General features: G+C 37.0%; 3 protein-coding genes across 3 annotated transcripts; 1 reads left to right on the top strand and 2 right to left on the bottom strand.

Moving 5' to 3' along the window:
• Window positions 1–20873: 20873 nt before the first annotated feature.
• On the bottom strand, window positions 20874–22308 carry LOC117337582 (autotransporter adhesin BpaC-like). Its single transcript, XM_033898663.1, has 2 exons — window positions 21639–22308; window positions 20874–21130 (listed from the first exon to the last, which is right to left on the bottom strand). Exons 1-2 carry the CDS (start codon window positions 22306–22308, stop codon window positions 20874–20876), a joined length of 927 nt encoding a protein of 308 aa, XP_033754554.1.
• Window positions 22309–27727: 5419 nt separating this feature from the next.
• LOC117337498 (polycystin-1-like) lies at window positions 27728–117445 on the top strand. Its single transcript, XM_033898546.1, is given in 50 exon segments — window positions 27728–27841; window positions 28030–28447; window positions 46959–47036; window positions 47575–47646; window positions 50935–51006; window positions 51508–51579; window positions 51816–51884; window positions 52347–52418; window positions 54807–54878; window positions 56252–56323; window positions 58440–58511; window positions 59031–59105; window positions 60287–60453; window positions 72172–72894; window positions 73190–73366; window positions 73770–73958; window positions 75529–75718; window positions 75970–76175; window positions 76417–76548; window positions 78444–78584; window positions 78900–80130; window positions 80132–83999; window positions 84738–84887; window positions 85305–85957; window positions 86193–86487; window positions 86703–87742; window positions 90746–90998; window positions 91313–91508; window positions 91841–92149; window positions 92316–92641; window positions 93613–93765; window positions 94021–94158; window positions 94390–94539; window positions 97848–97966; window positions 98220–98438; window positions 99000–99166; window positions 99448–99686; window positions 100216–100364; window positions 102770–102936; window positions 103219–103457; window positions 104797–104910; window positions 105257–105504; window positions 107653–107961; window positions 108352–108569; window positions 108754–108839; window positions 108938–109225; window positions 110029–110163; window positions 110350–110667; window positions 111366–111557; window positions 111996–117445. Coding segments are annotated over 49 exon segments (15339 nt in total). The 5' UTR covers window positions 27728–27841; window positions 28030–28130; the 3' UTR covers window positions 112398–117445.
• A 544-nt stretch (window positions 117446–117989) lies between these two features.
• On the bottom strand, window positions 117990–139922 carry LOC117329589 (mitochondrial dicarboxylate carrier-like). Its single transcript, XM_033887603.1, has 9 exons — window positions 139656–139922; window positions 134876–134992; window positions 132077–132237; window positions 131586–131627; window positions 131216–131330; window positions 128512–128604; window positions 124311–124391; window positions 123319–123375; window positions 117990–119976 (listed from the first exon to the last, which is right to left on the bottom strand). Exons 1-9 carry the CDS (start codon window positions 139752–139754, stop codon window positions 119878–119880), a joined length of 864 nt encoding a protein of 287 aa, XP_033743494.1. The 5' UTR covers window positions 139755–139922; the 3' UTR covers window positions 117990–119877.
• Between the last annotated feature and the right edge of the window lie 4257 nt (window positions 139923–144179).

Below are 144179 nucleotides of genomic sequence, written 5' to 3'. Positions count from 1 at the left end.
TCTCCCATTCCATCTCATTCCCAGTACTGTTCCCCTCAATACAACCTCTCTCATTCCATCTCATTCCCAGCACTGTTCCCCTCAATACAACCTCTCCCATTCCATCTCATTCCCAGCACTGTTTCCCTCAATACACTGACCTCTCCCATTCCATCTCATTCCCAGTACTGTTCCCCTCAATACAACCTCTCCCATTCCATCTCATTCCCAGCACTGTTCCCCTCAATACAACCTCTCCCATTCCATCTCATTCCCAGTACTGTTTCCCTCAATACAACCTCTCCCATTCCATCTCATTCCCAGCACTGTTTCCCTCAATACAACCTCTCCCATTCCATCTCATTCCCAGTACTGTTCCCCTCAATACAACCTCTCTCATTCCATCTCATTCCCAGCACTGTTTCCCTCAATACAACCTCTCCATTCCATCTCATTCCCAGTACTGTTCCCTCAATACCACCTCTCCCATTCCATCTCATTCCCAGTACTGTTCCCCTCAATACAACCTCTCCCATTCCATCTCATTTCCAGTACTGTTTCCCTCAATACAACCTCTCCCATTCCATCTCATTCCCAGTACTGTTTCCCCCAATACAACCTCTCCCATTCCATCTCATTCCCAGTACTGTTCCCTCAATACAACCTCTCCCATTCCATCTCATTCCCAATATTGTTTCCCTCAATACACTGACCTATCCCATTCCATCTCATTCCCAGTACTGTTCCCCTCAATACAACCTCTCTCATTCCATCTCATTCCCAGCACTGTTTCCCTCAATACACTGACCTATCCCATTCCATCTCATTCCCAGTACTGTTCCCTCAATACAACCTCTCTCATTCCATCTCATTCCCAGCACTGTTCCCCTCAATACAACCTCTCCCATTCCATCTCATTCCCAGCACTGTTTCCCTCAATACACTGACCTCTCCCATTCCATCTCATTCCCAGTACTGTTCCCCTCAATACAACCTCTCTCATTCCATCTCATTCCCAGCACTGTTCCCCTCAATACAACCTCTCCCATTCCATCTCATTTAAAGTACTGTTTCCCTCAATACAACCTCTCCCATTCCATCTCATTCCCAGTACTGTTCCCCTCAATACAACCTCTCTCATTCCATCTCATTCCCAGTACTGTTTCCCTCAATACAACCTCTCTCCATTCCATCTCATTCCCAGTACTGTTCCCCTCAATACAACCTCTCCCATTCCATCTCATTCCCAGTACTGTTCCCCTCAATACAACCTCTCTCATTCCATCTCATTCCCAGTACTGTTTCCCTCAATACCACCTATCCCATTCCATCTCATTCCCAGTACTGTTCCCCTCAATACCACCTCTCCCATTCCATCTCATTCCCAGCACTGTTCCCCTCAATGCAACCTCTCCCATTCCATCTCATTCCCAGTACTGTTCCCCTCAATACAACCTCTCTCATTCCATCTCATTCCCAGTACTGTTTCCCTCAATACAACCTCTCTCATTCCATCTCATTCCCAGTACTGTTTCTCTTCATACAGTGACCTCTCCCATTCCATCTCATTCCCAGTACTGTTCCCTCAATACCACCTCTCCCATTCCATCTCATTTAAAGTACTGTTTCCCTCAATACAACCTCTCCCATTCCATCTCATTCCCAGTACTGTTTCCCCTCAATACAACCTCTCCCATTCCATCTCATTCCCAGTACTGTTCCCCTCAATACAACCTCTCCCATTCCATCTCATTCCCAGTACTGTTCCCCTCAATACCACCTCTCTCATTCCATCTCATTCCCAGTACTGTTCCCCTCAATACAACCTCTCCCATTCCATCTCATTCCCAGTACTGTTTCCCTCAATACAACCTCTCCCATTCCATCTCATTTCCAGTACTGTTCCCCTCAATACAACCTCTCCCATTCCATCTCATTCCCAGTACTGTTCCCCTCAATACCACCTCTCCCATTCCATCTCATTCCCAGTACTGTTTCCCCTCAATACAACCTCTCCCATTCCATCTCATTTCCCAGTACTGTTCCCCTCAATACCACCTCTCCCATTCCATCTCATTCCCAGTACTGTTTCCCCTCAATACCACCTCTCCCATTCAATCTCATTCCCAGTACTGTTTCCCTCAATACCACCTCTCCCATTCCATCTCATTCCCAGCACTGTTTCCCTCAATACAACCTCTCCTATTCCATCTCATTCCCAGTACTGTTCCCCTCAATACAACCTCTCTCATTCAGCACTGTTCTCTCAACCACATTAAATATGATTATTTTTGTCCAATTCATTAACCCCGGTTACAAAATCATCACGTATCAGTTGCGGTCAGTGCCGGGTCAGTTCGTGGATAGATTTTGATTATGTTATGTGTTTAGCGATTTTATATTTAACTGTATTTGTACTCGTTGAATCCTATTAACCTGGAGTTTGTGGTTCTTAGGAAACTGTCTTTAAAAGAAACATGGTATGAAATGATCACACGGACATATTATGTCTATTGAATTGATGTACAATGCTGATGATATGATTGCCTTCATCGTTTGACTTGGTCTTTTTGTTGACTGAGCTCAAAACGTATAAATGCACGTGATATTACATCGCTGATCATGATCAATAAAAAAAGTTTAATATAAAAACAACAATGGTGATTGATTCCATCAACATTTGTATTTCTGCTTTATCACGCAGGACACCTTGGTCAGAAATTACAAACTGTGATATTTTTATACTTTCCGAATATGGACATATCCCCTGGTACTTAGCCAACGCCGACGTAATTTGTTTCTCATTAAATAATTAGTTGTTATATTACAACAATACCTTAAGGTTTATTAATTAACATATGACGCATTTAAAATGATATCAACAATAGTTATGTATGCGGTGACCACGACTTGGGGGCGGAGCCAGTCATCCAGCCCTGGACCTATAAATACGACTGTCTGCGGACGGGTCATTACTCATTACTATCATCGCTCGTATCGCGATCATGCCTAAGGCACTATTTATATCTCATACTATTAACACATATTACAGAGTATTATAAAATAATACGTGAACATAGGGATTCCAAAGGATCATCCGCAGAGACGTCCTAACTGCCAAAGTTCCCGCAAAGTATTCTCAATTAACGGGAACAGAGGATGGGAAATATCACGTTTCATTTTAAAACTGCAGGGAAATATTACTTTAAAATCTCTATAGAATTCAGGAAAGGCATGTAAAACAAACATATGCGAAAATAACCGAGGATCGTCAAACGAATAGGGGCAAACAACAGGAAGTACTAATATAACGAACGGAGACCGATAACATGAAGTACTCATACAACGAACGGAGTCCGATAAAAGGAAGTACTCATACAACGAGCGGAGACCGATAACAGGAAGTACTTATACAACGAACGGAGACCGATAACAGGAAGTACTTATACAACTAACACAGACCGATAACAGGAAGTATGCTTACAACTAACACAGACTGATAACAAGAAGTCCGCATACAACTAACACAGACTGATAACAGGAAGTCCGCATACAACTAACACAGACTGATAACAGGAAGTACGCATACAACTAACACAGACCAATAACAAGAAGTCCGCATACAACTAACACAGACCAATAACAGGAAGTACTCATACAACTAACACAGACTGATAACAAGAAGTCCGCATACAACTAACAAAGACCGATAACTGGAAGTACGCAAACAACTAACACAGACCAATAACAGGAAGTACTCATACAACTAACACAGACTGATAACAAGAAGTCCGCATACAACTAACAAAGACCAATAACAGGAAGTACTCATACAACTAACACAGACTGATAACAAGAAGTCCGCATACAACTAACAAAGACCGATAACAAGAAGTACGCATACAACTAACACATACTGATAACAGGAAGTACGCATACAACTAACACATACTGATAGCAGGAAGTACGCATACAACTAACACAGACCAATAACAGGAAGTCCGCATACAACTAACACAGACCAATAACAGGAAGTCCGCATACAACTAACACAGACCGATTACAGGAAGTACACATACAACTAACACAGACCAATAACAGGGTGTATACATACAACTAACACAGACCGATTACAGGAAGTCCGCATACAACTAACACAGGCCGATAACAGGAAGTACGCATACAACTATCACAGACCGATAACAGGAAGTCCGCATACAACTAACACAGGCCGATAACAGGAAGTCCGCATACAACTAACACAGGCCGATAACAAGAAGTCCGCATACAACGAACACAGGCCGATAACAAGAAGTACGCATACAACTAACACAGACCATTCAGGAAGTACGCATACAACTAACACAGACCAATAACAGGATTTATACATACAACTAACACAGACCGATTACAGGAAGTCCGCATACAACTAACACAGGCTGATAACAGGAAGTACGTATACAACTATCACAGACCGATAACAGGAAGTACGTATACAACTAACACAGACCGATAACAGGAAGTACGCATACAACTAACACAGACCAATAACAGGAAGTACATATACAACTAACACAGACCGATAACAGGAAGTACGCATACAACTAACACAGACCAATAACAGGAAGTACATATACAACTAACACAGACCGATAACAGGAAGTACGCATACAAGTAACGCAGACTGATAACAGGAAGTCCGCATACAACTAACACAGACCGATAACAAGAAGTACGCATACAACTAACACAGAAAGATAACATGAAGTACGCATACAACTAACACAGACCGATAACAGGAAGTACTCATACAACTAACACAGACCGATAACAGGAAGTACGCATACAACTAACACAGACCGATAACAGGAAGTACTCATACAACTAACACAGACCGATAACAGGAAGTACGCATACAACTAGCACAGGCCAATAACAGGAAGTACACATACAACTAACACAGACCAATAACAGGAAGTACGCATACAACTAACACAGACTGATAACAGGAAGTACGCATACAACTAACACAGACTGATAACAGGCAGTACTCATACAACTGACACAGGCCGATAACAAGAAGTCCGCATACAACGAACACAGGCCGATAACAAGAAGTACGCATACAACTAACACAGACCAATAACAGGAAGTACGCATACAACTAACACAGACCAATAACAGGATGTATACATACAACTAACACAGACCGATTACAGGAAGTCCGCATACAACTAACACAGGCCGATAACAGGAAGTACGCATACAACTATCACAGACCGATAACAGGAAGTACGTATACAACTAACACAGACCGATAACAGGAAGTACATATACAACTAACACAGACCAATAACAGGAAGTACATATACAACTAACACAGACCGATAACAGGAAGTACGCATACAAGTAACACAGACCAATAACAGGAAGTACATATACAACTAACACAGACCGATAACAGGAAGTACGCATACAAGTAACACAGACTGATAACAAGAAGTCCGCATACAACTAACACAGACCGATAACAAGAAGTACGCATACAACTAACACAGACCGATAACAGGAAGTACGCATACAACTAACACAGACTGATAACAGGAAGTACGCATACAACTAACACAGACCGATTACAGGAAGTACGCATACAACTTACACAGACCGATAACAAGAAGTACGCATACAACTTACACAGACCGATAACAGGAAGTCCGCATACAACTAACACAGGCTGATAACAGGAAGTACGTATACAACTATCACAGACCGATAACAGGAAGTACGTATACAACTAACACAGACCGATAACAGGAAGTACGCATACAACTAACACAGACCAATAACAGGAAGTACATATACAACTAACACAGACCGATAACAGGAAGTACGCATACAACTAACACAGACCAATAACAGGAAGTACATATACAACTAACACAGACCGATAACAGGAAGTACGCATACAAGTAACGCAGACTGATAACAGGAAGTCCGCATACAACTAACACAGACCGATAACAAGAAGTACGCATACAACTAACACAGAAAGATAACATGAAGTACGCATACAACTAACACAGACCGATAACAGGAAGTACTCATACAACTAACACAGACCGATAACAGGAAGTACGCATACAACTAACACAGACCGATAACAGGAAGTACTCATACAACTAACACAGATCGATAACAGGAAGTACGCATACAACTAGCACAGGCCAATAACAGGAAGTACACATACAACTAACACAGACCAATAACAGGAAGTACGCATACAACTAACACAGACTGATAACAGGAAGTACGCATACAACTAACACAGACTGATAACAGGCAGTACTCATACAACTGACACAGGCCGATAACAAGAAGTCCGCATACAACGAACACAGGCCGATAACAAGAAGTACGCATACAACTAACACAGACCAATAACAGGAAGTACGCATACAACTAACACAGACCAATAACAGGATGTATACATACAACTAACACAGACCGATTACAGGAAGTCCGCATACAACTAACACAGGCCGATAACAGGAAGTACGCATACAACTATCACAGACCGATAACAGGAAGTACGTATACAACTAACACAGACCGATAACAGGAAGTACATATACAACTAACACAGACCAATAACAGGAAGTACATATACAACTAACACAGACCGATAACAGGAAGTACGCATACAAGTAACACAGACCAATAACAGGAAGTACATATACAACTAACACAGACCGATAACAGGAAGTACGCATACAAGTAACACAGACTGATAACAAGAAGTCCGCATACAACTAACACAGACCGATAACAAGAAGTACGCATACAACTAACACAGACCGATAACAGGAAGTACGCATACAACTAACACAGACTGATAACAGGAAGTACGCATACAACTAACACAGACCGATTACAGGAAGTACGCATACAACTTACACAGACCGATAACAAGAAGTACGCATACAACTTACACAGACCGATAACAGGAAGTACGCATACAACTTACACAGACCGATAACAAGAAGTACGCATACAACTAACACAGACTGATAACAGGAAGTACGCATACAACTAGCACAGGCCAATAACAGGAAGTACACATACAAATAACACAGACCAATAACAGGAAGTACGCATACAACTAACACAGACTGATAACAGGAAGTACGCATACAACTAACACAGACTGATAACAGGAAGTACTCATACAACTAACACAGACCGATAACAGGAAATACGCATACAACTAACACAGACCGATAACAGGAAGTATGCATATAACTAACACAGACCAATAACAGGAACTACACATACAACTTGCACAGACCAATAACAGGAAGTACTCATACAACTAACACAGACCGATAACAGGAAGTACGCATACAACTAACACAGACCGATAACAGGAAGTATACATACAACTAACACAGACCGATTACAGGAAGTCCGCATACAACTATCACAGACCGATAACAGGAAGTACGCATACAACTATCACAGACCGATAACAGGAAGTACGTATACAACTAACACAGACCGATAACAGGAAATACGCATACAACTAACACAGACCAATAACAGGAAGTACATATAAAACTAACACAGACCGATAACAGGAAGTACGCATACAACTAACACAGACCAATAACAGGAAGTACATATACAACTAACACAGACCGATAACAGGAAGTACGCATACAAGTAACGCAGACTGATAACAGGAAGTCCGCATACAACTAACACAGACCGATAACAAGAAGTACGCATACAACTAACACAGAAAGATAACATGAAGTACGCATACAACTAACACAGACCGATAACAGGAAGTACTCATACAACTAACACAGACCGATAACAGGAAGTACGCATACAACTAACACAGACCGATAACAGGAAGTACTCATACAACTAACACAGACCGATAACAGGAAGTACGCATACAACTAGCACAGGCCAATAACAGGAAGTACACATACAACTAACACAGACCAATAACAAGAAGTACGCATACAACTAACACAGACTGATAACAGGAAGTACGCATACAACTAACACAGACTGATAACAGGAAGTACTCATACAACTAACACAGGCCGATAACAAGAAGTCCGCATACAACGAACACAGGCCGATAACAAGAAGTACGCATACAACTAACACAGACCAATAACAGGAAGTACGCATACAACTAACACAGACCAATAACAGGATGTATACATACAACTAACACAGACCGATTACAGGAAGTCCGCATACAACTAACACAGGCCGATAACAGGAAGTACGCATACAACTATCACAGACCGATAACAGGAAGTACGTATACAACTAACACAGACCGATAACAGGAAGTACGCATACAACTAACACAGACCAATAACAGGAAGTACATATACAACTAACACAGACCGATAACAGGAAGTACGCATACAAGTAACACAGACCAATAACAGGAAGTACATATACAACTAACACAGACCGATAACAGGAAGTACGCATACAAGTAACACAGACTGATAACAAGAAGTCCGCATACAACTAACACAGACCGATAACAAGAAGTACGCATACAACTAACACAGACCGATAACAGGAAGTACGCATACAACTAACACAGACTGATAACAGGAAGTACGCATACAACTAACACAGACCGATTACAGGAAGTACGCATACAACTTACACAGACCGATAACAAGAAGTACGCATACAACTTACACAGACCGATAACAGGAAGTACGCATACAACTTACACAGACCGATAACAAGAAGTACGCATACAACTAACACAGACCGATAACAGGAAGTACGCATACAACTAGCACAGGCCAATAACAGGAAGTACACATACAACTAACACAGACCAATAACAGGAAGTACGCATACAACTAACACAGACCAATAACAGGAAGTACGCATACAACTAACACAGACTGATAACAGGAAGTACTCATACAACTAACACAGACCGATAACAGGAAATACGCATACAACTAACACAGACCGATAACAGGAAGTATGCATATAACTAACACAGACCAATAACAGGAACTACACATACAACTAGCACAGACCAATAACAGGAAGTACTCATACAACTAACACAGACCGATAACAGGAAGTACGCATACAACTAACACAGACCGATAACAGGAAGTATGCATATAACTAACACAGACTGATAACAGGAAGCACGCATACAACTAACACAGACTGATAACAGGAAGTACGCATACAACTAACACAGACTGATAACAGGAAGCATGCATACAACTAACACAGACCAATAACAGGAAGTACGCATACAACTAACACAGACCGATAACAGGAAGTACACATACAACTAACACAGACTGATAACAGGAAGTATGCATACAACTAACACAGACCAATAACAGGAAGTACACATACAACTAACACAGACCAATAACAAGAAGTACACATACAACTAACACAGACTGATAACAGGAAGTATGCATACAACTAACACAGACCAATAACAGGAAGTACACATACAACTAACACAGACCAATAACAGGAAGTACACATACAACTAACACAGACTGATAACAGGAAGTACACATACAACTAACACAGACTGATAACAGGAAGTATGCATACAACTAACACAGACTGATAACAGGAAGTACACATACAACTAACACAGACCGATAACAGGAAGTACACATACAACTAACACAGACTGATAACAGGAAGTACTCATACAACTAACACAGACCAATTTCAGTAAATACACAAAAAACGAAGAGTGGCCTTTGCCCAGGTGTTTAAAATACGCATGGACTTTGAAACAATGCTTTTTCCTATATGCAAATTAGTGACAACACATCTATGACATATGGAGAATGTCAATTGCTTAATTGACAACCGACCATGGCCTACAAAACGCAGGGCACTGATAGCTGACCACGGCCACTTTTAATATGGGGGACATTGACCTTATCATAAGACAATGACATCTTTGATAACACATCCTCTAACGGAGATTGGACACGATATGGTAGAGGTTAAGACAATGTCGTCGGTTAAAGACGAGTAATCTACTCGTGTAATCAGGGCTGGCTTAATCACGTGTGACGTTATACACAGAGTTGGACGAGACGTTTTTTTTCGTGTAGTCAACAGAGCACCGCAGATTTCAACACGACCAAGGCAGCACTAAATCAACCCTTCACATCACAATATTTAGGGGACATTTTGATGACGTCATAACAATATCAAAAATCACACCGACCCCAGTCCGGTAAACACTACTTCAATATGGTATAAGTAAGATATGTTGACATTTCTGTTAAGTTATGATTTATTTGCAGAAGAGAGTAATTAATTGAGACAAAGGAGTCATTTCAATGCGATCCTTTAATTTGAATCGGACTATTACAAACAATTTATTCATGGAGTAATATTGATCTTGTGCTTGACCAAATTATATTAGAAATGTTATATAATATATAAGATATTTTATTTATCATATAAATAAAGGTGATTTCTTTACATCGTATATCTTTTGTAAGATATCTACGGATGTGGCTTAGAGTCCCGCCCAGTTTCCCCGGCATTGGGCTCGTTGGTGGAGGAGTTACAAAGGCCAGACTAGTGATGCCGCCGCAAGCACTCATGAATCAAGACTAAATGATCTGCAAGCCAGTCTGTTGAGCAGGCCGAGGGAGCTCTCAAACACCGGGGCGTCGTCGAAGCAACCTGCTCAGGACGTGATTGGCAGGTCCTCGATGTGGAAAGGAAGAAGATACATCCTCGTAAGCACAAATCATCCTTCCTCTGGTAGGGGAGCAAGAGACGAAAGCTACATTGGGTAACACTGGACTTCTGGAATAGGCATATGGAATGAGAGTAAAACCCGGCGGGGGGGGGGGGGGGGGGGGGGGGGGCAATTGGACGTCGTACAGACAACACCATGTCCGCATGTGGTGATCCGCATGTGGTGATTCGGTCTGCCGAATCATGTAGATTATATTAATCGAGCTGTCTGCTCCCTGGTAGGAGCAGTGTAACCAGGCCAATGAGAGAAAGAGAGCCAAGTATACAGAACCCAGCGAACAATGTATGGAGCAAGGGAGCGTACTTAGTTGTTTCCTTTAGATCTGGATGTCGGATGCAACTAATCCGAAGACAGTTTCCGGCACACTCAATCTGAAAGACATTACAGGCTGTGGATGTGGTAGGAAAAATACGCAAGACGGCGGTGCAAGTCGCATCATCCTAGTTGTGGAACAGAAGGGAGGAAGAAGACTGGAAGTCATCCATTGTTCGTGCTATTTTTAGAATGAACTGGTCGGCAATCTTTGCCTCCAGTCACGCAACGTGTTACTTTAGACAACAGCCAATCCAGCCAATCTGAATGCTTGAAACAAACGATTGTTCGGCATCACTTTGTTTACAATATGGCAGACGAGATACCCCAACAAGATTTCGCTACAACAAACGAACTACAAGTATGGCCAATTAAAGCAAATGAATAAAAAAAATCCCAAGGCTCCTGTCCAGATCATGTTAACTAAAGTTTTCAAAGTTGGCATGCAAACTGACCATTGGCACTTATATATTACCGGAATAGTTTTGTTGCACCTAAGCATTTTTTCGGGTATTGCCTTTTGTGTTCGGTGTACACGAGACTATACGACCTGGTCAAGAGTTTGTTCATTTCGGCCTGTGGTATCGATGAACAAAGTATTAACCAGGTCTGTATAGTCTCATGTACACCTCAACAAATGTCAATAATTGTACAATATTCGTCAATCTATAATGAGACGGATGAAAACAAATTTAAGTCGGCATACAAAGTACAGTTTTCAGTAATGGCCCTTATAGCCGTATCATCCGAGGACGTCCTCGGAGAAATATTACTCGGATATACATCCATACACGTTGTTATGAACAATTGTACCTCGGCTCTCTCATTTTATACAAGTGTCAATGTTTCTCTTGTAAGGTACATGATCACTTATGTTCACAGACAAAAATAAGGAGAAAGCAAATACACGTACGTCATAAAGCCGCGTCAATGTCACCTGCTGTGACTAATGACTAAAGCCCTCATACACTATTCAAATTCACAGCATAAGCAAAATACTCCATTATAATCACTAATATCATGTGTTAACCATACAGGTTGTTGTGTGAGCACCGTAATACATTGTATAAGGCGTTAGATCTGCCTTTCCTACACATCATCGATAGGCTGATACTCGGCTCAGGTATGGTATACCGATTGGAGTTAAGATTCCGCCAGGGACCAACGCGGGGCTGTGACGTGATCGGCTGGATTCTGTGCTGTGTGTCCCGCGGACCGTGGCCTCCATATTCTACTCCACTCTCACCTTTAGTACCCGTCATTATGATTTATGTGTAAATATAAAACTGTAATTAAGACTTAGAATGGCGACAGACGTGTAAAGTATTTACCTGGACGCGTGCTGTGTTTGACGGCAGTAGGTAGGCGCTCAATATACAGGGATTGCAGTGCGGATACCGTATAGTCGGTGGGGTTTTTTTTGGTCTAAATTTTCGCGATTTTTACTTAAAATGAGGTATTTAAAATTACACGAATTAAATTTTCGCATTCAAGAGATTTGATAGTATCCTATATACCATATACACGTCAAATGCGAACGTTTTACAGGGAAAGGACGTTGGTAAGTTGCATAACTTTTGTCCAATCCATTCGCCATTATGCAATAAAATTGATTTAAACTAAACTAAACTAACGAAAGAAATTGTGTTTCTTAAAGAAAGTGAGCTTACATAGAAGCAAGCTGTCTGCAAAACGTCACGAGAACATGATGATAGTGCCAATACACATATTTCAGTGGTTATTTTATTTTAACGCTTTCGCGCTGAAAGAATTGTGTCAAATTATTATTCTTATATTTGACAAAACGCGAGGGAGAGGGGGGTCTCATTTCATTTTGGTTAGTTTATATAGACGAGGTAGCACTCTAAAGTAAATAAGACAAACGGCTTTTGCAAAATGGACAAAATCGGTGAAAGAGCAGTGATCCAATGTTTGCATAAAAAAGGTTTAACACCCGAGGATATCCATAATGATATGGTATCAACACTAGGGAAAGATGCCCTTCATATGCTACAGTGAAAGGGTGGGTGGCGGAATTTAAGCGCGGTCGACAGAGCCTTGAGGATGATCCCCGTCCTGGAAGGTCTGTCAATGTTGCAACCCCAGAAATGGTCAATAACGTTCATGACATTGATATGACTGACAGACGAGTCACAGAAAGATATATAGCCAGTAGAGTTGGAATTTAACAGGAAAGAGTACATTCCATTCTGACCGAGGATCTTGCAATGAGAAAGCTTTCGGCTCCATGGGTACCAAGACTTCTGACAGTTGATCAGAAGCACACCAGGCGCACTTTATAGCGTGTTAATCTTAACCTTTTTGAGGAAGATCCTGCCAACTTTCTTCAGAGATTTTTCTCCCACCTTTCACTGATTTGTCTCCCGTTTTGAGTGTACAAGATTTCTCTGTCTTTTTTAGCGCGTGCAATCTGTCATACCCTAGGATGTGACAGATTGCACGCGCTCACTTTCTTCACCGGAAGTACTACCGGAACTACTTTTTTTGTTTACATTACGTCGTCTGCTACGTCAACAAACAAATTGTGTACACAATAATACAAAAAATCCCCAGTCTCTAAACAACTACAGACAACTGAACAGTTTCCAAAAACAAAAAATGTCTGCCATTCTTTCAAATACAAATGAATCCCCCAACTGTAGGCCTACAACTGAAACTGAGAGCACAAGTGCACCTACCTGCACCGATCGCGACAAAATTGTTCAACTGTCACAAGTAAAAAGATCGCACAACAGCATTTCCTTGTGCCTAACTCCGTCCGATGTCACAAGATTGGTGTTTTATGGATCCACAATCAGTGGGGGAACATTTAACATCCATTTCCACAGCCATAATGACAACACAAAGTCGATTTCAAAGCGACCTCGTGTGATTTACTCCGAGTCGGACAGTGATGAGTGAGTGACATCACCCCACGTGAAATGGATGAATGGAAATGTGTGCATATTTCCCGCGGTTTTTTGACATGTGTACTTGTTTACAAACAGACGGAGATCGCCGATGGGAAAACACATAAAGAAAAGAGGTGGGAGAAAAATAATCATTCCCTACCTTGAGGGTGTAACAAAGAAATCTCAACCTTCGGGGGAGATTCTTGAATGTCCAACCCGAGGCTTGCCGAGTAAATCACACGAGGTCGCTTTGAAATCGACTTTGTGTTGTCATTATGGCTGTGGAAATGGATGTTAAATGTTCCCCCACTGATTGTGGATCCATAAAACACCGATCTTGTGACATCGGACGGAGTTAGGCACAAGGAAATGCTGTTGTGCGATCTTTTTACTTGTGACAGTTGAACAATTTTGTCGCGATCGGTGCAGGTAGGTGCACTTGTGCTCTCAGTTTCAGTTGTAGGCCTACAGTTGGGGGATTCATTTGTATTTGAAAGAATGGCAGACATTTTTTGTTTTTGGAAACTGTTCAGTTGTCTGTAGTTGTTTAGAGACTGGGGATTTTTGTATTATTGTGTACACAATTTGTTTGTTGACGTAGCAGACGACGTAATGTAAACAAAAAAAGTTGTTCCGGTAGTACTTCCGGTGAAGAAAGTGAGCGCGTGCAATCTGTCACATCCTAGGGTATGACAGATTGCACGCGCTAAAAAAGACAGAGAAATCTTGTACACTCAAAACGGGAGACAAATCAGTGAAAGGTGGGAGAAAACATGGGTCCATCATTTTACTCCAGAGACCAAACAACAATCGAAACAATGGAAGCACCCTAGCTCTCCCCCGCCAAAGAAGGCTAAGTTCCGTCAGCTGGGAAGGTTATGGCCTCGGTTTTCTGGGATGCAAATAGTATTCTGCTGATAGATTAACTCCAAAATGGACAAACAATCAATGACACATACTATGCTTCACTTCTGAGGCAGTTACGGGAAAATATTAAACTTAGGCGCCGCGGAAAGCTCACTAAAGTTGTGATATTCCATCAGGACAATGTTCCTGTTCTCAAGTCTGTCATTGCCATTGGCTGCCATTCACGACTGTTGCTTTAACTTTCAGTCCGATGATGACGTCATACATGCATGCAGTGGATGACTTGCTGAACAGCCAAGAAAAGGAGTTTTATAAAAGTGGCACTGAGGCCCAACGCCACTGGCAAAAATGTATAGATACTGAGAGGGAATTATGTTGAAAAATAATACAAAATGTCCGGCAAAATTCAAATCCTTCAATATGAGGCTCACAACATATAAACCTGCTGTCCCCCATTGCATGATCGTAAGAGGCGACTAAATTTGAGATCTTATCTTTACTTTTTCTAAAAAAAATCTTTCTTCCTTATGTCTTCCTTAACACTGCCTCACTTTAGGTCTTAGTTGAGCGTTCGCCCATGTGAGGAAGGCTTTGGGTCCTGTCTCCTGGTCTAGAAATACAAACGTATATAAAAATGGCTGTTTCTACATCTCTTACGCATGGGAGGCCGTTCTTAAATTACAGCTGTTGACAGGACGTCAATACGAAACTAAACCAACCCTAGTCAAAGTATAAACAAAACACAGAAATTATTCGTCTACTGAATCATCGAAGACGCCCGCCATGAAATCTGGTTCAAATTCTCGTCTTGAAAATGAAAACCTGGTTGTGAAACTTGAATCACCATGTATATCAACGAGCATCGAGCACGTCTAACTTCATATTGCATTTGATAGGAATCAAATATTTCCCGGTTTAACCATGCTAACTATAAAAAACATAACCTTTTTTTAATGAAAGCAGGGATGCTACTATCTAGAAATGGGAACAGTGGCTATAGGGAAATTGGAAACTACCAAACAGCTTAGATGTAAGCTGTCACTGTCGGTACCGTAATTGTATGGTAACGATAGAGACTGCATACAGCGCCTCGATTCCTTTACGTTATAGCCGATCGACATGATTGATGAAATAATTTTGGAAAACTGATTATCTTTTTACCTTTTCTGGTTAGCTCTCCTATGAAAGCAGCATTGTAAAAACTGATCGACAAAGAGAGGGACATATTCTGTTCACATGAGCATGACGATAATCTTCTGGGAGATCGTATCACCAAACTCAATAAAGATGGTTTTAAACTGCAATCCATTCCTCCCGATATTCGATCTGAGTTTACAACCATATATTTGGAACGTCTCTCGTCAAGAAGAGAAGGAATGCGATGGTGTATGGTGATCAGAGTGCGAAAATTAAATATATCTTGATAACAGAGACGTTTTGCGACCCGTATATAATAGTACTTCTAATGATAGTAAAAGTTTTGACACATTTATAAGATCGTTGTTAAGTTTTGGAATCCAATAACAACGAGGCTTATCCAGATCCATCAATGTGACATTGCAGTGTTTGTTTTCGTCTTGGATGGGTTTTAATCTGCAAAAAAAGTATAATGATGATTTAGGTGAGTCATTGTACTCCGAAGCCGATGACTGTGATAGACAGTGATGGTGATTTTAAATGAATAGTTCGGTCAATGGTTTGAACCGAGACTTTATTTTTGCTAACCATGCAGTTTGTCAGTCTAATGCCTGGATTGGGGTGGTGCTTTTAGTCTACAACAAATTACTGACAGTTGGCTTACCTGGCATCGTCACCTCGGCCAGGTAGTAGGGAAACAGGACTGTTCACACCTGATGATACACACAATATAGTCCACAGCTAACTTAAACTTACATGTCACCAAGAATTTGGAGATTACGTTGGTCTTTATTTCAGTTGATTTAAACTTAGGGGCCTATATAGACAACTACACGTGTAGTTCATGTGAGGTGTTTTTGTGGTAATGTTACTGTTTTATGCTGTGTCAGCTTTTTATCAAATTAGGTGTTCTTCAAATTAGGAAAACCATTAACTGTAATTGTTTTTAGAAAAACAATACAGATTTCAAGTTAAGATTTCCCCCTTTTACTCCAATAATGCTTTCACGCGTAAAATACTTTAGTTAATGAATTCCTTAATTTAAGGGGAAGTTGTGAAACTGGCAGCAGACTACGAAACCAAACAATTCCTTATCATCTTAACATTTAGAACGGTATGGTCCGTCAATATGGTATCCCTGGTATAACCTTTCTTTGGGCAGAAAATTTACACAAACGGTCTGTTCGTGTCACTGTCTATTTGAAACAGGCAGTGTGTTACAAAAATGGCACTGTCGATTTTAATTTCTAGATGATAACTGAAAATCCATCGTTTCAAAATAAACCGTTGTGGGTTTGCATGTGTGACAAATCCCAAATTCTCAATTATATGATTTAAGACGCATTCCTCAGCTACATTATTAAGGACGAATCCCCTCAGCTACATAATTTTAGACGCATTCCTCAGCTTCATAATTTAGGACGCATTCCTCAGTTACATAATTTAAGACGCATCGCCCAGCTATATAATTTAAGACGCGTCGCCCAGCTACATAATTTAAGACGCATCGCCCAGCTACATAATTTAAGACGAATTCCTTAGCTACATAATTTAGGATGAATTCCTCAGCTATAGTTTGCATTAACCTTTAGACGTGATTTACACTCGTGTGTTGATATGGTGTAGATCAGGGTATCGATACGACAATACTTTAGAACACATGTTTAATATTGATATGTGTACAATGGTCACATTTGTCAACAGAATGTCACCATCGTTATACGATGTCAACTTTATATCTTAGCTTTTAACACAAGACAGTCTTTTGTTGATACTAAAATATAGCATTTACAGCCTGTCCACCATTTTATATAGAAAACCACTTAAACACTCCTCATCAAGTTTTCCTTCCTGGTCTTCAGCGTTTTAGCGGGTTTTAATTCTCGAGGCTGTGTTCGGAATCGCTAAGTAATTCTAAGTAACACTTAGTAATTTCAAAAATCGCAACGCGCCTATGTTAATAGCCGAACAGACTACAAACGCTTGAGCTCTGACTGCCCACTACCATATGTGTGAGCCACTTACACTAACAATCACGGTAGGTACAAATTTATAGAATACAGTTTAAATCCTACGTGAGAGGTTTTACACCCCGCTATACACAGACCGCTATGGTATGGGGATTATCTCCCGTGATATCGCAGACTTTGGGACCACAGTACGTTCTATATCTACCCGGGATCTCACTGGTGCTCGCCCAACCCACCTGTCACAATCAGCGCTAACACCTGACAATTCGTTTCGTTTTCTCGGGGATCTGTCAAACTTCTGATACAGGTAGGTTTTTGTTTTTTTCTTTTCTTTTCTGATAAAATCATATTTTAAACTAAAACTTAATTAATGAAAGAGTAATGTGTTGCATATATCACTTTCGATTATTGTATCGAAATTCACGTGAGGTATATATGTCAGGCTAAAAGGGTACATACTGGACGGTGAATGTGTCAGGTAATGTTAACAGCGAAACTAATTGATTCAACTCACTTATAGGGTAAATCAAAGTTTATGATTTCTATATCATTGTTCTGTTTATACTAACATAGTTTATGATTTCTATATCATTGTTCTGTTTATACTAACATAGTTTATGATTTCTATACATTGTTCTGTTTATACTAATTTGGTTAATGATTTCTATATCATTGTTCTGTTTATACTAACATAGTTTATGATTTCTATATCATTGTTCTGTTTATACTAACTTAGTTAATGATTTCTATATCATTGTTCTGTTTATACTAACTTAGTTTATGATTTCTATATCATTGTTCTGTTTATACTAACTTAGTTTATGATTTCTATATCATTGTTCTGTTTATACTAACTTATTTAATGATTTCTATACATTGTTCTGTTTATACTAACTTAGTTTATGATTTCTATATCATTGTTCTGTTTATACTAACATAGTTTATGATTTCTATACATTGTTCTGTTTATACTAATTTGGTTAATGATTTCTATATCATTGTTCTGTTAATACTAACTTAGTTAATGATTTCTATATCATTGTTCTGTTTATACTAACTTATTTAATGATTTCTATATCATTGTTCTGTTAATACTAACTTATTTAATGATTTCTATACATTGTTCTGTTTATACTAACTTATTTAATGATTTCTATATCATTGTTCTGTTTATACTAACTTATTTAATGATTTCTATACATTGTTCTGTTTATACTAACTTATTTAATGATTTCTATATCATTGTTCTGTTTATACTAACTTAGTTTATGATTTCTATATCATTGTTCTGTTTATACTAACTTAGTTTATGATTTCTATACATTGTTCTGTTTATACTAACTTAGTGTTTGATTTCTATATCATGTTCTGTTTATACTAACTTATTTTATGATTTCTATATCATTGTTCTGTTTATACTAACTTAGTTTATGATTTCTATACATTGTTCTGTTTATACTAACTTAGTGTTTGATTTCTATATCATTGTTCTGTTTATACTAACTTAGTTAATGATTTCTATATCATGTTCTGTTTATACTAACTTATTTTATGATTTCTATATCATTGTTCTGTTTATACTAACTTAGTTTATGATTTCTATGTCATTGTTCTGTTTATACTAACTTAGTTTATGATTTCTATATCATTGTTCTGTTTATACTAATTTGGTTAATGATTTCTATATCATTGTTCTGTTAATACTAACTTATTTAATGATTTCTATATCATTGTTCTGTTAATACTAACTTAGTTAATGATTTCTATACATTGTTCTGTTTATACTAACTTAGTTAATGATTTCTATACATTGTTCTGTTAATACTAACTTAGTTTATGATTTCTATATCATTGTTCAGTTAATACTAACTTAGTTTATGATTTCTATATCATTGTTCTGTTTATACTAACTTAGTTTATGATTTCTGTAGAATCGATATGTTCATGCTAACTTAGATGTTTATGATTTATATTTAAGTGGTTACGCTTTTAAATCAATGAATTGGTTATTTCTAAGTGTATTATATTTGTTTCACTGTTGTACGACTTTTATCGACGGGGCAGAAATGGACGTTTTATTTCGAATGAAAAAGAAATAAAGAAAGACCCAATAGTTGAGATCAGTACAAACTTCTGTGTAAAAGTACCTGTCATAACGGCCATTAAATCGTACAGACCGATTATAATATTTATAAGTGTTAATCATAATTAGTTCTTATTGTTCTAGTATTCCTAAAATAATTAGGATAAAACAACGATACTAAATAATTCTATCAATAAAAAATAACGAAAGAAATGTTAACTATAATGAAAACGATAACAATATTGTTTTGTTTTTTCTTTATTTCACCGTTGCCTACCTGATTTCTAAACGGCCCCTGTAAAATGAGTTGCCATGGAAACTGTGTGTCTTATCGTGGTAGTAGACATAATATAAACGAAAAGAACGTGGACAGATTATGTAATAACCATGAAAATTTAGGAAATTCCAGAACTTAATTTTCCAAAGGTAAGGCATTTTGGATTTAAGGAAACAATCTTAAGCAAGAATCTTTAAATAATTCTGTGATGCTTTCCTGTGTGGAAAATCAACTTATGAAACTTTGATGTTTTAGTTGAAACTGGGGCCAGATATACATGTATCGATATTATAATATTCGGCATAATCAAATTCTCGTCAGACATGTATCAGGATGTTTACAGATGACGAGTTTAATGTGATGTATAATTACATAAGGATGGCCCACGAAAAACCTCGACACAGGAATAACAGTACTTCTAATAAGTGTTTTTTTGGATTCCCCGGAAGTGCGTATTTTCAGGGAATTGTACGTCACCTCAGGTGAAGATCCGAGGTGCGTGGTTCGACGTTGACTACCGGTGTCGGTTTGTGTTTCTCCTAAAGCTGATAAATGGTCCGGTCTCTGCTGTTGTGGTTGTGTCCCTGAGGAAGAAATTTACCGCCTTGCTCTGGATGGCATGCGACGGACTGCCCGTATGTTGTTCAATGAAATAGTCAACAACTAGTTCAAGGAGACCCTGCCTCAAAATGGCCCTGGATGCACTGTACTCCCCAAATATCGCAACACTCGGGCCGTCTAGTATCCAATACCCAAGGGACTGGGTACTTACTGTGAATACCAACAATACCCACAGAACTGGGTACTTACTGTGAATACCCACAATATCCACAGGACTGGGTACTTACTGTGAATACCCACAATACCCACAGGACTGTGTACTTACTGTGAATACCCACAATACCCACAGGGCTGTGAACTTACTGTGAATACCCACAATACCGACAGGACTGGGTACTTATTGTGAATACCAACAATACCCACAGGGCTGTGAACTTGCTGTGAATACCCACAATATCCACAGGACTGTGTACTTACTGTGAATACCCACAATACCCACAGGACTGGGTACTTACTGTGAATACCCACAATACCCACAGGACTGGGTACTTACTGTGAATACCCACAATACCCACAGGACTGGGTACTTACTGTGAATACCCACAATACCCACAGGACTGGGTACTTACTGTGAATACCCACAATACCCACAGGGCTGTGAACTTACTGTGAATACCCACAATATCCACAGGACTGTGTACTTACTGTACTGACGTACCGTTACTAACAGGACGCGTACCGTTACTGACACGACCCGTACCGTTACTAAAAGGACCCGTACCGTAACTAACAGGACCCATGCCGTTACTGACAGGACCCGTACCGTTACTGACAGGACCCGTACCGAAACTGACAGGACCCGTACCGTAACTAACAGGACCCATGCCGTTACTGACAGGACCCGTACCGTTACTGACAGGACCCGTACCGTAACTGACAGGACCCGTACCGTTACTGACAGGACCCGCACCGTTACTGACAGGACCCGCACCGTTACTGACAGGTACCGTACCGTTACTGACAGGACCCGTACCGTAACTAACAGGACCCATGCCGTTACTGACAGGACCCGTACCGTTACTGACAGGACCCGTACCGTAACTAACAGGACCCATGCCGTTACTGACAGGACCCGTACCGTTACTGACAGGACCCGTACCGTAACTGACACGACCCGTACCGTTACTGACAGGACCCGTACCGTAACTAACAGGACCCATGCCGTTACTGACATGACCCGTACCGTTACTGACAGGACCCGTACCGTAACTGACAGGACCCGTACCGTTACTGACAGGACCCGCACCGTTACTGACAGGACCCGCACCGTTACTGACAGGACCCGTACCGTTACTGACAGGACCCGTACCGTAACTAACAGGACCCATGCCGTTACTGACAGGACCCGTACCGTTACTGACAGGACCCGTACCGTAACTGACAGGACCCGTACGTTACTGACAGGACCCGCACCGTTACTGACAGGACCCGCACCGTTACTGACAGGACCCGTACCGTTACTGACAGGACCCGTACCGTTACTAACAGGACCCGTACCGTAACTGACAGGACCCGTACCGTTACTGACAGGACCCGCACCGTTACTGACAGGACCCGTACCGTTACTAACAGGACGCGTACCGTTACTGACACGACCCGTACCGTTACTAAAAGGACCCGTACCGTAACTAACAGGACCCATGCCGTTACTGATAGGACCCGTACCGTTACTGACAGGACCCGTACCGAAACTGACAGGACCCGTACCGTAACTGACAGGACCCGTACCGTTACTGACAGGACCCGAACCGTTACTGACAGGACCCGCACCGTTACTAACAGGACATGTACCGTTACTAACAGGATCCGTACCGTTACTAACAGGACCCGCACCGTTGCTGACAGGACCCGAACCGTTACTGACAGGACATGTAAAGTTAATAACAGGACCCGCACCGTTACTGACAGGACCCGAACCGTTACTGACAGGACCCGTACCGTTACTAACAGGACCCGTACCGTTACTAACAGGACCCGAACCGTTACTGACAGGACCCGCACCGTTACTGACAGGACCCGTACCGTTACTGACAGGAACCGTAACGTTACTGACAGGACCCGTGCCATTACTTACAGAGACCTTACTGCGTATACACCCGTGATAAACTATTCGTGCGATACTGATGAGAAGTGATGTGTATATTAATGAAGATGAACTATGGTCTAGAACACTCCGCCCACCAGCACCATTCACCAGATAATCAGAGACAAATGTGACTGTATGTTTTAATATTTAATGGCTACACTTCTCTTTAATACCAATGATTTCTATGAATATTTAACGACACATTCAATATCAGTTTAGATGAAACTACTTCTGTCGTCCCGTTTGTAGTTTGTACCATGACCTGGAATATTCAATCACATTCTGACGTTCAGCTGACTCGTACATATGTAACAAGCGGATGACAGGTAATTAAGGTACTTTAATATGATATTATTTATAACACCAAACTATGAACCACAAACTGCACGGGATAAGACAGTGAAAACGTGTGTCACACCTTCAGGTTCTTGTACATAGCCAGATGTATCATAAACCTTTTATTTGATTTTTGATTGTAAAAAATAAATAAATAAATAAAGTCTTAATCGTCTTAATATTTCTATAATTCTATTACTAACCTAATGGTGACCGCGACCTCTCCAGTCCACAGCAGTGGTTGGCTACATCATGGTGACCGCGCGACCTCTCCAGTCCACAGCTGTGGTTAGCTACATCATGTTGACCACGACCTCTCCAGTCCACAGCTGTGGTTGGCTACATCATGTTGACCACGACCTCTCCAGTCCACAGCAGTGGTTAGCTACATCATGTTGACCTCGACCTCTCCAGTCCACAGCAGTGGTTAGCTACATCATGTTGACCGCGCGACCTCTCCAGTCCACAGCAGTGGTTAGCTACATCATGTTGACCGCGACCTCTCCAGTCCACAGCAGTGGTTAGCTACATCATGTTGACCGCACGACCTCTCCAGTCCACAGCAGTGGTTAGCTACATCATGTTGACATCGACCTCTCCAGTCCACAGCAGTGGTTAGCTACATCATGTTGACCGCGCGACCTCTCCAGTCCACAGCTGTGGTTAGCTACATCATGTTGACCACGACCTCTCCAGTCCACAGCAGTGATTAGCTACATCATGTTGACCACGACCTCTCCAGTCCACAGCAGTGATTAGCTACATCATTTTGACCTCGACCTCTCCAGTCCACAGCAGTGGTTAGCTACATCATGTTGACCGCGACCTCTCCAGTCCACAGCAGTGGTTAGCTACATCATGTTGACCGCGCGACCTCTCCAGTCCACAGCAGTGGTTAGCTACATCATGTTGACCGCGACCTCTCCAGTCCACAGAAGTGGTTAACTACATCATGGTGACCGCGCGACCTCTCCAGTCCACAACAGTGGTTATCTACATCATGTTGACATCGACCTCTCCAGTCCACAGCAGTGGTTAGCTACATCATGTTGACAACGACCTCTCCAGTCCACAGCAGTGATTAGCTACATCATGTTGACATCGACCTCTCCAGTCCACAGCTGTGGTTAGCTACATCATGTTGACCGCGACCTCTCCAGTCCACAGCAGTGGTTAGCTACATCATGTTGACATCGACCTCTCCAGTCCACAGCTGTGGTTAGCTACATCATGTTGACATCGACCTCTCCAGTCCACAGCTGTGGTTAGCTACATCATGTTGACCGCACCTCTCCAGTCCACATCAGTGGTTAGCTACATCATGTTGACCTCGACCTCTCCAGTCCACAACAGTGGTTAGCTACATCATGTTGACCGCGCGACCTCTCCAGTCCACAGCAGTGGTTAGCTACATCATGTTGACCGCACCTCTCCAGTCCACATCAGTGGTTAGCTACATCATGTTGACCTCGACCTCTCCAGTCCACATCAGTGGTTAGCTACATCATGTTGACTCTAACACCTGTGTTCTCTATCTGAGTTGTGATGAGAATTTCCGCATTGCTGAATTGTCTTACGAGCGTCAATTCCGTCTATTTCTATCCCAATACATTCGACATTGTAATAGTAATTAATGAACCTGTTAGGTTATCGTACCCGATATCAAGGAGAGGAAAATATTATGACATTGCCATGAGCGTGTGTGCTATTTCTGGTATAATCGGCACAAAACGTCACAAACGTTTTTGTTTCTACCTTGTCGACTGTGAAGCTGAAAGGAAGAATTTTGTATAATTACTATAATCAGAATAACTCCTTACTTATCCACAATATCTTTATGACAATGTCACTCGATATACCGCTCAGAAGACTCTACAGAATGCTGGTTTACGCGTTTAGGAAGTCGTACTGCAGTTTAGGCTTAAAGTATATGTACATTCTATTGTCATTCCACCCACGTCCGTTAAATAATGCATTCGTGTTTATGTAACAATACAAACTCCTATAGACATTGTAAGTTTGTCATCATCATCATCATCATCATCATCATTCATATTGTTCAGTATTACTGTAAATATCCCTATCAACATCGTTGTGCTCCTATCAACATCGTTGGTATTCCTATCAACATTGTGAGTATTCCTATCAACAATGTGAGAAATCCTATTAACATTGTGAGTATTCCTATCAACAATGTGAGTATTCCTATCAACATTGTGAGTATTCCTATCAACAATGTGAGTAATCCTATCAACATTGTGAGTATTCCTATCAACATTGTGAGTATTCCTATCAACAATGTGAGTAATCGTATCAACATTGTGAGTATTCCTATCAACAATGTGAGTATTCATATCAACATTGTGAGTATTCCTATCAACAATGTGAGTATTCCTATCAACAATGTGAGTATTCCTATCAACATTGTGAGTATTCCTATCAACATTGTGAGTATTCCTATCAACAATGTGAGTATTCCTATCAACAATGTGAGTATTCCTATCAACATTGTGAGTATTCCTATCAACAATGTGAGTATTCCTATCAACATTGTGAGTATTCCTATCAACATTGTGAGTATTCCTATCAACAATGTGAGTATTCCTATCAACATTGTGAGTATTCCTATCAACATTGTGAGTATTCCTATCAACATTGTGAGTATTCCTAACAACATTGTGAGTATTCTTATCAACAATGCGAGTATTCCTATCAACAATGTGAGTAATCCTATTAACATTGTGAGTAATCCTATCAACATTGTGAGTATTCCTATCAACATTGTGAGTATCTTATAATTTATTAACACTGAGTATTCCTATTAGCAATGTGAGTATTCCTATCAACATTGTGAGTATTCCCATATCAACATTGTGAGTATCTTATAATTTATTAACACTGAGTATTCCTATTAGCAATGTGAGTATTCCTATCAACATTGTGAGTATTCCCATATCAACATTGTGAGTATCTTATAATTTATTAACACTGAGTATTCCTATCAACAATGTGAGTATTCCTATCAACAATGTGAGTATTCCTATCAACATTGTGAGTATTCCTATCAACAATGTGAGTATTCCTATCAACATTGTGAGTATTCCTATCAACATTGTGAGTATTCCTATCAACATTGTGAGTATTCCCATATCAACATTGTGAGTATCTTATAATTTATTAACACTGAGTATTCCTATTAGCAATGTGAGTATTCCTATCAACGCTAATTGTTTCCGTCAACATCGTTACCGTCTAAATTATTCCCATCAATACATTTTTCAGTGTTCGAGTTAATTATTTTCCTGTGGTCTGATGTCCGAAATGTCTGTCCTGTTTCTAATACACAGCGGACTTTCGACACTCCGGTACATGCCTTCCCGGTATCGGCGCTCATTGTATTAGAAACCGGAAAACAATGTGTAATTCTAGGCTTCGTTGCGACATTGTGGACCGTGAGTGCATCAATATGATACTATATATATGCAGTGGCACTGGGCCGTGGCGGCCAATGGTACACTATACTAACAGATAAGGCGGGCTACATTGGGCCATATCGTCCCAGATCTCAGGACACAACTGAAAAACTAGGCACTGGTACTAGCCACAGAAAGGATACAAACTCGGCGGACTGGTACTAACCACAGGAGGAATACAAACTCGGCAGAATTCATGATTCACAGACATACACCCATACCACTCATCAGTGTCATATTAATTATATTGACGTGTGCATATTTTTAAATGTTATAATAAATAAAAAAAATAATTTAGCATATGACTCCCCACACATATATGTATCCATACACATTAGCGACGCATTGTAACTGGACACAGTTAGCATTTTAAATAGCATCGACACACGAAGAAGTGGTGTTACATTGAAATTAGTCATTGTTAAATTATAATAGATCTGTTTGAATTAATTAAAACTTCTTTTTTATAATCTAGCCGAATCGTTCGCTAAATTGTGACAATTGTAATTACATAACACAAAAAACAACCAACGCATGTACTTGGCACAATGTCACAGTTTAAATCCCGATCAAAGCGGGTATTACCATCAACGATTTTAATATGGAATCTAATTTGGTTTATTTAAAATTAAATCTTCGGCTGTCGGAGTTAATACCTAGTGAGATCAGCTAGGCTAGGTCAAGTTCGGTTAAATATCGGCCAGGTACAAGCGTTACTCTGACCAAGGGGAAAGCGAAACCCACCTGAAAGCCTTAACCGTCTAATAGCGTCATAGGTTGCCATGCTACAACTAGGGGACAAGGTCGTAATGTACACGATTGAACAGCAACAAAGACATGTACCTGGTCACGTGACGACACAGTCGATTGACAATCTAGCATTACAGTAATGGTGGTCACAGTATACATGACGAACGCGACACATTATGTGAATGGCAGACACGATAAACCCCGGAATGGAGAAAGGTAGGCTCACGTGAAAGTCTGTGGGTAGACAGGTACTAATGAGGGATTCATAACTCGTTACCTGTCCGATACGGGTACTTATATAACAGGTAGAGTACATACCTGTTAAGTACGTACCCGTCCGTCTCGCTGATAATACGGTTATAGATATAGTCTATATATAATCGATTTCTATTTACCGTTTTCAGGTTGAACTAGTACCGGATACTGCTACCTCGGGGGAGAGCCCTGTACCGGAATCCTTTAGGATATAACGCTATGCGGATTGAGGGGCACTGCCTGGGCCTTAATGGCAATACACCAAAGCCTGCCTGGTCGCCGTAGTATGCTGAAAGTTGACAAATCAAGAACTAAAAGCCATCATGGTTTCCCCAGAGCTTTACGTCAGCCGCGAATGTGCTGTCTGTCGTTTGGATTATTACTGTTTCTGTGCTGGGGGCAGGGGGTGGGTGCAACCCCCTCCCCTTGTCCATCTATGTGCAGATGTTACACTGTGGACACGTCCTCCACAAACTGTGTGGTGGACTGCACCAATGCAAATATTAGTTCCATAACCGATATTCCATCGGTGGATTTGCCGTCATCGAGTTGTAGAGTTGTCCAGTTGTAAGTACATGTCATAGATAGCACATCAACGGACTTCCCAAAATGTCACCCATACACTGTATACTGTATATACATGTATATCTGTCTAATACATATACATACCCCTTAAACATCTCTGTATCCAGACAAACAAATATACATTTCTCTAATCCATATACCTCTTAAACATCTCTGTATCCAGACAAACGTATACACATTTCTCTCATCCATATACCCCTTAAACATCCCTGTACCCAGACAAACGTATACACATTTCTCTCATCCATATACCCCTTAAACATCTCTGTATCCAAACAAACATATACACATTTCTGTCATCCATATACCCCTTAAACATCTCTGTACTCAGACAAACGTATACACATTTCTCTAATCCATATACCCCTTAAACATCTCTGTATCCAGAGAAACATATACACATTTCTCTCATCCATATACCCCTTAAACATCTCTGTACCCTGACAAAAGTATACACATTTCTCTCATCCATATACCCCTTAAACATCTCTGTACCCAGACAAAAGTATACACATTTCTCTCATCCATATATCCCTTAAACATCTCTGTATCCAGACAAACATATACACATTTCTCTAATCCATATACTCTTAAACATCTCTGTATTCGGAGAAACCATTTAACATCTATTATATACAAGATATGCAACGACACACTAAAATAGCAATCAGAAGTATACCTTAGTACAGCATTACCACCCAGACACCTTAAAATAACCAACCATACCCATAGACACCTTAAAATAACCAACCATACCCATAGACACCTTAAAATAACCAACCATACCCATAGACACCTTAAAATAACCAACCATAGGTCATAGACACCTTAAAATAACCAACCATACCCATAGACACCTTAACCCTTTCAACCCTGAGAAACTTTAATGGACTCTTTTATTTTTTTCATAATTTGAAGTCCAATATGGTCAGTAGGGGTGAAAGGGTTAAAATAACCAACCATGCCCATAGTCACGTTACACTTTCAGTTACACTGTCATATACATTAAAACATCAAGTCACATCCATAAACACGTTTGTACACCGTCAATGAGAGGTAAAACGGTCTCCTCAACAACAACCTCCTGTTAGCTCCTCCTGTTCACCTATGTTCTAGAGAAAGAGCTACCAAGTTGTAAGACACATGTCATACCCATATACTTAGTCACACCAAAGATATGTCAAATTGTAAGACACATGTCATACCCATATAGTCACACCCAAGATATGTCAAATTGTATGACACATGTCATACCCATATAGTCACACCCACGATGTGACAAATTGTAAGACATGTCATACCCATATAGTCGCACTCAAGAGCTGCCGAGTAAAAAGACATATGTCATACCCATAAGGCTACAGTCATATAGCCTTCTAACGCCCAACAGAAAGAATCGTCAGGTTTTAAGACTACTGTCTTACCAATTTAGTTACATCCATATAACCTTCTATTTCACTAGAGGAAAAGTTGCTATGTTGAAAGACACCTGTCTCACCTATGTTCCCACGCCCTATAAAGTAACACAGATCATCTACATGTATGTCGTATGACACTTTTCCTCTGTTGTTTGGCTGGATTATCTCAGCCTTGTTTGGACGTATTGGGAAAAATATAGACCAAATATGCAAATGTGAAGAAATCATCCATGCTAATCGGGTGTGTACCTAGTATCTAGACAGTTGCATTACACCGTTTCATCAGTGTGACGTATCTATGTCACCAGCGTAATATATCCCAGGGCATTTTTCATTGGCTGCGCCAGTCAGAAATCAACCGTGACGTCATAATATGGACAAAACGTTACGTCGTTAATTGAAAACAGCGCAAAAATACATGTTTCCGTTTTATTTTGTCCTCCACATTTTGATTTCAAAGTCGGTCGTAATGTAAGGTGTTTTGTGTTATGTGATGAAATGTGTCTTCAGTTTAAATGAACTGAAACGAACGTTCGTTCAGATGGTTAACTTCTCTGCAAGATGACTTAGTTACTTGAGTTTGACATTGAAGGACAGGAATTGAATCTTTAATCGTCACTTCTGATTAATGTCCAATTAACAATTATTAAGTATCACACACTAAATGCGTTGGTTTAAAAAGGTGCAAGAAATTAACTACGTGTCGGAAATATATCATGTCTGTCGTGCAAATTATATAACAATTCACACTCTGTCCGAGCTTCGAGCCCAGTATCTCAATCACCAGAACACCTAGCAAAGGAATTTTCAATTACCATTATAAACTATCTCGGCCTCATTTAAAATGCTGTCCTGGTGTTGGTATGGTCTATAATTTATATTTGATCAGAACAACGTAAAATCAACTAATAAAAGGAAGTTGTAACTAACAGGATACAGTGACAGAACATAAACTAAGATAGAACATGAACTGTAAGATAGAACATTAACTGTAAGATAGAACATGAACTGTAAGATAGAACATTAACTGTAAGATAGAACATGAACTGTAAGATATAACATTAACCAAGACAGAATGTAAACTAAGACAGAACATCAACTAAGATAGAACATGAACTGTAAGATAGAACATTAACTGTAAGATAGAACATGAACTGTAAGATAGAACATGAACTGTAAGATAGAACATTAACTGTAAGATAGAACATGAACTGTAAGATAGAACATTAACTGTAAGATAGAACATGAACTGTAAGATAGAACATTAACCAAGACAGAATGTAAACTAAGACAGAACATCAACTAAGATAGAACATGAACTGTAAGATAGAACATTAACTGTAAGATAGAACATGAACTGTAAGATAGAACATGAACTAAGACAAAACATAAACTAAATATAACATAAAATGTAAGTTATATCATTAACTAAGAAAGAATATAAACTAAGATATAAATATAACATGAACCGTAAGATAGAACATGAACTGTAAGATAGAACATGAACTAAGACAGAATGTAAACTAAGACAGAACATCAACTAAGATATAAATATAACATGAACCGTAAGATAGAACACAAACTGTAAGATAGAACATGAACTGTAAGATATAACACGAACTGTAAGATATGACACGAACTGTAAGATATAACATGAACAATAAGATAGAACATGAACTGTAAGATATAACACGAACTGTAAGATAGAACATGAACTGTAAAATAGAACATGAACTGTAAGATATAACACGAACTGTAAGATAGACCACTAACTGTAAGATAGAACACGAACTGTAAGATATAACATGAACTGTAAGATAGAACATGAACTGTAAGATAGAACACGAATTAAGACAAAACATAAACTAAATATAACATAAAATTACTGTAAGATTAACATTACTGCATACACTGTATACTGTAAGATATAACTTAACTGTAAAGATCTACACCTGTAGATATGACATGAACTGTAAGATAGAACATGAACTGTAAGATAGAACATTAACTGTAAGATAGAACATGAACTAAGACAAAATATAAACTAAAATATAACATAAACTGTAAGATAGAACATTAACTGTAAGATAGAACATGAACTAAGACAAAATATAAACTAAAATATAACATAATCTGTAAGATCGGACATTCATAAACGTAAGCTATCAGAAAGAAGTGTAGCTACATATCGCAGCGAAATGTCACCAAATCTTCATCACATAACGGGGGTAAACCTGTTTATCTTGTCTTCCAGGAATTACCTGTATTGTCTCCAATATACCTAGAACGTTTCTCTGGTAGCTGCCTTTTTATTCTATACCTTCGAACTTCATCTATTGTTTCCACTCTCCCGTCGTCCGCCATCAAGTCTCTGCGAGACAATTTTACACACGTATCGACAAATCTGTTGTTCTAAAAGTTTATGTAGAAGCATCAATAATTAATTTGGATTACTATCAGAAGTTTGTTGTATATTTGAATCCGGGCACCAGTTAGCGGAACGGAAACGCTAGAAATTCTATTTGGTATTAGATCTACTAGAAGCTGATACTGAGTTGAACATTTTTGTGATCTTTTCGCTAAAAAAACAAACGAAGACTCTAGTAAATGACCGCCTTGAAATGTGGATAGGATCACGAGTAAGCTAAGTTTTCCACGTGTTCCCGTGAAAGCTGTTTATATTTTAATCTCGTGACTATCTATCGCGTGATTTCGGGTACCTAACCTGATGATTACGCGGATCTTGATGCCAGTTACTAATTACGACAAACCGACGGCAGTGTTTGGCGATAAACGACGAGTGAATTATTGACGAGACAAGAACACGTGCTCTAACCTTTCTATCTGCCGTACACACTCGGTATACATGTACTGACGATCGATCGACAGGAGAGAAATAGGAAGAATGAGAAAACAACACAAAGACGTTGTCCAGTGTCCTGTATACCATATACTGGTAAATATATTGTAGTATTGATTCCATTGAAAGTTTTCAAAACCATCTCATAAATGGAAATGTTATCGACACTCTGTAGTATTGACTAGTTTACTTCATCCGTATAAAATAGATTAGCTTTCACAACTGTTGAATCTAGTGTTAGCTGGTATTGCCTACCTAGTTCTCAAAGCTTTAAAATAGATAATCAACGTTACTCTGAATGTTTAACCAAATGGTGTGTGTCTAGGCATGTCGAAGATGCAAACTCACTTAATTTAAACATGACGGTACAATACAAAGTGTTCAGAATTCTTATAAAATATTTTTTTAAAAGTTCGCCCGTCCAAACTGAAACAATAAGCCTACAGTCAAGGTCGAGGTCATTCTATTTCAACGAAGGAATTGATACCTGTTTGTAAGAACCATATTCATAGTCATTCTGGGGGAAAAAAGATCAAAAAGTAATAGATAATAGAGTTTTTCAATGAAGTCAATGTATTGCTGTTTTACCCGGTTTCGTAGGAAAACCGACAAGTTATTGGACAATGTGTGGATGTGTCCAAGAACAATTAACACCTAGAAAATATACATGGGGCACCGTTTTACTTTTTATTCCCATTCAGTGGTATCTATTAGTCGTTTAGGTGATAGCACTTATAAGTGACATATATTCAAATGTTGACAAGGTAAGAGGTATGATATCGCTTAGTCGTTAAAGTGGTATCACCCATTCAAATGTCTAAATGATATCTCTTAAACGACTAAGTGATATAAGACGTTTAGTGATGTCACTAAGAAATGAAATATTGAACAATTAAAAAATAATGAATGCTTCCCTCCCGTGCACATTAAAAATTATTAGTTTTAAAGATATTAATTGTTGCTTATTGGGAAACAACAGATGGTATGCTATTTCAATTTCCTTTATTTTTAATATTTGTTATAAACCAAGCTTTAAAATAAAGCTGATATTGAAAATTAATTTGTTTTGCAGTTTGTGCCGAACACCGGCTCAAATATGGCGGGCGTAAGGGACATGGTCAGTGCTGCAATGACAGTATAGCTCTATATTACTTTCAGTTTGACATCAGTAATGACAATGGATCAGGGTGACTTGTATGGCTCCGCCATACATATGATAAAAGTCGTCTTATGCATCTTCTTGTTTTAATACATGTAACAACTTCAATGACAGCCTCAGTCAAATTCCAGACAACGCAGTACCTTAATATTGTGTTCCGTACACTATCAAAAATAGTTTGTTTGCAGACATCTTGGCATCATCCACAGGCCCGCATCAAAACGTAAGATGGATCATCTAGTTTTCTGTTTGAGTGAACATATTCATAAGTGGCATCTGTCACTTAACGAACTTCTAAGTGCCAGTATCACTAAGAAGGAATAAAAAGTAAAATGGCGCCCACATTGCTAAAGTTATCACAATGAGGCACCATTGAACAAGACTGAGCCAAGATTATGGCCAGTCAGCACCGGCGACATTTCTCAGATAGAAACTAGTGGATGTCGCCAATGGTAGCTATGGTGGTAGAGCATGCAAGGATTTGAAATGGTAAAAAAATATCACCGATAAACTACGTATTGATTTGACTGTATGTTTACATATCATCTAAGGTATTGAAGGGATTGACGCAGTAGAATGGGACACTTGATAAGAATTCATGACTGGACTTGACAAATTAGTCTCGTACATCTATAACATTGTCGGCTACTTCTCAGACCAAACTGTGTCCCGGATGTAGAAAGTATTGATATACGCGTCTTAGTTTAAATGGACAGAATATAAACATATATAACATCTATCGGTGTCATCCTGATCGACATCATGCCTTCAAAATAATATCGGTATAAAAATATTCCTAAGCAAAAAAAATATCTGGGAACCATATTCTTCCCTTACATGGCAGGTGCCAACAATAATGTTGCCTATTGCGCTAAACTTTAAACTTAGGTTTAAACAACTTTGTAGGGCTCTGTGTTGCTTCGGAAGCCATTTTCTTTTCATCAGAAGCCACATTTTCCCCGATACATTCTTCATGCTCATTTTTTCTATAAAAGTTAGCAAATTTCATTTTTTATTATGGTTTTCTTCTTGGTATCATATTCCAAAGTTTAAAACATTTAGTTTTTTGGTGTTGGTAATGTTGAAGATTTGTGTGCACAAGACTACATGTAGGCCGGGTTTATCCTCATCATCATGCTCATGTGAACAGGTAGGCCTACAGCATGATATTTTGGTGATTTTTTTTATCAAGATATATGGGGATTTATAATCTAAAAGAAACAAATGCTATGTTTTAAATTCGAAAAAAAATGGCCTAAATATTCTAGTTTCTGCAGGAGCTGGCCCTATGGGGTATGCTGCTTCAATTATATAGTCTATTAATTTTGTCGCCGTGGCTTTTTAAAAAGTCTTCTATCTAAATTGAGAAGCGCATCCGTACTCTTTTATGTGTCCACCAATCAAAAGCGTCGTTACAAATGTACTGCAGCATGCGCACGATACATGTATGTCTACTTCCGGCAACACACCAACACTCGATCATATATTCGATAATAAGGCTCTGATAGCTGATGACTGGTTACATTGTTAACGTAACTGTAAGTTAAAGGAGAGGTACTCAAGAAAGAATAAGACTTTCTTTTTGATAATTTGGACGGTCAGTTCCGTTGATAAATAACCAGGAAATGTAATTTAACAGTTGAACTTACAAGTTTTGCGCATCGATCCAAAACGTTTATTTCTGATATAGAATCCAGATTGACCAAGCCTCTTCACATGAATCATACAAAGCATGTATAGTATATAAAAATATGAAATTATCTAAGATATTCATGTGGTAATTCAGTTATATTGACTGTGAACCGAAGTTCCATTGAATCAAGGGTTTGCTGTAAGATTTTCTGGTATATGTAGGCCAGATATAGGTCTCTGTGTAGGCCAAGCCCGAGTTTCCTCTGGTCCTGACACCGGGTACCGGCCAGAGGAAACTCGGGCTAGTGTAGGCCTAGAACTCATTTTGCGACTTAATTTTGGCATACAGCTGTACAAGTCTGTAACTAAACTGGGTAGAGCGGTGGACCAGTGATTTATATAAGCTGAAGGTTGCAGGTCTAGCTTATTGCTTTCCTGTTGAAATTTATTTTGGTACCGTTGACCATTCTAAGTACAAGTTATAGGAGAATATGCGGTCTCGTTTGAGATAGAACCTGGGCTGATGTTTGTTTAGGGGCAAGCTCATTTGAAAAAGGACAGATGATAAAGTTACCTTCTAGCTTTTCCCTCCATTTGTAGAGCGGTTGACCAAGTAAGCCAAAGGTCATCTGGCTTGATCCTCGGCACTGTCTCCAAGTTCAAGATGTATAGGGCAAAAACAAAATATATATATATATATATATGTGTTTATGGTTACAAGTTGAGAATTTGGTAGGGTCGGTACTGCAGTAGGTAGGAAAGTTATTTTATTTTTCTCAATTTGCTATTCAGAATTGGAACACATACATTTTAAGCCAAGTCGGACGTTAAATATCGCAACAATTGACAGGTAAACCATGTAAGCAAATGTATGTTACCCTTTACACTCCCTCCTTTGGGCAACTTTGGACATGAAATGTCAATGGATACAATCACATTCATCTTTGAGCGAAGTGTTTGTAATGAATGTCACACAAGCGCATGACTAGCATGGGTCATTTAATCAAGAACCAGGTTGAGCTCATTTTAGGTTTTCTGAAATTTTAACAAAAACTGGAAATTCTGAAAAAAATATCAGAAAATTTGAGAGAAAAAAACGGGAAACCCTAAACACATATTTTTTGTTGGCTCGGGGGAAATAAGAGGCTTCTTTGGAGATAGAACCTGGCTTGATAAGTGTTTTTTTGGAATAGGGGGAGTAGTGTAGATGTGGCAAACATTTTTTTAATTGTAAATGGTGCACATATTGAAATGGTTGCTTTCTAGCCTTTTGGTGGGGGTGGGGGTCCTTTAGCTTAGCTGGTCGAGTGGCGAACCAGTGAGCTAAGGGTTGTGAGTTCAATCTCCGGTGGAGGCACTCGCTTTTCTGTTACAAAATACCACCATCAATCAATCAATTTATGTTACTGTAGGAAATGTATGTACAAAAAAGATCATTTGGATTTTGAACAAAAATAATGCAAAAATTACTAAAAATTGGACATGTAACTTGTTTGTAAAAAATCAGTAAAATTGTAGTAAAAGGCATAATCTATATAGCCTTATAAAATTATATTTATCTTATATACTAATGAATTTTGTCGAACCTGAATGATAAAAATTGTCTAGCAAAGGAAATGGCTAATAGTTATGCTATTATGTTGTATTTGCATGATTTTCGGTATAATGTATCGGACATAAGATGTTTATGTATCATCTTAAAGTCTGTGTACATGTACTTCCATATCATGACATTTGATATAAAGTGTAACTTCAAAGTTTAAATTTTAATTGACCTTTGAAGTAGAATAAGATTATGTGTGTTATAGAATCAAATTAAAGTGAATAATTGTGAAACTACATATTAAACTCAACATCATGTATATACATGTTATAAATACTGGTAATTTTTCATTCAGATGTATTAAATCTAAATGAAGGAAATATTCATTATATTCTTCAATTTATTCATAATTGTGAGTTGTAAATATTTATTGGGTACTGAGATTTGAACTGTTAAAAAGATATATTCATCAAATATCCATTCTAGTATATATGCAAACTGTATGTCACAGTCAAACAAAACAGTTATGGGAACTCTGGTCTAGTTGCAAAGAATGCCACCTCAAAAATCCATACACAACCCTGTCCATGGGCAAAGCAAACACATGGTAGGCTTAATTACTCCACTGAATAACATAATATTATTTGACACAAGAATCAAGCATCAAAGTCTGCTGTTATATTGTTATCACTGCTTTAAACTTAGTCTACTTTTTTTTCATTTCTTTCAATACCTTTTTTTCTTAATCTAGGTCTGGTGCCTACATTTGTTATATTTAATTAATATATTTTAATCTACATGTATTTGGTTTGATTTCATGATTCATTATAAACTTTCTAAAAATGTGATACTTGCAATACAACAACTGCACACAACCTAAACAGTTAACAATCTATACGGTACGCTTGAAATAAATATTGAGGTTAAATAAAAAATTGAGACATAAAAAATGGTACAGATAATTTTTCAACTTTTTGTAATGATCATGTTCCATTAACCAAAATATTTATCATACACTTTTGTAAGAAGTCAGCAGCTATTTTCAAAATAGAATGAATGGTAAAATTTTATGTTCAAAAGACACTGGTGAGTTATGCCCCATTTAAAGATTGTTGCTACCTACTTAATTGAATAAAGGCTTTTATGAAGGGCGCCGGCATTCCATTTTGGTGAGTTTTTTCTTCTGTATTAACTTCTTCTTAGTTCCACTTATTTGGAAAATATCAATGATGAAAAAATTTGATTTTTTAAACCAGTACTACATTTAATACCTAGCTAAATTATGTTACTTAATTTACTTCTGTACACGGATGTCTGGTTACAATGTAATTTTTTCAATGAAATCAGCCCAATTGTTTACACATAAAGTACATCGCTATATCAATTATGTTCACAGGATCATTGTAAAATTGATTATGTGAAAGTTAGTCTTTCGACATACACAATATGTATGTACATGAGACCATTAAATAAGAAAATGATTCTATTGCTAAAAAAAAATATCAGCTTTGTTGCGGAATGGCCATAACCTAACATAAAAGTTGAAAATTTCAAATAAACCTAAACCTTTTAGCTGTGAGTAGCTAGTTTATCCCAATTTCAAACAAATTACATAGTTTGTAAAGAGGTGAAATAGGTTTTTAAATGAATCTATGTGGTGGAGTGGCACAGAAGGTATACAAGTCACTCCTGTGTACTTTGGCCTGGTTGGGAGTTTCCCCTCGGTGAACAAGTGAAGTTGTATTAGCATTATGTATGAAGGAAATTAGGCTAGAGAGTGAGACCAAATGTAGATTATTGGTGATATCCACTGCTTAATACTCCGACACACCTAACATTGGGTGCAGGAAGGCCCATGTTTGGTCACAGTCAACTTTGTCACAACATTTACAGATATTCAATTTACCTTCCTCAAGATTTAACAGCACTGTTTACCTCCGAAAACAAATTGAAAAACTAAGTGATTGCTCTACATGCTGTTTATTGAAAGGAAAACCGATGTAGATATTATGTTTGTCTTTGTAATAAGTTTAAGTCCATAGCTGGTATCGATCCACTTATTCCAACATTGCAGACACATATAGTAATATATGCAGGTGACCAAATTCACTGATTAGAAATTGCTTAAGATTAATTTTATGTTTAGATATTTTAAACTGTGTCTAAAACTGAAAAAAACCCATTAAAATTATTGCAATTTTAATTGTTTTTTATTAAACAGCAGCTTAAAACATCAAGAGCAACTGGTATGTAAATAAAGCTGTAGATCAAATATGAAATCCGTAAAATGAGAGCAAAATATAGATGAATGATGAATTTACATAAAAATTATAAAAGGAAAATGAGAATAAGGCCAAATGTTCTGGCTGTTTTATTGTTTTGTCTCAGCTGTATATGTATCTAAAGGTTTTATTGTCATATCACACAACTTAAATGTATATAAAAATTAAGGTGATTGTCAAGGCCCATGGGCCTCTTGTTTTTATTTATTAAAAATTGAGTGAGGAGATGATAGAAAAAATGTAGATATATGGTAGGAGCTGTATAGTAAAGAGATAAATACAGAAGATGTGTGTACTAACAGGTACTACTTAATGTGGCAGGAGGGGCCAAGAAGATGTACAATGAAGGAACTGGTCATGAACTTGTATACCATTTCTTCTATTTCACAACAGAAACAAATCCTTGCTAGCCCTACTAAACAATCTGACGATTATTTCACAGACAGCTCAATGAATGTGACAAAATATTATCCTTTTATCAAGAATGGCCACACTTGAACAATTAAAGGGCCTTATTTATTGTAATATATAATCTGGTTAGGATCTCCATGTACAACAGTCCTTGTCTGTTCAGTAGCAGCCATTGTAAGCTCCATCGGTTGGATCTAACCACAATGGTGTGCCTGCTATATACCTTATGATCTGGGGAAGAATTTATAACCAATGAGAGGATTTAACAAATTAGGCAGAAATATAGAACTGCTTCAGTATTTTGTTTATTCCAGTAAACCGCTTTGTAATTGATAACAAAAATAATGACCAAAATCTTGATAATGATGAGCCTCGGGGATTTCTAAATGGCCATTTATTAGTACAGGATATAGAAATGTGCCAAGCATGAGCCGTATACTATTGTCACTGCAGGCCTAATGTAGACCAGTACTGTAGTTGTGTCTATGACCTCATGATCATAGTATGTATGAATATAACCACTTCTAAACACACAAGACGGATTTTCTTTTCCTGTAAATACTTTTTGTCACAAATTTACACCTGAGTAGACCTATTGAAATTGTTTTTCATTGTTCTGATATTTAAGGTAAGATTTTGGTAGAGGGATTAGATAATTCTGTCCCACATACACCTTGATTTGGATGTTATGAAAGGTTTATAACAATATCAACTCCCAGGAGGGATTAAAATTAAAATCTGAAATGATTACCTATGTTATACAAGGAATGTTTATTAAGGTTATGACCAGTTTATATACAAGTATGTACTGGTAGTAGTGGAACTGGACCTTGAGGCTGATCAAAGGTGATCAGGTAGCTTGAATTAGGTTAGAACTGTCTTGAGTCCGGAGGTCGTGGGTTTGAGTGCCTTCCTTGTTTTTGTATTTTCCCCTTCATAGTTACATAGTTCCTTGGACCAGTCCTTATTAAGTAATGAGAAGCCATGATAGCTCAGCTGGTAATCTCGGGTGAAGACTCGAGGTGCATTGTTCGATGTTCCCTACCCGGTTTCATTTTTGTTTCTTGGGAAGCTAAGAAACGGGTGTTTCTTGGGAAGCTGAGAAACAGACTGGTTTGTGCTGTCATGGTTGTGTCTTTGGGCAAGACGCTTTACCCTAATCAATCTGGATGGCATGCGACATACCTCCCTATGCTGTTCAGTGAGGTAGTCACCAACTACTACAAAGAGGCTTTGCCTCAAAACAACCCTAGCTGTTTACAGGGATATAAACCCAGCAAACAAACAAATTATTAAGTAATTTTTGTTTATTTGACAATGGAAATAGTAGGACTGCAACCTGGGACCTCCAAACACTACATGGTCTCCAAAACCAAATGTTCTCAGTCCAGCCTCACTATCACTCTTTGTCTCGGTTTACTTTTCCTTCTCATTGAGAATATAATGACATTAAAAGTCAACTGGACAAATAGCACTGATTATTGGGAATTCTCAAAATGTGAGTGATACATAATTAAACCTATGTCTTACACATAATTGTATTATTGTTCTGACTGGTGATAGGTTGCTGGGATGTGTGTTCCATTTATTCGTGATATTATAAAAAGGTACCTCAGTTTGAATTTAATGTGTAGTAATTTCTTATCGTTTATGACATCCAACTCGGTAACCACTGGCAATAAACTGGTTTAAAAATAAACCTGTTTTGATCAATACCGTGACTGTCTCAATCCTGGAGGCCAAATTATTTAATTTTAAGGGAGAGATTTGGCAAATACATGTATTGTATTCAAACTAAAATAAAGGTAAAAATTATAATGTCAAATGTTATTATTTTATTATATAAACCAAACCAAATTCATATCATGTATCCATCTAATTATCCCATCATTTAATTTTAATGTTAAAACTCATGTACCAAATGAGTTTATAGAGTAAACTGCTATACTTTAAACCCTGACAAAGCTCTTCACAAATTTCCTACCTATATAAAAAGTTGAACATTAAATTCTTATTTTGGTCTGATGTTTGACATTAACAAGTGGATATAAAGTGTTTTTTTTCACATGCCAGTCTATCTGGACTATTAACATCAAAACTGTTTTAAACAGAATATTACTATTTGAGGGCAATGTGACCCCACTGTCAAACAAGCACCTGCCTTTAAGTGGATTAGGACAGGAAGTAGCTGTTAAACCTAAACTAGTCTCTGTCAGATATGTTTTATGTTAGACAACCTTGGAATGTACTGCAGTGTATGTATCTTGGATATTAAATTCTGGGTACACAATTCCTGCTGCTGCTTTCAGAAAACTTCTGAGGAATGTTGTTGAAATCTGGTCATGGTTATTTTCTACAAAAAACATTTACCCTGGGTACCCAAAATTATTTTTAAAAAAAGGCTAAAAAATTATAAAAAAGTGAGAATCTAAACAATAAAAAATTCTATGATATTAGGATGTATATGTCACAGAAATCTCCGATGGCGTATACTCTTAGCTGAGATTCAGCAGTACCAGGTAGATCAATCGTATTAGTGAATATCATTGGTAGCTCAAAGCCAAAGGTGTGCTTCTGTGAGTTCAGATCCCCTCCAATTCGTGCATGGTTCCTTCCTCTTAAGGCACATGTGTACAGCTGATTTTCAGTCTCACCTTTAAGTGAAAATCCATTTACTCCTTTTTGTTTATTTCCTGGATTCCCCCGATTATATATCAAACATTCACTTTCTGGTGAAGCAATGTACTCTGACAATGACTGCAAGTGCTGTAAATCATACCTCTCTATACCTGTTTAATCTGTTTCACGGTAAAAAATTTATACAGTAATTTATAGCACTATATAATTGGACATGGACATATTGATTCCTTACTGAAGGACATGAAATGGATTTGAAGACATTAGCAATGTGATTTAAAGGCCTAAATGTAGGCCTGGTACTTTTAACAGGTCAAGGGCACACCTAACTCATTACTGAATCACATTTAACTCGCATACCCAAGTTTTATACATTGTATTTCCATGAACTAGGCCTTTTCTTATTCAAATCCTGTAAGTTCTTTTGATAAATTTTGTTATGAAATAGAAAAAAATAGGCAACATTGGGTAGTGCTAGATATTAATCTTACCTACAGACAAAGCACTTGATTAGTAAAATAACTTTGGGTAAAAATTGCATCACAAATCATTTGATTTTTTAAAAATTTTTACTGATCTTTTTGAAGGGTGGTAGACTTCATTATGTAGTTGTCATCCAAAATGACATTGTGCTTTGACGATAATTGTAAGAGTTGTTGGCCTTGTTTTTTCAGGATTTTAATTTTATCTAGACATTCCATATCCCTGTTTTTCAACAAATCACTTAGAAACTGTGTAGGATAGGCTTTAAGGGTTTAGCCCTGCAGTTCACTCGATTGGTTCAGTGTTTTCTATGAACCTGGCTTACCTGTTAAATCACAAAGTGCAAAAATGGTGAATTGTTATTGGTATTGTTAAGGATAAGCTCCATATGACGACATAGTTGTCGTTATGTTGAGAAGTACATATGAAACCACTATGATTTATGGAACTGTTAGAATGTGTTTGACCTTATAAAAAATGGTACATGTACTTTTAAAAACTCAAACTTTTCTATTCGTGTTGCACATATTTCTTTTGCATTTAGGAACTGCTGGGTAAGAAATGAGCTCTAATTCGAATGTATAGCATTGGGTTGAAATTGTACACTAGGGGCCTAGTAATTTTGGATATCAGATAAATAATATTATAACACGATAATTGCAAGAATCCTATCAAATTGGAAGAACAATTGGTAATCTAAATGCGTGTTTGATGAAAGAGTCCAAACATTATGTTGTGACAGGTATATATTCTAGTAATGATATAGATAACAATGTTTGTACATGTACTATAAAAGTTAACCACCCAAGGTCCCATATAAACACTATGGCACAGATGTAAACTGTGTGCACGGGCAAACTTGTACATGTTGGATCAGACTAAAATTTTAAATCTAATAATTAGTAAATGATTAAATTGTACTTCAAATTGATATAATTAATCAAAAAGTGTTAAAGAATATCAAATTGTTTATATGTTATTATACACATGTATAGGAATATTGTACAGTATCAGTTTCGTCTGGAGATTTAAAACTGACCTACTTCATTTCAGCTCTACACACTGTCATTAGCTCAGTGTGGGTCAATGTCAATACCTAGGTCTGTGTTGATTACATACCATTTTTAAAATATACTGGTGTGGTATTCTGTTATTCCTAACAAGGTAATATCAAGGTGTGATAACCGATGTCAGTACCTAGGTCAGTGTTGATCCTAACAAGGTAATATCAAGGTATGATAACCGATGTCAGTACCTAGGTCAGTTTTGATCCTAACAAGGTAATATCAAGGTGTAATAACCGATGTCAGTACCTAGGTCAGTGTTGATCCTAACAAGGTAATATCAAGGTGTGATAACCCATGTCAGTACCTAGGTCCGTGTTGATCCTAACAAGGTAATATCAAAGTGTAATAACCGATGTCAGTACCTAGGTCCGTGTTGATCCTTACAAGGTAATATCAAGGTGTGATAACCGATGTCAGTACCTAGGTCCGTGTTGATCCTAACAAGGTAATATCAAAGTGTGATAACCGATGTCAGTACCTAGGTCAGTGTTGATCCTAACAAGGTAATATCAAGGTATGATAACCGATGTCAGTACCTAGGTCAGTGTTGATCCTAACAAGGTAATATCAAGGTGTGTTAACCGATGTCAGTACCTAGGTCCGTGTTGATCCTAACAAGGTAATATCAAGGTATGATAACCGATGTCAGTACCTAGGTCAGTGTTGATCCTAACAAGGTAATATCAAGGTGTGATAACCGATGTCGGTACCTAGGTCAGTGTTAACGTTGATCCTAACAAGGTAATATCAAGGTATGATAACCGATGTCAGTACCTAGGTCAGTGTTGATCCTAACAAGGTAATATCAAGGTATGATAACCGATGTCAGTACCTAGGTCAGTGTTGATCCTAACAAGGTAATATCAAGGTGTGATAACCGATGTCAGTACCTAGGTCAGTGTTGATCCTAACAAGGTAATATCAAGGTATGATAACCGATGTCAGTACCTAGGTCCGTGTTGATCCTAACAAGGTAATATCAAGATGTAATAACCAATGTCAGTACCTAGGTCAGTTTTGATCCTAACAAGGTAATATCAAGGTATGATAACCGATGTCAGTACCTAGGTCCGTGTTGATCCTAACAAGGTAATATCAAGATGTAATAACCAATGTCAGTACCTAGGTCAGTGTTGATCCTAACAAGGTAATATCAAGGTATTACCTAGGTCCATGTTGATCCTAACAAGGTAATATAAAGGTGTGATAACCGATGCTGACTATCTTCCAATTTCTCTGATTGAGATCATCATAGAATATCTGTATACATGTAGTTACAATTTTGATAGTATTTAGACACTTAACTAAGTATTCACCAAACTCTGTTCAACATTCCCCATTGGAATAGTAGACCATGTTGGTCCTGATGAAAGCGAGACCCAAGTATTCTGTTCCATTTAGAGCCATTGTAAGCCTGTGTGTGACTAAGACTTTCCTTTCAATTTGCTATACATATGTAAGTCAATTTCATATTTATCATTGATTATGTTTGCAGGATCTGGCCTGGGTCAAAGTTTGTATAACACAACCTGGTCCACAGCCAGGTAACTTTTGTACCTGCTGATTGTGGGCTTACCTTTACAGGTAGTTTATGAAAGGTGGACCATTGATATTGAATGGCTGATATGTACACCACACCTTGAAATGTCTACACCAAAACTCCACCACAATTACACAGGTTGCAAAACCTAAGTAGATAAATAAAGGCTTTATCTTGAAGGGTAAACCGTCTTTGTAACCACAATTCTTCAAGACATTTCTACTTTGTACACATTGAAATTGTAGGTTGATTGATAATCATTTTGTTAAACTTTTGAAAACCAGATAAAAAGCCTGCTCTAAAAATGGTTAAAGTGGCAGCGTTGACTATAAAATGACCCTGTTATAGATGAGTAATAGAGTAGTTTACAGGTGATGTGAAGTGATATCAGCTCATTTATAACACTGACCAACATGGAATCTGTGAATTTTTAATTCTTTATTATTTTTTTAACAAAATATGATGATTCAGACACTAAATCCCATGAGCACCAGATGGCACACAGAGCATCACCACTCCATTTCTGTACTTCCTGTGCTTCCTTGTCCCATGGCACATAGAGTATCACAACTCCATTTCTATACTTCCTGTGCTTCCTAGTTGACACTATATTTGGCTGAAACAGCAGCTTAAGTAGCCTTCTGTCTGGCTGTCATGATGGAACCAAGATATATATACTCTTGCTAAATGCTCAGCATTCGGGGAGTGGGATGACTGGTTTGATTCCTTAATTGTCAGTATGATATAACCGGGTGGGGTGTACTGCTGGATGTCTTTGGCAGTATATACTTCAGTGAGTTAGCTAGTTCTGTAATGTCAAATGGAGACAAACACAAACATTAATTGCAGCCTCCCAAAACTTGCACACACCACACATATGTATCTTGCAGGCCGTCCTTATATGCATGCACCACAGCTGTAGTAAAATAAACTACCAGGTATACAAAACAAAAACCAAATTACACATCCTTTACATTCTGAATGTCTTCTCTCCATATCTGTCGCAGTTTGACATGTGGTTGAACACATTCTTATTCTTTTCTTGATGATTTTTTTAAGATATTGATACCATTGTAGACTAGTATTGATAGATGGTACTGTATGATATCAATCTCTAAACAGTTACTTGTCCTTATAAAATCAAACTAGATACAAGAGAATTTAATGGCATTTTTATCTATGAATTTTCACTATAATTAAAGTAAATAAGTTTATGAATTAAAATTTTAATTTAGAGTTATTGATTTATTCTGTTTTGAAGCCATATCAGCCTTTATATATATATAATCACAAGGTTATGTCTATAAAATAGTCTACACATTATTTTGAATTGCAATATGTCAGTTTATTTTCAATTGTTCACTTGTTATTTATAAACAGAAATGTATGTTCCAAATACTCAAGTTTTGTTTTGCTGCTTCAAAAAATCCAGTTCTAAGATAACCTTTTCTCTTTTTTCAGAAACTTATCAAGAAATAGTATTAATTCCATAACAGCCAAGTCATCAGTATTGCAGAATTTGCCTTATCTGGAAGTACTGTGAGTATTGCTGGATACTTGTACAATAAAATACATGTCTTAGTCTCTATTTTTTGCATGCTTTTTAAGCTCATCTATTAATTGTAATAAAACTGTAAAGAAGACTTTTTTTAATTAAATCACATCTCTAAAAATTCAATTCTCACATATACCAAAAATATTCTTAACTTGATAATAAAATATTAATATTATCATAAAATAAAATGAAAAATAACTTAATTTACATACTGTAATTAGTTTCTTGTTTCTTGAATTCTTGCTGCTTATATTACAAATCTACATGCTGCATTTACTTATTGAACTTGTTTACTTTTACTATTTAAAGTAAATAATGCTTAATAATGTTTTAATTTATTTCTTGAAATCTTACTACTGTCAGATCTATTCATTGTTTGCTTGTCTTTCTTTTTTCTGAAAACAATCTTAATTTTTTATTTTTAGATGTTCACAAAAGTTGTATTTAGTGTTAGCATTCTGTTTTTGCTAAACAATCTCTCTGCATATGCTTTTATTTTGTTATATTGTTCATCTTTTTCAGAGATTTGTCATATAACGACTTTACAGCACTTTTATCAAGTTCATTTTCCTCAATAATAAAGATTAAGTACTTGTAAGTATCCTTACAAGTGTACACAATATGACTATGGTTGTGGTTTGTGTGCTTTTGAATTGAATATTTATTCTATTGCATTAATGTTGATTGATTTTACCCAAGTGAAAATTTAAAGTTCAAACCCTGTACTGAATACATTCTTGTCACATTGAAATACTTAAGAAATTAATTTAACAATTTTATTGTTAGATATTTGACATACAGGGAATATGTTTAATTAAAACTGAAGATCAGAATGATGTATAAAGCCTGTAACATTAAAAAAAACTGTCTGTGTACCAGTGACTGGTTATTAGAGTTCCATCACAATCCTAGTGTTTTCAGACCTTGAAAAGTGATCTTCCTATGAAATTTATCTTACCTCCTCAAAAAAGAGTTTATTGAAGGTTTCAGACCTATTAAAAAAGTTGGAACGTTTTGAATGAATCCTGATAATATCGCAAAATATATTATCTTACAAATGTGTAACAAAACGCGTATATAAATGCAATATATATCGTTCAGACATTAGGGGATCAAATCCCAACAGTGGAGAAATTACATTTCATTGTGCATGTAATTCTTCTGCTATCATATTTAAAGTGAGCAAGTAACTCCTAGTCTCAAAAATAACAAACAATTTGGAACTCTTCTTTGTTTGAAATACTACACAGTGAGAGGGACTCCCTACCTTAAGACTGTGACAATTTTACTGCTAATGTCTATATACAATCCTCCTGATACTAACCAGTGTTTTTGTGTTAGCTGTCATATGAAATGTAATGTACTAATGAGGTAATAACTTATTGGTATTGTGATGTAAATACAATTTAGTGTTTACTTAGACTATCATGTGATAGTATTAATTGTATGGTATATATTTCCAGTGCTGTTGTATTTTTATATCACGTTTGACTGAAATAATATCAAATAATCTATATGCTATGGTCATACTGTAATGTATGTTGCTTGCTTTGGGGTGAACTTAGTGGTGGAAGGTACATAACCCTTGAGGTTTTTTGTCAAATCAGGCGTAAACAATATATTTCTATTCAATTCCTCCAGATCCTTGTAAAGTATGTAAAGTAAAATTTGATTTAACAATGGAACAAGGAATTCGGTAGAGAATCTTGAGTTTGAGCAGAAAAAATTTCCCTCGAGACTGATCAAGGATCTGTAGATATGTGAACAGCAGTACGATAGTCTTATATCAGTATTGGATATTTGATTGTGTAATTATTCATACTGCACAGACATTTTTAGGTCACCTGAGACAAAGTCTCAAGTGACCTATTCTAATCCCCTTTTGTCCGTCGTCGTGCGTCGTGCGTCGTCCGTCGTCCGTCGTGCGTCGTCCGTCGTGCGTCCGTAAACAATTTACATTTTCGACTTCTTCTCCAAAACCCCTAAACCAAATTCCATGAAATTTAGCAGGAAGCTTCTATGGCTAAAGGTCAACCAAAATTGTAAATTATATGGTCCCCACCCCCCAGGGGCCTGAGGGACGGGGCTAAAAAGGGTCAAATTGACTAAAACTTCAAAAATCTTCTTCTCTACTCTCAGATATGTTGGAATCAAACACTCTTCATAGATGGAAGGGTCTTAAGGTGCTTTACCAAAATTGTAAATTTCATGACCCAGGGGTCTCACGTTTGCCCCTGGGAGGGGGTAAACTTTACTTTAGTTTATATAGGGAAATCACATTTTTGACTTTTATTTGTTTGATTTGTATTGGAATTCATTCTAATTTGGTAAACATTGTCAGCATGGGATGACAGTTTGATGGCATGCACATGTTGGCCCTGACTGACCCCCAGGGGCTAATGGGCAGGGCTAGAAAGGGCCAAATTGACTGAAATTTCAAAAATCTTCTTCCCAAGACCAAAATAAGATGAAATCAAATACTCTTTATAGTTGGAAGGGTCTTAAGGTGCTTTACTAAAATTGTGAATTTCATGACCCTGGGGTCTCAAGTTTGCCCCTGGGGAGGGGGTAAACTTTACTATAGTTTATATAGGGAAATCACATTTTTGACTTTTATTTGTTTTATTTCTATTGGAATTCAATCTAATTTGGTAAACATTGTCAGCATGGGATGACAGTTTGATGGTATGCACATGTTGGCCCTGACTGACCCCCAGGGGCTGATGGGCGGGGCTAAAAAGGGCCAAATTGACTGAAATTTCAAAAATCTTCTTCTCAAGACCAAAATAAGGTGGAATCAAATACTCTTTATAGTTGGAAGGGTCTTAAGGTGCTTTACTAAAATTGTGAATTTCATGACCCTGGGGTCTCAAGTTTGCCCCTGGGGAGGGGGTAAACTTTACTATAGTTTATATAGGGAAATCACATTTTTGACTATAATATATTATATGTTTGATTTCTATTGGAATTCATTCAAATTGGTTAACATTATCAGCTTGGGATGGCAGTTTGAGGGTATGCACATGTTGGCCCTGACTGACCCCTAGGGGCTTATGGGTGGGGCCAAAAATGGTCAATTTAATTAACTGAAATATTTCAAATCTCAGGTGACCGTTAAGGCCCATGGGCCTCTTGTTTCATGAAGTATTAAGGCCTACAGTACGTAGTTGTGTCTGAGGGTATATGAATAGGGTATATTTTTTATTTTCAAAATAATAGATTCACATTATCTACCATGAGTCAGTGTCGCATAATCTACAAAAAATACACTGTAGGTTAAGTAATCTTAAGGCTCAACAATACGGACTGACAATGCATAATATCAAAAATATATTCCTATCTACCAAACCTTATCATTTGGACTTCAAATAAGAAAACCAATTTGGATTTGGCAGCAGCAAAAAATCAGAAAAATAGAATGTCTAGGCTTATTATATCACATTTTCAAATGAAAAATGATGTCAAATAGAATGTATGGTAATACCAAAATGTTGTCACGGTTTGTGTTTTCTTCTGATCAACAAATATTTTATATTTTCAATTATTAAATGGAAGGGAAACTGCGCTATTAAAATGTGATACATGTGGGTTGTTTTGAATTGATGAAAATGTAAAGTTCATTATATTGTTTCAGATAAATATTTTATAATAAGAATAGGTGTAGTAGATTTGTTAATGTTCTGTGTAAATTTCATTATATTGTTTCAGATAGATAATTTATCGTAGCAATAGGTATTGTAGATTTGTTGATGTTCTGTGTAAATTTCATTATATTGTTTTTAGATAGATAATTTATCGTAGCAATAGGTGTTGTAGATTTGTTTGTTCCATGTGTTGCCATACATTTTATGATAATATTTCCAATGTTTGTTTTCCTTTCAGAAACCTTTCACACAATAGTATTAATCACATTGATGCCAATACATTCCATTCTATGTCAAGTCTGATAACTCTGTAAGTATTCAAGTTTTCAATTTACATTTACCTTCAATATTCTTGAATGAATTTCTTATACAATTGCAAGTATCTGATGTACAAGAATTGATTATAGTCTATGTTAAGTTTGTTTTATCTTTGTTTCAAATTCAAAATAAAAAAATAATAAGATAACTTAAATGAGAATATCATTATTACTTTATGTTATATTGAAATGTCTAGGTGAGCTATGCAGGCCCTCAAGGCCTATTGTTGCTTGGAATATAACATATTCTTTAGAGAAGTTTGATATCAAGTTAAAGGTGAATGTCACAAAGTAATTGATATACGTTTATGACTTGTTTCACGAAAATTCTAACATAAATAAAGTTTTATTAGAATTAATATTTAGACTTCCTTACCTCATGTAACATACCGTCATGATTATGATATCAAGACAAATTTATTTTTTTGAGTTTTGATACTGGTACACACCATGTAGTAATTATCAGATATTATTTACATTCTTTTTCTTTTCAGGGACTTGTCATACAATAGATTTACTGAAGTTGATGCCACAACTTTCAAATATACGACGAACCTGCAGGCATTGTAAGTTTGGTTATACACATGTAGTAGGTTTTACAACCATGTTTCTGCTAAATTTTATTAAATGTAAAATGGTATGTATTCATCAATAGAATAAATGCATGATAATACTGTTGAGATAAAGACACATTATTTTGAGTTTTTATGTTCAAAGCTCATTATGATTAAAGAAAGTTTTTTTTTTTCCATAGCAGGAATAAAATATTTGTCAAAATGCTTGTGGGCTTTATACTTTTTAGGAGCCTTGCGGGGAATTTGATAACCAAGTTCAAGGATAAATCATTTGAAGTTCCATTACTCACCACATTGTAAGTATTATACTTGACATCACTACCGTGGAATTTCTTCCAAGATACATATCAAAATAAATTGAGCTGTGAAAGTAAATCAAGCATTGAACATATCTAAGAAATACAAAACTTTTATTGGTAGAGCTGCCAAGCTTTGATATACATGTTAGGATAGTGATTTGTATTATATTATCTAAATTGCCCAGTATGAATTGAAAATTATTCGGAACAAGTTTGGTGTAATAAAGAGATAAGTATGTATATATGTGATTTTAGATATTCTTCTGTACAGATCTTTTATAGGAGTGTTATATAATTTCTACAATTTCTGTGACTTTTACTGAAGATGTAAAGCCATTCAGATATCCTTGTTAGTTTTATTTTGTAAAGACTTGTCTGATAATCCTGTGATATCTGTTATTTTTATTATACAGAGATTTGTCAGATAATCCTGTGATATCTGTTATTTTTATTATACAGAGATTTGTCAGATAATCCTGTGAAATCATTTGAGAGGCTCATGTTCACCTCATCCAGTAGTATCACCACATTGTAAGTATATTTTCTATCCTCTTCATGATATTTTCTATATGTAATCAATGACCTATGTAGTTGTGATTGATACTTATATATCCTCTTAACAGAAACCTGGAAAATTGCTCACAGGATTAATATCCATGGAAGCTATGAGTTTTAATTTATTTTCTTATTTTTATTAGAGTTACTGCCCCATTCCCAATTTGTGTTTGTTAAAATCATAAGTAATAGCATCGTAATAGAAATACTATATACAATGTAATTTATTTTGTTGATTTTTCCTATTGTGGATGAAAGAAACAAGTTTTGGTTCTGAACTGAATTTGTTATGTACTGGAGATGCTGTAAGAATTGTATGTGTCTTACCAGGTATTTTATTTTTGTTTGCTACTTACTGGGCATTTGGGGATAAATTAGGTTTGTAAGTAATTGTATTAAGTCAAGCATATCTTACTTATGATATGTTTCAGTGTATCTTTTGTCTTTTATTTGAAGAAATGTATACTATGTCCATGCAGTGTCGTGTAGAATGTGCTACATGTATAATAGATAGAATAGGAGTGTATGTTACGTATACACAAATATGAACTTACATTGTAGGAAGTTACAAGTCCTAATATGTATAGAGTCTTCATAAACTAATGTATAAATGTAAACAAATAAACAGAAATTAGAGAAAAGTTTAAAAACCAGTAAAATGTCTATGTAGCTTTTGTAATATTAGTGTGTTTTTATGATATTCAGTAATATGAATCACACAGCATATTTTAATTTTGAACATGTTATTTACCTAACAAGAAATCCCAAAGTTTTAACACATAAAATACTCAGTTAAATCAGATTGAGTATGGGGACTAAAGATCTGTATGTTCAGTGATCTGTAGCAAATACCAAACCTCATAGAACTAGCGTAGGGGTTTAGATCTAAGTATGACCAAACAAATTCTGTAATAATACGTAAACAAGACAGGCATACATGTATATAAATGATGACCTTGGCACAGTATTTGTCTAAATGTGTGTTTGTCATTAAAGTGTACATGGTGGGTACCATGGTGTGATTTTTTTATCACCCTATAACCAATGGTAGGTAATGTTTATTGTCAATATTCCATCATTAATACCTACCTTTAGTACTTAAAGTTCAAATGTGTCTGTAATAATGTGCCTTTGACTGAATAGACTGTCAATCAAATAAATTGTATGCCACATTAATACAGGATTTCTTTCTAAAGCAATTCATTATAATTTATCATCGTTAATTAATAAGTCTCATTGTTAATCTGTCTCTTACATTCAGCAGATATCAAATATTCAAATTCATTTGTGCATTTACCAACCTTTTCAGGTGTTTTGATGTGCATGTATATGTATATGCATTTAAAAAAAAATTAATGACATGGTATACCTACTGACAAACATCTCACATGCACATCAATGATAATTTGCTGAAGGATATATCAAACACCACTTAAGATAAAATGCCATGTTGATCAGCCTTGTGCTTTAAATTGTAGCAGTGTTTTGTTCTGATTTGGAATTTTCTTTTTCTGTGGTGTTTTCATTACCATATAAACATGTTCTCTCGTGCAACTCTATGGTATTTTTTCTTTATAACCATTTTTAAGGTGTTATACCCCCACTATCTTTATAACCATTTTTAAGGTGTTATACCCTGCTATCTGATTGGGTGAAGGGCATAGGTCAAGATCACCATTGATATTAATAGAAAATGATCGAACAAATCAAGGTCATTTGCTGATTTGATTTCTATAGGGATTTTAATTACACTTACACACATATATATATATATGTAAACATAAATGACACAACAAGGCAATTCCGGTTGAATATCGCTAACGTTTTCAAGCCGTGTATCGGCTATCTTCAGGCGATTACTTGCCTTGTTGTGTCATTTATGTTTACATATTTAAGCGATACACAATGTCATCATCAAGTTGAACTATATATATATATATATATATCGTGTGAAAAAATCTTGGATGAATTGAATTGCTTCATGGTTTCAAGTTCATGGCTGCCATAACCATGTATTAGAAAACTGTCAAACAAATTGATGACATTGACATTGCTCTTGTGTCTTCTTTTGGGACTTTTTCAAACATTCTACAAGATCAAATATGAGCTTATTTTGGTTGAGTTTGTGTTCAGGTTTCCAACATTTAGGTCAAGGTCATTGTTACTGTCTGAAAAAAATTATCAAGGATGGCTCTAATTTGAATGGAGTGGGGCATCCTTGTCTTTCAGTCATTTTCTAGTTTTCCGTGTCCTGTTTGAACTGTGTCAGATGCAAGTTTCTGAAATCATGAAATTTCTTTAAAATTTTGAGAAAGAAAGGTTAACATTGAAATCATTACAGGAAAATTTTATTTTACTTTTCAGGTATATAAACAAAATGAATCTCACCAGTCTTCCACCTCACTTGTTCACCAACTTGATGCTGCTGGAGAACCTGTAAGTTTGGTCATACCTTCTGTAAACATGGTGGTAGTGGGTCTCCTAGGCAACTGAGTGATGTGTTCTATTGGTTTAAATCCTAATGAATACTGTTGTCAAATTTAATTATTCCATTTGGTACATAGTTGTATTGATACAGTAACAGTATTGGAAGGATTTAGTTTAGATTAAACCAAACTTCAAGAAACTTGAATAAACTTTTTTATCCAAAATCTTTCCAATCTAAGATATGTTATTTTATAGAGAACAAGTAATGGTTTTCCTGATGTATTTTGATTAGACAAGCTTTTTATTATATTAATTAATTGTATTATATTAGTTAATTGTATCATATTAGTATTTCCGGAGTAGAATTCCCAATGACCTTGTAGAATGAGAAGGTCAGACATCCTAGTACTGTCTTTTTGTTCCCTGTGTAATATAATCACATCCAAGGGGCTGTGGGTCTGTGTGTGGTAGCATACATTTATTCCCAACTTTGAATTTAAAATGTCTTCTTAAAATCCTAGAATACTTGAATTCCTGTGATAAAGGACGACTTGATAGCTTGATGATGGTGTATCGGTGTTAAACTATTAGTGTAGATTCTTATTGACATCATATCACCATCATCACCATGTCTGACTGGGCCAATGAAAACTGCTTAGTGATTTAATCATATTCTAAATTTCCATGAGAAGACAGAAAAACATTCTGGCTCTATATATTTAACCTTTGTATACAGCTATTGACCTTGTGTGAGTGCAAGTTTCAACTGATGCTTAAACATCATTAATATCTGTACACACATAAACTATGTCAACTGTCCAATTTGGTATTGATTAAAACTGAAAGTTGTACATGTGTAGAACAATGCATCATATTCCTAGTACAGATATTTGTGTATTAGATCATGAGAGAAGCTGTAATTTTTCCATATCATGTGGTCAAGCATAATGTCTACATTTCTGACTATTCTTGAGTTCAGCTTTGGTTATTACATCCTTCGTTTCTGTAAGTTAAAAGGAAATTTTGAAACAATTCTGACAAGGAGTCGGCGTGATATAAGAAAAATTCTGAGCGGTCCATTTTCAATAGAGATAAAAATGATTTAATTGTGTTACTTTTTCATTACATTGCATCAGTTGAAACTTGTAGACTTATATGGTGGATGTGTGTGACCTTATTATTAGTGTGTGATATAGATAAAGATGTGTAATGCTTAATTAAAAGTGTGTAATACAGGTGTGTAATACAGGTGTGTAATACAGGTGTGTAATACAGGTGTGTTATACACAGACAGGATACCCTGTACAGTACAGGCTTGTTTTGAGGTATCGGGGTTTCTATTGGCCACACTGACTGTGTTGCCACCGATTCTTTACTTACAGGTATCTGCGCGGGAATAATATAAGTTTTATTCCCGATGATGCGTTTTCCTCCAATCCCAATCTAACTGTGCTGTAAGTAAGGAGGAGAACCACTCTGCAATCTCAACACCAATAACATTTTGTAGTGATACTGCGTTGCAGATGAGAAATCTCGTAACAGGCACATGGTGTCGTGAAATCTGTCGTCTGAGGTCACTATTAAGTGTAGAAACTTTGGGTAGTGGTCAGCATAACTTATTAATGACAGAATGATTATCAGATATGTACAGATATACAATACATGTATACATTTTGATCCACATTTAACATCACGAGGGTCAATGTCCTAAAGTCTTTTTAACAGATCAGGATGATTGAATTGTGGAATGTAGCTTACAGGACGAAGGTTTGGCATTTGAGTCTAATTAAACAGCAATGATCTGTTATATTTAGTAGTATAGAAAGCTTGCTACGAACAAGATCATTAGAATCTAAATGCGTCAAAAGCAATAAGCAACTTTTTTTTAAGAACCAGGCCTAAAATGATAGGCTTTGTAGACTATGTAGATACGCCTAATAACTTGTTTGGGTGATACTAATGGTCGTGAAAGGTGTAATGAACTCAAAATTTCAAACATTTTCCTCAAGCATTTCATTACAAGATATATTTTACCAAATATCTTGAAATGATTAATTTAGTAAAGTCAGGTGAGCGATACAGGTTCTTGGTGTCTTTTTCATTAATTCCTTTATTTATTTTAATTCCGAAAAAAACATTTTTTTATATAGTACACTGACATGTGGCAGAGACTGGTTAATATTGAAATATAATCATTTATCTTTGACACTAATCATGTTAATTTCACTGATTTACAAGGTTTTTGTTGTCACAATTAATGTGGGATGACACAGATTTGTAACAAAATACTGGAGTAATAATAATACGGATATGTTTTGTTGAAATTAGTCCTAAGCCATCCGATTTTAGCACATCCTTTCTATGTAAAACTAAGGTACACACCTCAATTCTGTATTGTACTTAAATATTGCACAGTAGTTGACTTACCAACAATATCTAAACAAGTTACTTCATGTGACATAACCAAATTCTCTCTGCATTAGAAATAAATTGTTGAGTGACATTTCTAGGTGTTTTGAAGTTGTATGATGCAGTGTAACCTTGATTAATGATTTGTAATTTTCAATAACTGATGTTCTAATAGAACATGAAAATTTTAAAAATATCATATCAGCTGAATTCGTTTGATTTTTAATTTTTCAAGCAAGATAATCTTACATTTATGCTCAAAAGTACTGTATTTTGTGCCGAATCATTTTTTCACTATATAAACTATTTGTAAACCTCTAACACACTTCCTGTCTGTAAACAGTCGTACATATAATACCCATGTATGATTATGATGGAAGGCATTGTGGTTTGTGATTGTTTGTGCTGGGCGACCAGCTTGTTAGGCATCAAATGTTCTCATGCTTTAACGTCTACAGAGTTATGGCCCTTGGTTCAGTTTTGATGCTGAAGTTGGTCAGCATACCATATACAAAAGCAGATTTTGCATGCTAAATTTGGGTTTCATGGCCCTCTATATGTGTAGAATTATGTAAATTTCTGATAACAAAGTTTGTCCAGATATTGTCAGAATATTTTGCTGTTTCAGCTTTATTTATCAAATTTGTCATTTTATCCCGAGTAGGCAGAGTGTTTCATGCTGAACTTTTATTTATAACACAAAGTTTTCATTTATTCTGACTCTGGTCAGTTTTGCAACACAAGTTTGTGTACTGTTAAAATGTCATTGCTCACTAAGTGAAAAAAGTCAAACCAACAGATACTTGTTTTCCAAGTGAAATAAAGCACAAATATTTTCCCAATTCTACACGTTCATTTGATAACAATCTCTTATTATAGCTTTGTATTCTTACACTTTAACAAACTTTTTTTTTTACAAAATGGCATCAGCAGAATAATTCAATACTTTGATATCATTGTGTAATTTCTTAACAAAAAGTTGATGAGAAAAAGATCATATGTCGGTTCTTTTATGTATATATCTGATTATCTCCCTTGGCTATATGACGAAATGATGATTAATTTGTGTGCTGTCACTATAATGTGTATGAATGTTGTAGACTTTGTAACAACTGCAAGTTGTCTGTGTCATAAATGGGTCTGTCACACTTGTGATTTCAGAGATGCAAGTTCTAACCAGATCGAGTCCTTAGAAGTGGAGACTTTCTACGGCCTGACATCAATGAGATACCTGTAAGTAGTACTGTGTTCTATCTATACAGACAACCTGAAAATCACTCTGTGTTGATAGTCCAACACTAATGCTTATTTGATGGAATTTCAATGGTACATATAGTCATAATACCACATATCATATTCAAACTGCTAAGTGGTTCCCACCATAGACAGGATATATACTCTCAAGGTCACCACACAAAGTCAAATGCCAAGGTTCCAACATTATACAGCCTCATGGACAGATTACAATCTCAAGGTCACCACACAAAGTCAGATGTCAAGGTTCTAAGGTTATCAAGCTGTACCATGGACAGGTTACACTCTCAAGGTCACCACACCAAGTCAAATGTCAAGGTGAAAATTACATAAATGTAGAGGCAACTTCGCTGATTGACAGTGACTCACATAGCACATAATTTTCTATAGAAAGGCTTGGTGAGAGTATACATAGATGGGTAGCTTTGTGAACTTTCATTCAAACATGATATTGAATGACAGAAGAATCAACATGTATGATTTTGTTTTCTGTTTCAGTGATATAAGCAACAACAAATTGGTGTTTCTAAATGCTTCCATGTTCAGGGACATGCACACCTCTTTGACTAGTCTGTAAGTATCACTCGAATTGCAATTTAATCATGCATGTTCACTTAGATGAAAACGCTTACATGTACAATCATTCAGAGATAGGACCTTTAGTCAGTAGGGCATAATTGTCAAAATTGGTTTTAAATGATAAATGACCCCATGTAACATTCAGGTTGGCAGTGATACCCTGCAATATCAGACGTCAATTATTCCAATCTATTTGTGTGTTGTACTGTAAAACCATCAGAACCTTTGTTTTGATAAGATCTGATGATGTTCATCACCAGTAAATTTGATAGACAGCGATTGTTCACAGACAGACCTTTCAAATTTACAAGAATGAAATATTTTCAAGCCTATTGAATATTAAATGATATGGAAAATCTTGTCGAATTTATTTGTGTTGATTGATCTCAGATATTTGCACACCCATCTTTAATGGTCAAATTAATGTTTCATATTAGATATGAACTGGATCAGGGATTAGTCAGGTATTGGCCATGTGGAGGAGAGTGACAGGGAATCATATTTTACCAATTATTTAAATGTATATTCACAAAAGGTTTATTCCAGTATTAAAACATAATTAATAGTATTGGTAAATTAGAGACAAACATCTACTATATTGGAATGATTTAGTTTTGTTACTGTATAATTAAATTACAGGGCTAATATTTCAGGGTGTCCCAGCCGGACATAGGTTGTGGGTATTAAATTTTACAGGGCTAATGTTTCGTGGATGTCCAAGTCAGACCTTGTTCGTGGGTATTAAAATTCGCAGGGCTAATATTTCACGGGTGTCCCAGCTGGACATAGTTTGTGGGTATTTTTCACAGGGCTAATATTTCACGGGTGTCCCAGCCGGACGTAGTTTGTGGGTATTTTTCACAGGGCTAATATTTCACGGGTGTCCCAGCCGGACATAGTTTGTGGGTATTTTTCACAGGGCTAATATTTCACGGGTGTCCCAGTGAGACCGTAGTTTATGGATAATATATTTCACTAAGTCATGCCATGTAATCATTAATTCTTAAACACATATATATATGTTTTAGTGTAATTAAATTCACTCGGTATTTATTTTCCTGCTGTATTTAATGTCTGCAAATATAGAAAATAAAACCCCTGCCAATATTAACAACTATACAGTGTATTGTTGCCCTAATTTAAATAAAACTGTAACCATATACATTTTCTTTCAGAAATGTTGCATTCAATGATTGGGTATGTGAGTGTTCTATGAAACCATTTATAGAATATCTAGTCACTTTCAACAACAGTGCTGGCAACACACTGGTAAACTGGCAAAACACAACCTGTACAGGCCAACCCAGCCAGAACCTTCTCTCGCTCAACTCACAATTTTTATGTAAGTATAATCTTATGTATTTTATTTGACAAATTATGTATGTGAAATAAAGCTGTCAACAGTCGTTTTGAAAGTTGATGAAGAAATAATCATATGTGTAGTTAGAATTGTTTGTAATCATATTGTTGTGAAAAATTACGAAGTGTCCCCAATTTCTTGTTTTGATAGGGCTGCCCAATCTATTTACTGTAAGAAACCAAATTATTAAAAAAAAAAAAAAGAGTGTCAGTTACAGTTACTATATATTATATATATCTTTTGGAAATTAAAGTTCCATTAAAATCCTAGACACTTTCATTAGAAAAAGATGTGCATTTGAAATGATAATAGTATTTGAATGCAGTTATTTCATTGGTTGTCATTCTAGATCTAACTCACTGATATGACACAGATTTCGGAGTAGTAGTTATAATCATCATTGAATTTGTTGTTAATGATTGTTGATTTGTTTTTATTTCTAGTGAGACTCTTCATGTTTCAGAACGCAGACCTGTATATATATATTGTTTTACAGAGAAATGTCAGACACTGTCTTGTGATGTTCTGTTCCTGTCGACGTCTGTTTCCATCAATTTGTTCTGTATTTAATGATAGATGTGAGAAATATTTTCATAGACAGGTTTGACAGGTTGTTGTAACTCTTCAGATATTTGTCAGTGATTGTCAATGTCAAATGACCTTTTCAGCTTGCCTGTGCAAGCAAACGCCTGACTGCTTATGTTGGGGAACGTGCAATGATGCTAGTCAGATACAAGTGTCCGTGGTCAAACGATCGGTCTCAGGAAGTAAGAATCCACTGATTGGAGTTTGAATCTTTGGGTTGCGGAGCTTTTTCGACTCAATAAACATAGGACTAGACAATGCTTAACACGCTTTTAATGTAAAATGTAAACTGTTGCGTTTGAATTGTTGTTGTTTGGTTTGGTTTTCCTCGTTACCATGTTTTGGGTGTTTTAACAGCATGGTGATAGAAAAGCACAGGCTTAGGAAGTATATCTAGAAAAATGATCATTAGACAGACATTTTTCAAAATCTCAGATTTTTAGGACAAAGAGAAAATACATGCTCTAAAATGTAAGTCAATCAGGACTAGATGGTATTAGACCATAAATGTCTTGATCATTTAACAAAATAAATCAACCTAATGCCTCCTTGTTTAAGATGAAACAATGAGTGAAATATATGTAGGTTTGGAAGAAGAATAAACTAAAAATCTGCTGTAGAATTATTTTTGGATAATATATAGAAACATTATTAAGTATTATAATGTAATTTGGTGTAATTGTCTTTGAGATTAAGTGGGGAGGGGGTCAAATTGTTAAAAAGTAAGAATCTCTTTGGATGTTTGTTTGTTTGTAATATGTACTGTTTTTTGTGTAAAGTGTTCGTGTATTTTAATTTTGATAAAATATATTTCTTATGTAAAATTAACTTTTCTTCTTTTCTATTTTTTTTTTTTCATTTCTTATAATACCTTCATCAAACAAAGGGTGCAGAGGTAACTAAATATAGTTAAACTCACTGTTGTACCTCTCTGGTCACGCCTGTTATATCATAGATGTTCTGCATGAAAACTGTAAAAGCTTGTGTTGGATAGAACACAATCCTCTGCTTATTGTGTATATTACTTAGACTGACTTGCTATATTAGCATTCACTGGAATGTTTATATATATGGAACTCTAACAGCATATGTGTGAGACACAAACATCTTTTACCATTTACTGGTAGTATATAGGATAATAATATGCACTTCGCTCCTAAAACAGAACAATATTACAAGCAAACACTCACCTCCATCTAATAACAGTGTTAGTGGCATTATAGAATGGGAATCCTACTAGTGCTAGGTAGTTATTTGTTACCTTACTGTGCTGTAGATCAGGAACATTTGCGTATGTATGTGAAATATGTTTTGTGATCAGATATATTGTAGAAAGTCGTGGTAAATTGTCAAGTATTGTATAGGAAAATAAGTAGTTAAGTAAAATCTGACTTGTGATTATCTGTTAGTTATTTTGGGATTACAGATATAAACTTGACATGGATTGTAATGCATTGAGATGCTGCTGCTGCTGATGATGATTTTATTAAAAATTAACCGGAGTCTTACTAAGACATTTGTGTATATGTGCTATTTTAATATTTTTATAGAAGGTTATGGTGGTCATGGTGTCATTATTTGCTTCATGAAACTTTTTTTTTTGTCTTAATAACATCAATAATTGAAATTGTAGAATGAATATATACTTCAGGAAATTATTTCTGTCCAGAAATTACCAAGGTTTCCCTTGGGAACTAGATTGTTTAATTGATTTTGGCTGAATGACTTGGTAGTTGAGTTGAAAATGACACTTTGTAAAGGTTTATTGATAGGTGTACGAGGAGAGGGTACATTATGTCTGGTGTTTGGTAAAAATTATTAATGAATTTCTATTTCAGGTCCTAGCAATAGTGCTTTCTTGTATACATACATTTATATTTTTTTCAGATCCAGAATATTTTGTTTAGTTGAAAAAATATATTAAAGTATTTCAGGGAAATACTTTCATTTGCACCCCATCCATCATTATATACAGTATTTAATTAATTATAGGGCGGAATAATTCTATTTAAGGGAGAGAGTCCTGCGAAATGTCTAAAATATAAAAAAGTAGAAAACTTGAATGGTTTCTTTTTTGACATATGTTATTGTTTTATTGATATTTATGTTGCTGGCCTTCTGGAATAATGATAATTAAGTTGGAAGTTTTCTTCATTGGAGATAGAACGAAGAGAGCTAGGACTCTCTTACTTAGACAGAAATCTTTGCTGGCCATTTTTTTGCTGCTGTTTGCATGGTTCTGGATTTGTTACATACTGTAAATACCTTTCAACATGATATGCATGGTTATAATATCCACAAAATAGAACTAAACAAAGATCTGTTCTACAGAAGATAAACACTCGCTCATATTGCATGTGAACATTGCTAGCATGTCTTGTCATTTACCGCTGCAATGCACATAACATCACATGATATGCAGGAAGCTTTTAATTAAGTGATAAACATCCCCTTTGTCATATATGAACTCCACAGTAAAAACTAATGCTTAAAAGTGATGGACTACAAAACTTAAATATCAATTAGATTTTTTAAAGGGAATGTTTGAAATGATACCAATTGATAGACATTTAAGATGTGTACACACAATGAATACATAGTAACAAGCTAAAGTCATGAACACATTTCAAATAAAAAAATGTTTGGTAAAAAATCTGGCCTCACTATCAACTACATATTTAGTCGTTGTTATTGTGACTAATTTTCCATTAGACAGGAGACTTATTGAACTAAATTACAGACTATTAGATAAGAAAAAGTATCCCCTATTCTGTAAAATTTGTCATGTTACATATCTTAATGAAATGTATGATTGGTTTTAATTGTAGTCTTGATTGAAAGTGCATTCAATTTGTGACCTGAAAGTTGTGAGTTTGAACACCAATGGATGTTTTGGTCCTACTAAAATAAAGTTACCAGGACAATCTGAAATGCTGGGATTTCGGTCCACACTAAGTTAATTTGTTCAAATTAAACATCCTTCATAAAGACATTAAAATTTCAGTCATTGTGCATACTTCATTAAAGTTGAAACTGGTTGTCCTGTGGTGACGGCGATATATCATGTGACGTCTGTATTACCCGTGTATCTCCGAACTGTTTCCCCAGAACTCTACCCATATAACACTACCAAAACAAGTATCTATACCAATTATGTCTGATATTAACATCCCAATAGTTCTATGAAAATAACATGTTCAACTTCACTGACTGTCAATCTGATGATCTTGTCTCTACTGTAAGTCAAGAAATTGTAGAAATTACAAGTTAATGTATTAACACCTTCCCGTGCTAGTTTTTGGCCCATTTCCAGACCAGAGTATCATAACATTGCCAGATGTTTTATATATAACAAAGACTGTGATTCAGATCATTACAATCAATTGTAACTCAGAAGTCATTCAAATTCAGAAATAGAAAAAAAAAAAGAAAGCTTTTCTACTGAAGTGTTTGGTCTAGACTAAGTACTTATTGTTACCAAACAACACAAGCCTTTCCATTTCTTTTTACTTTGTGGCCTCTCTAAACACCTAGTTAAACTTATCATAAGGTCTTTTTTCTTTGTGGCCTCTCTAAACACCTAGTAAAACTTATCATAAGGTCTTTTTACTTTGTGGCCTCTCAAAACACTTAATAAAACTTATTCTCAAAACACTTATCAACACCCTTTCACCCATGGATTCTAAATGGTATTTAACCACAATAGGTTGGCAACTCTGTAATTCATTAAGAACTTAACTTGTGACTTTCTTGGAAAGGGAATTATTAAGAGGCTACTTCCACTGTAGTATACTATTTCATTAGCCTGTTTAAAACCTAGTTTACCATTCCCTTTCCAAGACTGTTTGTCCTCTAACATATTGTGACCTTGGTGACATTTTGTTTGTTATCAGACTGGGTTCCTCAACTTCAAATGATTTTACCCAAATATTTGAGATATTTCCTTTGATTAAAATCTCTGTTAAATGGTTTAATTCACTACATATAACATTTAATAGAAAATAAGCAATATCATGGTTTGGCTGATTTTAATCAGATTGTCAGATAATCTGATCAAACCTGTTCATATTTTTCATGTATTTGGGGGGTGGTTTTATGTATAAAATAATAGTTATACTTAAAAAGCATCAATAAAAACATTGATGATCATTGTAAGAAGTTAGGGTGCCACATTCTAGACATGGGTTGAGGATTCCAGCATCAAGGGACAGATTACTAGTGATTGGGACTTGTTTTTGTTTTCTCTCAATGATTTTTTGGATATTATCTGAAAACATCAAAATCTCCTCTGATCTGTAACAAAACTTCTCTGAGGAAATTCAATTCTTAACTGTACATTATTTGCTTCATAATCCAGATAATTAAATTATATGAATGAGATAGCATGTTTGATTCAGTTTTATTTGTCATGTCAATTTAAGCATCAATCAAATAATTCATACAATATGTTAGATATGAAGAACCACAGGGATCTGCGTCCGGTTACTATTTGTAAAAAAAAAAAACATAGATATACAAATGTAGTAGTAGTAGTGGCTAATATTTGTTCTATGACTAACCAGATGCAGGCACCTGTGTAGACACATTGGTTTAGACGATAACATGATATCGGAGATAGACCTTTTTTGTTACATTAGTTTTTGGCAATATTTGAGATAGACTTTTTTTTTAACATCTCAGTTTTTGGCGATATCTGAGAGTGACTGTTTTGTTAATTAGTTTTTGGCAATATTTGAGATAGATTTTTTTTTTTTTTACATCTTTGTTTTTGGCGATATCTGGCATCTGATTACAGAATTTTGTGTGTGGTTATTACAAGCTAATTCTAATATTGTTAACATTCTTGAAAGAAAACATTAACTGTCCCAGTTTGTAACCTAACTGTTATCTTAATCAACATTTGTGTGTGTCTAATACAACCCGTTTTGTACCATATTAGCTAACTGTTCACCTTCAATACGCAAAAAACGAGGAGCTGATCCAGCAAAGTGCAAAGTTACAAGCCAAAATTCCATTCACTGCAGGGAGGGTGAGTTGGGTGTAATAGGCTTTCTATAGCTAAAATTTCCAAAGTAAATTTGTGTTGTATTTTTATGTATTGTGAAGTCTTTTGATACATTGCAATGTACATACATCATTTTACTCTCTAAAATTCCTTAGTGATGTTACAAAACTTTTCCTATTCTAATGCAATTTAATCTACCCATATTCCCCTAACAATGCCTGACATGTCGTACTAACATTAATACAGGACAACATACCCCCAGCATACCAACACATTATCAAAACATCTCATTATCCAATTACATCAATTCATTATATTAAAAAGAATCACAGCAATAAAAACAACTGATAGAGTCACTAAGAAAAAAAAATACATGTAATTAAAATATAGTCATCTGCTACATAAAACAGATAAAGTATTGAACCCCCTGACTTGTTGTAAACTCCAGAGAAACAGGAGGTTAGGGCTATAGAAATATGTAGATTATGCTGTTGTTTTTCAGACGGAGTAAATAAAATGTTAATGTTGTACCTTTCAGAAAAAAAATACTGACCTGTATGAATTTTTGTGTGTGTAAGGGAGTAAAAAAACAACTGTGTGGATTGTTGTATGTGTGATAGAGTAACACACCTATACAGATTGTTGTATGTGTGATAGAGTAACACACCTATACAGACTGTTGTATGTGTGATAGAGTAACACACCTATATGGATTGTTGTATGTGTGATATAGAGTAACACACCTATATGGATTGTTGTATGTGTGATATAGAGTAACACACCTATATGGATTGTTGTATGTGTGATATAGAGTAACACACCTATATGGATTGTTGTGTGTGTGATAGAGTAACACACCTGTGTGGATTGTTGTATGTGTGATAGAGTAACACATATATATGGATTGTTGTATGTGTGATAGAGTAACACACCTATATGGATTGTTGTATGTGTGATAGAGTAACACACCTATACAGACTGTTGTATGTGTGATAGAGTTAAACACCTATATGGATTGTTGTATGTGTGATAGAGTAACACACCTATACAGATTGTTGTATGTGTGATATAGAGTAACACACCTATACAGACTGTTGTATGTGTGATAGAGTAACACACCTATATGGATTGTTGTATGTGTGATAGAGTAACACACCTATATGGATTGTTGTATGTGTGATAGAGGAACACACCTATATGGATTGTTGTGTGTGTCATAGAGTAACACACCTATATGGATTGTTGTGTGTGTGATAGAGTAACACACCTATACAGATTGTTGTATGTGTGATAGAGTAACACACCTATACAGATTGTTGTATGTGTGATATAGAGTAACACACCTATACGGAATGTTGTATGTGTGATAGAGTAGCACACCTATATGGATTGTTGTATGTGTGATAGAGTAACACACCTATACAGACTGTTGTATGTGTGATAGAGTAACACACCTATACAGATTGTTTTATGTGTGATATAGAGTAACACACCTTTACAGACTGTTGTATGTGTGATAGAGTAACACACCGTTATGGATTGTGGTATGTGTGATAGAGTAACACACCTATATGGATTGTTGTATGTGTGATACAGTAGCACACCTATATGGATTGTTGTATGTGTGATATAGAGTAACACACCTATATGGATTGTTGTATGTGTGATAGAATAACACACCTATACAGATTGTTGTATGTGATATAGAGTAACACACCTATACAGATTGTTGTATGTGTGATAGAGTAACACACCTATATGGATTGTTGTATGTGTGATAGAGTAACACACCTATACAGACTGTTGTATGTGTGATAGAGTAACACCTATACAGATTGTTGTATGTGTGATAGAGTAACATATATATATGGATTGTTGTATGTGTGATACAGTAGCACACCTATACAGATTGTTGTATGTGTGATAGAGTTACACACCTATATGGATTGTTGTATGTGTGATATAGAGTAACACACCTATATGGATTGTTGTATGTGTGATAGAGTAACACACCTATATGGATTGTTGTATGTGTGATAGAGTAACACACCTATATGGATTGTTGTATGTGTGATATAGAGTAACACACCTATACAGATTGTTGTATGTGTGATAGAGTTACACACCTATATGGATTGTTGTATGTGTGATAGAGTAACACCTATACAGATTGTTTTATGTGTGATATAGAGTAACACACCTATACAGACTGTTGTATGTGTGATAGAGTAACACACCTATATGGATTGTTGTATGTGTGATATAGAGTAACACACCTATACAGACTGTTGTATGTGTGATAGAGTAACACACCTATACAGATTGTTGTATGTGTGATAGAGTAACACCTATACAGATTGTTTTATGTGTGATATAGAGTAACACACCTATACAGACTGTTGTATGTGTGATAGAGTAACACACCTATATGGATTGTTGTTTGTGTGATAGAGTAACACACCTATATGGATTGTTGTATGTGTGATACAGTAGCACACCTATATGGATTGTTGTATGTGTGATATAGAGTAACACACCTATATGGATTGTTGTATGTGTGATAGAGTAACACACCTATATGGATTGTTGTATGTGTGATACAGTAGCACACCTATATGGATTGTTGTATGTGTGATATAGAGTAACATACCTATATGGATTGTTGTATGTGTGATAGAGTAACACACCTATATGGATTGTTGTATGTTTGATAGAGTAACATATATATATGGATTGTTGTATGTGTTATAGAGTAACATATATATATGGATTGTTGTATGTGTTATAGAGTAACATATATATATGGATTGTTGTATGTGTTATAGAGTAACACACCTATACGGATTGTTGTATGTGTGATAGAGTAACACACCTATACAAATTGTTGTGTAAAACGCATGTGTGTGTTGAAGTGTGTAATAGGGAAAAACACCTGTATGGATAGTTGTGTGTAAGAGTTAAACACCTGTGGATTGTTATAGGTAAGAGAATAAAATCACCTGTATTGATTGTTATGTGGCAGGGAATAAAACACCTATGTGGATTGTTGTGTGTAAGAGAATAAAACACCTGTATGGATTGTTGTTTGTGTAAGAGAACAATACACCTGTATGGTTTGTTGTGTTTAAGACGATAAAACACCTGTATAGATTGTTGTGTGTAAGAGAATAAAACTCCTCTATGGATTGTTGTTTGTAAGACAGTTAAACACCGGTATGGATTGTTGTTTGTGTAAGATAATAAAACACCGGTATGGATTGTTGTCTGTAAGAGAGTTAAACACAGGTATGGACTATTGTTTGTGTAAGATAATAAAACACCGGTCTGGTTTGTTGTGTGTAAGACAGTTAAACACCGGTATGGATTGTTGTTTGTGTAAGATAATAAAACACCGGTCTGGATTGTTGTGCGTAGGACAGTTAAACACCGGTATGGATTGTTGTTTGTGTAAGATAATAAAACACCGGTCTGGATTGTTGTTTGTGTAAGATAATAAAACACCGGTATGGATTGTTGTTTGTGTAAGATAATAAAACACCGGTCTGGATTGTTGTGCGTAGGACAGTTAAACACCTGTATGGATTGTTGTGCGTAAGACAGTTAAACACCGGTATGGATTGTTGTTTGTGTAAGATAATAAAACACCGGTCTGGATTGTTGTGCGTAGGACAGTTAAACACCTGTATGGATTGTTGTGCGTAAGACAGTTAAACACCGGTATGGATTGTTGTTTGTGTAAGATAATAAAACACCGGTCTGGATTGTTGTGCGTAAGAGAATTAAACACCTGTTTATTGTTATCTTCCATTTGGAAAAACTGAGAGAAAGTCAAATTCATGTTTTTCAACAATAGTGTCATTTCTAACTTAAATTAGGAACAAATTTTTATGTGAAGTGCACAATTAAAATTTCTTGAAAGTAAACTTTGTGTGGTATCTAAATATGCTAACAGTTAGTCTGATCCTTACATGCGATTATCCTTATGCTGCTGTGCTTTGCTTTTCACGTATAGTGGCTGTATATAATGGAATGTTATAAAGGAATTATCATTTTACTATACAAGGCTACTGCATGCATTATGCTTCTAACAATCTGCAATAGTCTTCAACAACTTGTTTTACAGAACCTCTTCTCATGTTATTTTGTTTATTTATTTTTCTTTCTTTTTTGTCATGATTTTAAAATGTTGAAGAATATGCTACAAAAGACATACCCCCTCTCCTCTCCTGGAAGTAGCAATGTTCTATATAAAATCAAGAATATATACCTTTAGTAGGAGGAGTGACTAGTACTTAGGTAATATGAAGGTAAAGACATTAGCAAGTAGAAGAGAGGGTAAAAAAAATGGCAGACCAATTGGAATGAGGGCAAATGGGAAAGCAAATAGAAAAGAGGGCGGTAAGGGTAAGCAAATAGAGGAGAGGTAAAGGGCAGACAAGTAGAGAAGAGGGTAAAAGGGCAGACAAGTAGAGAAGAGGGTAAAAGGACAGACTAGAGAAGAGGGTAAAAGGACAAACAAATAGAAAAGAGGGTAAAAGGACAGACAACTAGAGGATGAAAGGACAGACAAGTAGAGAAGAGGGTAAAAGGGCAGACAAGTAGAGAAGAGGGTAAAAGGGCAGACATAGAGGAGAGGGTAAAAGGACAGACATAGAGAAGAGGGTAAAAGGAGAAACAAATAGAAAAGAGGGTAAAAGGACAGACAACTAGAGGATGAAAGGACAGACAAGTAGAGAAGAGGGTAAAAGGGCAGACAGAGAAGAGGGTAAAAGGGCAGACAGAGAAGAGGGTAAAAGGGCAGACAAATAGAGAAGAGGGTAAAAGGACAGAATAGAGAAGAGGGTAAAAGGGCAGACATAGAGGAGAGGGTAAAAGGACAGACATAGAGAAGAGGGTAAAAGGAGAAACAAATAGAAAAGAGGGTAAAAGGACAGACAACTAGAGGATGAAAGGACAGACAAGTAGAGAAGAGGGTGAAAGGGCAGGCAAATAGAGAAGAGGGTAAAAGGACAGACATAGAGAAGAGGGTAAAAGGGCAGACAGAGAAGAGGGTAAAAGGGCAGACAAATAGAGAAGAGGGTAAAAAGGCAGACAAGTAGAGATGAGGGTAAAAGGGCAGACATATAGAAGAGGGTAAAAGGACACACAAATAGAAAAGAGGGTAAAAGGGCAGACAAGTAGAGAAGAGGGTAAAAGGGCAGACAGAGAAGAGGGTAAAAGGGCAGACAAGTAGAGAAGAGGGTAAAAGGGCAGACAGAGAAGAGGGTAAAAGAACAGACAAGTAGAGAAGAGGGTAAAAGGGCAGACAGAGAAGAGGGTAAAAGGACAGACAAGTAGAGAAGAGGGTAAAAGGGCAGACAAGTAGAGAAGAGGGTAAAAGGGCAGACAAGTAGAGAAGAGGGTAAAAGGGCAGACATAGAGAAGAGGGTAAAAGGGCAGACAGAGAAGAGGGTAAAAGGGCAGACAAATAGAGAAGAGGGTAAAAGGACAGACTAGAGAAGAGGGTAAAAGGACACACAAATAGAGAAGAGGGTAGACAAGTAGAGAAAGGGAAAAGGACAGACAAGTAGAGGATAAAAGGACAAGACAAGTATAGTAGTGTAAATAGGAGAGGTGAGTAGAGAGATCCTAGGAAGTGTTAGTTAGTCCCTAGGATATGTTGACATGAGAATTGGTCAGATTTCTAGATGTGCTGCTACTTATTTAGCATTTCCTTTCTTTTAGCTGGAAGTGCAAATTAGAAAAAATGATCTTGATATGAAATGTATGACACAGATAGTTAGAGCGTAATGCAAACTAGTATTGAACCTGACATATTTAAACATTATCTTTAGCAGAAAATGTTCTCTAAAAGAATATGACATGAAAGAAATTTCAAAATGTAGAATTTAAAAGATACAGGTTATTATTAACAATTACAAAAGTGTCCTTCATTTTCTGTTTATTAGCAGTTTTTGATTAAATTTTGATTTTGTTGTTTATTGTGTATGTTAATTATGTGCCTCATTGGAAATAAAATATTCTTTAATTAATTGGTATTTTTCATATGATTTGAAAATTTATTTGGATTAAACATTAAGTTCATCAGTATGTTTAAATGATTTTTTCAGGTGCCACTGACTACTTTTCCTGCTACAATGATACAGGCACTGGTACTGTATCCACGGTAATGTACGCGACTGTCGTACCTTCAACAACTGCCACCAGCCAACAGATATGTAAAGAGGAATGTTTCAAACAGTCGAGTACTTATGCTGGCTATGACAGCAGCTTTTGTCTTTGTGGTAACAGCTCATCAGATTATAACTGTGGGTGTTCTACTGCCACCCATGCTGATATGGAATCTGTGTCATGTACAGATTCCACCGGGAGTTCTGTTTCGAAGACCTACCTAGCCAACGTGAGCACCACATCAATAGGGATCATCCTCAACCCTATTCCCCCTCTCACAGCAGGCCAAAGCTACACTTTCACCGTCAACGTTACTATGGACATTATCAATATGTTCATGTTCAGCTTTGGCGATAGCTCTAATGTTATATCTGAGGGAGTGACAGGTAACACGTTCACCATATCTTACACATATCCTGTGCCAGCCCAGTACACTTTAGATGTGTCCGGTTGTTACACTAGTGGTTCCAGTACTGCCTGTGAATCTGTCTCTGTACCTATTCTGGTTCATCCCCCGGACACACAGGTGTCCGTCACCTTGTCTGCATCATCTTACGAAGGCTCCATATCAACAGCATCAGTCACTGCAAGCTTCACTATGGGTCAAGGCCTGGACATCTATTGGAGCAAGTCTCCCAACGATGGCGTCACATGTAATACAAGTAAGTGAAATCCATTTTTAATTCAGTTTATGAGAGAACCATTACTAAGAAACAGTTTTATTCTTTGCTACATGTGGGATAATTCTAGTGCTTTTCAAAAATCAATTCTTCATAACCAAAAGGGTCTTGGTATTTGGGGAATAGCATTGCCATTATGTCGCATGTGTCATATGAGTTAAAGTCTTTAAACTACAACTTCTCCCCAGGATCGTAATATTGGGCCAGTGCCATGCATGGTTGAATGGTGTATGAATTTAGGATCCACATCAGTTATCTAAATAATTACCATTTCAAGGTTATGCTTGCGAGATATCATGGACAGCCGTACATGGACGTTGTATCCAAGTAAGCGGTTCTGTCGCCAACTATGACACCGCCAAGACACAGTGTACAAACTCTCTACTCAACACCATTCAACACTCCACTGAAGTCACAGAGTTCGCCACTGAAATAACAACTGCAGTACCATCAGGTATGGGTAATTCTCATCTTAGGTGACACCCTGTACAATATATGGCGCCAGACAAAGTTTAGGGATTATTATTGAATGAGTCCAGTCTTACAGCAACTTTCATCAAGCTTTGCAGGAACATTCCCAAGCTTCAATAACATTATTTTGCTTCTTGAAAGGAGCGTTTAGTCACCAAAGTAAGAATAACAGATGCAGTTTTATTGTAAATTATCATGCTTTGCTTTTAATTCAATCTTATATTTATGATGATAGAGGATTCTCAAGGTGAAACATTTATTTTGGAGGATTCATTTTTTTGGATATTCTCTTCAGGACAAAGAAAAAAAACAATAGGGTAAATGTCTTTGATTAGTTTCATTATTGTTGATACATGTAGTTATGAAATTTTCTAATTTTTTTTCAGTCACATCTGTGTACATAGAAGCCAAAAAGAATGGTAGTTTTTACACCTGGGCAGATAACAGCTACACCTACTTCACTGTGGATGATGTAACAAACAGTACTGTAGGGGACTGTGTAATGATAAACTTGGTCACCAAGGCTCTCGAGGGTGCAGTCTGCAGTGATTCATACAACTACGTCTGTCAAAAACGTGAGCATTAACAATTCAAGATATCACCACAGGATCTTTAAGTACAGCAATTAAGCTTGCAGTTATGCATGGGCAATATTATGCTTCCATGTATACAATTTGCCAGATTTATTTAAGCTCACCATCATCATCATCAAATGGGGGTGGGGCACGCTATTCAAATTGCCCTGCTTCAATGGTCCATCATCTGTCTGTGGTCTGGTCTGTCTGTAAACAAATCTTGTTCACTTTTTCTTGAAAAGTGCTGGAGAGATATTTCTCAAGCTTTACATATAGGTTTCTCTTGGTCTCTAGTTGTGCCCATTCAATTTCCAGTTTGATCAGGAAAACAAAATAGCTGACAGGTGGCCATCTTCAATTTTGAAAATTGAAGATTGTTATCGTCATTTCTTGAAAAGTACAGGAGTGCTATTTCTCAAGCTTCACATGTAGGTTCCCCTTGATTCTTAGTTGTGCTCATTAAATTTTGTGTATGATCGAGAAAACAAAATGGCGGACGGACGGTCATGTTTAATTTTGAGAATGGAAGTTTGTTATTACTATTACTTGAAAAGGACTGGAAGGATGTTTGTCAAACTTGTAGGTTTCAATTGGTCCCTTTATACTTATGCCCATTCTATTTTGATACCGAATGTGTCTCTTCAGAAAAGAGGGAGTAGGTGTTGGTTTTTCAAAAGTTTTTGGTGCAAGTGTTGAAAGGTATTAATACATCACTTTATAATTGTACTAGGATGCTGATAATTGGCAATAGAGTCCCTCTAGGGTTGACCTGTCGCCTGCTGGAGTTAAACTAAAAGATTTTTTTTGGACTTACAATATTTCTGTGTTAATTTCTTGGTGCAAGTACTATATAATTGTACTAGGGTGCTGATATATGGCAATAGAATCCCTCTGGAGTAAAAACTTTTTTTTTTTATTTTTGATATGTTGCGGGCATTGAAAGGTATATTAATACATGGTATTAGGGTCCCTGTGGGGGTTAAACTATCCCTTGCTGGTGTTAAACTGAAAGAATTTTTTTGGGGGGAAAAGACAGATTTAAAAAAAAAATTGTGCAAGTGTTGAAAGCTATTAACACATCACTTTATAATTGTACTAGTGTGCTGATATTTGGTAAAGAGTCCCTCAGGAGTTACACTATCCCTTCTTGGAGTGAAAACTGAAAAAAGAACGATGTGAAAATGCTCCCATTAGACAATCTATACGGTGCCACATTTTTCAAGGGAGACAACTCTCATTGGGGTAATTTTTTATCAAAAAATAAAAGAAATAGGTCCAAAAGCAATTATTTAATATAGTTATTCAATTTACAACAGCAAAGCTTGTCTCCCGAATGTTTGTCAATAAATAATTTACATATATATATAAATTGGTATAGTTTTGAAAATTGCATGAATACACAATACACAATCTGATCAAGTACACAATATAGATACTATCAATGCAATTTAGGAAACCATACCAATTAATATATTTTAATTATTTATTGACAAACATTTGCGAGATGAGCTATGCTGTTCTCCAAGAGCTCTTGTTCAATGAGAAGTAAACTATGTACCTTTGTTTTCAGCTCCTAATAATGCCTGCCCGTATGGAGGAGTTTACTATCCTACAACCAGGAACTGCTATGTTGCCCAAACTGGTTCCCCTGTAAACTGGTCTGATGCATCTACAAGCTGCCAAGCTATTACCTCTGGAGCCAGTCTGGCTACCTTTGATAGCGCTCAACTGGTGTCCCACGTCACCTCCACGGTGTTGGCGTACGTATGATTCCCTCACATTTCAGATTGTTTAGTTCAGTATTGATCTATTTCCTCACCTCCATGGTGTTGGTGTACGTATGATTCCCTCACATTTTAGATTTTTGCGTTCAGTATTGGTGTCTCTCGTGACCTCCATGGTGTTGGCGTACAAATGATTCCATCACGTTTCAGATTGTTTAGTATAGTATTGATGTTTCAAAAGAATGATTGCAGTATTGTGTATAATGACATATGTGTACTTGATTCAGGGCTAACACAGAGGCTTGGGTGGGTCTGAGATACCAGAACATGGAAGGATACCTAGAGTGGGTGAACTCCGAATCTGTGTGGGCATATACCCCTACATTTTCCACGACAACGGGGGACTGCTTCAGTCTGTCTCAGACTGGTGCCTGGAAAGGCTACCCGTGTAGTACAGCCCTTTCCTATATCTGTCAGTACTCAGTTGTCAAAGGTAAGTCTAAATGAATCCAGCAGTTTTGGATAAACACAGCCTTAAATTTTCAATTTGATAAATTGTTTGTCAACACACAGTTCTGTTTGTAATCTTAAGTGCTTAGGATTTTCCAAATTTCAAGTATGACAAATGTTGGATGACCATCAATATTATTCATTGATTACTGGTAAGTCAGATTTATGATAGATGGTTGATTTTAAATTGTGTTGCTGAAGTAGTGTTTTGTTTGATTCTGTAGACACTGTAACTGTAGAAGCATCTGGAGTGGGGACCATGAATCTGAACCCTACATCACATGCCTACAGCCTGAGCGCCCTCTCCAATTCGTCCACTCCATCAGCAGCTTTAGGAATTGTAACCATCTTCCCAGGTAGGCAAGAATTCACTGCCATTTCCACTGTTCAATACTATATTTACATTGCATTACCATTTTTGTAATTTCAAAAACTGAATCAACAAAAAGTTTTTTGCCTTTTTTAGCTCACTTGGTCCTGAGTTTATGCCATACCATGGCGTATGCCGTCCGTCCGTCTGTCAACAATTGACTTCTTTATAACCGCTGATCGGAAGTGAACAAAATTTGATTGATAGCATCATTATGGGTTGGGGATTAGAAATTGTACAAATGGTGGGGCTGACCTCCATGGGGGCTGAGGAGCAGGGTTAAAATGGGGTCAATACAGCTAAATTGATATAAACATTTTTCTGGAAGAAAGTGATGAATATCTATCATATTTGACTGGTAGCATCCTTAGGGGGTGGGGATTAAAAAAAAACTATAAATGGTCCAAATGGGTCGATTTGGCAAAAAGATATATCAATGACTTCTATAAATTAAAGGTCATCTATATAGCAGAATAATGTTGAATTCCAAACACGAATAAATACCTAAAGATTTGCACAAAAAATGTCATATAATATACCAAAATGTTTGTTTGGACATGTAGCGTCTTACAATCACCAATAATTTGCTGTAGATGATACCAGTTTCTCCTATAGAGTAACTTTGTGGTAAGATGTAGCATGGAATAATTCTAAGTCACGCAAATGACCAAACCTGAAAAATAGTCAAGCTGTTATGTTCACAAGTGTCTATAGCACAGGGTAGGAGCATTCGTTTGACCGGATTTTACTGTATGTACGTATAAACACTTTTTTGTTTTGACCTTGAAAGGCAAATGGCGGATGTGAATAATATTTCACAAATATGGCATAAAGAGAGGCATTTCAGTCAATAACAATACTGGTATATCATACTTTTAAGACATCTCATCATAGTAAGAAGAACATTTTAAAGTCAATTTGTTAAACTGGTGAGTTTGCAGCCTTTTTCAGAAATAGGCATATTTTACCCCAAACTCAACGGTTGAACATTTTTTCATAAAAGCAGTCTTCCTGCCACTTCAAGAATACTTTATATTGTCTAATAAGAGCATTATTGATGTTTTAAATACCTCCTTATATGCCGTATTTGTGTAATATCATTTACGACCGCCATTTGCAATTCAAGGTCAAAATGAAAACAGCGTTTATACATATAATAACGTCAAAGCTGGTCAAACCAATGCTCCTATATTGTGCTTAAGACACTTCTGAGCAAACCGACATGGCAAGTTTGTGTAATATATGAGCTACAAATGAGTTAATTATGTCCCCCTGAAACATGCATTTTTCTTACGTTTTGTTGAAATTTACAAACAGCTTAACAAATTACATGTCAACAGCAAGTCCCACGGTTTGCCATGATACATACTAAAAGTTCATCATGTTACTTCTGTGACATTGCACCACTATAGGGATTTATAGGCCTGTAAAATATCAATGTTTTGACTGGATTTGCTGTTTAGATGCCCCTTAAGTTATGTACACGACTCATATTTGATTGGTAGTATCCTTATGGGGTAGGGAATCAACATTGTACAAATGGTGGGGCTGACCCCCCTGGGGGCCTAAGGGCGGGGCTAAAACGGCTCCATTTGGCAATATTGATATTAATGACTTCTTCTCTGAAACTAAACAATGTATGACATTGATATTTCAGTGGTAACATCCACAGGAGGCTGGGATTCAAATTTATACAATTAATGGGGCCCAGAGACCTGGTATTGGGCATGTAGCATGTTTGGTTGAATGACTCTCAAGTTTGGTCTAATGAATTACCTTTTTTTTTTGGTATAACAAAACTTCATTATGTGGTAGGGAAAACACTGAGATGTGATGGATGTTAACATGTTTTGATTATGACATTGAATATTAACTTTTTAGGCCATTCAATTTCAACACCGGATGAAAGTGCCACTGTAGTAGCATGGAATTTTAAAACTGCAAACCTGACCACCTCACAGATTGTCGCCTTCCAGGTGTGGCGACCAGAATGTAAAGCTGGGGAAACCTTTGTAACACCAGGTAGGGCTCAACAGATTGGAAAGGATTTGCGCCAGAAAGCATTTAAAGTAGTTTAAGCCTTGTCACAACTTTGTAAATTTTTACTGACGCAACATGAGCTTTGGTTGTCGTGGTTCTTTACTGTTTATCAAATTTTGGACCTTAGATTTACATGTAAAACAACAAAACTTCTTTATTTATTCATGATTTTAAAAATCAAATTTTTCCTCACAGAAAAGTGGCTTGAAAAAGGTAGTTTTAAGGTATGAATGTACAAAACATTTTGATCTTTGGGGTCTATATTGCCAAATACAAGTGATACAATCTGTGTTTCAGTGTGTAATGGAAATGGAGCCAAATACGGCTCTTGCAAGTCTACTGCCACTACCTGTCCATCAGTACAGACGTGTACAGGAGGGACAAAGTACTGTTTCCATGACGATTCCTGTAAGCCTGTAGCAGATGTTTGTGATTGCACTGGGTGTACAGAATCTTATGTCGGATCTTCCCCTACCTACAGACTGATAGATCAGACCTTTGTTGTCATACCAACTGGTGCTTTTCAGTATTACACTGTTTTGGCGGGAGAGATTGAAAGTCAATCAAATGATATCATAGCATATCAAACCGATACTGGAAGTGATGTCATCCAGTGTGATACAGGTGGTGATTGGGCTCAGAACACGCAGCAGTCAACTGTTTCAAGCTGGCTCTCGGTCGGTGACACCTTCAACGTCACTGCTTGGAAAAATAACACCATGTGTTATTTCCATGCTATTTACTCTAAGCCTGAAAGTAAGACAATGCCTAGCTCCATTGGGTATTTCACAACTACAGGGCCTACAGAGTTTCAGCTGAGCGTTCCAGACCCTGTTATTACGAAGACAAAGATAGTTACATCACAAGAAATGCTTGGCAGTCTCGTGTGGTTGTGGCCATCACTACAGGTTGGGCAAACCACGGACACTATTTTTGTTGAATCAGGCACATCTGTGGATCTTCTACTTGTGACTAACTTTGGAACGGACCTGACAGCTAATTGGACCTTTGGATCCTCCTCAATCTCAACAACATTCAGCAGCTCCTGTCCAAACTCTGTAGCAGCTACAGTATGTGAGCCCTACACCAACTGGCCTGCACTCCCCTTTACAACCACCTCGTATACATTTACCAGTGATATGGATGTCTATGTTGATGTGTCAAATCAGGTGAGCTCAGCCAATCTTACCATTGCAGTGCGAGTGTTTGAGGTGATCAGTGGTGTATCCATTGCACTAACTACCTCACAGACCAACAACTATGTGGCTTATAATGAACAGACATCCTTCACTGTGACTCTCGGCACCGGTACACCTACAGTCTATGAATATAATGTCAATGGTACGAAGAAATATACGGCAAATGTTAACTCATTTTCTCACAATTTCCTCAATACCTCAGTGCCCTATCATGTCGTCACTGTCAATGCATCTGATGATTACAGCCATGCTTTGGCAGAGATTGGAGTCACTGTTAAAGTGCGAGCGAATTTCCAGAACTTTCAATTTACCAATGTACCAAGTGTTCTGGAGGAGAAACACTTTATATGAATATGGTGCTTCCGTGGATGCTACTGTTGGCGCAGAAGTGTCTGTTATGTGGATTTTTGGTGTTGGACCCCCACAGTTGGTTACTTCCACTATAGCATCATCTACTCAGCAGTTTAATTTGAACTCCACCTACTCCCAAACTGGTTCCTACACAGTCGCCATATTTCTTCAAGATGATTCATTTCTAAGTGCTAAATACATATCTTCACCTATTGACGTTGTAGTGGTAATAACAAGCGTGACATTATCTACAAGTTCAGATGTAATCTTGGAGGGCGATAGTATTACATTCACACCATCTCTACCTGGACCAAGTTATTATGGCAGAACAATCTATTACACATATGACTTCCAAGATGGAACAACTTTAGTGAACCAGACATCCTCAAGTGCTACTCATGTGTTCAGTACACTCTCCTCTGCAACGTACAGTGTTAATGTCATTGCTATGAATGGCATTAGTTCAGGAAGCACATCTGTTGATGTGACAGTCGAACAAGAGATAACCAGCCTGTCTCTCACCGGAACTTCACCCATTCTTATCAATACCACAAAGCCCTATACAGCTTCTGTCGTGACTGGGTCCCACATCACTTACAGTTTTCAGGAAGCTACGTTAGGTCTGGCCAGTGATTATACCTCCGATGACACCTACAACTTGACTATCCCTACGGTGGGAGTGTACAACCTTACAGTCATTGCCAATAATACCTTTGCTACCCTCTCTGAATCCCTGGAAGTTCGAGCTGTTGATTCTGATACACTTCAAATCCTGTCTTTTGCCCATGATAGATATGTGGTTACAGCAAGCTCTGTTGTGTTTAAGCTTGATGTGCTAAGTTTTGACCCTACCACCCTGCATTGTGTCTGGGCGTTTGGTGACGGTGCTAATGATACGGGGACTGGGCTGACAGAAACATCACACTCATTCGCCAACGCCAACAACTACACCGTCACAGTGACTTTAGTCCATAATGCAACAGGTGTTCAAAGGATTCAGTCAAGTTCAATTGGAGTTCAAGACACAGTGACAGACTTACAAGTGAATACGAATGGCATAGGGAACATTGTGTCTGGAGCAGCAGCAACAGTGGTGCTGACAGCATCCGTTGCCACAGGAACAGATGTATGGTACACTTACACCTACGATGGTTCCAGTTTCAGCACTTCAAACACAACATATGAACTGGTATACAGCACAGCCACCATGCTGCCAGTGGATGTGGTGGCAGCCAATCAGATCAGCTCTCAGAACATAACCATATCAGTAACATTTCAGGAGACCATTGAGTCCCTGATAATCAACTGTTCTGAATGTATAGTGGATGGTGGTGTTACCTACCGTGCCACTAATGCCACATCCAACTACACAGCTTCTGTTGGGTTAGGCACCGATGTCTCCTATACCTTCTCAGTGGCAGGACAGGCAGATTCCTTTACTAATCCTTTGTCTCAGGTCTTCTCAACAAATGGCAATGTCTTTGTGAACGTGACAGCCTCTAATAAAGTGAGCTCAGCGGAGTACAGTCTGCCTGTTGTGGTCGAGGACACCATCACAAGTCTAAAGTTTGACCCGTCCATAACGAAAGGCATTTTGGTTAACAGCAGTCTGACCATGGACACCATCATAGTGGGTTCCCATGTAAGTTACAGTTGGAAGATGTGTAGTACATGTAGTGTGATAACTACCACATCAGGATCCTATGTGAATCCTGGTTACACAGCCAGCGGATCGTACATTATCACAGTGGTAGGTGGTAATCACGTCAGTACTAGTGCTACAGCTACTCTCACCTTGACAGTTCATGAACCTATTACCAATGTGGACATCACCTCCAACGATCTAGTCAGCGGCACATACGTCCCAATTGATACCTCGACCAGATTCACAGCCACAGCCAACATTGCTCTGCATGTTTACTTTGACTGGACTATTTATAATTCAACAGGAAGTACTGTAGAAACTTTGTTCAACACTGATACTCTGGCTTATAACTTTACCACCGAAGGGGAGTTCATTGTAAAAGTAACAGCCATAAACTCAGCAAGCTCGATGGAAACCAATTTGACAGTTATTGTAGAAACACCTATCTCTGGAGTAGTTATCAGTAACAACAACACCTCCCCTATAGCTACCAATGCTGGACTCGCCCTCACCGCCACAGTGAATAAAGGCTCCACATTGACTTATTCCTGGAATAAAAATGACACAGCTCAAAGTGTTACATCAGCTGACTTCGCTATTGCCATAAGCCCATCAGGCACCTATGTCTTCAGTGTGGTTGTTACAAATCCCTTGGGTTCAGTGACAGAGACTGTAACCTATGTTGTACTGGATGTGATAGAAAACGCTTCCATCATAATACCCAATAATCTTGTGTATTATCCATTTGTTGCTGTGAACAGTGCCGTACAATTTTCTGCCAGTGTTCCTAAAGGAGATGAAATCACCATTGCTTGGGATATGAAACAGTCCGGTGTGGTCAGTGCTACCGGATCAGCTGCAGCCTTTGACTACACTTTTGCTTCTGTTGCAAACTACACTCTAACCATGAATGTGACAAATGATGTTAGCTCTATGGTGAAGACAACAGATATCTCCATCCAAACTCCACTGACCTCTCTCAGTATGACTGCCAGCTCCAGTGCAGCCGAAACCAATGCACTGGTCACGTTTACTGGTGTTCCCAATAGCGATGCAGATCATTTGACCTTTGAGTGGACAATCGATTCTACAACCAACACTACCACCACTAACACCACAACTCACACATTTACAGTTGCTAGGAACTATGTAGCATCTGTAAATGTGTCCAATCAGATATCTACCTACAGCACTTCCATCAGTGTTGAAATAGAAGACCCCATCCAAGGATTATCAATTCAAAACTGTAATGCAACAGTCAACGTTACAGACTTTGCTCAAGCTTTGGCAGTCATAACACAAGGTACAAATGTTACATATTCCTGGTCTGTCGATGTTGACTCCAGTACAATACAACAAACTGGCAAAACATTTGGATATTCCTTTACACAGACAGCTGTTTACAATCTTGATCTGAATGTGAGCAACCTTGTGAGTTCTGATGTGGCGTCGTGTTGGTTTACAGTCATAGGACCTATTTCTGATGTGGTGATCGTAATGTCCGATGATATTTACCTGTTTGTGAACTACACAGTTGAATTCACAGTAACAGGTAACAACTTGGTTGGAGTAATTTATGACTGGAGTATTTCTCCCATCAATTACAACACATCAACTGAAACTGGTGCTCTCTCAAAGATGTTTACTGTTGAGCAGAGTTATGTTGTCATGCTCACGGTTTCAAACAACATTAATTCGGTGAGTGTGACAAAATCTTTCTACATTGACGAGTTGACATGTCCCACCCCAATCATCACAGCTGGAGGAGAAACATCCAAGATTGCGTACAAAGCCAATTCGATCATGTTTGATGTGTACATTAACAGGTTTACCTGTACCTCGTACGATCTGCAGTATCAGTGGACTGCCTACAACATGACAAGCTGTGCCGAGGACCTGGCTAATCCTGTCACTTTCACCGACATTGTTGACACCACACCGAAACTGTTGCTTACCAATGGAACACTCAACTATGGCCAGTTTTGTATTGTATTGGTAGCGTCCTACAGGTCCACTCCCCTGGAACAGACAGTCAAGTTCAATGTGACCGTACTGAAGACTGAATTAGTAGCAGTTATAGCTGGAGGAAATTCCATCCAAATTCCAGCCAATACTGAGTACCGTCTCGACGGGAGTTCTTCATATGACAAGGACCTCACTTCCTCCCTAACATACAACTGGTCCTGTACCAAAGTATCTGGGGTAGGTGGATAGCTCAATAAATAATGATTGTGAAAGTGTTTAAATACACCTTTTTCTAAGATATGTAAAATAGACGTAAATTTGTTGTAATACAGCATCCTTTCAAACAACATTCTATTAAAGAGAATATAATTACATAGACATGTACAGTTGAATCTCGTTATCTTAAAGTCAATGAGGTCATGGAACACTTATGGATACCCAGAGTATTTAAGGTAACCAAGTATATTCATGTAGAATTTTAATTTAAAAACTACTATCAGAAGCTTTACATGGATTAAGTTGAGTCTGAGAATTATAAGAGTTTGAGTTAACAAAGTTTGACTGCATATATTTTTATGTTAAGTAAAATTTTGTGTGTTAAGACAATTTAGCATAATAGTATTTTTTTCAGGATTCTCAAAATAATTTTCAACATCAGTAAACACCAGGGCCCAGTTGTTAAAATGATGATTAGGCTAATAATAGTTTTAACATCCTTGATCAAATAATTTCTGGTGAAACTAATTGTATCAAACTTTAACACTTGTCCGTATCTTCTTACCTACCCATTTTCATTAATACATACACACAAGATTAGAAGTAAAGGGGAAATTGGTTTTTCCTTAGTCAAGTGATTAAACTATTCACCTTTTTAACAACTGGGCCAATCAGGGTATCAATACCAATGTATATTCTGTAGGTAACACACTAAGAAATGTGTAGAGTTTTCATTTATCTGTTGTTTCTTTATTTCAGTCTGCTGCTAGTAATGCGTGTACATCATTAGTGTCTGGCAGTTCTAGTTCTGTCAACATTCCAGCCAGTGACCTCATTGACGGCCAAATGTATGACGTCACATTGACAGTGTCTGCCACAGACAGAACTTCAGGGTACTACACTCAGCGAGTGAGTATATATAGATATGTTGGTCAGCTGGGCTATAGGTCAATCAGGTAACACAGAGACTTTCCTGTTGTGATTGATCACAAATTGCTTAACAAAGGAAACATATTCAAATGCTTGGAAGCAGGGTTTTCAACAGTTGTTTGAGTTAAAGATAAAACATATTTTGAATTTTACTTAAGCATGTACCAGATTGATGAATCTCATCCCAAAGATTAGATTTGCTGACATATTTTATAAAATAAATTATGAAAGATAAGTAATTATGTCATGTTTATATAGGTATATAGGTAGTTGATTGTTAGTCAAACTTGGTATCCGAGTTTCTTTTGAAGTGTTCAGTTCTAAAATCATGAAGTTTCAATATTTCTTAATCTTCTTTTGAATTGTTATTCTTCATATCTTCCTCTTTTTGAATAGTTGACAGTTGGAAGTTCTGATGTGCCATCTGTGGAAATTGTGTGTGTGTCGTGTCTGGCGAACTACTTGAATGTGATCAGTTCTGCCAAACAAGTAGCTCTACAGGGAAGCTGTACAAACTGTGGATCAGCCACAGTCTCCTACCAGTGGACAGCCGTGTATGTAGACAGTGGAACCCAAACTACATTTAGTCTAACCTCTGCTAGCACATACACTGGTGATACCAATTCAAACCTTGTGGTCAAAAAGGGACAGATCGTTGATGGTAAGCCATATACATTCAGGCTTTCAGTTACAAAAACAGAGAACTCTGTAAGTACCACATCCTATGCTGAGCTTGAGTTGTTGGCCAATATGCCGCCCAGTGGTACAGGTTGTACTGTGGCAAATTCAACAATTAACGTTTTTAGTATGTTGTCCGTGGACTGCCAGGGCTTCTCTGACCCAGACAGCTCTTCCACTGAACTCTTGTATGAAGTGGTAGCCTACAGCACAGACTCTGCTTCTGATGGTCAGTTTGTCGTCATCTATTCTGGACCCAAATCCCAGGTGGATGTTTATCTAACATCCTGGTCAGGAGTGTCCAGAACGACTGTCCAAGTGAAGGTGTTTGTTCTTGACAGCTTTGGTGGTGTCTTCGAAGGCCTTGATCAGTAAGTTATTTTAACTTGTACCTGTTACCATGTATTTCATTCGTTATATGGTAATGTGTGGGTCTTATGCTACTGTTAATCTGATGTGTGTTGGATTCAGAAGGACTAGATTTTTCTAGATGTAATTTGAGTGTTTGGTTTTTTATTTGACTTGTGTTTTTAGTGCTTCATTTGATCAATGCATTCCAATGATTGTCGTTAGATGTTTCTACAAGATAATGCTTTGTGTTGTCAGGATGATCACGGTAATTGTATCAGCACCAAATGGACAGACAATGGCAGAATACTTGTGGGATAAAGTTAACGGAGAGATGTTGGGACTTGTAAAGGAAAACAGTCCGACTCTGCTTTTACAATATGCCATCACTATGATTCACGAAGTCAACGAGTTATCTCGCGTGGCCACCACAGACACAGAGAAGTATATACGGGCGTCCCTGAGGAACATCCTTGCACTAACAGTACTAGGTCTACCTTTAGAAGATAGTGTGGCAATGCAACAGGCTGCATTCTTCATGGACCACTTAACAGTAAATAGCCATGTTTTCTTAAACTACATATATACAATTTACTGATGTCTCTTTTTGATTTATATATCAACTGTTGAAATTTTTAAGCAAATACATTATAAGCACAAATTTTAAATTCTATAACCTAAAGTATTTTAAATTCCATGTTATTTGAGAAAGACCTCTATCAGGAGTAATGTATATAATATGACAAACACCATACTGTCTTGTTACAGGTCTACCCTGACGAGTTTCAGACTAGTGCCTGCCAAGATCTGGTTCTGATTCTCACCCAAAGCTTGAAGTCCATTATGGAAAATGGAGTTCGACAAGGTCTGGAGCAGAGCACTGTTCTGACCAATCATCTCCTTCGAGCTGTTGCTAATGCCATGACTGCTGTGAACATGGCTGTCTATTCTAGTAGCACATCCCTGGTTTCAGGCTGGTTTAATGACACTATGCAGATGTATATTCCATCTGTGAGCAACCTGACCAATGTATTCTCTTCCTCCTCCCTTAGCGGGCAAACACACCGCCAGTTTATTGTCACCAAGGCACTGTCACAGGCTGAAGACATTATTGGTCTCAACCTCAAGTCCATGTTGTTAGGACAGGGCCCATTGATTTACAATATGAACAGTATGGCTGTGTATGGTGTACGGACCACCAGTGACAATCTAAACCTTGATTATGTTGGAGCAGATAGCAGTATCACAGTCAGCAGTGATACCCTCGCGGGCAGAATAGCGGCCGGTACTGAAGTGTTCCAGATCTACATCAACAGTGACTCAAGTCTATTTACCTGGGGCTATAATGCTGATTTCACTGTAGACACCAAAATGGCCAGTCTTACTCTCAAAGACGCATCAGGAGCTGACATTTCTATAGATGGATTGTCAGATGCTGACAGTGTCAAAGTGGTCCTCAATGGTGAAGGAGAGAATATAAATATCACAAATGCCAGCATAGTTGGAAACACTGGATATGATCAGACAAAGAATCTAAAGTATGTTCATAAAACTGTTAATAGTGACACGCCACAGTTGATTACTCTAGTTCCCAGCTCTGGAGTGGATGGTTCTGCGTTATACATCCAGGTCTCGGCCAGTAATATAGACGGAGCTTCCCTGGAAGCTTTAGCCACACCATCATTGGCATCCTTCTATCTCGGGGTTGACATAGCGAATCCCACTGAGTCGGACAACTCCCAGGCCATACATCTAGTAGCATCTGACACACTTCCAAGTGATCATAGGGACCACACTTTCTATATCAGGTAAGTTAGCTTACTCAGCTTAACAATTTTGAGACCTCTCTACGTACTGAAAATGTGGCACAATGAATGATTAATCACACTAATGATTATAATGGTACACAAAACAAGAAACTCTACAAACCTTACAGCCATTTTCAATGAGTTGAAAAGATTTGTCACTTTTGAAATATGTGAAGGTGTTGTGATGACTGTTTATCATGACGTAAGGGTAATAGTGTGAAAAAATGGTTTCTACCACAATACCATGTGTTATTCAACTCTCAGACCATCAGTTAATCACTGCAGCTGTTGATTAACAATCTGTTTATACCACACGTGGTATAAACTCTGTACGCATTTCGATTGGCTAACACGGTGAACTTTGACCCAAGCTGCAATTGTTATTGACGTCATTAATAATCTAATGACGTCATATCACCGGGTCCCGGACGTCACCGGTACACTTTATTTGCTTACGCGAAATTATACTTGGCCATGTTTCCCTTTGATTCAAGCCGATATTATTGTGGTAGAAACAGGTCACACGACTCGAAATTGTTGGATATGGAATTTATTTCACACTCGTAAGTTATTTTTTAAAAGTTGCAAAAAACACTCGCTAAAGCTTGTGTCTTTTGTAACTTTTAAAAAATAACTTACGAGTGTGAAATAAATTCCATATCCAACAACCACTCGTTGTGTAACCTCTATTTAACCTTGGTGACAACAGTGATTATTTGTAATATTTGTTTATCATCTAACCAAGTTACATATAGACCATACTGTTTTTTAGCTCACCTGGACCAAAGGTCCGGTGAGCTTATGTCATGGCGCGGCGTCCGGCCGTCCGTCTGTCGTCCGTCCGTCAACATTTGCTTCAAATCGCTACTAGTCAAAAAGTTCTTATTGGATTTTTACCAAATTTGGTCAGAAACATCCTTGGCAGAAGGGGATCAGAATTTGCATAAATGGTGGCTCTGACCCCCCAGGGGCCGGAGGAGCGGGCCCAATAGGCGAAATAGAGGCAATTCCTTTAAATCGCTACTAGTCATAAAATTATGAATGGATTTTAATCCAATTTTGTCAGAGACATCCTTGGGGGAATGGAAACAGATTTTGCATAAATGGTGGCTCTGACCCCAAAGGGGCCAAAAGGGCGGGGCCCAATAGGGGAAATAGAGGTAATTCTTTTAAATCGCTACTTGTCATAAAGTTATGAATGGATTTGAGCCTAATTTAGTCAGAAACCTCCTCGGGGGAAGGGGAACAGATTTTGCATAAATGGTGGCTCTGACCCCAAAGGGGCCAAAGGGGCGGGGCCCAATAGGGGAAATAGAGGTAATTCCTTTAAATCGCTAATAGTTATTAAGTTATCAATGGATTTGAACCCAATTTGGTCAGAAACATCCTTGGCAGAAGGGGAACAGATTTTGCATAAATGGTGACCCTGACCCCAAAGAGGCCAAAAGGGTGGTGCCCAATAGGGGAAATAGAGGTAATTCCTTTAAATCGCTACTTGTCATAAAGTTATGAATGGATTTGAACCCAATTTAGTCAGAAACATCCTTGGCAGAAGGGAAACAGATTTTGCATAAATGGTGACTCTGACCCCCGAGGGGCCAAAGGGGCGGGGCCCAATAGGGGAAATAGAGGCAATTCCTTTAAATCGCTTCTAGTCATAAAGTTATGAATGGATTTGAACCCAATTTGGTCAGAAACATCCTTGGCAGAAGGGGAACAGATTTTGCATAAATGGCGACTCTGACCCCCGAGGGGCCAAAGGGGCGGGGCCCAATAGGGGAAATAGAGGTAATTCCTTTAAATCGCTACTAGTCATAAAGTTATGAATAGATTTGAGCCTAATTTAGTCAGAAACCTCCTCGGGGGAAGGGGAACAGATTTTGCATAAATGGTGGCTCTGACCCCAAAGGGGCCAAAGGGGCGGGGCCCAATAGGGGAAATAGAGGTAATTCCTTTAAATCGCTACTATAGTCATAAAGTTATGAATGGATTTGAACCCAATTTGGTCAGAGACATCCTTGGCAGAAGGGGAACAGATTTTGTATAAATTGTGACTCTGACCCCCGAGGGGCCAAAGGGGCGGGGCCCAATAGGGGAAATAGAGGTAATTCCTTTAAATCGCTAATAGTTATTAAGTTATCAATGGATTTGAACCCAATTTGGTCAGAAACATCCTTGGCAGAAGGGGAACAGATTTTGCATAAATGGTGACCCTGACCCTAAAGGGGCCAAAGGGGCGGGGCCCAATAGGGGAAATAGAGGTAATTCCTTTAAATCGCTACTTGTCATAAAGTTATGAATGGATTTGAACCCAATTTGGTCAGAAACATCCATGGGGGAAGGGGAATATATTTTGCATAAATGCTGACTCTGACCCCAAAGGGGCCAAAGGGGCGGGGCCCAATAAGGGAAATAGAGGTAATTCCTTTAAATCGCTACTAGTCATAAAGTTATGAATGGATTTGAACCCAAGTTGTTCAGAAACATCCTTGGGGGAAGGCGAACAGATTTTGCATAATTGGTGACTCTGATCCCCGAGGGGCCAAAAGGGTGGGGCCCCAATAGGGGAAATAGAGGTAATTCCTTTAAATCGCTACTAGTCATAAAGTGATGAATGCATGCATGTTCTTAAAACAATTCTTGAGGTCTTTCAGACCTTAGAGAGTCTGGACTTCATTAATCTTTAAAGCAGTTCGGATTCCCACACTATAACCATATATAGCATTGTTAGAGATTTACAAATAAAACAAATTGAATATGAACATTATTTTGATATTTGGTCTAATCTAACCAGGTGAGCGATACAGGCCCCATGGGCCTCTTGTATTATGTAGCCAAGGAAAAATATCCATTTGTAATGATCATTACCAGGGTAGTTAAAACATTTTGAATGAATTTGAATACACTTGAAAATTTGTGAGGGTAGCTTCTTGATTGCCTGGAAGAAAAAGTATCATTACAGATAAGATCAAAGTATGAAGCCATATTTTCTTCATTTTTCAGCAACTTTGACTCTTCGAAGACCTACAGAATCTCATTGTATGTCAATGACACCTACATGTTAAATGTGTCGTCAGCAGTGTACATGGGTTCGTGTATGTACTATGACACTCAAGAGCTAGCCTGGTCTACCTCAGGCTGTCAGCCAACATCAGAATGTATTGCCATAGCCCTTGTGTGTAAATGTAACCACTTGACAGCCTTCGGTGGTGGAATGTTGGTGCCCATTGACGCCATTAGCTTCAGTGATCTGGAGGTTTGTTGTATATTCACATTGCATTTTCTTATATTATTAGCAAATCAAATGAGGGGATGTTTTGTTAAACATGTTCTCATCATACCTGTTCATACCTGTTAAAAGACTGCAAACCAGTCACCAATGTCCATTTTATGACCCTCACTAGTCAAGAGAATCTATAAAGGAGAATTGTAATAAAGTGCATTGAACTACAACCAAAGAAACTTTGCAGCATTCCAGAGTAACCGTCTAGGTTCTTTGCCCTTTTTCATATTTGTTAAGAAAATAAGTATCACCAAATAGAAAATAAGTGTTTTCGTGCATTTTTACAGTTTATTGACCTCTACACCAATCCTGTTGTGTTTGTGACCTCTGCAATCATCTTAGTGGTCTACATTGTGGCAGCCATTATCAGCAGACGCCTTGACCTTCGTGACCTTGAGAGGATTTCTTCTGTGCCCTTATGTGGAAAAGATGGCTCCTTCAAGTATGAGATAACTGTTGTTACAGGGAAACAGAGAGGTGCAGGTATGCATTACCAAATGTGTTTTATAGTTCAATATCTTAAACTGGAATGTCCTGTGGAAATGCTTGTAGATGGTCACTTTGCCATCATGGCATAACAAACAATGGGAGATTGTAATGTTAAGATATCCTGGATATTTTTTGTGTGTCCTCACAACACTTCATTTTTCAAGAGATTTAAAGTAATTATTCTTGTTTCCATAGCCCAGTTTTACTTGCAGTAGACCAGCATTGTCAGTTGAACATTTTAAAAGGCTTTGTGATATTTTCCAAGATTACAAACATCTTTAGTGTGAAAGAAATATTGTACAGAAAAAAATATGGTTATGTTCCAGGAACCTCTGCTCATGTTGGCATTAAGTTGTACGGAGAGTATGGTAAAAGCAACAGGAAACATTTATCAAAGAAAGGAGCATTCCAGAGAAACTGTCAGGATTCATTCATTATTGCACATGACACCAACCTTGGTGACATTTCGAAGGTGTTTGTCTGGCATGACAACCATGGACTGGATCCAAGTTGGTACATGGTACAGGTCATTGTCAGGAACCTACAGACAGACCAAAAGTACTACTTTTTTGGAAACATATGGCTTACTTTGGAAAAAGAACATGGCTTCATACAGAAGGAGATCTATGCTGCTGGTACGTCTTCATGGAAACTGATTTATTTTAAAGATTTTAATAAGTGTATTTATCGTAAATAAATATGTTTATATAACTGACTTAGTTATCAAATAATTTTCTTGAACTTGACGAAAGTTATGTTACTTAATTTACATAAATATTCTTTTTTTTTTTTTTTAATAAGGCTCGGCAGAAATTCAACAATTCACAAGAATATTTGGGCATGCTTGGTCAAGTTCTGTATCTGATCGCCACTTGTGGATGTCTGTCATGGATCGCCCAGCTAACAGTCGTTTCACACGTGTCCAGAGGGCCACCTGCATTGTGACTATCCTTTATGTGTTCATGTGTATTAACATCATCTGGTATGGCGTAATCAAGACAACAGACACCAACCTCAATACAACCAGCTTTGGATGGCAAGAAGTTGTTGTTGCCCTGGCAACTAATGCTGTGGTCTTCCCATTCAGCATTCTCCTTATCAGTATATTCAAGAAGAGTCGCTCTAAGGTATGTTCATCACATGATTATAGTCCCCTGCCAGTGAAACTTAAAGAGGGCTATATGTTTTCTCTCTATCTATCTTGTACACTCCAATTGGCTGTATTCCTTGATGAATTTTGATAAAACTTAACACAATGATAAAGGACGGTAATATCTGGGACAAGTTGTTAAGGGTTTTTGGGTCAAAGTCAAGGTCAATGTTACTATTTTTAACATGGGCCAGTAGGTGACATGTATCAGTATAGTTGTTCATAATTGAGATTTTAAAAAACCCAGAATATTGTTCCCTTTATAAGTCTTTAGGTCACCTGAGATAAATCACATTTTGTCTGTCATCGTGCGTCATCTGTCCATAAACAATTTACATTTTTGACTTCTTCTCAAAAACTCCCTTAACCAATTTCTATGAAATTATGCAGAATCTTTCCATGGCCCAAGATCAAACAAAATTGTGTATTATATGGCACCTTAAGGGCCTTAAGAGTGGGACAAAAAAGAGGTCAGATTGACTGAAATTTCAAAAATCTTCTTCTCAAGATCCAAGTAAGATAGACTCAAATACTCTTTATAGATCGAATAATCTTAAGGTGCTGTACCAATATTGTGAATTTCATGACCCTTGGGTCTCACATTTCCTCTTGGGAAGGGTTAATATTTACTATAGTTTATTTCGAGAAATCCATTTTCGAGCATTCTTTGTTTAATTTTGACTGGAATTGATTAAGACTTGATTAGAATTATCAGTATCGAATGGCAGTTTGGTAGTATTCACAAACCAGCCCTTACTTACCCCCAGGGGCTGATAAGGCAGGGCAAAAAGGGTCAAATTCAGAATTAAATATATAGGGTAAGAACTCAGGTGACCTTTTAGGCCCTTGACCTCTTGTTTATATATTAATTTTGACAGAATGATTTTAATTGAAATTCAAATAAAATAAAGATTATATAGATATATGTTTATTATTTTTCCTTCGCAGAACAATCTGTTTGAACAAGGTATTCGGACTGGGACAGCAGAGACCATTGAGATTGACAACAACTGTGATCAGTCCATGTATTCTTCCTTCCAAACAAATGATGACCTCATATCATACCTCGGAGAAAGGGAGAGCACCTCAGAATCAATACTGGTACCCACAATTCATAATTATGCTAATGAGTTCAACAAAATGCAAAGAAAACACATGTGTTTAACAAAAAGAAATCTGAATTTTTACTGTTTTGGTCCTCAATTCATAACTGGTTTATTCAAACTTGTACTTAAGAAAAGCATCTTAATATAATGACCCTGATAATTTGTGTTGTTAGTGATAAAATGGTACCTGAGATCTGTTATGGACGATGACCAAGTTTACTCTCTGTAATTATATATTTGATCTTTTCAGGCGTCTGCGGCAGCTCCTCGCCAGTCCTTGGCTTTACGTCGCACACGCACATTGAAGACATCTCTTAAAATTGAGAAAGTGCCATCATCAGCTGATAGTTTTAATAGCAGTGTAAATGGAGATAAGAACGACAGAAAGGTATATATTCTACATTTTTAAACAACATTACGATATAATGGGAAAATTATTAAGAATTGTCAGTGGCTGGCATTTTATCCCTAATACCTACATAATTCAATTGAAGAAAAGATGACTAGTAATATGTTGTTTTAGAAAGGTCAGCACAATGTGTGTTTTTACCCCAATAATAATTAATTTTAACAGCAAAGGGGGAAAATCTAACCCTCAAAATACTAATTGTGTCCACAGCTTGAGAGGACCAATAACCCCGGTAGATGGGAACAAGGCACTTTCAAAGAGAGTTGGCAGAAGCGCCTGAAAACCAGGTCATCTACAGAGGAACCACAACCAAGTACAAGTGGACATGTGAAACAGGACAGAGCTGCAGCAAGGGCAGAGGTAGGGTTATAATAGACAGTAAGGACAGAGGTAGGGTTGTAATAGACAGCACGGACAGAGGTAGGGTTATGATAGACAGCAAGGACAGAGATAGGGTTGTAATAGACAGTACGGACAGAGGTAGGGTTATAATAGACAGTACGGACAGAGGTAGGGTTGTAATAGACAGTAAGGACAGAGATAGGGTTGTAATAGACAGTAAGGACAGAGATAGGGTTGTAATAGACAGTAAGGACAGAGGTAGGGTTGTAATAGACAGTACGGACAGAGGTAGGGTTGTAATAGACAGTAAGGACAGAGGTAGGGTTGTAATAGACAGTAAGGACAGAGGTAGGGTTGTAATAGACAGTACGGACAGAGGTAGGGTTGTAATAGACAGTACGGACAGAGGTAGGGTTGTAATAGACAGTAAGGACAGAGGTAGGGTTGTAATAGACAGTAAGGACAGAGGTAGGGTTGTAATAGACAGCACAGACAGAGGTAGGGTTGTAATAGACAGTAAGGGTAGAGGTAGGGTTGTAATAGACAGTAAGGACAGAGGTAGGGTTGTAATAGACAGTACGGACAGAGGTAGGGTTGTAATAGACAGTAAGGACAGAGGTAGAGTTATAATAGACAGAACGGACAGAGGTAGGGTTGTTACAGACAGTAAGGGTAGAGGTAGGGTTGTAATAGACAGTAAGGACAGAGGTAGGGTTGTTACAGACATTAAGGACAGAGGTAGGGTTGTAATAGACAGTAAGGACAGAGGTAGGGTTGTTACAGACAGTAAGGACAGAGGTAGGGTTGTAATAGACAGTAAGGACAGAGGTAGGGTTATAATAGACAGTAAGGACAGAGGTAGGGTTGTAATAGACAGTAAGGGCTGAGGTAGGGTTATAATAGACAGTACGGACAGAGGTAGGGTTGTAATAGACATCACGGACAGAGGTAGGGTTGTAATAGACAGTAAGGACAGAGGTAGAGTTATAATAGACAGAACGGACAGAGGTAGGGTTGTAATAGACAGCACAGACAGAGGTAGGGTTGTAATAGACAGTAAGGACAGAGGTAGGGTTGTAATAGACAGTAAGGACAGAGGTAGGGTTGTAATAGACAGTAAGGACCGAGGTAGGGTTGTAATAGACAGTAAGGACAGAGGTAGGGTTGTAATATACAGTAAGGGCTGAGGTAGGGTTGTAATAGACAGTAAGGACAGAGGTAGGGTTGTAATAGACAGTAAGGGCTGAGGTAGGGTTGTAATAGACAGTAAGGACAGAGGTAGGGTTGTAATAGACAGTAAGGACAGAGGTAGGGTTGTAATAGACAGTACGGACAGAGGTAGGGTTATAATAGACAGAACGGACAGAGGTAGGGTTGTTACAGAGAGTAAGGACAGAGGTAGGGTTGTAATAGACAGAACGAACAGAGGTAGGGTTGTTACAGACAGTAAGGACAGAGGTAGGGTTGTAATAGACATCACGGACAGAGGTAGGGTTGTAATAGACAGTAAGGGCTGAGGTAGGGTTGTAATAGACAGTAAGGACAGAGGTAGGGTTGTAATAGACAGAACGAACAGAGGTAGGGTTGTTATAGACAGTAAGGACAGAGGTAGGGTTGTAATAGACATCACGGACAGAGGTAGGGTTGTAATAGACAGTACGGACAGAGGTAGGGTTGTAATAGACAGTAAGGGCTGAGGTAGGGTTGTAATAGACAGTAAGGGCTGAGGTAGGGTTGTAATAGACAGTAAGGACAGAGGTAGGGTTGTGATAGACAGTAAGGACAGAGGTAGGGTTGTTATAGACAGTAAGGACAGGTAGGGTTGTAATAGACAGTAAGGGCTGAGGGAGGGTTGTAATAGACAGTACGGACAGAGGTAGGGTTATAATAGACAGTAAGGCCAGAGGTAGAGTTATAATAGACAGTAAGGACAGAGATAGGGTTGTTACAGACAGTAAGGACAGAGGTAGGGTTGTAATAGACAGTAAGGACAGAGATAGGGTTGTTACAGACAGTAAGGACAGAGGTAGGGTTGTAATAGACAGTACGGACAGAGGTAGGGTTGTAATAGACAGTAAGGACAGAGGTTGGGTTGTAATAGACAGCACAGACAGAGGTAGGGTTGTAATAGACAGTAAGGACAGAGGTAGGGTTGTAATAGACAGTACGGACAGAGGTAGGGTTGTAATAGACAGTAAGGACAGAGGTAGGGTTGTAATAGACAGTAAGGACAGAGGTAGGGTTATAATATATAGTAAGGGCTGAGGTAGGGTTGTAATAGACAGTACGGACAGAGGTAGGGTTGTAATAGACAGTAAGGACAGAGGTAGGGTTGTAATAGACAGTACGGACAGAGGTAGGGTTGTAATAGACAGTAAGGACAGAGGTAGGGTTATAATATATAGTAAGGGCTGAGGTAGGGTTGTAATAGACAGTACGGACAGAGGTAGGGTTGTAATAGACAGTAAGGACAGAGGTAGGGTTGTAATAGACAGTACGGACAGAGGTAGGGTTGTAATAGACAGTAAGGACAGAGGTAGGGTTGTAATAGACAGTACGGACAGAGGTAGGGTTGTAATAGACAGTAAGGACAGAGGTAGGGTTGTAATAGACAGTACGGACAGAGGTAGGGTTGTAATAGACAGTAAGGACAGAGGTAGGGTTGTAATAGACAGTAAGGACCGAGGTAGGGTTGTAATAGACAGTAAGGACAGAGGTAGGGTTATAATATATAGTAAGGGCTGAGGTAGGGTTGTAATAGACAGTAAGGACAGAGGTAGGGTTGTAATAGACAGTAAGGGCTGAGGTAGGGTTGTAATAGACAGTAAGGACAGAGGTAGGGTTATAATAGACAGTAAGGGCTGAGGTAGGGTTGTAATAGACAGTAAGGGCTGAGGTAGGGTTGTAATAGACAGTAAGGACAGAGGTAGGGTTGTAATAGACAGTAAGGACAGAGGTAGGGTTGTAATAGACAGTAAGGGCTGATGTAGGGTTATAGTATTCAGTAAGGGCTAAGGTAGGGTTCTTTCCATAGTGCATGGGTCAAATGTGCTGAAAATTTTAGCAATCTTTTTATGAAAAGCTAAGAAGCTTAGATCATTTTTAATCTACAACATTTTTTGATGAAGAGTTATGGTGTCAAATTGATTACAAAAATCTGTGGTATTTGGCATGCATTACGTTGGCTATGCTGTGAAAATTACCTTAATCCTCAAGGTCACAGGAGTGATACAGGTCAATGGACATGTTTGGTTTATATTTACTTTGTACATAGAATTTTGTTATGATTCCTTTGTGAAATTACCACTTGTCTATGTACCAACTAGGTCGAGGATGCAGCAGATGATATCATGGAATACCTTGATATGGTAGAAGCTGACATAATCAACAAAGAACAGACTCGTAAAAACAAAGATACAAATCAACTGACACCAGGCCTTTCTAGGTATGTCTACAAACTGTACCTATAAGGTCAGGCTAACCGAAACTTTTCTTTACTAGTATATTTCCAAATTAAATTTAGATGATGATCAGTGATATCATGCATGATAAAAACAATTAGTAAAATGTGTATTAAAATTAGAATTAAAAGTAAGAAATCAAATCCGACTGAAAGAAAAAATGGAAATTGTTTGAAAAGTATGTAATAAATTGCAACTGGAAAGAAGGTAAAAAATAGTAAAACTTTTACTTTATAGGAAGCCACCTGTACATCATTCAACAAGTATGGATGAGAGCAAACACTCGAGCAAGGATAAGAATCGCAACATAGAGCCAAAGAAAGGAGGTCTGAAGAGGAAAGACTCGACTCACAGTGTGGGGATATCAGCAGTTTCTTCCAACTCATATGCCATACCCTCCTCCTCTGGAACACAACGCAACTTCACACCAAGAGAGGAGCCGAGCCTCTCCGACAAGTAAGTCTGGTCACACTGTCCAAGTAAGGCATTCCTGTCTATCAACAAACAACGCCTTAAATAACAGGCTCAGTTCAAAAGATAAAAAAAATAAGCTGTCGAGTGTGAAAAAGGTTATCATTCAGTTTTTAGCTCACCTGCCCGAAGGGCAAGTGAGCTTATGCCGTGGCGCGGCGTCCGTCGTCCGGCCGTCCGTCCGGCGTCAACTTTCCATTCAAGCAACTTCTTCTCAATAACCAAAAGGCCTAGAGACCTAATATTGGGCCTGTAGCATGCTGGGGTGAAGGGCTACCATTCAGTTTTTTCAAATACAAAATGTATACAGTAAATTATTTGATGAAAAGATGTTTATCTTTAGAGCAAACAGCCATTGAGGACTGTGCTTAAGAGCTTTCTTAATCATCTGTTTCCTTTGTTAAGTCTTGAAGACATACCAGAATGATAAACCTCATCCTGAGTAATCTATACAGTACATTGTATGCCAGATAGATTCTCTCAGTCTCCCTCATTTGTGTAACATGATAGAACAGTATATAATAAATGATTTTTTCTTTTTCCTAGGAAACCAACTTCTGCTGGCAGTGTAGCTAAATGGGTTTCCAAACTGAAGCCTGGGATACGCTCAAATGACATGCCCTCTGTGGAGCATACCAACATGTCCGGGACACAGCCACTGAGACCTAACTCTTTGTTAGCACGTCAGATATCTCAGCCAGACATCATTACTCGTAAGTAGTCACAATGTCGCTTCAGTCTATTTTGTAGTGGACTAAGAACATATCATGGTGTTAACCAAATGTCTATTTGCCATTACTGATTGTAAACTTGTTTCTGTAAAGTTAAATTGAAATGGAGGTCAGTGGAAGTAACTTCACAGCAAAATCATCTAGATGATAATATACAATGGAAAGATGCTATTACACAAATGTTTATGTTAAGCATGTTTCTATAGAAATAAGACTGAGAGATTGGAAGGTTGTCACAAAATGTCCTTATCCTTATGTTACAGATAGCGTTGTGGGGTCGTTTACTATGGAGGGAAGCGACATCCGTAAGAAGAAGTCCGGCTGTACCCTGCCCCCCTGGTGTGTTTATGTAGGCTACTTTCTGTGTTTCTGTCTCAGCGTGCTGTCCGTCATCGTTGTGATGCTGTATGGCTACCAGCTAGGGGCCGAGATCGCCCTTCAATGGGTCCTGGCCCTTCTGTTCAGCGTCACATTCTCCTTCTTTATGTTTGAGACCATCAAGGTGAGTTAATGCCACGTTAAGGAAGGGTAAATAGGGATATGTCAAAATGGCATCTTTATATTATAGAAGATTAAACAGCAGTAATTGATTGTGAGAGATTGTCTGAAAACACAAACACACCTGTTTTTATGTCTTAAAACACAAACACACCTGTTTTTATGTCTGAAAACACAAACAAACCTGTCTTTATGTCTGAAAACACAAACAAACCTGTCTTTATGTCTGAAAACACAAACACACCTGTCTTTATGTGTGAAAACACAAACACACCTGTTTTTAGATAAAAAAAAAGATGATGCCGATGCCTTGGTAAGAAATTGTTCTATTGTAAAATTGTTATATGGACGATTGTCTTGTAATAATAATTAACATTGGGAGGTATTTTATGAACTATCATATGATTAATGGTATATTCTAATCAAATGGTAATTATTTTCTGGTATTACACATGTATATGAAAGAGGTCGGATGTGAACTGATGGTATGATGTACATGTTGATGAGGGTGAAATATGATCCCTGTTTTACAGGCTCTCTTCATGGCCCTGTACATAGCCGGTGTTGAAAAGAAGGTGGATCCTTATGATGAAAATGATGTTATTGATATCGAACCAGTTATAGACAATGCTGTTGAAACTGTCAAGGTAAGCTTGTTAATGTTCTTAATGAAACTGTCAAGGTAAGCTTGTTAATGTTCTTAATGAAACTGTCAAGGTAAGCTTGTTACTGTTCTTAATGAAACTGTCAAGGTAAGCTTATTAATGTTCTTAATGAAACTGTCAAGGTAAGCTTGTTAATGTTCTTAATGAAACTGTCAAGGTAAGCTTGTTACTGTTCTTAATGAAACTGTCAAGGTAAGCTTGTTAATGTTCTTAATGAAACTGTCAAGGTAAGCTTGTTAATGTTCTTAATGAAACTGCTTGTTATTTTGTGTTGAATGATAATGTCAATGTTTGCTTCTTTTTACAGCTTTGCAAAAACAGATTTCATTCATGATGTACATGTGTGTAGAAAATTCATTCATACCATGATACTTGAGAAAATAATGATGTATGTACAAAGACCTATGTTGCATTGAGTCATTACAAAATCTTAAACAACTTCTTCTCAATAAACCAAGAGTCTCAGGGAGTTGATATTGGGTCTGTAGCATGCTGGGGTAAAGGGCTACCAAGTTTGTTCAAATGAATGACCTTGACTTTCATTCAAGGTCACAGGAGTCAAATATGCAAAAAAAGATTAGACGACTCTTCTAAATAGCCAAAGACCCAGGGACTTGATATTGGGTCTGTAGCATGCTGGGGTGAAGGGCTACCAAGTTTGTTCAAATGAATGACCTTGACTTTCATTCAAGGTCACAGGAGTCAAAAAGGCTAAAATCTTTAAACGACTTCTTCTCAATAACCAAGAGTCCCAGGGACTTGATATTGGGTCTGTAGCATGCTGGGGTGAAGGGCTACCAAGTTTGTTCAAATGAATGACCTTGACCTTCATTCAAGGTCACAGGAGTCAAAAAGGCTAAAATCTTTAAACAACTTCTTCTCAATAACCAAGAGTCCCAGGGACTTGATATTGGGTCTGTAGCATGCTGGGGTGAAGGGCTACCAAGTTTGTTCAAATGAATGACCTTGACTTTCATTCAAGGTCACAGGGATCAAAAAGGCTAAAATCTTTAAACGACTTCTTCTCAATAACCAAGAGTCCCAGGGAGTTGATATTGGGTCTGTAGCATGCTGGGGTGAAGGGCTACCTAGTTTGTTCAAATGAATGGCCTTGACCTTCATTCAAGGTCACAGGGGCCAAAAAGGCTAAAATCTTTAAACGACTTCTTCTCGATAACCAACAGTCCCAGAGACCTAATATTTGGCCTGTAGCATGCTGGGGTAAAGGGCTACCAAGTTTGTTCAAATGAATGACCTTGACTTTCATTCAAGGTCACAGGAGTCAAAAAGGCTAAAATCTTTAAACGACTTCTTCTCAATAACCAAGAGTCCCAGAGACCTAATATTTGGCCTGTAGCATGCTGGGGTGAAGGGCTACCAAGTTTGTTCAAATGAATGACCTTGACTTTCATTCAAGGTCACAGGAGTCAAAAAGGCTAAAATCTTTAAACGACTTCTTCTCAATAACCAAGAGTCTCAGGGAGTTGATATTGGGTCTGTAGCATGCTGGGGTAAAGGGCTACCAAGTTTGTTCAAATGAATGACCTTGACCTTCATTCAAGGTCACAGGGGTCAAAAAGGCTAAAATCTTTAAACAACTTCTTCTCAATAACCAAGAGTCCCAGGGAGTTGATATTGGGTCTGTAGCATGCTGGAGTGAAGGGCTACCAAGTTTGTTCAAATGAATGACCTTGACCTTCATTCAAGGTCACAGGGGCCAAAAAGGCTAAAATCTTTAAATGACTTCTTCTCGATAACCAACAGTCCCAGAGACCTAATATTTGGCCTGTAGCATGCTGGGGTGAAGGGCTACCAAGTTTGTTCAAATGAATGACCTTGACTTTCATTCAAGGTCACAGGGGTCAAAAGGCTAAAATCTTTAAACGACTTCTTCTCAATAACCAAGAGTCCCAGGGAGTTGATATTGGGACTGTAGCATGCTGCGGTAAAGGGCTACCAAGTTTGTTCAAATGAATGACCTTGACTCACATTCAAGGTCACGTCGATCAAGTATGCTTAAATCTTTAAATGACTTTTAGTGAAAAGCCAAAGTGCAGAGAGACATTATATTGGTCCTGTAGCATGCTTTCAAATAACTGCAGGATCCATATATGAAAAGATCACTGCATTACAGGTGAGCGATTTGGGCCCATTGGGCCCTTGTTTCAAATACAAAATGTATACAGTAAATTATTTGATGAAAAGATGTTTATCTTTAGAGCAAACAGCCATTGAGGACTGTGCTTAAGAGCTTTATTAATCATCTGTTTCCTTTGTTAAGTCTTGAAGACATACCAGAATGATAAACCTCATCCTGAGTAATCTATACAGTACATTGTATGCCAGATAGATTCTCTCAGTCTCCCTCATTTGTGTAACATGATAGAACAGTATATAATAAATGATTTTTTCTTTTTCCTAGGAAACCAACTTCTGCTGGCAGTGTAGCTAAATGGGTTTCCAAACTGAAGCCTGGGATACGCTCAAATGACATGCCCTCTGTGGAGCATACCAACATGTCCGGGACACAGCCACTGAGACCTAACTCTTTGTTAGCACGTCAGATATCTCAGCCAGACATCATTACTCGTAAGTAGTCACAATGTCGCTTCAGTCTATTTTGTAGTGGACTAAGAACATATCATGGTGTTAATCAAATGTCTATTTGCCATTACTGATTGTAAACTTGTTTCTGTAAAGTTAAATTGAAATGGAGGTCAGTGGAAGTAACTTCACAGCAAAATCATCTAGATGATGATATACAATGGAAAGATGCTATTACACAAATGTTTATGTTAAGCATGTTTCTATAGAAATATAGACTGAGAGATTGGAAGGTTGTCACAAAATGTCCTTATCCTTATGTTACAGATAGCGTTGTGGGGTCGTTTACTATGGAGGGAAGCGACATCCGTAAGAAGAAGTCCGGCTGTACCCTGCCCCCCTGGTGTGTTTATGTAGGCTACTTTCTGTGTTTCTGTCTCAGCGTGCTGTCCGTCATCGTTGTGATGCTGTATGGCTACCAGCTAGGGGCCGAGATCGCCCTTCAATGGGTCCTGGCCCTTCTGTTCAGCGTCACATTCTCCTTCTTTATGTTTGAGACCATCAAGGTGAGTTAATGCCACGTTAAGGAAGGGTAAATAGGGATATGTCAAAATGGCATCTTTATATTATAGAAGATTAAACAGCAGTAATTGATTGTGAGAGATTGTCTGAAAACACAAACACACCTGTTTTTATGTCTTAAAACACAAACACACCTGTTTTTATGTCTGAAAACACAAACAAACCTGTCTTTATGTCTGAAAACACAAACACACCTGTCTTTATGTCTGAAAACACAAACACACCTGTCTTTATGTCTGAAAACACAAACACACCTGTCTTTATGTCTGAAAACACAAACACACCTGTCTTTATGTCTGAAAACACAAACACACCTGTTTTTATGTCTGAAAACACAAACAAACCTGTCTTTATGTCTGAAAACACAAACACACCTGTCTTTATGTCTGAAAACACAAACACACCTGTCTTTATGTCTGAAAACACAAACACACCTGTCTTTATGTCTGAAAACACAAACACACCTGTTTTTATGTCTGAAAACACAAACACACCTGTTTTTATGTCTGAAAACACAAACAAACCTGTCTTTATGTCTGAAAACACAAACACACCTGTCTTTATGTCTGAAAACACAAACACACCTGTCTTTATGTCTGAAAACACAAACACACCTGTCTTTATGTCTGAAAACACAAACACACCTGTCTTTATGTCTGAAAACACAAACAAACCTGTCTTTATGTCTGAAAACACAAACACACCTGTCTTTATGTCTGAAAACACAAACAAACCTGTTTTTATGTCTGAAAACACAAACAAACCTGTCTTTATGTCTGAAAACACAAACACACCTGTCTTTATGTCTGAAAACACAAACACACCTGTCTTTATGTCTGAAAACACAAACACACCTGTTTTTATGTCTGAAAACACAAACAAACCTGTCTTTATGTCTGAAAACACAAACACACCTGTCTTTATGTCTGAAAACACAAACAAACCTGTCTTTATGTCTGAAAACACAAACACACCTGTCTTTATGTCTGAAAACACAAACAAACCTGTCTTTATGTCTGAAAACACAAACAAACCTGTCTTTATGTCTGAAAACACAAACACACCTGTTTTTAGATAAAAAAAAAGATGATGCCGATGCCTTGGTAAGAAATTGTTCTATTGTAAAATTGTTATATGGACGATTGTCTTGTAATAATAATTAACATTGGGAGGTATTTTATGAACTATCATATGATTAATGGTATATTCTAATCAAATGGCAATTATTTTCTGGTATTACACATGTATATGAAAGAGGTCGGATGTGAACTGATGGTATGATGTACATGTTGATGAGGGTGAAATATGATCCCTGTTTTACAGGCTCTCTTCATGGCCCTGTACATAGCCGGTGTTGAAAAGAAGGTGGATCCTTATGATGAAAATGATGTTATTGATATCGAACCAGTTATAGACAATGCTGTTGAAACTGTCAAGGTAAGCTTGTTAATGTTCTTAATGAAACTGTCAAGGTAAGCTTGTTACTGTTCTTAATGAAACTGTCAAGGTAAGCTTGTTAATGTTCTTAATGAAACTGCTTGTTATTTTGTGTTGAATGATAATGTCAATGTTTGCTTCTTTTTACAGCTTTGCAAAAACAGATTTCATTCATGATGTACATGTGTATAGAAAATTCATTCATACCATGATACTTGAGAAAATAATGATGTATGTACAAAGACCTATGTTGCATTGAGTATACAGTCAATTTAATGCCTATATTGATGGATATTTACACAGTATTTCAGACTCTATGAATGCCATCATATCTTATGGTTTACAGGAGATGAAGTTTAAACCACTGGCTGGTTTCTCCCTGGTCAAGGCTAGAGAGGAGGGCCAGAAAGTCCAGAGGATGCGCCTGATGCTTCGCCAGTTTGTGGCTTACATGTTCTACCTATGGCTCCTCATGGTCTTGTGTTATGTTAACTTCAACTCCAGCCAGTACTACTTCACCTACAGTACAGAGAACCAGTTCATCAGGACCACTGTATCCAACAACGACTCCTTCTCATTCCAAAATATGACCAGGTATATTTTTCAAGGTCAAAATGAATTTTAAATACCAAAAAAAAAAGATATTTGAGATGAAATTATTTCAGTATAGCAGGGTTCTCCCTGTAATTTTGATCTTTAGTGTTCCGGGGGTTTCCAGGTCTGAAAAATCTGGAAATCAGAGATACATGCAGGAAACCTGCATTTTATACATTCATAAAGAATGACACATATTATACATTGCAGTTACATGAATTTGTGTAACTGTGTAATGTAACTTATTACACATACACTACATATACATAAATATAACACACATACTACATATACATAAATATTACACACATACTACATATACATAAATATTACACACATACTACATATACATAAATTATTACACATACACTAATATACATAAATATAACACACATACTACATATACATAAATATTACACACATACTACATATACATAAATATTACACACATACTACATATACATAAATATTACACACATACTACATATACGTAAATATTACACACATACTACATATACGTAAATATTACACACATACTACATATACATAAATATTACACACATACTACATATACATAAATATTACACACATACTACATATGCATAAATATTACACACATACTACATATACATAAATATTACACACATACTACATATACATAAATATTACACATACACTAATATACATAAATTATTACACACACACTACATATACATAAATTATTACACACATACTACATATACATAAATAGTACACACATACTACATATACATAGATAGTACACACATACTACATATACATAAATATTACACACATACTACATATACATAAATATTACACATACACTAATATACATAAATTATTACACACACACTACATATACATAAATTATTACACACATACTACATATACATAAATAGTACACACATACTACATATACATAGATAGTACACACATACTACATATACATAAATATTACACATATACTAATATACATAAATTATTACACACATACTACATATACATAAATATTACACACATACTACATATACATAAATTATTACACACATACTACATATACATAAATATTACACACATACTACATATACATAAATATTACACACATACTTCATATATATGGATTGAATAGATTTTTAAAATTTTCATTGCAGCTATGAATACCAGTAGCTAGCTACATATCCCGTGGCGCACGGTACCGCGCCTCGGAGGATATGTAGCTAGCTACTGGTATTCATAGCTGCAATGAAAATTTAAAAAATCTATTCAATTCATATATTTACATAACCTTGATTTAAAATATTTATATGGAGAAAACGAGAAATTTTATTAAAAAGAAAAATTTGTCATGTATACGACGAAACGCCAAATTATTAGAACAGCCGGGAGATCCCGCCTATGCACCATTGTTTACCGTGTCCTTCCGCTCCGCAATTTGCAGTAGTTTATTTATTTTTTGCTTGTTATTTAAAACAAAGAGACATGAAATAACATCGAATACAATAATTTGTGTTAAATGAGATTTAATTTATGTAAATAGATTACAAAGAAAACATAATTTACGGAAATGAAACGAGGACTATTTTTCAAGCGTATTGATATTTTTCTGATGTTATGTGTGGAAAATCAGCACAAGAGACAATGTTTTCATACGGTTTTCATAGTGTATTCATGGTCATATGTTTGTTGTTTTCACTTGGTATGTTCATATCAGCAAACCACATTAGGAATGTAAATATACATAAATATTACACACATACTACATATACATAAATATTACACACATACTACATATACATAAATCATTACCCCCATACTATTAATTGTTACACCCATACTATAAATTGTGACACCCATACTATAAATTGTTACACCCATACTATAAATTGTTACACCCATACTATAAATTACTACATATACAGTTCTGGATCTTACACTGGTGTATTTGTATTGACATGACATGCGTTACTCTACAAAAATAACACTACTGCAATATTCTTGTCTATTAGTTCCAAAATGGTTTATCAGAACTGCAAACCACTCCTATCACTCTATATCTATATCTGTATACAATGCTTGAAGATAGCATATGGAACACTAGTGGCTAATTTCATGAACATATCTTTACAGTATTGAAGAATTCTGGGTGTGGAGCCAAGCTGTCCTGTCTCCAGGACTACATTGGGAAGAGATTGATAACAACACAGAATATGGCACAGTCCTTGGGACTGCTCGGCTCAGACAAGTACGCAGTCTGACAGAGAAATGCATGGCTTATGATTCCTTGATAGTCTTGGGCAGCGCTGACTTTCTGTCAGGAAAGACCTGTGTTGGGTCAGGTGGCTTCGATGAGGACCAGAACTCGTATGGAGAAACTTGGTCCACTAACCAAGCACAGAACCTTTCCTGGAACTACTACACCTCTGACCTGACTGGCAGGTAGGCATCCCTCAATAGGCAGCCATAGGATTACAAGAGTTACCTGTAACGTTTATTTTTCAGTCCCTATAATCACAGATACAGGTGCCCTGTAGTAATCACTCTGTCTGGAGAGTCTGTCCACAAAATTAGTTCCCTGCTCATTGACTGATTTACATGAAATTTGGTCAGGATGTTCAGTTCACAAAAGTACTCACTGGAGACAAGGTTAAGGTCCATTTATTTTATTTTTTCACTAATGAACATTTTATTATAACTTGATGAAGAAAAGTGTTGGTTGGAATTCAATAAGAAGTTTGAAATTTTGATGAAGAAAACTATTTTTTTATGTAATTGTTAATCCTGTTATTGAACTTGCAGCCAGTGATTGGATATTTGTTTTGTTTTCAGCAAATGGCAACAAGGAAATGTATTCTCATATAGCGGTGGTGGATATGTGCAGTTCCTGGGGACAAATTATACAGAAACCTTGTCCATACTGCAGGACCTACAGGCCAAGGACTGGATCAACCTGCATACCCGAGCTGTGTTTGTAGAATTCACCCTATATAACCCTGCTACAGATCTGACTACCCACGTGAACCTCCTTGTGGAACTACCCCTCACAGGTAGGCTAACCTTCCCTATTGTGTATATTGTTCTTCCCTCAAAACTGTCACCCATGGTTCCTTTATGGAACTCCCCCTATAAGATGGTCAGCCAGCCTTGATGGCGTATGTCAGCTTTACCTCAGTGTTATATGGATCCTAAGCTGATACAGATGTAAGATAATGGTCCATTGATCTGTTACAGGTTCAATGAACACTTCCTATGTGATACACAGTCAGAAGTTACTACGGTACATCAATGACATTGTGGACCCCATGATGGTGTGTGAGGTAAGTCATCCTCCCAATTTTCACATTTGTATTAAAATGTAAAATCTTTCTAATTAAACCCTTTAACTATGGATTTCTTTCTTTCTGATTACGTACAGGGGATCCTGTTTGTGGTGGTCGTGTACCTGTGGATACATATGGCCCTGTTGATGCGAGACGAAGGCTGCTCATTCTTCACCAGTGTCTGGAACATGTACGAGTTGCTCACCACACTGATGGCAATGGCAGTCATAGGACTGTATGTTGGCTGTGTAGTTCAGGCGACATCCACCTTTGATGAATTCCTAGCCAACTCATCCAGCTTTGTGAACTTTGAGACCACCATAGATATTCATCTGTCCATGAGATACATACAAGCCTGGCTTCTCTTTCTGCTCATGTTTAAGGTAGGCCATGATGTTGTCTTGTAGGGTGTTCAACTGCCCGATCAGCTTGTACTACATGTAATATATATTAGACAGGCAAAGCAGACATACTCAAGATATTGTGACACTATATCACACATCTGTCAGACCAAATGATAAATAAAATATTTCCTTGAGATGAGGTATGGACAAGGCTTAAAACTTTGGATAAAATTCTTGAGAAAAGCACAGGTTTACCAATGTTTTTCTTCTATATTTTATTGCGTTATCTATACCTTCTTTCCGAGGATTCTGTTTCTTTCCTATTTTTGATATTAAAATCAGAACAATATACTATAGATGTACTATAAAAATCAGTACAAGTGGAATGAGAGATTTTCTTCTGTTGCGACATCATATTACCACCTCGTTATACCCCGTACTTAATAAAACTATGTAGTAATCTCGTGTGTCAGTGCATCTGTCTCATGATAACCTTACATTCATATATCATGAACCCAAAGACAGAACATAGTCAAACATAACATCACAGCATCTACAGCTGATTAGATTTTGGTAGTTAACAGTCAAGGTTAAAGGTCACACTGGACCACTTTTTAATTAAAAAGCTAGTGTACAACAAATCTCATGAATTTCTGAACATACTAAGTTTCTTATATCCACCATAACATCTTTGGTTAGATTTTGTTGGTCATTGGCCTTGCAAGGTTAAAGGTCTAAGTCACACACTTGACCACTTTTTAAATAAAATATTCAATAAAATGTTCAATTACTAATAAATAGTAATAATTTCTTTCACCAATTATTGTTTTGCTTGTCTTTAGATTGTGAAGCAGTTGAGGTTCATTAAGATCCTGTACATCTATGAGAGGACTCTCAGTGAATCAGCTGGCAAGCTGTTTGGTGTTGCTCTAATTTTTGCCATCCTGTTCCTGACACATGGAATGCTGGCATACTTAGTACGTTAGATTTATCTCTTTACTTTTGTTCTGCATCGACTAATGACATTTTTTCAAAAGCTTTTGTTTTATGATGAATAGTAATTCAAGAAACATTAAATGTAAAAGTAGTCAGTTTCATTGTATATAGACATATGCATTATGTTGTCCAATGGAGATTATATAAGTATTTGATTTACATTGCAGTGGTACGGACCTTATGTGGGAGGGTTTGAGAGTTACTGGCACACACTGACCACACTACTGGGAGCAATACGAGGCACATTTGATTTCTGGTTGCTGTTTGAGAATAGTCGAATCTTCAGCCACTTTTTCTTCATTTCCTTCTACATCTTCGTGTATGGCCTGACAATTTGTTTCATTGTGGCCATCTTGTCAGACACGTACAAGACATTGCGCTCACAAATGTTCTTCAAGTCCACACTTGACATGCAGGATCATGAAATGATAGACTTCACCTTGAAAAGGTTCAAGATGTGGGCAGGAATTACCAAGCCTAAGCCGGTGAGTAAACCTCATGTAATATGGAATATTAACTAGTTCATCTGTCAAGCCATCTGTTCAGTAGAAATTGCATAGTTATAGGCCAGTTTTCTTCAAAGGCCTAAAGTTCAGTCAAAAATAGCAATTCCGTGTTAATTCTTTGCATGACTGTTCTTATGGACATTTGTTACTTAACTTTTTGGAGAACAACTTTCAGGTAAAAATTTCGAGGAAAGTTTCTCTAAAGGCCTAGAATTAATTGGAACTAGTGCTACAGCTTCCTGGGTAGTGTTATCTGATATCTTTTTGTGCTGTATATAAAAATGCAAGGGACACCAACTCTGTTTGAACTCATTTAGATGGATGTATCATGCATCTGTCTCTGGTATATATGGGGGCCGCAATAGATCAGTCCATTAGAGCGCTGACCACGTAACGTCGGATGAAGATCATGACTGTTGCTATATATTGCTTTTTGTATATGCTAAGTTATGAGCTGTCCAATTATATTACCATGTTGTAAAGTTGGATGTCATGTTTCTATTCCCCACATTGTTATAGTGTAAGAAATTGGTTGATTTTCTTACACTTCAAACTTTCATGTTGTGTAGATCACTTTGCCATCTGTTTGAACCAATTCATGTCGGCTTTGTTAAGGCGGTTCCTGAGTCTTCTGTGTATTGTGTTATAGGAAACTAAGTTATTCATTTGTGTTGTAGGAGTTCCGAGCTGTACGGTTCCCTGGCCTGCCGTCAGTGTCCAGCAGGTGTACGTCGAGAAGTTCCACAAGATCGTTCAGTGAGGCCTCGGTCAGTTCTGATGGCCTTAGTATGCTGTCAACAGGAGGGTCTGCTAATGCTGCAGCTCGCCTGTCTTCTACCTGGCTGGAGGTTTTACACACAATGGACAGAGTAAGTCACACAAGGCTCTCATACAGGTGTTAGCAAGTCACCCAAATTTACAACGAAATGTATCTAATGGAATCGTTAATCAAGAAAAAGCCAGAAGGAGATGGTATTATTCATCTACATCGTATGGGTGAAACTTAAGATGGATAGAATCTCAAAGTTGTTATCTGTTATGTGATCCTCTTTACATCACTATGAAATCACACACGAAAAATTTAAACTGTAATTAAATAATTAGATGTTGTTTTCACGTTTTCTGTCAAAAGAAGTTATGATACACCTGTCAAAGTTTTGATGTTTTATGTTATAGGCAACTTTTGTAGGTTCACAGCTTGGTTTTTGCAATGGATCTTCATTAAAATGTATAACTTAGTAATCCTGGTCCATTATACAAAGATTAAGACTAAGTTTACCAACATGTGTGCTTCAATTATATTATAGGTGACCCACCTAGATGGTATTGAAGAAAATCTCATCAAAAAGTGTCAGAAGGAGGTTGATGAATGGAAATGGCAGAACCGCATCAGTAACATGGAAAAAGAAAATGATGGACTCCTGAATTGGACAACGAAAAAGCCCCCTGCTACCCCCAACACTCGAACTACAAAAATACCCAAGAGAGTTTCAACACAACCTCGTCTGACAGCCAAGTCAGAAGGAATGGCCAAAACACCACCTACTAAACCAGTAGTTAAAGGCAAGGCTACACCACGGGTATCTCGCCCCCTCAGTGATCAGGGGGGACGAGCAGCACAGAGGTCAGAACAGCCTGGCACCTCACAAGATAGAATGTCAGTATTTGACTTCTTCAAAAGTATAAAACCATCAAAGCCTGCATGGTAAACCGCTGTACTAGCAGACAAAGTTCATATTGTGTTCAGTATAAAGTTATTTGTTCAACTTATTATTTTATTAGTAGTATTATAATTAGTGTTTTATTTATAAGAAACATCAGTGATCCTTCCTCATTAACGATTTTTACACACAAGTTTGTCTCATTATCATCTATCTGTGATAGATATCACATTGAGTTGTTTTTTGTTATTTTTCACTTAATCATCTCCATCATTTCACATAGTTCAATTTCACCTGTGCCAATTATCAAACAAAAAGAGAAAATTCAAAATGAGAAGAAAAATTCAAGCGACAGTATATATATTTTGTTGTGAGACAGAGACTCGCACAGAGCTGGGGAATTACCTGTGGAAAAAAACAGCTGCTGAAGCTGGAAAATGTGATTCATTTGATGTGTGAACTGAAAACAATAGTGATGGATGTTTGTTTACACGATCAACTGCCTTATGAGAGAAATGTTGTCGGTGATATGTATGGACTCAACACTTGAGACGTACAGTTTTATTTGTTAAGTTTGATGACTACGGATGGCCGAGGAAATGCTGTCCTACCTATAACACTTGTTAGTGCTATGTCTGGGGTGAATTGTAGTCACTGTACAACTTGTTATAGTGTATTTACATTTATGTAGAATTTTATGTAGAATATATAATTTTAAAGCACATGAACTTTAGAATTTTAACTCCAGATTTGAGGTTTGATAATAGGTTATGGAATTTTATGTTTTAGACTAAAAGTAAAGTGTTAGATATAATTATCCAAAACTAGAATGTATTGTTTGACGTAGGTTAATCATTTAAATGTCCTTTCTTGTTGTTATTGACTATGGTTCATCTCGGCTGTGACTACAATGTCGCTACAGAGGTTTGTACCCACAGTTTAACCTGGTGCTTGTGTGGGTATGCATTCCTCATTAAAGGGTAAGGTATAATCAGTAGTCTCTCACACATGTAGTGAGCAGAGTACTCGGACATTTAAAAAACATGACATTTATATGAAAAAATCACAGATTTTTGTATATACCAAGATACTGCCTAGACAATCATCAAGTTTGCTGTGATTTATCTCCCCTTAGTAAACATATTGTGTGGTAGGTACTAGATCATCCAGTGAACCTACATCTCTATTTATAGATTTATGATGAACAATATACAATTCAGGTGGCTAATTTTCTATGCCTTAAGCTAGTGTTTCCCAGCCATATACTATTAAATATAAGGAGCTTGCTTTATTATTACATTCGTAGGGAAAATAAAAAGGAACAATTAATCTTACTTTGATAATAGACTTTGGACATCCAAATGTCATCTCTTGTCAGGTTTTATTGTTAAAGCATATGTCTTTAATGTAACAACATGATGAACAATAGACTCAAAGAAAATCATAAACTTTATAAAAACTGCAGGTATATTTCTTTATTTCCAGAAGAATGTGTGAGGAACACATTTTTTTTTTATTAATAGTTGCTATTTTTTAAAAGAATACTATGCCCATTTTGGCTGGAACTTATTTTACCAGAGAATTGTTTTTTCAATGTTGACCAATTGTTTACCGTCCACACTCTATAGCTATCTGTAATATAGGGGGCATTGTGTCCAACATGTGATGTAAACCGTCCATAATATATTCCGTCCAATGATTAGGTTTAATACTAATGATATTTTATATTTATACTGTACAATACACATTGTTACAATAATAAGACATGATCTGATTAGGTCTTGTCCATATATCGTCCAATGATCAGGTGATATAGGGTATTATATGTTTACCGTGCTAAGATATATATGCCGTCCATGTATTTAGACATATTTTGTTTTGGGTTTGGGCTACCTCCATGTCATAGAATATATATTTGCATTGTAGAATCACGTGCCAGTTTGTATGCAATCTGTTCTTGTATTGTACTATTTTTTCTGTTTATTGAACCACATTCCGAAAACATCCAAATCGATGATGTCAAATTTACAAAAGATTCTAATTAATAAATTGTCCATATTCTAATTAATATCATGGTAAATTGTTTCAGTTAATCTTGATAGAAAAACATTCTGTAAATCACAGTATGGATAAAACCTCCTTTTTTCTGTTTACAGAGTTAAAATAGGAGGTTATAGATGGGGGTCCCTGTTCTCTATAAGTGTCTTACACAATTACAATGGGAGTGTATAGATGGGGGTCCCTGTTCTCTATAAGTGTCTTACACAATTACAATAGGAGGTTATAGATGGGGGTCCCTGTTCTCTATAAGTGTCTTACACAATTACAATGGGAGTGTATAGATGGGAGTCCCTGTTCTCTATATAAGTGTCTTAAACTGTTTCAATGGGAGTGTATAGATGGGAGTCCCTGTTCTCTATAAGTGTCTTAAACTGTTTCAATGGGAGTGTATAGATGGGAGTCCCTGTTCTCTGTAAGTGTCTTAAACTGTTTCAATGGGAGTGTATAGATGGGAGTCCCTGTTCTCTATAAGTGTCTTAAGCTGTTTCAATGGGAGTGTATAGATGGGAGTCCCTGTTCTCTATATAAGTGTCTTAAACTGTTTAAATGGGAGTGTATAGATGGGGGTCCCTGTTCTCTATAAGTGTCTTAAACTGTTTCAATGGGAGGTTATAGATGGGGGTCCCTGTTCTCTATAAGTGTCTTACACAATTACAATGGGAGTGTATAGAAGGGAGTCCCTGTTTTCTATAAGTGTCTTGAACTGTTTCAATGGGAGTGTATAGATGGGGGTCCCTGTTCTCTATAAGTGTCTTAAACTGTTTCAATGGGAGTGTATAGATGGGGGTCCCTGTTCTCTATAAGTGTCTTAAGCTGTTTCAATGGGAGTGTATAGATGGGGGTCCCTGTTCTCTATAAGTGTCTTAAACTGTTTCAATGGGAGTGTATAGATGGGAGTCCCTGTTCTCTATAAGTGTCTTACACAATTACAATGGGAGTGTATAGATGGGGGTCCCTGTTCTCTATAAGTGTCTTAAACTGTTTCAATGGGAGTGTATAGATGGGGGTCCCTGTTCTCTATAAGTGTCTTACACAATTACAATGGGAGTGTATAGAAGGGAGTCCCTGTTCTCTATAAGTGTCTTACACAATTACAATGGGAGTGTATAGATGGGGGTCCCTGTTCTTTATATAAGTGTCTTAAACTGTTTCAATGGGAGTGTATAGATGGGAGTCCCGGTTCTCTATAAGTGTCTTACACAATTACAATGGGAGTGTATAGATGGGGGTCCCTGTTCTTTATATAAGTGTCTTAAACTGTTTCAATGGGAGTGTATAGATGGGAGTCCCGGTTCTCTATAAGTGTCTTACACAATTACAATGGGAGTGTATAGATGGGGGTCCCTGTTCTCTATAAGTGTCTTACACAATTACAATGGGAGTGTATAGAAGGGAGTCCCTGTTTTCTATAAGTGTCTTACACAATTACAATGGGAGTGTATAGATGGGGGTCCCTGTTCTTTATATAAGTGTCTTAAGCTGTTTCAATGGGAGTGTATAGATGGGGGTCCCTGTTCTCTATATAAGTGTCTTAAACTGTTTCAATGGGAGTGTATAGATGGGAGTCCCTGTTCTCTATTAGTGTCTTAAACTGTTATGGATGTTAAAATGGGAATTCCTCAGTTCTCTCATAAGTGTGTAACTTAAACTGTTTTGACAGGAGGTTTTAAGTGTATTACACTGTTAGGGAGATTTAGATGAGAACCTCCAATTTTCTGGTGTCAAGTTTTAGTTTTAACATATTTTATTGCAAAATGTTTACAAACAGATTGTTGTCAAGTGTCTTAAACTGTTATGGTGGTTTAGATGGGAACCCCTTATTTCTGTTTATAACTGATGTGAGGGTATACATGGGAGTCCCTCATCAAAACCTAAGTGTCTAACACTATTATAGTGGGAGGGTATGGATGGAAACCCGTTAGTTCTGTTTATAACTGATGAGGGTATGGATGAGAACCCCTTAGTTCTCTATAAGTGCTTTACACTGTTCTTGTTGTTTGGTGGAAGTCTAGTGGTGTATGTAGAGTACACCAATACTTTGTTAGGGATGAGAATGTTACTATAATGTTCAGTCTTGAATTATTTATTGGGGAGTGTTAGACTGATGGTGACTTTCTAATGGTAATTATTGGTGTAACCACAAATGCCAACTTTACCCGGTAGAAAAATTGCCAAAAATGATGACCCGTTGATATTCATACTCCGACACTGTGATAGTTACTTTTATGTCTTAATTGCTTGTTCATTATCTAACCCTAATTCCTATCAAATCCTTGATGTACAAAGTGTACCTGGCTAGACAATTATAATCAGAACGAAAATCAAAATGCAATAATTTCTACTTTCCCATGAATTTATTACAATGTGTGTAGAATACTATGTGCCAACACCTGTTATCACCAGCATATATGTCTTATTACAATCACATGGTTACTATAGGGACAAGCTTTGTATGAATGTATGCTCAATTTGTTATTATTATATTGTTTCTCTATTTGTATGACTTGTCCTTAGAATTGTTGATTTTATACAATTCATTAGTGCTATTGTTACATTTTGTTATTGTCAGATGAAGATGTTCAGCTTTAACATCAAACTTTTTTTTGCTATTATTTCTTTTAAATAACATCATACACATCACAACTTAAACAACTGAAGTTTTCAAAAAATTCAAATTCAAAGAATAAAATTGTTTCTGTAGAAAGAAATCTTCACCTTGTATGAAAAAAAACCCCAGTAGAAGTAGTAGAGCTGAACACCTTCAGTAGATGGGAGGCTTACTTCCACTGTAGTGCCTTGTCTGTTACCATGGTAACATTGCACAAGATGTGATTCATGTCTGCCGTCCTTAATCTGGCACTGGTGGCCGGCTGGCGAAATTTACTTAACCTGTTGTGTATATATTTTATCTACATCAAAAGAGTGATTCTATTTTTAGGTGTATAATTTATTCATTTAAAGGCATATAATATTTCTACAAAGATACTACCTGTTTGACGACTGTCATTAAAGCTCATGCTTTTGACTGAACCTTAGAAATGTGTTGTTATTTTTTTACCAAAGTGTCTCCTAACAGGTTACATAAAACCCCACAAAATAGTGGACAGGGCATTATGTGTTTATCTCTTCTGTCTGTCAGTCCATCCATATGTCTTGATTAAAATTTTAAGTCGGCTCCATTTCTTTTATACTACAAGTCTAACAGTAACACAACTTTATATACCCAGTAGGTATACAGTATTCTATGATTTTGGTTAGATGGGAGAAATTAGCTCCATTTCCACTTTATTGTGATATTAGGTCATTTATTTCACTGCGTTTATTCCGCTTAATATGAAGGTCTGCTGAGTTAGAGCCAAAGAAAACGTTTGATAAAACATGATAAAACAAAGTTTTAAAAATTTACCAAGAACTTGAGCGGAAAACTTCACTTCAGCATTGCCATGTTGACTGCATGTCATTGTTATCAATGTATTATTCTATTGGGTGTGACACCAATATGATAGATCATAACTGCCACATAACCACAGTATCTATCAGACATTATCATACATTTTGGAAGAAAAACAAACAAGAAAGTTAAAATTCTGCATAATATGTATTCATTTTATGACTTTGATTTGTAATCTTGAATACATTCACATAAGTGAAAATGTATGTAAGTGATTAACAATTAAAACATTTTAAGATTAAAGAATAAGTAATAATACACTGTCAAGCTTTTCTAACTTTCAATGATTTTCTAATTAAACTCTACATAATTAAAGCACCCACAGTTTAAAAGCTAAAACTCTAATGGTTCCATAAAGATTTCAACACATCCTGTCATACTTTAAACTCTACAGGTACACTGAGCAATACAATTTACCTGAGCAGTAATAATCAAAAAACACTTTGTGCTAGAGAAAAAATATCAATATACCAAAGATAAATGTTTATGTTGTGGCTATTTGGATCTGACATTTTTCTCTACTAAAGTTACCCTGAGTTTTTTTTTCAACATCTCGAAGACAAAAACATTCACAAAAATTTCGGTGTAGGTTTCTATGTGCACTATATTAACAGTTGAGTACATCATTAATTATATAAGATACATATACAGTACTTGAATTATGGTTACAGTTATATTAGATTTTGATTTAATCATGATACAATCAACATTTTCTGGATAAATCCTTGTTTACATGTACAAAACATTATGCTATAGAATAGACAAACACACTCCATTCTGCCATATAAAGCATTGCTGTGGAATTGGAATTAAATCTGTACTCTCAGTACCTTCAACTGACAGCGACCTGGGCCCCACTGGCCGACAGGGATGTTATAATGATACAAAAACAGCTGCTGACAAATTACCATTACAGCATACCAACAAAGTGAAAAGAAGGGAAGTAACTCTGATAGATCAGAATGTTCGCCAAGGCCCCCAGGACCAGGTGACCTAAAAATAACCAATCAGAATGTTCACCAAGGCCCCCAGGACTAGATGACTTAAAAATAACCAATAATACTTCAGGCAACAAAAAATTTGGTGAGTCTAGCAGGATTTGGATGGTGCTAGAAAACGAAGCATAATTATGTGTCGATACAAAAAAAATCTATATCATATTTTCATATACATTTTGTTTGTCAACAAAATTGACATAAACACTCATACATTGATATCTTGTGCCCATCCAACACATTTATTTATTACACGTCTCAGATGTAATCAGCTTCAATACCTGGACATAAATTACTCGCATATTTCAAAAAAAAAATTCAAATGACAACAGCAGATAAAGTCTGGCCATAATAGGCAAGACAGCTTGGTACAATAAAACTACTGAAGTATAGCCCCCCTTTCTAACACAGTATGCCCTAGGTACATTTGTAAAACATATTAGAACGGTAAAGTTAACTAAAGCTAGCTTTGATGATAATCATTATAAACAATATGCTTTTATTCCTTACGTATTTATAATATATTTTAAAAGACAAAATAATTATTTATAGACAACAAAATATAAATTTTCAACTTTAAAATTTATAGACCATGAAAAAAATACTCTTTTAACAAAAGTCTTAATCAATGTTTTCATCTCGGAAGATGAAGGTATATAAAAACAATAAAGAAGTATATATATTAATCAACAGGTGTGATTAAAACAATAATTTTATCAGTGATGTAGTTATAGTGTAAAATACATTAGTCCAGGTGTACAGTAACTGTAGACTCTGATATTATAAATTCTGACTAGAGGTCCCTTCTTGTTTAACAGCAGGCTTTAACACAAACTCTTCACATTCTTGTACTCATTCACTGGAATTTCTAAACTGTAAGCAAACAACTTTGGCACTTCTGACAATGTAAATGCATCTGGAGATTGCACTGCAGAAATGACAGATCACCGAGCTCAGATGCAGATACGTCATGGTTCTCCAGAGGAAACACATTATTATGGAGTTGTAACCAATCTGATATCTACTTAGGATCATCCCCGAAATTCATGCGAATCTGCTCCAGGAACATGAAGGTACAGACTGTGTGAGGTCCCAGACGTACAAAGGCTGGAATAAAACCCTGTAAACACACACAACAAAATCACAAATCTTGGTATTGTAATTGTCTTATAATATGTAATATCAAATTAGTAAAATAACATTATTAAAGTAATAAACTTACAACACTGATAAAGTAGTAAACCTACAACACTGATAAAGTAGTAAATCTATAACACTGATAAAGTAGTAAACCTACAACACTGATAAAGTAGTCAACCTACAACACTGATAAAGTAGTCAACCTACACAACACTGATAAAGTAGTCAACCTACAACACTGATAAAGTAGTCAACCTACAACACTGATAAAGTAAACCTATAACACTGATAAAGTAGTAAATCTACACCACTGATAAAGTAGTCAACCCACAACACTGATAAAGTAGTAAACCTATAACACTGATAAAGTAATAAACTTACAACACTGATAAAGTAGTAAACCTACAACACTGATAAAGTATTAAACCAACAACACTGATAAAGTAGTAAACATACAACACTGATAAAGTAAACCTATAACACTGATAAAGTATTAACCTACAACACTGATAAAGTAGTAAATCTATAACACTGATAAAGTAGTAAATCTACAACACTGATAAAGTAGTCAACCTACACCACTGATAAAGTAGTAAACCTACAACACTGATAAAGTAGTAAACATACAACACTGATAAAGTAAACCAACAACACTGATAAAGTAGTAAATCTATAACACTGATAAAGTAGTAAATCTACAACACTGATAAAGTAGTAAACCTACAAAACACTGATAAAGTAGTCAACCTACACCACTGATAAAGTAGTAAACCTACAACACTGATAAAGTAAACCTATAACACTGATAAAGTATTAACCTACAACACTGATAAAGTAGTCAACCTACAACACTGATAAAGTAGTAAACCTACAACACTGATAAAGCATTAACTACACCACTGATAAAGTAGTAAATCTACAACACTGATAAAGTAAACCTACAACACTGATAAAGTAGTAAACCTACAACACTGATAAAGTAAACCTACAACACTGATAAAGCATTAACTACACCACTGATAAAGTAGTAAATCTACAACACTGATAAAGTAGTAAACCTACACAACACTGATAAAGTAGTAAACCTACAACACTGATAAAGTAGTAAATCTATAACACTGATAAAGTAGTAAACCTACAACACTGATAAAGTAGTAAATCTATAACACTGATAAAGTAGTAAACCTACAACACTGATAAAGTAGTAAATCTATAACACTGATAAAGTAGTAAACCTACAACACTGATAAAGTAGTAAATCTATAACACTGATAAAGTATTAAACCAACAACACTGATAAAGTAGTAAATCTATAACACTGATAAAGTAGTAAATCTATAACACTGATAAAGTAGTAAACCAACAACACTGATAAAGTAGTAAATCTATAACACTGATAAAGTAGTAAACCTACAACACTGATAAAGCATTAACTACACCACTGATAAAGTAGTAAATCTACAACACTGATAAAGTAGTAAACCTACACAACACTGATAAAGTAGTAAACCTACAACACTGATAAAGTAGTAAATCTACAACACTGATAAAGTAGTAAACCTACACAACACTGATAAAGTAGTAAACCTATAACACTGATAAAGTAGTAAGCCTACAACACTGATAAAGTAGTAAACCTATAACACTGATAAAGTAAACCTACAACACTGATAAAGTAGTAAACCTATAACACTGATAAAGTAGTAAACCTACAACACTGATAAAGTAATTAATCTACAACACTGATAAAGTAGTAAACCTACAACACTGATAAAGTAGTAAACCTATAACACTGATAAAGTAAACCTATAACACTGATAAAGTAGTAAATCTATAACACTGATAAAGTAGTCAACCTACAACACTGATAAAGTAGTAAACCTATAACACTTATAAAGTAAACCTACAACACTGATAAAGTAGTAAACCTATAACACTGATAAAGTAGTAAATCTACACCACTGATAAAGTAGTCAACCCACAACACTGATAAAGTAGTAAACCTATAACACTGATAAAGTAGTCAACCTACAACACTGATAAAGTATTAAACCCACAACACTGATAAAGTAGTAAACCTATAACACTGATAAAGTAGTAAACCTACAACACTGATAAAGTTATAAACTTACAACACTGATAAAGTAGTCAACCTACAACACTGATAAAGTAGTCAACCTACAACACTGATAAAGTAAACCTATAACACTGATAAAGTATTAACCTACACAACACTGATAAAGTAGTAAACCTATAACATGGATAAAGTAGTAAACCTACAACACTGATAAAGTAGTAAACCTACAACACTGATAAAGTAAAAAAACCTACAGCACTGATAAAGTAGTAAACCTACAACACTGATAAAGTAAACCTACAACACTGATAAAGTAATAAACCTACAACAATGATAAAGTATTAAACCCACAACACTGATGAAGTAGTTAACCTACAACACTGATGAAGTAGTCAACCTACAACACTGATAAAGTAGTAAACCTACAACACTGATAAAGTAAAAAACCTACAGCACTGATAAAGTAGTAAACCTACAGAACTGATAAAGTAAACCTACAACACTGATAAATTAACCTACAACACTGATAAAGTTTTAACCTACAACACTGATAAAGTAGTAAACCTACACCACTGATAAAGTAGTAAAACTACAACACTGATAAAGTAGTCAACCTACAACACTGATAAAGTAGTAAACCTATAACACTGATAAAGTAAACCTATACAACACTGATAAAGTAGTAAACCTACACCACTGATAAAGTAGTAAACCTACAACACTGATAAAGTAAACCTACAACACTGATAAAGTATTAACCTACAACACTGATAAAGTAGTAAACCTACAACACTGATAAAGTAGTAAACCTACAACACTGATAAAGTAGTAAATCTACAACAATGATAAAGTAGTAAATCTACAACACTGATAAAGTAGTAAACCTACAACACTGATAAAGTAAACCTACAACACTGATAAAGTAAACCTACAAAACACTGATAAAGTAGTAAACCTATAACACTGATAAAGTAGTAAATCTACAACACTGATAAAGTAAACCTACAACACTGATAAAGTAAACCTACAACACTGATAAAGTAAACCTACAAAACACTGATAAAGTAGTAAACCTATAACACTGATAAAGTAGTAAACATACAACACTGATAAAGCAGTAAACCAACAACACTGATAAAGTAGTAAATCTATAACACTGATTAAAACAATAAACATTATAAGTTATCTTCAACTTGATATCAGTGATATTCAATTTTGCCAAATCAATCATTTTGAAAATCTTACCTTGAAAAAACCTAGTGGTCCATTTTTCCCAATTTCCAATGCACAAGCTGCTAAACCCTGTAAATATTACAAGTTTGAGTGAATTTCCACTCATCTTGACCTCTTGGTCCCAGACCACCATTCAGTTATAGCATGGTGATTCTTAATGATGTCAGTTACCCCACTGACCCAGACATATCACAGGATTGATTGATAAACGTAAACTGAGCAGGACTCAGATAGATATATACCCATCAATAAACTAAATCTGTCCACAGGTTCACGAGATATCTTGTATATAAACTAAATCTGTCCACAGGTTCACGAGATATCTTGTATATAAACTAAATCTGTCCACAGGTTCACGAGATATCTTGTATATAAACTAAATCTGTCCACAGGTTCACGAGATATCTTGTATATAAACTAAATCTGTCCACAGGTTCACGAGATATCTTGAACCAATATCCACCAAAAACTAATCAGGGTGTAGACCTTAATGGTGTGATGCTATTGTGTAAATATGAACTAAAAGTTGTCAAGTGCGACCTTTGACCTTTTATCATGACCATGTCCACCAAAATCTGATTATTTGTAGACCTTGATGGTGTGAAGATGAACTAAATCTGTACAAGGGTTCATGAGATATTGTGTGTACAAGGATGTGATGGATGCTTGGACATATGAACACAGAGCAAAGGGATTACAATATAATCCCTTTACGTAGTGGGGATATGATGATACCCCATATGCAATATGTCACATATGACAACATGGCTTCAAAAAGGCTCTACCTCATATTGAACGTACCGATGCCACTAATCAACGACATAACACACAATTATCTCATATTACATGGAATTTAAAAAGAGAGAGCAGTACTGTTTTCATGTTTTTGCTGGCAAGTTGTAATGATATTCATTGTACTAACTCTTTGGTGTCAGTAACTTTGTATCATTACAATATAATTCCTCTAAACTCAAAATATTGTGGTTTAATCATATCTTACTTACAGAGTAGGTACCAGGAGGAGCATTCATCATCCTCGTCTTCATCACGTCCAAGGGCATGGTCAGGAAGGTAGCCAGCGTCCCCTTTAAATACAAGTATATATATCATAACAATGTTCCTCAGGGTCCCTATAAAATATGTACATGTCATAACAATGTTCCTCATGGTCCACTATAAAATATGTACATGTCATAACAATGTTCCTCATGGTCCCTATAAAATATCTACATGTCATAACAATGTTCCACAGCATCCCTATAAAATATGTACATGTCATAACAATGTTCCTCAGGGTCACTATAAAATATCTACATGTCATAACAATGTTCCACAGAGTCCCTATAAAATATCTACATGTCATAACAATGTTCCTCAGGGTCCCTATAAAATATCTACATGTCATAACAATGTTCCTCAGGGTCCCTATAAAATATGTACATGTCATAACAATGTTCCACAGCGTCCCTATAAAATATCTACATGTCATAACAATGTTCCTCAGGGTCCCCTATAAAATATGTACATGTCATAACAATGTTCCTCATGGTCCACTATAAAATATGTACATGTCATAACAATGTTCCACAGCGTCCCTATAAAATATCTACATGTCATAACAATGTTCCTCAGGGTCCCCTATAAAATATGTACATGTCATAACAATGTTCCTCATGGTCCCCTATAAATATCTACATGTCATAACAATGTTCCACAGAGTCCCTATAAAATATCTACATGTCATAACAATGTTCCTCAGGGTCCCTATAAAATATCTACATGTCATAACAATGTTCCTCATGGTCCACTATAAAACATGTACATGTCATAACAATGTTCCTCATGGTCCCTATAAAATATCTACATGTCATAACAATGTTCCTCAGGGTCCCTATAAAATATCTACATGTCATAACAATGTTCCTCATGGTCCACTATAAAACATGTACATGTCATAACAATGTTCCTCATGGTCCCTATAAAATATCTACATGTCATAACAATGTTCCTCAGGGTCCCTATAAAATATCTACATGTCATAACAATGTTCCTCAGGGTCCCCTATAAAATATGTACATGTCATAACAATGTTCCTCAGGGTCCCTATAAAATATGTACATGTCATAACAATGTTCCTCAGGGTCCCCTATAAATTATGTACATGTCATAACAATGTTCCTCATGGTCCCCTATAAAATATCTACATGTCATAACAATGTTCCTCAGGGTCCCTATAAAATATCTACATGTCATAACAATGTTCCACAGCGTCCCTATAAAATATCTACATGTCATAACAATGTTCCTCAGGGTCCCTATAAAATATGTACATGTCATAACAATGTTCCTCAGGGTCCCTATAAAATATCTACATGTCATAACAATGTTCCTCATGGTCCCTATAAAATATGTACATGTCATAACAATGTTCCACAGCGTCCCTATAAAATATGTACATGTCATAACAATGTTCCTCAGGGTCCCTATAAAATATGTACATGTCATAACAATGTTCCTCATGGTCCCTATAAAATATCTACATGTCATAACAATGTTCCTCAGGGTCCCTATAAAATATCTACATGTCATAACAATGTTCCACAGCGTCCCTATAAAATATCTACATGTCATAACAATGTTCCTCAGGGTCCCTATAAAATATGTACATGTCATAACAATGTTCCTCAGGGTCCCTATAAAATATGTACATGTCATAACAATGTTCCTCAGGGTCCCTATAAAATATCTACATGTCATAACAATGTTCCTCAGGGTCCCTATAAAATATCTACATGTCATAACAATGTTCCACAGAATCCCTATAAAATATGTACATGTCATAACAATGTTCCTCATGGTCCACTATAAAATATCTACATGTCATAACAATGTTCCTCATGGTCCCTATAAAATATCTACATGTCATAACAATGTTCCACAGCATCCCTATACAAGAGATCCCAGAGGGATCTTGGCGCCCACCATTGAATGATCTTTATAGGTTCCATGTCAGATTGATCTTTTCCCTACTTTTCCCTTCCTCTAAGTCTTACTTATCTGTGTAAATTCAGAAACAGCCCTCTAGTACTATTCAAACAAGGGGAACCTATATATAGAATTTAAGATTTAGCTATAATGGCTGTCTGTCGGCCATGTTGTTTTCGTATTGGTCCCAGTATGCAAAACTAGGCACTGAGAGGAACCTACATATGAAATTTGAAAAAGATCCCTTCAGTACTTTCACAGAAATAGCGATAACAAACTTCAATTGTCAAAATCCAAGATGGCTGCCTGTCAGCCATGTTGTTTTCTGATTAGTCTCAAAATGCAATATGCATAACTAGGCACTGAGGGGAACCTGCATATGTAATTTCAGAAAGATCCCTTCATTACTTTCACAGAAATAGCGATAACAAATTTTAATTGTCAAAATCCAAGATGGCTGCCTGTCAGCAATTTTGTTTTCCGATTGGTCTCAAAATGCAATATGTATAAGTAGGCACCAAGGGGAACGTCCATATGAAATTTGAGAAAGATCCCTTCAGTTCTTTCACAGAAAAAGCGATAACAAATTTCAATTGTCAAAATCCAAGATGGCTGCCTGTCGACCATGTTGTTTTCCGATTGGTCTCAAAATACAATATGCATAACTAGGCACTGAGGGGAACCTGCATATGAAATTTCAGAAAGATCCCTTCATCACTTTCACAGAAATAGCGATAACAAACTTTAATTGTCAGAATCCAAGATGGCTGCCTGTCGGCCATGTTGTTTTCTAATTAGTCTCAAAATGCAATATGCATAACCAGGAACAAAGAGGAACCTGCATATGAAATTTGAGAAAGATCCCTTCAGTACTTTCACAGAAATAGCGATAACAATCTTCAATTGTCAAAATCCAAGATGGCTGCCTGTCGGCCATTTTGTTTTCCGATTGGTCCCAAAATGCAATATGCATAACTAGGCACCAAAGGGAACCTATATATGAAATTTGAGAAAGATCCCTTCAGTACTTCCTCAGAAATAGCGATAACAAACTAAAATTGTCAAAATCCAAGATGGCTGCCTGTCGGCCATGTTGTTTTCCGATTGGTCCCAAAATGCAATATGCATAACTAGGCACCAAAGGGAACCTACATATGAAATTTGAGAAAGATCCCTTCAGTACTTCCTCAGAAATAGCGATAACAAACTCCAATTGTCAAAATCCAAGATGGCTGCCTGTCGGCCATGTTGTTTTCTGATCGGTCCCAAAATGCAATATGCATAACTAGGCACCAAGGGGAACCTACATATGACATTTGAGAAAGATCTCTTCAATGCTTTCTCAGAAATAGAGATAACAAACTTCAATTGTCAAAATCCAAGATGGCTGCCTGTCGGCCATGTTGTTTTCCGATCGGTCCCAAAATGCAATATGCATAACTAGGCACCAAGGGGAACCTACATATGAAATTTGAGAAAGATCCCATCAGCACTTTCTCAGAAATAGCGATAACAAGAATTGTTTACGGACGGAGGGACGGACGGACGGACGGACGGAGGGACGGACGGACGGACGGACGGAGGGACGGACGGACCACGGACCACGGACGCAGGGCAATTTGAATAGCCCACCATCTGATGATGGTGGGCTAAAAATATGTACATGTCATAACAATGTTCCTCAGGGTCCCTATAAAATATCTACATGTCATAACAATGTTCCTCAGGGTCCCCTATAAAATATGTACATGTCATAACAATGTTCCTCAGGGTCCCTATAAAATATCTACATGTCATAACAATGTTCCTCAGGGTCCCTATAAAATATCTACATGTCATAACAATGTTCCTCAGGGTCCCTATAAAATATCTACATGTCATAACAATGTTCCTCAGGGTCCCTATAAAATATGTACATGTCATAACAATGTTCCTCAGGGTCCCTATAAAATATGTACATGTCATAACAATGTTCCTCAGGGTCCCTATAAAACAGGTACATGTCATAACAATGTTCCTCAGGGTCCCTATAAAATATGTACATGTCATAACAATGTTCCTCAGGGTCCACTATAAAATATCTACATGTCATAACAATGTTCCTCAGGGTCCCTATTTATTATGTATATGTCAGAGAGTTTGGGGCGATTCCTAAGATATTTATGGATCAGAGAGTTGGGGACAATTCCTACAACATCCAATATTAGAATCACAACTTACCGCCATTGTGCTGCATGTGAAGTGTGTGACCAGATTGTCCTTGAAGTAGCCGGAAGCCATCAACATTTGTTTTATTTGGTCATAACCAGCAAGCTACAAAAGATAAGTACCAAATTAACTATTCATTAATACTGCTTTGATAAGGTGTGGAACTGGCTATGGTTTTCTGAATATTATCATCAATGTATCTTTATGTGATTTGATTCTATCTCATTTATAGTAACAATGAAATTATCTCCACATACATGTACATTATATAAGCTTCACAGTGAAAATTGCAGACAAATCATATGTATCATTTTTAGAGTTATCTGCTCCTTGTTTTCAACAATAAGAATAAAATGGTTATGTTATAGACAGTGTGACAACAGAAGGTGATACATATAGCATGGAGTTCCAACAAAATTCAACAAATTTTGTTGAACCTGTTTAAATTATACAACATTAGTAATTCAGAAAATAAGCTTGAGTTTGAATTATCAGAATCGATATCTGCATCAATCTTGGCAATGGGAAAATGATATTATTTTATTTAATTCAATATTAATTGATCATTAAACTTTCTTCATTTCATGAAAATTATGATTGTTATTAAGAAGCATTGTGTAGGTTCCAAAACAGTACACATTTCATTTGTGACAAAAGTTAATAATAAATAAAAAATTTTGAATTGTTTGGAATTGTCAGACCACCAAACCAAAGGATATAAAGGACACCAGTAGCCATGGTGAAATCTTACCTGACCTACAGTAACCATGGTATACCTACCTGACCTACATATTTACACTAACCATGGTAAACCTACCTGACCTACAGTAACCATGGTATACCTACCTGACCTACATATTTACAGTAACCATGGTAAACTTACCTGACCTACAGTAACCATGGTAAACTTACCTGCCCTACAGTAACCATGGTATACCCACCTGACCTACAGTAACCATGGTATACCTACCTGACCTACAGTAACCATGGTATACCTACCTGACCTACAGTAACCATGGTATACCTACCTGATCTACAGTAACCATGGTATACCTACCTGATCTACAGTAACCATGGTATACCCACCTGACCTACAGTAACCATGGTAAACTTACCTGACCTACAGTAACCATGGTATACCTACCTGACCTACAGTAACCATGGTATACCTACCTGATCTACAGTAACCATGGTATACCTACCTGATCTACAGTAACCATACAGTAACCATGGTATACCTACCTGACCTACAGTAACCATGGTATACCTACCTGATCTACAGTAACCATGGTATACCTACCTGACCTACAGTAACCATGGTATACCTACCTGATCTACAGTAACCATGGTATACCTACCTGATCTACAGTAACCATGGTATACCCACCTGACCTACAGTAACCATGGTAAACTTACCTGACCTACAGTAACCATGGTATACCTACCTGACCTACAGTAACCATGGTATACCTACCTGATCTACAGTAACCATGGTATACCTACCTGATCTACAGTAACCATGGTATACCCACCTGACCTACAGTAACCATGGTATACCCACCTGACCTACAGTAACCATGGTATACCTACCTGACCTACAGTAACCATGATATACCCACCTGACCTACAGTAACCATGGTATACCGACCTGACCTACAGTAACCATGGTATACCTACCTGATCTACAGTAACCATGGTATACCTACCTGACCTACATATTTACAGTAACCATGGTATACCTACCTGACCTACAGTAACCATGGTATACCTACCTGACCTACAGTAACCATGGTATACCTACCTGATCTACAGTAACCATGGTATACCTACCTGACCTACAGTAACCATGGTATACCTACCTGACCTACAGTAACCATGGTATACCTACCTGACCTACAGTAACCATGGTATACCTACCTGACCTACAGTAACCATGGTATACCTACCTGACCTACATATTTACAGTAACCATGGTATACCCACCTGACCTACAGTAACCATGGTATACCTACCTGATCTACAGTAACCATGGTATACCTACCTGACCTACAGTAACCATGGTATACCTACCTGATCTACAGTAACCATGGTATACCTACCTGATCTACAGTAACCATGGTATACCTACCTGATCTACAGTAACCATGGTATACCTACCTGATCTACAGTAACCATGGTATACCTACCTGATCTACAGTAACCATGGTATACCTACCTGATCTACAGTAACCATGGTATACCCTCCTGACCTACAGTAACCATGGTATACCTACCTGACCTACAGTAGCCATGGTATACCTACCTGACCTACAGTAACCATGGTATACCTACCTGACCTACAGTAACCATGGTATACCTACCTGATCTACAGTAACCATGGTATACCCTCCTGACCTACAGTAACCATGGTATACCTACCTGACCTACAGTAACCAAGGTATACCTACCTGATCTACAGTAACCATGGTATACCTACCTGATCTACAGTAACCATGGTATACCCACCTGACCTACAGTAACCATGGTATACCCACCTGACCTACAGTAACCATGGTAAACTTACCTGACCTACAGTAGCCATGGTATACCTACCTGATCTACAGTAACCATGGTATACCTACCTGACCTACAGTAACCATGGTATACCTACCTGATCTACAGTAACCATGGTATACCTACCTGACCTACATATTTACAGTAACCATGGTATACCCACCTGACCTACAGTAACCATCACTGCACGTGAGCTGGCCATGGAAGCTCCAGAAAACATCCTCTTGACACCCTCCTCCCGGAACACCCGGTACAGACCATCAAATGCATGCTTGTAGCTGTCAAAGCATTACATACATCAGTTTAGCATTACATACATCAGTTTAGCATTACATACATCAGTTTAGCATTACATACATCAGTTTGGATATATACACTGTTTTCTGTTCTATATTACATCAGCAATTCCTAGTACAATGTATAAACTATATAATAAAGAAATATTTCTAAATAGTTACATTTAATAGACATATTGCATGATTTTAATTAATCATTCATTACATTATTAATTAGATCTAAACTCAATGACTTACTTCCTTCTTTGGTCTTTAGGCAGTTTGACATCATTCTGCATTCTGAAAGTAAACATAGGTTATATTCTAAATATAAAAGAAAATGTGACTGTTAGGTTCTAAAATGGAACAAGCTTATTCGACATCCCTAAAGACCCTTATGAACCAATTTTTTACGGAAATTAGAGTCCGAAATCCAAAACTGAAATGGGCTCTGGCAGCCATCTTGGATTTCCAATTGCAGAAAAGAAAAAAAAACCAGGCGTGCACACCCCCTATCCGTAATGAATATGCCTGTGAAGTTTCATGAAGATTCTCCCAACAGTTTTGGAGAAAATTGATGGAAACCTCAGCTTCAGAAGAAATGTGGGAAGAGGAAGATAAAGGGAAAGGGAATAAATAAATAAGAAACAGCAAAAACAATTTGTCTCCCCCCCCCCCCCCCCCCCCTCGTTTTGGGGACATAATCAATCAAATATCTATCCCAGGATTAGTATTTTTTAAATGCTTACCGAACATTGATGAGATCAGCTGGTGTACCCACAAATCCCCCTGTTGCCCCGGAGACAGCAGCAGTAGCGACCTTCTGGTAAAACGGCATCACACTACCGTCACTTGTTAGCTGCTTCTTCACTGTCTCGTACATAGCAAACCGGGTCATGGAGTATGTCAGCTGGATCACAACAAATATTCACATATAGATTTATTATCATATAGGAGAAAATTATGTCAAAAATGGAGGAAAAACATCTACAACAGGTAAGAATTTGGAAACATTGTCATTGTTACAAATATTAAAGCTACCTTTTCTTTGGGAGCGTTAATGTACCTGGGTTCCATTAATGTGCTATACATGCATTGGGGAATACAGATGATCAGTCTAAAATTCTCAGGATCCTGTCAGACATTACTCTGACCATATAATAAGCAACTATTTAGTGGTAGTAAGTAAGATCTAGTGTAGTTTTAGTGATTTCATACATTTAGACACTAGTCAATTATACTAAACAATTATATAATGGTATTTATTCTTGTTTTAATTGATAAGCTTTCACTTACACTCTTATTTCTTTAAAAACAAGAGGCCCAGGGGCCTTAACGGTCATCTGACTCTAAATTAAAACCCTTATATTATTGTAGTATGCATTCTCTGTAGCAAGTATATAGTGGCACTGTTGGCCATGGCGGCCATCTTGGATTTCTGACCGACCCAATAAATAACAACACTTGGTCTGGACCATCTCAGGATCATTTCTGGTAAGTTAGAGCTGAATCCCATTGGTGGAATTTGAGAATAAGTTTGAAATAGGTGTTGTTCAGGAAAACCATGATTGCGCAATCATGTTACAAAATGGCCGCCATTGCTGCCATGTCAAAGTTTTTACGAGGCCGAAAAAATAACAACACTTTGTTGGCCCTCCTTCCTTAACATCCTCACCAATTTCCTGCTCAATGGCACCAGTGGTACTGGAGAAGAAGTTTAAAATGTGTTTTTCAAGATGGCTGCCATGGCGGCCATCTTGGATTTCTGGCACACCCGATAAATAACAACACTTGGTAAGGACCATCTCAGGATCATTTCTGGTAAGTTAGAGCTGAATTCCACTGGTGGAATTTGAGAAGAAGTTTGAAATAGGTGTTGTTCAGGAAAACCATGATTGCGCAATCATGTTACAAAATGGCCACCATATTGCTGCCATGTCAAAGTTTTTACGAAGCCAAAAAAATAACAACGCTATGTTGGCTCGCCTTCCTTGACATTCTCACCCATTTCCAGCTCAATGGCACCAATGGAACTGGAGAAGAAGTTTAAATTGTGTTTTTCAAGATGGTGGATATGGCGGCCATCTTGGATTTCAGACCAATCTAAAAAATAACAACACTTGGTCGGGATCATCTCAGGAACATTTCAGGCAAGTTTCAGCCCAACAGCACTGGTGGAACTTGAGAAGAAGTTTAAAATGTGTTTTTCAAGATGGCGGCTATGGCGGCCATCTTGGATTTCGGACCGACCCAAAAAATAACAACACTTGGTCGGGATCATATCAGGATCATTTCAGGCAAGTTTCAGCTCAATAGCACTGGTGAAACTTGAGAAGAAGTTTTAAATGTGTTTTTCAAGATTGCGGCTATGGTGGCTATCTTGGATTTCGGACCAATCCGAAAAATAACAACACTTGGTTGGGATCATATCAAGATCATCTCAGGCAAGTTTCAGCTCAATAGCACTGGTGGAACTTGAGAAGATCTTTAAAATGTGTTTTTCAAGATGGCGGCTATGGCGGCCATCTTGGATTTCGGACCGACCCAAAAAATAACAACACTTGGTCGGGATCATATCATGATCATTTCAGGCAAGTTTCAGCTCAATAGCACTGGTGAAACTTGAGAAGAAGTTTTAAATGTGTTTTTCAAGATGGCGGCTATGGCGGCCATCTTGGATTTCGGACCGACCCGAAAAATAACAACACTTGGTCGGGATCATATCAGGATCATCTCAGGCAAGTTTCAGCTCAATAGCACAGGTGGAACTTGAGAAGATCTTTAAAATGTGTTTTTCAAGATGGCGGCTATGGCGGCCATCTTGGATTTCTGACCAACCCGAAAAATAACAACACTTGATCGGGATCGTCTCAGGATCATTTCTGGCAAGTTTCAGCCTAACAGCACTGGTGGAACTTGAGAAGAAGTTTAAAATGTGTTTTCAAAATGGTGGCTATGGCGGCCATCTTGGATTTCGGACCGACCTGAAAAATAACAACACTTGGTCGGGATCATCTCAGGATCATTTCTGGCAAGTTTCAGCCCAACAGTACTGGTGGAACTTCAGAAGAAGTTTAAAATGTGTTTTCAAAATGGCGGCTATGGCGGCCATCTCGGATTTCGGACCAACCCGAAAAATAACAACACTTGGTCAGGACCATCTCAGGATTATTTCTGGCAAGTTTCATCTTAATCCCACTGGTGGAACTTGAGAAGAAGATTGAAATGTGAAAAGTTTACGCACGGCGCACGGCGGACGACGACAGACGAAGCACGATGGCTATAGGTCATCTTGACCCTTTGGATCAGATGACCTAATAATAATACAAATACTTAATAGGTGACTGGCCTTCCCTTATAGAAGTATCATATTCATTTTCCCCCTTATGTCAAAGTTTTTCTAGGCAAGGACTTATTTGTGAACTTTTTAGCCCGCTGTTTTAAAACTGAAAACTCCACGAAAATGAAGATGGGTGTTTATTGGTTGGCTGGGGCTTATTTGCAGATAAATACTGTAAGTGACCCTAGCACGGAGGGGTTTCCCTTACCTGCCTACACACAGAAGCAGACAAGCCATTGTACAATCCCAAGATACCATCATTCTTCAGGATACGACCGACAAGGGTGGGCACTTTGACTTTTTCCTGCTGCGTCTGTAGCTGGACCTGGAACAGATGTGAAAAAAAATGTCATGCTGGACTGACATCATAGACAATATAGAGCCCAGACTGACATCATAGACAATATAGAGCCCAGACTGACATCATAGACAATATAAAGCCCGGACTGATATTATAGACAATCAAGGACTGGAATGAAATTACAGACAATCAGTCCAGACTGAAATCACAGACAATCAGTCTGGACTGAAAACACAGACAATCAGTCTGGACTGAAATCACTGAAATCACAGACAATCAGTCTGGACTGAAATCACAGACAATCAGTCCGGACTGAAATCACAGACAATCAGTCCGGACTGAAATCACAGACAATCAGTCCGGCCTGAAATCACAGACAATCAGTCCGGACTGAAAACACAGACAATCAGTCTGGACTGAAATCACTGAAATCACTGAAATCACAGACAATCAGTCTGGACTGAAATCACAGACAATCAGTCCGGACTGAAATCACAGACAATCAGTCCGGACTGAAATCACAGACAATCAGTCCGGCCTGAAATCACAGACAATCAGTCCGGCCTGAAATCACAGACAATCAGTCCGGACTGAAATCACAGACAATCAGTCCGGACTGAGATCACAGACAATCAGTCCGGACTGAGATCACAGACAATCAGTCCGGGCTGAGATCACAGACAATCAGTCCGGACTGAGATCACAGACAATCAGTCCGGACTGAGATCACAGACAATCAGTCCGGACTGAGATCACAGACAATCAGTCTGGACTGAGATCACAGACAATCAGTCTGGACTGAAATCACAGACAATCAGTCTGGGCTGAAATCACAGACAATCCATCCAGACCGACATTACAAATAATCAGCCCAGACTGACATTATGGACAATCACAGTGGCTGAACTGACATTAAACATTCAACCCAGACTGACATTACACATAATCAGAGACAGTCAATACCAATTTCAACAGAATAAGACGATACTCCTCCATTTAAAATGGTTATTATGGATAAACCTTTCATCATGTTATATTACTGTTCTGTGGTCTTTTGTTGTAAAATGACAATTTTTTGTTGCTTGTAATTAATTTGTTTGCATTTTTCTGGTAAACATATTAACAACAATCTAAGTGAAATTATACAAGTATTATCCAAATCTGTGGGTTACTATATCAAACAGAATATAATGCTGATGACGGCTTAAAGTGTTAGAATATATATGTGTTCGCCTCCAAACCTTGTGATGTCAAGTGTGCAACATCACCTGACAGATACATGTGTGCACTGACACCTGACATCACAAACCACATTAAAACCAACTCTCCTGATTCACAAATTGACAGTTTTTGTGTGCATGCACATGTTCATCGTTCTATACATCAACAGTATTTTTGTAGGTGTAATGAACCACAGACAGCTGTGTATCCTGTTGTGAGATCTCACACATTAGCACATGATCACATTTTATCTTCAGCTTTAGACAGTCGTTCTATTTAGACTTGCTTGGGTACATATTCATGATCCCAATCTCATTCACTTCACACATTTTTTCCCCTTTCAAAGGAGTTTATAAAAAATCAAGTTTGATTTAATTATTCAGATATGCCTGGAACTAAATTTAAATTCATTAAAGTGTGGCCTATGATAAAAAGCTTTAAGTTAATATTGAGAATCATACATTACTAAAAATACAATGACATCAGCCATCCAACAGTACCTAGTTGTACATCACACCAACAACTTCATTTCTCTATAGTCAATGGAGTGATGACAAAGATTTCTATAAATAATAACCATGACAACTGACCTTGACACCCTGAAACATGAACCAGTAACAATTATACTGACCTTGGCACACTGAAGCACAAACTGGCTCAAAGATATTTTTTCTACAAATATCAACTGTGACCTTAACACCCTGAAAGACCAACTTGTTCAAGGTTGTCTCATAATGGACCAATATATGTAGTCTAATAAAAAAAAGTTTAATAATGATTCTATAAATAGAGGTAAATTACAGAATTACACCTGATATACTACCTTTATGGACGTTGGATCTCCCACTCTCCGTATATTCTATAAATAGTAATTGTTAACTTGACCTTGGCATTATGAAACAAAATGTGGTTAGAGGTATTAATCTCATACTTCACCAAAATTATGTAGTACACTGTATTATCAAAATCTATTTAAAAATCAAATCACTATAGCAATGACAAGAAGTCAACACACAAACCAAGGGCTAATCTAGGATTTCGGCAATACTACCCCATTATGACAAGGGCTGCAGTGTCTTGAATTATTCTTTAAACTTAAACATTTTACATGTATTCTTTGCTATGATTCTTACATATTTCATCAAAATTTGGGGGATTTCCCCTGTTTTTTTCTTGATGTGGAATTTGTTTTTATTTAAAGGGGAAACACCATCTGTGGGGAATACTAAAACCTAATTTCGGAAGTAAAGTTGGTTTAGATTACCTCTGCAAATGTACAAACTACAAAAAAATATGTGTTAAACTGAGTGTTAAAACAAGTGAACTAAACTTTATAGAAAGGTTTTCATCGCATACAGATGGCCTGAAGGACGGCAGAGTGGTATACCCAGAAGATTAACATTAACGCCATGGTTACCAATTTCTTTTTTTATTCTGTTTAGAGCACTAACTTGTTAATCACTGGAGAATCACTGAGCACACTCTACATGGTTGTTAATTGTTGGAGGTGAGGGGACTTTGAGACAGGGGAAGTGGAACCCGGTCGGTAGGGAAATAACTCATGTTACAGCGACGGTAATGATTACACAGAGAATGTTTTTTATTTTGTGTGAGTGTAGACCTAATGATATGATTATGTAGTACCATAACTGAACCAGCTTGTCCCTGCCAGCTACTCATTTCTGAAGTCAATAACACTATATATTACAGTTCTCATTTATCTGCCCTTGGAGATACAATTTCTACATCAGGAGTGCTGGATCAGCCAAATGTAGATCATCGCTGTTGTTAGTAACAGAAATCCTCCTGTACATAGAGATAAACAATAGATACACTGTGTATGATAATCTAGCATGGTAGTCACTTAATCTATAGTTCAACATCGTGTAGATTTTATAATCATTAAGTACAGTTCAGTGTTAAACAGAATAATAAACAAAATGGCTCATAATTGATCAACTGATATTGGTCAGTGAATTGCCAGGTGCTCTAACCTAGTCTGTGAACTGGGTACCTCATCACCTGCATTAGATGCCCAGTTACTACATATCATGTGAATTTTTCCTTACATTTCCTTGTAGGGGAAAGCATTCTTAAAAAGCTTTTGAGGGGAAGGTGCACATCACAGAATTGAAGAAGTTTCTGGATTATGCAGCAATAGTTTAGACAAGATGTTGAGAGATTTAATTCAAAGTGCAGATTTTGTTTCAAACTTGTAGATATAATTTTATTTGAATTAAGAAAGAGTGTGGATGCATTTTGAATATTCATACCTGGCACATTTATTGAAATTTAAGTGCTGCATGCCGGAATAATGTCACATTAGTTTTTTGTATATGTTTTTTTTTATGAAATAAATTGCAGACTTAAAATATCATGCTTGTTAACAGCAGAACTAAAATAACAAATATAAAATAACATGACACCGGTCCCAGTACACTCCAGTATCACAAATCCAGATGTTACACAAAAATAAGGCTTTACCATGTAATATCATATAAAAGAAAATTGATGCATTTGTATATTAAACTTGATTGAAAAAAATATATATATATAGTAATAATGAAACAGTTTCTATATAAAAAAAACACAAGCATATTTAAATCAGTAGAGCAAGTTGACAACAAAACAATGTTAAATGCTGGTCTGCTGTCAACCAGTAAGAACTGTTTACATAATATGTGCACAATTTTTCCCCACTCAAGTTTTACCTTGGATTTTCACAGTGATATGGTAACCTTGTAGTTTTCATGTCTTGGCCAAGTATAGCGACATTTTAAGGATACCAAAGCAGTGCCCTTAGAAAATTGTTAATCAATAGTGTAAAGCATATCAATGACAGTAAGTACGGGGGAAGCACATGTAAGTTTTATATAAGTACAGGGAAGCACATGCAAGTTTTATATAAGTACGGGGAAGCACATGCAAGTTTTATATCGCAAGTAGATTGGTCCATGGTAGTATCTATCATACATCCTCCTTGAACAGGGCACATTAAAAGTAATTAGATTTATTTTATTGATTTAATAAATTATGATTTTATTTAGATTAATAGATATTTTTCAGTTTTGAAATTGTTATTTTTTGTCCTTATTCAGTGTTCAAAACACCCAAACCTTTTTCACATATAATCTATATATTTTTCTATACATAAAAAATGATTATGTAAAGTCTTAAATTTAACTCGAAGAATCTCGCGGATGCAAAAGAAAGCAAACAGAAAATATATTAACTCAAAGTAGTGATTAATTAACATTTTTTCTTGGGTTGATATAATCAGGATATTGACCTCAGTCAAAGGTTATAATTATATAGATACAAATTACAATGTAGGTCTGCAGTTTACTCCACAGCTACAAATTACAATAATCTGATGGAGCACAATTATCGTTTAGGGACGATGCTAGAGCGTCACCCTACCTGTGCGTTACCTGTCCAAACAGAAGTAGCATGCTCTTGGTTTTACCTTGATCAGGTCCAAAGGATGAGTGCAGCACGCAGCCATAGCGCTGGCCACTCCGCCGAAGTAAAAACGCCCAACTCGCTTGGTCTTGTCCACCGGCATGTTTCCAATCGTAGATGTATCAGGATGTCACTCAGATCATCAGGTAAATACCAAAATAAGAACTAAAACTGCAAATCAGCATCCTCCACTACACAACACACGCTAGCATGCTGACGTGACGACGACCACTGCAGATGTGACCCACGAACCAGCGGGTTATCAGAGTGGTCTCCCTTTAACTACGATAAACATTGTAGCTTTCCGATACATTGTATGTAACACTATAAACGTTACAAAATATAATTATACAAAATATTTCAAAGTAATTTACGTTAAACAAACTTACTGTAATTCAACAATTAACAACATTGTACATGTACTGCATTCAATGCACCATATTAAACAAGAGGCCCAGAGGGCCTGTATTGCTTACCTTGTTCAAGTTCAAGTTTTATTTAACGTCGGTATATTTAAACACAAGCTCGTTTGCTGAGCTTTTACAATCGACATATATATTTGGTTGGATTTGACCAAACGTCAAAATAATGTTCATGTCGATGTCAAACAATGCTATATATGGTTATAGAGTGGGGATCCCAATGGTTTCAAAGATATATCAAAGAAACTAAGTCCCCAGATGTGGGGAAAGACCCCAGGGCCTATTTTTAGATCATGATTGTGTTTATCTCTTTATGTCCAACGATGCTATACATGGTTATGGGGTGGGGATCTCAATGGTTTCAAAGCTATATCAAAGAAACTAAGTCCCTAGGGGTGGGGAAAGACCCCAGGGCCTTTGGCCCAGGTGAGCTGAAATAGCCCTAGTTTTCTACAAATATCAACTGTGACCTTAACACCCTGAAAGACCAACTTGTTCAAGGTTGTCTCATAATGGACCAATATATGTAGTCTAATTAAAAAAAAGTTTAATAATGATTCTATAAATAGAGCTAAATTACAGAATTACACCGATACTACCTTTATGGACGTTGGATCTCCCATTCTCCGTATATTCTATAAATAGTAATAGAAAAGTTATACATGTACTTTCTTTTAAAGAGAGTTGTCAGTACAATGTATAACACTGAAAAAAGTCTCCTGAAATCAACCATTGGAAAAAAATGCTTCGGCTTCCTGAATGGCCAAGAAAATAGCGGAAATCACATACCTGATCACAAGTGTAATATCTACCTCTTAAAAATACAGTATACGTGTAATTATAACTGTATAGCAAGTTCAACTAAACCATCGTACAGGTTTGTCCAATTGTTACAACAGAGGTATTGCATTGAAAAAGCAATATTGGACTATCAAAATGGCCTAAAAACGTTTAGAACTTGACAAAATTGGCTTTTGCTGTCCTTTTAAATGCTGTAAATACTTTGATTAATCTCAGTAGCAATATGACCTAGACCTATTCCCGTAACATGTTATTTAAACAAAGGCAAGCAAAATTCTTAAAAGCATTTTATATCCATACCACTTGCGTGTTTGCTTCACTTATTGGAAGCGTCTGAGCTAAGGTGAAAACCTTACACAATGTAGCCTCAACAGTGAAAAAGGACAAAGTTCAGAATTCTAAACAACAAAAGATTTCCATTTTTTTTTTTTTTTTTTTTTGCACGGGTCTTGTCTGACTTGCATACGGTTTTGCAAAACCATCAATCATAAGAATGATGTTTCATGAAATAAATTCAAAATTAAACATTCATACAACTTTAATTTTTTCTTCAAAATTAATTACGTATCCCCATTCTTTGTTATTGTTTCTAAAATATGATGTAACTAACTACAATGTATAAGATAAACCATAATTCCCCTTTATCATGAGGACGTGTAGGAACTGTGGGGTGTAGTCTTTTAGTGGTTATATATATACGTTAGACATTTCTTTTGCTATCTGACGTTTTCTAAGAGTAGGAGACCACACCTAGGGAGCGTATTCGAGGTTGGACCGTGTAATTAACTTGTATCATAATAAAAACAATGATAGCTATTGACCCAACTTCCAATGCTTCATTGGCCGTCTGACTCCAAATAAATTGCATCAACGTTTTCTCCTTTGTCGATGGCATTGACATGCATGTAGTGTTCAATGACTTCAAGTGAATGTTACAAGATACACGAATTGTTATAAAAAAAATCGTGTTTTCAAACAATACGAACATTAGCTCTGTAAATGTATTCTTAATAAGAATAAATGCTGTACATAACTTGCCGGATCTACAACCATTTTGATGTTCAGTGAACAAGTTGTCAATATCCGTGTGTTCCACTATTTCATCTTTGACATTTCGTTGTAGTAGTTTGTCTAGGACAGATGCTGGAGTAAATAGGCGATAATTACTTTGCTGTTTCACTCTTAGGGATGTTCTCCAAGGGTCCGTTATCAGATCTGGGGTCGCTTTTAGCAATTTAGGATGAAAAATACCTGATCCAGATGATTTGTTCGGATCCAATTTCTGTGCGACGACATTTCTGGAGGGCTGTCGTCGTCTGGTTGGGTGAATACTGATCCAACTTGTAAGTGTCTTCAGCTTTCTCCATGTTTATTACAGACGTGGTGTTCGTGTCCTCGTACATACTTCCAGAAAAGCTTCTTGTTGGTTTTTACATATACTGTAATTTCCTCTCTTGTATAAGTGATAGCGGTAACTCTGAAAATTTCTGGTTGCATTATTTCTGGTTAATTTGCTCCCCTTGAAGTTTTCCTTGGTTTTGCGGTGTAGGTATTTTTCCATTGACGCCTCATTGTATTAATATATTTCTGAGCCTCCACATCGAGGCGTGATTTTCACCATGTTCGGTTCGGAAACGCCTTCGTCTAGGATATTTTGTCATCTGTCAGGTTCGCCCATGTCGGGTGAATTGTCGTGCTGGGTTTCTTTGACAGTAAGCTTCAGTGAGGTAGCATAGTTAAGTCGGCATCAGATCCGCACTATCGCAAGGAAGCAAACATGAATATACTTCAGCCTCCCAGACAACACACTTATATACTACATGACTGTATTTCGCTCATATGGGGACGTCCTTAATACATTTCTTAAGCTGTTGATAGGACGTTTAATAATGCAAAACCAAAATAGAGATTTTGCAGCAGTTTGACCGGAGTTGATTGTGAAATTTTGCTGCATTTTCCTCTTGCATCTCCAGTCTTTGTCATGGTGTTTGGTCACACTTAATGACTACTTTGTGATGTTCCGAGAACATTATTTTGATTAATATCTTTTGCATTATTCAGCAATGTCATAGCTTGTTGTTTGGTTTCTATGACAACCCTGAGGGTTGTACTTTAGTTTCGTCATATTTTCCTGGACGAAGAAGGGTCTATCTACACCTAGCTTGGCTGATACTGTTCTGACATCTTGTTCGTCTTTTATAGTAGCTACTCCGGATCATCTCCGAAATTCTGTCGTATCTGTTCCAGGAAAATGAATATGAAGACTGTATGCGGTCCATAACGCACGAAGGCTGGAATGAATCCCTGTCGAAGACAAAAGAAATGATAATCACACATGGAATGTTAGTTCTCCCTTTCCAAATCTAAAATATAGAACACTACAGCTTGTCAGATGTTGAACTTATACTGCATGAATATCATATAGTAGCGGTATTCTTACGAATACGAGTCGACCAATAAATGCTGCATCAGTAATAATTCCAACAGTAGTTTCGTTTTAGCTAACATGTATATAAGAGTATAACATACTTGTTTGTCTTTTCTGTTTATCTTTTATTAGTTTGTATTTCCCCTCCTTCTGTTATCCAGTTTTTTCACTCTTTCATCAATTGCTCTTGTAAGGTCAGTTTTGACGTCATTCACCACGGTCCCAAAACATCTTGACAGACTCCTGAAGTGTTGCCATTTCACCATCATGATTTAGTTTAAGTCTGTTCATTCTTCTAACTGTACTAGGCTACGGTCATGTGGATTTTTGACCTAGTGTAATGTTCTACTGATGTTCTCAAGGGACGGTAAAGTGTTCTTAAGGTACCCACCTAAATCCGTCCAGTAAATTCTTCCTCTATTTATTTCGAGTAGGCGAACAAAATAGTATGTATCTTATTTTACATAGATATCGTCTCCAGATCCAATTTATCTATTCAATTTTAATTCAGGAAACTTCGTCTAAATATTTTAGAGGAATTAGGGTGGATTATGTGAAAAATCACCTGAAAATTTCACCCTTTATTTAAAATATACTTTTTAATCACGTGGTTTAAGATTTTGTGAAATTCATATCACAAAATTGGTGATATTTTCACACGAAGAGTGTTACACAGTTTTGTAGTATCAGGCTTTCGGACATAATTTGCTTTTCTGTGTGTGCGCTATTTACCTAAAACGGAATTTCATATTAATAAGTTATGTGGAAATTATTATTAGAAAAAGTAATATGATTAAAAAAATTACATAGCATAATTCTTTCTGTATATGCCTCGTAAACCACGGCGGGGACAAAAGATAGATCGTGTGTTCTGATG

This window comes from Pecten maximus, chromosome 1, assembly GCF_902652985.1.
Source record: "Pecten maximus chromosome 1, xPecMax1.1, whole genome shotgun sequence".
In the NCBI taxonomy this organism is placed as follows: Eukaryota; Metazoa; Mollusca; class Bivalvia; order Pectinida; family Pectinidae; genus Pecten; species Pecten maximus.
Note: the sequence above shows the minus strand (reverse complement) of the source record. Positions and strands in the feature narration are given on the sequence as shown.

Coding starts and splice junctions, on each gene's coding strand:
- LOC117329589 (XM_033887603.1), bottom strand. CDS start 139,754: ATGCCGGTGGACAAGACCAAGCGAGTTGGGCGTTTTTACTTCGGCGGA. Junction 134,993..139,655: donor ATCCTTTGGACCTGATCAAG/GTAAAACCAAGA, acceptor CATCTGTTCCAG/GTCCAGCTACAGACGCAGCA. Junction 123,376..124,310: donor CTCCTCCTGGTACCTACTCT/GTAAGTAAGATA, acceptor TAATATTTACAG/GGTTTAGCAGCTTGTGCATT.
- LOC117337582 (XM_033898663.1), bottom strand. CDS start 22,308: ATGGGTCCTGTTAGTTACGGTACGGGTCCTGTCAGTAACGGTACGGGT. Junction 21,131..21,638: donor TACGCGTCCTGTTAGTAACG/GTACGTCAGTAC, acceptor TGGTATTCACAG/TAAGTACCCAGTCCCTTGGG.